At 37.5% G+C, this 144,179-nt stretch overlaps 6 protein-coding genes and 2 pseudogenes across 7 annotated transcripts; 2 read left to right on the forward strand and 6 right to left on the reverse strand.

The window, feature by feature from the left end:
• Positions 1 to 6,482: 6,482 nt before the first annotated feature.
• LOC107790470 (protein SIEVE ELEMENT OCCLUSION B-like) lies at positions 6,483 to 9,443 on the reverse strand. Its single transcript, NM_001325498.1, is given in 7 exon segments — positions 6,483 to 7,100; positions 7,192 to 7,677; positions 7,762 to 7,904; positions 8,109 to 8,221; positions 8,346 to 8,794; positions 8,969 to 9,091; positions 9,216 to 9,443. Coding segments are annotated over 7 exon segments (2,160 nt in total).
• Positions 9,444 to 27,879: 18,436 nt separating this feature from the next.
• Positions 27,880 to 31,781, forward strand: LOC107790471 (protein-L-isoaspartate O-methyltransferase 1). Its single transcript, XM_016612395.2, has 4 exons — positions 27,880 to 28,146; positions 29,171 to 29,441; positions 30,889 to 31,053; positions 31,358 to 31,781. Exons 1-4 carry the CDS (start codon positions 27,895 to 27,897, stop codon positions 31,606 to 31,608), a joined length of 939 nt encoding a protein of 312 aa, XP_016467881.2. The 5' UTR covers positions 27,880 to 27,894; the 3' UTR covers positions 31,609 to 31,781.
• Positions 31,782 to 32,250: 469 nt separating this feature from the next.
• On the reverse strand, positions 32,251 to 36,307 carry LOC107790472 (28 kDa ribonucleoprotein, chloroplastic). Its single transcript, XM_016612396.2, has 4 exons — positions 35,755 to 36,307; positions 35,540 to 35,641; positions 33,422 to 33,703; positions 32,251 to 32,532 (listed from the first exon to the last, which is right to left on the reverse strand). The coding sequence occupies exons 1-4, from the start codon at positions 36,172 to 36,174 to the stop codon at positions 32,467 to 32,469; spliced, it is 870 nt and encodes a 289-aa protein (XP_016467882.1). The 5' UTR covers positions 36,175 to 36,307; the 3' UTR covers positions 32,251 to 32,466.
• A 2,473-nt stretch (positions 36,308 to 38,780) lies between these two features.
• On the reverse strand, positions 38,781 to 52,556 carry LOC107790473 (putative galactinol--sucrose galactosyltransferase 2; annotated as a pseudogene).
• Positions 52,557 to 54,577: 2,021 nt separating this feature from the next.
• LOC107790475 (indole-3-glycerol phosphate synthase, chloroplastic) lies at positions 54,578 to 61,617 on the reverse strand. Its single transcript, XM_075255880.1, has 10 exons — positions 61,257 to 61,617; positions 60,655 to 60,903; positions 60,372 to 60,548; positions 57,317 to 57,391; positions 56,582 to 56,626; positions 56,327 to 56,491; positions 55,843 to 55,921; positions 55,355 to 55,437; positions 55,196 to 55,264; positions 54,578 to 54,949 (listed from the first exon to the last, which is right to left on the reverse strand). Exons 1-10 carry the CDS (start codon positions 61,455 to 61,457, stop codon positions 54,866 to 54,868), a joined length of 1,227 nt encoding a protein of 408 aa, XP_075111981.1. The 5' UTR covers positions 61,458 to 61,617; the 3' UTR covers positions 54,578 to 54,865.
• A 20,633-nt stretch (positions 61,618 to 82,250) lies between these two features.
• Positions 82,251 to 84,163, reverse strand: LOC107790469 (aldehyde oxidase GLOX-like; annotated as a pseudogene).
• Positions 84,164 to 84,532: 369 nt separating this feature from the next.
• On the reverse strand, positions 84,533 to 90,657 carry LOC107790476 (E3 ubiquitin-protein ligase RGLG2-like). 2 transcript variants are annotated; one of them, XM_075255881.1, is made up of 13 exons: positions 90,429 to 90,560; positions 90,102 to 90,165; positions 88,904 to 89,136; positions 87,882 to 87,966; positions 87,635 to 87,775; positions 87,445 to 87,558; positions 87,242 to 87,339; positions 86,019 to 86,098; positions 85,831 to 85,936; positions 85,598 to 85,725; positions 85,251 to 85,431; positions 84,943 to 84,999; positions 84,533 to 84,859 (listed from the first exon to the last, which is right to left on the reverse strand). In XM_075255881.1, exons 3-13 carry the CDS (start codon positions 89,129 to 89,131, stop codon positions 84,779 to 84,781), a joined length of 1,299 nt encoding a protein of 432 aa, XP_075111982.1. In that variant the 5' UTR covers positions 89,132 to 89,136; positions 90,102 to 90,165; positions 90,429 to 90,560; the 3' UTR covers positions 84,533 to 84,778. The 2 variants fall into 2 exon arrangements, with proteins under 2 accessions (XP_075111982.1, XP_016467884.1); XM_016612398.2 differs by lacking the exon at positions 90,102 to 90,165 and having other exon boundaries at positions 90,429 to 90,657.
• A 9,150-nt stretch (positions 90,658 to 99,807) lies between these two features.
• Positions 99,808 to 100,140, forward strand: LOC142182167 (uncharacterized). Its single transcript, XM_075256173.1, has one exon. It carries the CDS (start codon positions 99,808 to 99,810, stop codon positions 100,138 to 100,140), a length of 333 nt encoding a protein of 110 aa, XP_075112274.1.
• The last annotated feature ends 44,039 nt before the right edge of the window (positions 100,141 to 144,179 follow it).

Consider the following 144,179-nt stretch of genomic DNA (forward strand, 5'->3'; position numbering starts at 1 on the left):
ATCTGCATTCAATTCAGGCACCAAACTAAATAAGAGAAGAATCATGTATGACAAAGAAATTATCGAACAAATACTTTAACTTACATCTATAATCATCATTTTCTTATTAAGGAATATAACCTAAGAAAAAGTATAGATAAATATCAATAGAAACATATACATGTACCTTCCAAGCTTTTGAGTCTTAGGAATGGTCGAGTATCTCCATATGTGCACAAGTTACTGAAGCATCAAGGTTAAACAATCTTCTCAAAAATGAATGAAATATTGAAACTTTCACTAAAAGAATGAATATAAGAAGTAATTCTCTTCACAAGTTATTTTAAGCTCACAACTACATGAAAGGAATATATGCATGCATACTTGCTTATCCTAATGATTATACAAATGGCATGGTTCATGCAAGATATTCGTTCTTATTCAAATCTATAAGTCACGGATAATATTAACACCAAACATAATGGTAGTATATTGCATCTAGTCGACTCAAGCAATATGTAGTTGTACATAATAAAAAATGTTACTAAAAATATATCACCTTATAAAGCATCCGAAGGAATTTAAATAGCCTATAGTGATACCAATCACTTAAGCTTCACAATCACATGTAATACTTCCTTCATCATTTGTAGAGTATGTATGAATGTTGAAGCATTTTTAAGCATATTCCTTGACCAACCATTATGCAAATTTCATTTATCCCTTTTTATGACTGGACTCAGAATTCCTGCAAAACAGATTAATTTATTTTTGGTACCCAAATCTTTTTGGGTCCTTCATGGTTAGTAGAATGAATAATTCGAGATGCATGTAACTGTTTTGGTCTCCAAACATATTTTGATCTAACATAACTTTTGGCATAATTACATGCAAATACTTTATGTCCAGAATTGCCACAATAGTGGCATGTAATATGAGGATAAGAGTGTTTACCTGCAGCTGCCTTATTAGTTGACTTGGAGCTTTTCTCAGTCAACTTGTTCAAAGTAGGACATTTACCAGTAGATCCCTTTTCAGTCGACTTATAGCTGTTAAGCCAAGGAGACGACTTTGATCGATCAAAGTAGTGGCTGGGGGATTTGTGCAAGCTGCTTATTTGTTTGCGAAGCTCAAAATTTTCTTCTTGAAGTAAGTTATTCTCCACCAGATATTCTTTAAGCTGAATATCCCACTCATTCTTTTCATTTTTCAACTTGTTATATTCTTCAAGTTGGATCTCCCAATTCTTTTTCTCCTTTCTCAACTTATTATATTCATTTAGAACTTTCTTATAGCCATTGAGAACCAATTCGATATCATCCTGCAATTCATCACATTTATCGCAATACGTAATAGGAGTGGGGCATTCCTTGTTAATTTCTCCCATTTCCATGAAACATTGATTCTCCATTCTTTCGTGATTGTTTTCTTCTTGATATTCGTCCTTGTCGCTCCAAGATTTGTGATTATTTTTCTTAAGATCACAATCCAGAATAGCATTAAAGCACGCCTCGTCGGTTTCTTCTTTTTTCTTGAGACATATGCTTGTCATTTCTTCTTGATCATCCTCGTCGCTCCAAGTTGAGATTCTATGGTTTTTCTTCTTTATGTTGGGACATTTTAATTTCATATGTCCAGGTTTACCACATTTGTAGCAGCATTTGTTCTCTTGTTGTTGAACCTCATTCTTCTGATTCTTTTGATGATTATGGATGGATTGAGATTTTCTATTCTGCTTCTTTCTACTCTTCCCTTTTCTCGTCCTGGGTATCACGGCCAAGTCTTCTCAATCTTCACCATTTTTAGATTCTTCAAGAGTTGACGTGGATTCAATTTCCTTAACTTTGTTGGCGTCCCCATGCATATTTTCCAATCTGTCCCATATATCTTTAGCAGTCTCACAGGTGGATATTCTCTTATATTCTTCTTCACTAAACGCACAATAGAGCACGTTGATTGCTCTAGCATTTGTTTGTATAATATCCAACTGTTCTTTTGTGTAGTCAAATATGGATGCCCTTTTTACAAGATTCTTTCCATCACTGTTGTTCGGAATAAGTCTTGGTCCATTCTGAATAACTAGCCAAGCTCGATAATCTATTGATTGGACATAAGCCTTCATTCTTTCTTTCCAATTGCTATAGTATTGACTATTGAAGTACGGTGGCCTTCTTGTTGAGTATCCCTCTTGAATTACGGTTCCAATAATTTGATGACATTTCATGGATCTTTTCTCACTTGCTGTTAAGCAAAAAAATAAAAATGTGAGACCGGCTCAGATACCAAATTAAAGTACAAGAGGGGGGTGAATTGTAGCCTTTTTAAATTTCTAGTCGACTACTCTTCAGACCTAGTCGACTTAAGCGGAGACAGCCTGCACAGAACGGTTAGTCCTTTCGATTTAAACAAGTGTTAATCACAATAAACAGTAGAGGAACAGAATATAATATAAGAGCGATACAGTAAATGACACCAGGAATTTTAAACTGGTTCGGAACCAATGTTGTATCCTAATCCAGTCCCCTTGGGTTGCAAGAGTGTTGTCTTTTAGAGCTCTTCGTAAATTGAATTGAGTACAGCATTTGTGATTTTCAGCAATCACCACCAACACTGACAGGGTTGGTTTTCTCTCGCTCACCAACAACGACCCTTTGGTTTTCACTCGCTCACCAAAGAAACGAACAATGACACAACCTCTAGGACACACTGCCTTTCCAATATTTTTTTGTCTCTCTTCTCTCTTTTGGGTACACAATAAATCTACTAAAGTGAATTACAATGCTTGTTAAGAGTAGAATAAAGAACTTGTAGTTGGATAGACAATTGTATAGAAGGTTGCGTGTCTTCTTCTTTCCCAGGCTCTTATTTTTATAGTCTTCAATAGCTTCTGACGTTGGGCTTGATTTTGCTGATCCCTTGATTTATTCAATCAGAAGATTTTCTCCTTTGATTGAGTAGATACCAACGTGACTTCCTGATGAAGTGTCTTGCTAATAGACTCAAATATATTTCCAATTTGCTGCTATTCTGGACCCCATGCCTTAAGCTTATTTGATTTCTTTCTTTGTGAAGTAGACAATATTATTGTGTATCCATAAAATGAGATCTTCCCATTTGGAGTGTTGTCAACAAATGCACCAGTATATATTGAATTTTTCTTCCTTGAAAGAGCTTGGTGATTCTCTGCCTTTGATCTTGGAGATATAATTTCTTACTATAATATTGTAGTAAGAATATTCCATACGTAGTAAATCTTGTCCAAAACTTTAGGAAGCATTCTTCCATAATTCTCCAATGTTCCTTTAGTAGGTTTTGAAAAATAATCTCTTTCCATAAAATAGATTATACTATACCCATAATATATTTTCTTTCCATAGAAAATATATTCTTCTCCCATTATATTGAAAATATTCCTTTCTTGATCTTAGAAAATAATATCTTTCCATAATATAAATTGTTCTACGTCCATAATATATTTTCTTTCCATAGAAAATATATTCTTCCTTGGTCTTGTAGTATCTTTTCCTTGTAGTATCTACCTTCCATAAAATAATAGATCTTCTCAATGATTTTAGCAACTTTCCTTTTAAGATGTTGAAAAGCTTTTCATCCATAAGTTCTATTGATTCTTCTTCTAATATTGTAGTAAGCCATTCAATATTTGAAATTTCACTTTCAAATATTATTCCTTCTAAATTAAATCTCTGAAAATAATCTTCCTTGATGAATTCTTCACATGATATTCTCTTTTCCATAGTTGTATCTTTACAAATATTTTCTTTCCTGTACAAGAATATGATTACCACAAGTAAATGTTCTTTGATTAATAGTTATTTTGGTTTGTTATTATCAAAATTAATACGTGAAACCTTGAAGCAAACACGGAGGTCGCTACGTGCGTGATGGCATTTTTGGAGCATCACTTGGCTTGCTCAGTGTTGGAATTGACTTGTTCAAGATAAGTAACTCTTCTAAACTTAGTGCTGAGGATACGAAACCCCAAATTACGTGTTGTGTGATTGGTATTGAGGTGATGCACATTCTAGGTGACGGGCGTATGGGCGTGTACCCTGTGAATTGTGACTCTGTTGTTTCTATGGCACTATATAGTAGCCCTACTTTGTTGATATTTGTGTTTTCACCATGTGATAAAATAACTGAGTTGTCAATCATGTTAGATATCATGTTTAGGCTTCATGTTGATATTGTTAGGACCCATAGTGGTCTTCGCTTGCTGTCATCTCACTGATTTCATTGATATTTCGTACTCAGTCATATTCATGCATTCATATCATATCTCAGTCTCAGTTGTTATTTATCGATACATCATATCATTGTTCTGGGTTAGCTTTCATGACATTGTGAGCCCGTGGGTGAGACTGGAGCGATTGATGACTGAGTGAGGCCGAAAGCCTGATTATAAGTGACAGTTATGGGACCAGGCTGTACGTCGCTGTGGTTATACTGATTTATGATAGCGCTTGGGCTGAAAAAGCCCCTCCGGAGTCTGTACACACCCCAGTGAGCGCGGATGATATTATTGAGGGATGAATTTTTCTGGACATGGATTTGTCCGAAGTACTTGATATTTGGAGATGAATTTCTCCACAGGGTTGGACTGCCCTTTTTCCTTGGTACTGGGTGACTTATAGTCAGCGTTGTATATGTTTTAGGATGGATTTTCCTGGGCCGTATGGGCCATATACAGTACCGAGTGGTTGAGCATGATGAGTGGAAAGTGTGAGACAGTGAGATTGAGTACTTTGAAAGTGTGAGTACATGATTCATCTCTGAGATACATGGCATTGGCATGCATATATGACATACATGCATAGAGACGCATTTTCCTCATTAATGACTTTTTACACACAATGATATATGGTCATAGAGAGGTATCTCACACTTGCTATCTGGAAACAAAATGAAACATCTTATTTATTATGAAAAAGATTTTTAGAAAGATTTACAGTTTTCAAACTATCTCATAGTTTACGACAATGTCGGTAGAGAATTTGAGTTTTCACTGATATTCTGGAAAAGAGGAACTATTTTCGAAAAAACTGTGAAAGAAAGCTGAGCATTTTATTTCTGAGTTACTTCCTTATTTATATGCTCTACGTTGCTATGAATTGTTGTTGGTTATTGGTGTTGGACCCGACCTATGTTCCAGCTCGTCACTACTTTCAACCTAAGGTTAGGTTTGTTACTTATTGAGTACATGGGGTCGGTTGTACTCATACTACACTTCCTCCACGTTGCGTGCAGATTTCGGATGTCGATGTTGACGTGTTCGACGGAAGCTGGATTGGAAGATGTACCTGTGTCCCCGTTGTAGCTGCCTCTTGTTCATGGTAGCCTTAGATTTTAAAACTTTGTTTATGTACTTTTCAAAGAGAAGGTGTATTTAGTTCATATCAGCTTTATAAACTCTATTCTTAGAAGTTCATGATTTGTACTGCTAGTCCTTGAGAAAAATGTATAAGATTTAGATAATTCTCTTGTTTAAACTGTCTTATTGAATATTATTGGAATTGCCAACAGCGCCCCTCGGCAAGCTGCGTCGCGCGCGCAAACCCTGATGCTAAAGTCAAGGTTGCCGCCAACGGACCTGCTTTTACTTTGTAGGAATCTAAGTCCTTTTTGTTATAAATATAGAGTAGCTTTACTTCTTGTATTTCCATTATAGTCTCTAGCTTATTTATGTCAATACCTTGTAACTTTGGTTTATTTTTTTTAAGCATTATTAGGGGGATCAAGTAGTCTAACTTTCAAGCAAGCAAACAATTTTCTGTATTGGTGTCTTTCCCCTTCGACACCATGTTGCCTTTATGTAATAGCTTGCATTAATTCAATCAAACTTTCTTTCATTCTCATTTTCATTTTTGTTCTCTCAATTACTCTTGACATTGATTTTCTCGTACGACAGTCACAGTCTCGTCTAGCGTACGGAAGGGAACCCAGTTGGGAGATAATAACCACACGGACATCAGTTGCTTAGCCTTATGTCGCCCATCCAAAACATCTTAGGAAGGCGCCGCGTAACAAATCACATGATCTCACTTGATGTCAAGAAAAACAACGTAACTTCCCTTGTTCCTGTGCCTCTATATGTATCATTGTTCCATTCTTTACCATCATACTGATAAAGCATTTTAGTTCAATGTGATTATTTATAGAATAGGAGCGGCTATGACTTATGACAACCCCATAACAAGGAAACTCTTCAATGGAAGTTAGAAAAAAAGACCAAAGTAACTAAAAAAGACGTGCCTCAATTTCATTACCTATAAATTATTACACACTCAAATAGTAGTCTAGAGCTGATCAAAGACATCCTTTGAGAGCTAGACAATTACATACAACACATGACTTACATATAGTAAAACAAAAGTGGTACAAAGACCAACTATTATTTTGGACAACAAAGATGAAAATTCCTTAGCATAGAAACTAAGGAACCACATTACTATATAACAAGCAATAGATTGAATAGAGACAACCCCTCAATCAGTGCAGCAACGGTACATGAAAAACCTCTCCATTGGCCTTCCACATTCTGCACACACTATCATTTCTGGAATATCCCCATCAAGTCCGGGTAGAATTAAGCGATTGCAGTGCTGAGGAGTGTGCAATTGCAGAAAATAATCAATAAGTGCGGGCACAAATCCTTTTTCTCTAGCATCTTCCTCCCAAACAGTGTAATCATCTAATGTTTTGGTGATTATCTGACTTTTGGCTCGTGCCATTTCGAACGATCCTCTGCTTATAAGTGCCCAACCTTGATCACTTCCATCAAAACTCAGCATTGTCAACACTTCTTGCATAATTTTATCTTCTTGGATTGTCTTTCCAAGCTGCATTTTAGAATAAAACATGCTCTCTATTCTTGTCCAAAAGTACCAAACTGATGTTAAGTCCATCAAACAATAACTCAGATTTTCTGCTGTTACCATGCTGTTGATTCTTCGAACTCGCTCCTTGTTGTTGCTCTTCCCAACATACATCATTAGTAGATCAATCCCAGCTCTTTGTGCTACACTTTTTGCTGATTTTGTGAAACTACGGATCCATTCTATGTCTTCTCCTCCATATAAACAGATAAACTTCCCACTCGTCATCTGATTGCCACATTATAAAAGCAAGATTTTTATTACCATTAGTACAAGGATGTGAGTATAAAAATAGCAAAGGATTTTGTTGTAAATTTACCCATTCAATTAAATTCTGATCAATGCCATCGACGACTAGCTCAAGACGCCAAGATTCAACGCTCCACAAAGCTTCCTCTTTGGAAATAGTGAAGGGATAGGCCAAATTTCCCCAAATCCAAGCCATGTGAATAGCATTTGGACAGGCCACTTTACCCTGTTGTGGATCCAAGGTTACAAGCATCATTTTCTTAGAGAAATGCCACCTTTCTTTGACAAACTTGACGATTGCTGGCTCTAACAAAGAAGGATGGTGCAATGTGTACCACGGCATAATTGCTTGCAGCTCCTTAAATTTCATTTCCTGCTCTTCATTCCATCCCCTTGATCTATCCACAATTGGAAGCCACACTATTTCGTATTGAAGTTCTGGCCTTGCCCTTGATTCAGTGTATATATGAGACAGTACTAACAGCTCTTCAGGGCTGGCGTCAAGATCTGACAGAAGAAGCAGAACAGTCTTTCTTCTAAGCACCTCAATACTAGCCTGAAGTCAAGGAAAACATAATCTTTAACACAGGAAAAAACATAATCTTTCTTTCAGGTTAAAACAAGTAAAATTTGAACGTACCCTCGTGCGAGTGGTTCCTACTTCAAGTGGGAGTAAATCATCCTTGATATAAATCATTCCCCTGTTTATCTTCATGTTGTCGAATTGAGTTGTCTCAAAGAGGTGCACCAGCATCTGATAGTACTCAACGTGCATCTTCTCCTCTGCATGGAATAGATATAATTAAGCCCTTTAGAAAATTTCAGTTCTAGTATAAATCATGGTTTTGTTACTTTATGATGATTTCTTGACTCCTTGTGAAGGATTTTGAAGTTTCAATTTCGCTAAGATACTTATTTCTTATCTTAATCTGTCACTTCTCTTCCATTTTCTTGTATATTTATGATTCGATGATTAAATATACTCACGAATATGATGATAGCAACGCTCTAATTCAGCTTTGAGGTGATCGCTTATGTTTCTCAGCTTGTGAGTGGAGCTTGACATTTCCCATGTGTCTGATGTAGTAGCTGCTATCATCCTGCATATTCCATTTGTTTGCATGTAATAATGTTACTTCCATTTGAACCAAATTACAAAAAAAAAAAAAAAAAAAAGAAGAAGAAGAAGAAGAAGAAATATTGTCGTTAAACGGAGGGGCTTACTCATAGTTCATTCCAAGAAGGCTAGTAAGTTGAGAGGCACAAGCAACAATACTTTTAATGGTCCAATAAACAGCCGTAGGAATGTGGGAAATAGCAATAGACAGAGGTGGTTGATCTTCAGAGATGTACTGAGAAGGAAGCCTCTTGAATTCAATTATGCGTTTGGTTACTTCCAAAATGGCCTTGATAAGTTCGTTGATGGCATCAAATCGCGACTTGAGGGAAGCATGGTGTTCCATAGTATCTGGTAGCTGTTTCAAGAGAGCCACAGATTTTGCCAAGGGATGAGTAGCAAACATCTGAGCCACCAGCCAGAATTCACCATAGGTAATGGCAAATGCTGCTAAGGATAGCACGAGTTTTGCGTCCCATTGGTAGCCAGAGAGCATAGCTAAAATTGCCATTGTTGTCGAATAAGTATCCCCTCCACCTGAGCACTTGCATGTCAACTGCAATTACATTTTGTAAAGACAAACGTGTTATAGCCATAAAAGAATAATCAAATAAACAGACCAATTCTTATTTTATGGTATCATATATGTCATAGATTCGTGGGGATTACAAAAGGACAGACTAAAAAGAAAAGTGTGTTAGAAAATGGGACACAAGTTATATTAATCAACCTCGCAAGAGACTTTGTGTATGATATAAGCCAATCCTTCGAGTATGCCATCAAAGGCAAGTGATGCCTTTTCTTCTAACTTCAATGCTTCAATGTTGGCTTCATGGTGCTGATCAGTAGTGCCCTGAAAACATATAGCATTGCAAACAAAAGTTAAGAAAACAAAACGCCGTTCTTTTGACAAGAAATGTGTTCAGAAAATTAGATTATATATCATGTAATCAAGCCAAAGAAAAAGTAAATGTTACATGTAGCATGCCATCAATGCGAGCAGGGTAAGCATGTTGAAAAATCTCCTCGACGACATGGAGGATGATTTTAACATCAACTTCGCGACCATCAGGATTGTGAGTATCAAGAATTTTCTTGGACATGGCATGATCATCAGACATTGAGAATACTGGGCGTTCTCGCCTCGCCATTGGCTGCGCAGGCTTACCATGATGAGCAGCTGGCACCAAAGCACGACTTGCCATTTTCTTGGGCTTTTTAATTTGGCCTTTGAAAAAGAAAAGAGTACTGGATTTGGTTTGATGATGTTAACTGAAGCATGCATGCAAGGTATATATAGTGAGGAGAAAGACGGGAATAAATTAAGGGGGAGGGAAAATGTAAATGAATCGAGTACCTTGCTTGTAAAGAGGGTGTAATATGCTAAAGCATTTCCGAATTTGATAAGGTAGTAATTATTACACTACATATGGTGGTCCCTTTGAAATTTTCTTTACAGGGTTAAAGCATATAATACTTTTTGATTTGATTATTACAAGTTGTACAAGTCCTAGATTTTGATGTTAGATTGGAAGGATTGTTCTCTATTGTTGATCTTGAAGTAGAGCTATCACTAACTTTTTTCTTCTAAATGAGAAGTCATTATTTAGGAGTCCCCTTAAAATTGATTTTGGTCTTTAATTAGGCTACTCCTCTATTGCATAATTAGATTACCAACCTGATATTACAGGTTAAAGGCTTGAGGGAAGAGGCAAAGAACATAAATCCTCATTCTACCTGTTTTTTTTCTTCTTCTCAAAAGTCAGTTTGCGGAGTAATTAAGAATTGTACTACCAAAATCGGGCCAATTTTAACCTTTATTAAACTTTTGGTCTAATATTATTGTGTCATTCGAAAAAGTCTTTTTTATATATATATTCTTGACCCCTAATTGAGCTCCAACTGTCTAATATGAGGTAATTTTAAATCGTAGTCAAAAGTTAAATGATCAATTTGAATCTTTTTCTTGAAGAATTTGAGCAAAGGACTACCAATTTCAAACTAAAGCTCCATTAATGCAAGCGCAATACGAGAAAAGTTGCAAAGGGGAAGGGTGTGAATGGACCAAAATTATAATTGAGGATAAAATTGAGCAATTTTTAGTAGTATAGGGACAAATTTGCACATTTTCCCATTTTAGAAAGGAGAAAAAGAAAAGGTCTTCAACGTTTTCGTTTCAAACAGACAAATCATGAATAGTTCTCTGATATAAGTTTATCTTGCCTTATCGTGATGAGGGTAATATCCGAATTTAAGTTATATCAGTTGTTGTATACCGTAAAAATCGGTCTCAAGAATTACTCCCTCTTGTTTATTTTTAATTGTTCACTTTTGACTTTGCGCATCCCTTAAGAAATAATAAATAAAATGCATAATTTAACATGATACTCATATTAATTGATGCATATTTTTAATGGATTTGAGAAAATGATTTGAAATGGGTAATTAATATGGTAGGTATAACAGGAAAAAAGAAATTGTCTTCTTTTGAAATACTAAAAGTGACAAGTAAAAGTGAAAATCTATTTTTAGAATAGTAGACAAGCAAAAGGGAGTGGAGGGACTGAGTGATTTGGGAAGCGATATGTGTCAAGGATGACCAGTTGGCAGTGACTCAACCATGGTAATATCAGATACGAACCTTTGACCGGATAAGAAGCAATTCAAAATATGATCATTATGGAAACGCTACAGAAGACTCCAAGATTTCTCCGGCCTATATTAGCTTTTATTAGACTTTATTACCCTTTAGCATTCTTTATCACCTCTTAATTACCTTTTATTATAGCATTAATGTTGGTAGTTACGAGGGCTATGATTTGTAATCATAGCTCTAGTATAAATAGAGGCCTTCATTCTACTGTAAGGGGAAGATATACTAAAAACAAAAGACTAATATTCTTTCTTTCATTCTTTTAAGCTTTATATAAGTGTGCTCGAATCAATTATGTTATCCCGGTAGGAATATTCTGAAGCTCAGGCTTGTCTCTTCTTTAATTATCCTTATTTTGATCGCTTTCTTCTTCATTACTTTATCTTATCGGATCAATTTAATTCATGTATTTATAAACCATGTTAGAAATTTAACTGTACCGTTTTTTCGGTAAACAGTTACAAAAAGCTTTTAACAATCTTCTTGTTATGTTATAACTCACATTCTTACACGAATAATTTTCTTAGCAATTGGAATTGAAAAAAGAAAAAGAGCGTACTAAAATAATTCCGTTGAAAGAGTGTTTTGATTAATCTAATTTGATTCTCCAAACTCGTGCATCAAAGAAAGCATTTTAGCCTATTATATAAATGACTATTGACTACGTAGAAGATCGGAAGGTGTAGGTGGACCTTCACTCTTTTATGTTACGTCTATTTGTTTGTAGTTTAGAATAGTTTTTTAAGTACGTGCTAGCGGTAGAACTATTGGTCATTGGAGCTTTTTTTACTTTTAGCCCGCGCCAGAAACTATTTACATTCGATAGTCAAAAAAGTATATAAAATTTGTATATAACATACGTAATGTGTATATATACAAAATGTATACAAAAATGTATATTTTTTATTTTGAGAGCAACTATACAATGTCATTTTTCCTCCTAAAAATGCATTTTCGCTTTTACTTATCTATTTTAGAAAATCAAAAGAAAACTAAAATTCTTTTCCTGTTTTACCCTTATTATTAACTACTCATTCCCAAAGTATTTCACAAGACTTTTTAAAATGCTATTATTTTTATGGGTATTATGGTAAAATATGTACTTTAGTTATCATTTTTTAAGGGGCGTATTAAGTCTATTGTGGACAAGTAAAAGTGAACGGATAGAGTACATGGTCAATATAAGGATTTTACACTATCATATCATTTTTACCTGTTTTAGCAGGTAATCTATTTTATTTTCAACATTAAAAAAATCATATTGTAAGAAGGCTTACTTGTAAATATTCTTTGGTTAGACATAATAATGTAATTTTATCTATAACTTGAAAAAAAAAAAAACACTCTTGTTTGTATTGTCCCACACTTACCCCACTTAGTGAGGGGTTCCTAGCTAGACTAGAATTAGTTAGACTACCACTTGTCCCTTTAGGGGACATCCCAATTTTTAAAAAACAACCACTTTGAAACTTTAACTTGTGTCATTACTTTATACTCCTAGCTAGGTCTTATCCAAATTGTAAGTTGTCCACTCCAAGTAACGGATCATAAACTTGGAATATTAAAATATTTGCAATGAGCCTCTTGTGTATAGGTTTTTCTTCTTTTTGTTTCTTCTTTTGTGTTAATAAAGTTAAGTGAAAATTTGGGAACAACGAGCATGTTTCATGTGCTAAGATTGCTTAATTTCCAAGGGGATTTTGGAATACGAGGATTCCTCGATTATTATCTATTTATCTTTAATAAACTTACCTAAAGATAGGAAAGTTTTAAAAAAAAATGGAATACTGTTTTCCAAGATTCTTTTTGTCTATTTTTCTTGAGTCCATTTTCTAAACGTAATTGAAATGTATTCCATTTGAACGAAAGAAAAAAAGTAAATAATTACTCTAAGTGTTTATACCAAAGTCCAAACAAATCAATTTAACCTCAATAAATAAAAATAATAGCAAAAATATCATTTAAAAATTAGTTAAGTGATGAGTGCGTGTACGGTCAGATCTTTCTATACCGCATCTCTGTATAACAACCCGTCACTATAAAATCTATATTTTTCCGAAACCTATTTTTATGTTATGTCATAATGTATGTCCTCTATAACAATAATTTACTATAACAGCCAAAAAATATTAGAACAAACGAGATTGTTATAGAGAGACTTGACTGGATAAGAGATTTTCATTTATTAATTTTCTATAAACAGTAAATTTTAAGATTAGGGGAGTGCCTTAAACTTGGAAGTTTGGACGTAATTAATGTGACGATAGGAAAGAGGATGAAATGGTACGTCATGTTGTATAAAGTAAAAGACCTAGCTATACTAATTTTCTAAATTCTATAGAGAAAGCAATTCAAACTCTCGAGACTCCAAAGTAAGAACAGTGCAAAAAGTCTCAGGGAAGACGCAAAGAGCACAAGTCCTCAGTACATTTGTTTTCCTGCAAAAGTCGGTTTCATGGACTAATATTCACTTTGTCATTAAAAAAAATTTAGAAAAATGTTCAACCATGTTTCCATTCTGAAAACTTAAATTCAATTTTTACCAGTATCTTCCTCTTTTCTAATAATTCTGGGTAGGGGTGTACATAGGTCGGGTTGGTTCGGATTTTACAATTACCAAACCAAACCAATTGTGTCGGGTTACTAAATCTAAAGACCAATAAAGCTCGGGTTTTTCACTCTCGATTTTTCTCGGGTTTTCAGGTTATTCGGATTTTTTCAGGGTTTTTTTCCGGTAAAATCTTCATAGAACAAAATATTGTAAACATCTGTAGATCGAAAAATTTGAAGAAAAATAGCTAGGGTTTAAGAGAAAGTGAGAGAGGAATCGAGAAGCCTCTGTTCATTGTCTTTCAGAAAAATATCCATCGATCTTACATCTGTATGATAAAAGCTATATATATACAAGGGTATAATTGGTAGTCCACTCAACTACTTGGGCCACTACCCAACCAACTTATTAAGAAATCAACAATTGGGCTTAGCCCAGTACAAATAAATACAAAGGTGGTCCAATCCTTCAAGTAATAGCACTATCTCTAATACCCCGTCAAGTTGGAGGGTGTGCACACGCCCAACTTGCCAAGCAAAAAATGATGAGAAGCACCTGTAAGAGACTTAGTGAATACATCAGCTGGCTGGGAAGCAGTATTAATGTGACTCAAAGATATCAAACCATCAGTCAACTTAGTGCGGATGAAATGGCAATCGAGCTCAATGTGTTTGGTGCGCTCGTGGAATACCAGATTCTTAGCAATATGAATCGCAGCCATACTGTCACAAAAAACAGGTATAGGTGCTAAGAGAGGCATACCTAGATCAGAAAACAAACGAGCCAACCAAGACAATTCAGCCACAACGTTGCTTAGGGCCCTGTATTCTGATTCAGCAGAAGAGAGAGACATCACCTGTTGTTTCTTAGACTTCCAGCTTATTAAACTACCTCCAAAAGAAACACAGAAACCAGTAACAGATTTGCGAATCTAAAGGCAGGATGTCCAGTCACTATCACAGTAGCCATGGAGAGAAAGATCAGAAGAATTGTTCAAAAAATACCAACATCGGGAGTACCCTTTAAGTACCTTAAAACATGTAATGCAGCTTCCATATGAGGGACTCGAGGGGTCTTAAGAAATTGACTAAGATGTTGCACAGCAAAACATAAGTCGGGCCTAGTATGAGTGAGAAAATTGAGTTTACCAATTAAGCTTCGATAAGCATCAGGCCTAGGCAAGACATCCCCAGCCTCAGAATGTAACTTGGTGGACAAAGCAAGAGGGCACACAACAGGAGAGACATCTGAGCACTTAAACTCAGTCAATAGATCAGAGATAAATTTTCTTTGGTGTAGAAGAACCCCTGAGGAATGATAAAGCACCTCAATGCCAAGAAAATAGTTAAGGTGGCCCAAATCCTTTATCTTGAATTCAGCATCCAAAAAACTCTTTAAGGCAGTAATTTCAGCTATATCATTGCCAGTGAGGATGATATCACCCACATAGACAGCAATGAAAACAAAGGAAGCATCAGTTCTTTTGAAAAATAATGAATAGTCATTCAAAGAATGAGTGTACCCTCTAGAACAAAGAGACTGAGATAACTTTACATACCATTGCCGATAAGCTTGTTTCAAACCATACAAGGATTTCTTTAATTTGCAAGAAGAAGAAGAAGAAGAAGAAGAAGGAAGAGAAGAACCAACAGAAAGACCCTGTGGCAATCTCAGGTAGACTTCTTCATCTAAGTCCCCATGAAAAAATGCGTTATTCACATCCAATTGAAACAATGACCAATTATGTTTGACAGCAAAAGCAATGAGGCATCTAACAGTACACATCTTTACAACAGGTGAAAATGTTTCAGCAAAATCTACACCCTCTACTTGAGTGTCACCTCTAGCTACTAGCTTTGCTTTATACCTCTCAACAGAACCATCAGCCCTATACTTAATTTTGTAAACCTATTTGCACCCAATTGGCTTCTTACCTGGAGGCAAGTCAACAATGTCCAATGTGTGATTAGCCTCCAAAGCCTCAAACTCTTTTGTCATGGCCTCTTGCCAAGCAGGACTTATAGCAGCTTGATGGTAAGAATGAGGCTCAACTGCAGCTGTTAGTGCAGCAGTAATGATGGTAGTAGAGGAGCATAAAGAGGGAGGAAGGGATACGACATAATCCTGAAGGTGAGAAGGAATATTGTGAGTTCTGGTTGATTTCCTAGGAGCAGTAGGACTGGAAGAAATAGGTGAAGGAGAGGATTGAGCTGGAGATGAATCAGAATGGAGAGAAAAAGAAAAACTGGAAGGAGGAGAAGCAGGAGTGGAAATGGGTAAAGAAGTAGAAATAGGTGAAAAAGGGGTAAAGGAAGGAGGAAGAGAAACATCAACAGCTGAAGGACCAGAAGGGTTGGAAATGATTGTAGATGGAGAAGGAGGTAAAGGAGAAGGTATAGAATAAGGAGAGTCTGAGAGATGAAATGGAAAAACAACTTCATGAAAATGGACATCTCTAGAAATAAGTACAGACTTATTTTGCAAATTGTAAAGCTTATAGCCCTTCTTCCCAAAAGGGTAACCAATGAACACACAAAGGACAGCCCTTGGCTGAAATTTATCCTTTTGACACTTGGGAACTGAAGCATAGCAAAGGCAGCCAAAAGGTTTCAAATGGTTATAGGATGGTACAACATCAAATAAAAGTTCAAAAGGAGTTTTGTTTGATATTGTCACACCTCCTTTTTCCGCCCCAGCGAGGGTACAAGGAGTTTTTTCCAATTAAAGGACAATCGAAACGGGATTTATTTATTTATTTCAGAGTCGCCACTTGGGATATTTAGGGTGTCCCAAGTCACCAATTTTAATCCCGAATCGAGGAAAAGAATGACTCCATATTACAGTCTGCGAACCAGAAATCCGGATAAGGAATTCTGTTAACCCGGGAGAAGGTGTTAGGCATTCCCGAGTTCCGTGGTTCTAGCACGGTCGCTCAACTGTCATATTCGGCTTATTTATCTGATTTTAATACAATTATGAACCGATGTGCCAATTTTAACTTTTTACCACTTTATTATTATTATTTTTTAAAAGAATGTGAACATCGCTTAAAACACGTCTTTGGACTGCGTCACATGAAATGCACCCACAATCCGGAACACATTTTATTTGATGTTTTGGGATTTGGATTTGGGTCGCATGAAATTCACACCCAAGCTTAAGAAAGTAACATTATTAAATACGCGCCTAAAGTGACTAGCGTATCATTTACTTTAGGTAGGGCCGTGAAATTTTACTAAACGGTCCATCCCGAAGTCTAAACAATTTTAAAGCAAATATTTACTGAGGGCCCCACAGTTTTGTATTTTGATTTGGCGAGGCTCATATCATTCTTATTTTTTGAAAAGAATTTGCAACGTCATGGACACACATCTCGAACCACGTCACAATCAATGTACCCGTGATTAGAGACACATTTCGACTCCGTTGAGATTTGGATTTGGGTCACATAAATGTGCACCCGTGTTTAGGAAGGTTAAATTATTAAAGGTGCGCCTAAAGCAACTAGCGTATTGTTATTTTGGGAAGGCCGTAAAATTCGCTAAACGGCATGTCCCGAATTCTAAGTATTTTAATATATACATTTAGAGGGCCCCGCAGCCTATGCATTTTTGTTTGTCGAGGCTCGTCTCATTTTTATTTAAAAGGATAAACCTACAGTGACTACATTTTTTCTATTAAGTTTGTCTCTAAAATAAAAGAAAATCTCTTGATTAATTACATGCTAAAAAATGTAACCTATTAGTTATTAGTTTACGGCTAATGCGAATGGAAAATTGCGATCGAGTTTGTACAAAGAAAAACTGCTTTCATTCTATATTCTGTTATTCAATAATACTAAAACATGAGATTGACACACCATAATATCAAAACAAATTAACTAGTATTTGATTAATTTAAACTAACATTATTGGATGAAGAAGTTATACATATGCAACCCCATTACTCATTAATAAATCGACTACATTTTTATACCAAGAAAGGAAAATTATATTCAAACACAAATCTAAACAGGAGGGATTCAACAGGAACGAAGCCTGATTAATATTTCATTTCGCTTCAAGCCGAGAGTGTACAAATGTGTACCTGGAAATGGCAGTACAAGAAGAAAAGAAGTAGGAGTCAGCAGCAATAATACCACAGCAACAGCAGATTCAGCAACACCGCAAAACCAGTAATGACCAGTAGAATAACCCAGTAACAGATTGAAAACTCAGCAATACCAAAGTGCAATCATAGTCAAAGCAGAAGAGAGACGGATACAAGATGCAGTAGTTTACTGATTTTGAATAACACTCGAGAAAGGCAAACGGAAATTATTCAAGTGAAAGTTCAAATTGCATTTCTCTTTTACTCTCAAAATGTTTCCAGTCTGTCCAGTGTTCAAGTCCTCCTAATAATCTCCCCCCAATCATCATTTTTTTTTTCAAAAAGTGTCAAATGACCCTATATATATAGCAAGACCTTTGTCTTGAATCCCCAACCCGGAATTATTCCCCCAAGAGCATGTTTTGTCCCCACTACTTAATGTTTTCTTTATTTTAAACCTTGTCCCCCATGCCTACATTAAATAAATACATCAACCCCAACCCATTATAATTTGTCCCACATGCCTAACATAAACAAATACAATATTCCCCCACTACATTATGTCTTGTCCCCCATTATGTTAAACAATTATATCAAACATCACCCCCATTATATTTTGTCCCCCATGCTTAACATAAAGAATTACAATAATGTTCAATTACCAAACTACCCCTCCGACCTTATTGCAATTACCATTTTACCCCTGAACGATACTGCAATTTACCAAACTACCCCCATCGGCTCTAAACAATCAATTAATCATAACTTAACCAAAATATAGCCAAGATGACCAATTTCTCAACAATCTTCGAACAACAAATCACATGAACACGATGAACAACAAATTCAAATTAATGGAAATAAATTAACCATATTGGGAACCAATCCTGGTTAACTTAGACCAAAAATGAATGAGCAAAGAGACAACATTACAAACAACAAAATACATGATTCAAACTAAATCAACAAATCAAAAACATGAACTCACATTAAATTACTGGATTAAAAATGAACTTCAAACAACGATGAACATGAACTAAATCTATTTTTAAACAACAAACATGACGGGTTAAATGACTCAAACAACATTAATAATTTCTGGAAAATACATAACACATGAAACAAATTGAAGAAATAATTAATTAAATTTCAATTTGAATCTAACAAACATTAAACTAACAAATTTTACCTAAATAATAAACAAGAATAATAAAACAAACATGAAACAAACTGAAAAATTCACAAAATAATGAACAAAACAAACATTTGCCGATTTTAGATTCGAGAATATCAAAACGGAATACGGACAAAATAAAACTCAAAATCTACTAACCGGATCGAAACGAAATATGTATGGACTGTTTCGACAAACCTCGACCAAAACTCGAACAAACGACGATGAACACGAGCCTAAGAAGCCACTGAAGGGACGATGAAACACATGTGAAGCAGTTCGACGCAGCAGCGGCCATGTTACAGAAGCAGCTGGGGTGCGATTGGTTCGTTTGTACGAAGAAGATGAAAGCAGCCACAGCAGCGTGGCCTGCTTGGTTGATGATGAAGCAGCGGCGACGGGGGGCTTCGAACAACAGAAGGAGCAAGCAGTGGACTGGTCGACGCAGCAAGCAGAAGCAACTGGTCGACGTAGCGAGCAGAAGCAAAAATGTGAGATTTTCGACCTTGGGAGCTCAACAGTGGACTGGGCTTTCATGGTGGAGCTCGACGGAGCAAGCAGCGGTAACACTGCTGGAGTAGTGAAGTAATAGCAGCTCGACGAGGCAGCTGGAATGGAGTAGCAACGACGGGCTGGTCTTTTGGAGTGACGAACTGGACGACGCAAGGCGAAGATGAAGAAAGGAGTCGACTGACTGCCTCATGTCGCCTGAAAAGTGGTCGACGAGGAGGTCGACGGAATGGTTGAACTTGACGTCGACGCAGCGGAGATGAAGAAGAAAAAGCAGCAACGATGGTTAGGTTTCAACTTGTTCCATTGTTGTTTGATTCATGAGGAAGAAGGTTAAGGTTTGTGTTTGGTTTTTATATTGAAGAAAAAGGAAGGTCCGGCGGATATGGGGAGTTGGTCGTCGATGGGGCTGGTGAAGGGCAGCCATGGGAGGCGGGGTTTGGATTTTGGAAGGTTTGGAGCAGATGGAGAGAATGAGAGAGGGGGCGGATGGGTTTCCTTAGGTTTTTAGGGTTTTCCTTTCTTTTTTTTTGTTTTTGTGTTGGAAAAAATGAAAAATGAAGAGGGGTTGGGTATTTGGGTTATGGATTGGGTCGACCCGGTTTGAAATGGACGGGTCATGGGGAAGGTTGGACAATTGTTTGGGCCTGGGGTTGAAATTTGAAGAAGTGGCCCAATCCGATTTTTCTTTGTATTTTTGTTCTCTTTTCTTCTTTTATTTTTCTAAAACTAAATTATAAAAGTACTTAAATTATTATTAAGAACTAAATTAAGTTATAAAAGCGCAAATTAACTCCCAATAATAATTAACGCACAATTAAGTAATAATTAAGCATAAAATTGTATATTTGGACATTAAATGCTAAAAATGCAAAAGATGCCTATTTTTGTAATTTTTATTTTTTGTAAACAAACTTAATTAGTAACAATTATAGCATTAAATCCTACATGCAAAATGCGACATATTTTTATATTTTTTTGTTAATTTAACAAATAAACATGCACAGACAAATACAAATAATTATCCAAAAATATCACAAAATCTCACAAAATTGCACACCAAGGAAAATCATTTGATTTTGAATTTTTTGGGAGTAATTCTCATATAGGGCAAAAATCACGTGCTTACAGATATTACAGTTGAGGGAAATCTATTTATAAGATAAGTGGCAGTTAATACGCAATCTCCCCAGAATTTTGTAGGAAGTTTTGACTAAAATAAAAGAGCCCTTGAAGTTTCTAAAAGATGTTTGTGTTTTCGCTCTACCATACCATTTTGTTGAGGTGTATGGGGGCAACTTGTTTGGTGTAAGATCCCATTATCAGAAAAAAATTGAGACATGAAAAGAGAAGAGCCAAGCTCTAGGGCATTGTCACTTCTAATAGATTTAACATGGAGGTTAAATTGTGTTTGGACCATTGCAATGAAAGCCTTGAGAAGAGGAAAAGCATTACTTTTGGCATGCATTAAATGAGTCCAAGTGGCTCTACTATAATCATCTACAATTGTTAAAAAATATTTTGCACCAGTATATGTTTGCATATGATATGGTCCCCAAATATCAATATGAATTAGTCGAAACAAGGAAGTGGGACTAGAGGTACTATCTGGAAAAGACAATATATATTGTCTAGCCAGAGGACAAATTGGGCAAATGAAGGATTGCTTAGAGGAAATATTAGGAGAAATAGCAGGAATGGCCTTCATTTTAGCAAATGGGATGTGATCCAATCTATGATACCAAAGAATATCAGAAAAGGTTACAGCATTCACAGAATTCATACAAGAAACATCAGACTTTACACAAGAAAAAGTAGAAGTAGTATTGTCACACACAACAGGGACATTATTATTCAAAGATGAATTATTTACAATTGATGTAGTACCATTTAGGAAAAAGGCAGGGGATGAATGCATGGAGAGTACATTAGCAGCTAAATCTGAAATAGAGATACAATTCAGTTTAGGGAGAACAGTAGAAAGACTAGAAGTGGAAGAGCTAGAAGTGGTAAGTGGAAGAAGCTTGTAAAGACCATGGTGCACTTTACCAAGTTTCAGAAGCTTCTTCATGGAAGGGTCATGTATATAACATGAAAAAGATGTGAAAAGGACAAAACTGTGAAACTGTTGAATCAACTTATAAACAGATATGAGGTTATATTGAAATGATGGAATATAGAGCATATGATGCAAAACAAAGGAAGGAGACAAAGTACGTGAACCAGTGCATGTTACTTTCACTTTGTAACCATTTGGCAAGGAAACTAAATAGGGAACAGGAAGTGGTTTAATGTCAAAAAGAAAATCTTTACTAGATGTCATATGATCAGTTGCTCCTGAATCTACTATCCAAACACTCCTAACAGTACTAGACAACATGCAAGCAGTGAAGCTATCACAATCAGGCAAAGGTTGAGTAGAAACATTACCAGCAAAATTTGCAGATCCCATAAGATTTGTCTGAGAATCAGAGTCCAAAGTTAAACTTTGCAGAAAAATCAATAGTTGACTGCACTGTTCTTTTGTTAGTCCAGGTATCATAGATTCTTGACCAACAGATCCAGAAGTAGTAGGAGCAGTAGGAACTCCAGAAGCAGAAGATTCAATGTTGGCAGCAGTTCAATACTTCCTGCCTTTTGTGAATTTAAAGTTATGTGGAAAATCATGCAGCCTGTGACATGTCTCAATGGTATGGTTATTCTTTTTGCAGTACTTGCAGAATAAAGATCCCTTATACTGCCCAAGATTCATCCTTTGATTGGAGTGATCAAAATTAATTCTCTGATTGTATTGTTTGTTAAGACTTAGTTGAGAAGGAGGTTTATTGTTGGCACTTGCGTGGAAAGAAGCCATATCAGAACTAAAATGAGTGGTAGGAATGACTTGTCTTTGTTTTTCATCTTGTAAGAGAATGTTATAAATATTGTGAAGTGAAGGCAGTGGATTCATGAGCAAAATGTTGCTTCTAACATTAACATATGTCTCGCTCAACCCCATTAGAAACTGATGCACCCTATTCTCTTCTTCTTCCTACTCTAGACCAGGCTCAGCAGCACAATTACAACTTTTTGCATGATTGGAAGACATGACTATCAGTTCATCCCAAAGCTTCTTCAACTTGTGAAAATAAGATGCAATATCAAGAGCCCCTTGACATGTAAAAGCCAACTACCTCTTAATTTTGATTTTCTTAGTTCCATTAACTGTTCCATACCTAGTATTTAATTGCCTCCAAATACTCTCAACAGTCTCCGAATATTGAACATTTTCTGCAATTTCAGGGGAGAGTGAGCTTGTCAACCAGGAAATTACCATGTTGTTCACCCTATCCCATTGTTTGCACTCGGGTGAATTAATAGGAGGCCTATGGAGAGTTCCATCGATAAAAGTTATCTTATTTCTAGCTGAAAGAGACACGATAATGCTCCTTTTCCAACCTCCAAATCCAGTACCTGAGAAAAGAACACCAACCAGTGATGTACCAGGGACATCACTAGGATGAAGGAATAGATGACTTGAAGCACGAGGAGTAAATTTAGACTCATTACTAGTAGTATCACCCATTTTTGTGAATTAATACCAATACAATTCAAACAACCAAAATCGATATTGTATAACCCTACGTCAGTTCAATATATGCAATGAAGATGAAGACGAGCAGGAAAGAAAATTGATGTTACCCAAATTCTTCATAGCCAAAAGATACGTCATTTTGATAGAATCCCTAGCTCTGAAGAAGATTAAAGACACGAAAACTCTCGAACCAGTAGATGATGGAAAATCCAAAAAAATAACCGTTCCTTGCTGGAATACTAAGAGGATTAGTGAAAAATCCAAAGAAAATCAAGCTTCACCGGCAAAAAGCTCGGACGTCGGCAATACCGAGAAATCGATGCACATGAAAAACCCCACCAAAACAGCTCGAGGGTAATATCGATCGATAGAGAATGACGAAATTCATCAGGATCGACCGCTCTGATATCATGTAAACATCTGTAGATTGAAAAATTTGAAGAAAACTAGCTAGGGTTTAAGAGAGTGAGAAAGGAATCGAGAAGCCTCTGTTCATTGTCTTTCAGAAAAATATCCATCGTTCTTACAACTGTACGCTAAAAGCTATATATATACAAGGGTATAATTGGTAGTCCACTCAACTACTTGGGCCACTGACCGACCAACTTATTAAGAAATCAAATTGGGCTTAGCCTAGTACAAATAAATACAAAGGTGGCCTAATCCTTCAAGTAATAGCACTATCTCTAATAAACATATAAATTGTGCTCAAAATGTTTCTTTAGTCCTAGTAAGATACAACTATATAAAGTATTTTCCAAGAAAATAATACAAAATATGAGATATGTCATGGCATTATCCTAAAATATTCAACAATAAAGGCACTAAAATTATGTAATATAAATATTGCTAGTTAAAAAGCCATAATAAAAATAAACATAATCTAAAAGTACTAAGTCATGCTAAAATAAGTAGACTAATAAGGGAGTATTAATTACATGACTAAACGCTAAAGAAAAAATAAAAATAGGTTATGCATTTTTATCTAAATTATTGCAAAACAAAAAATAGATATTCAATACATTCTCGTTCGTAGTATTGAATTGAATATCTTTTGTTAGCATTAGTATTGATTTGATTTTGGTTTGGGCTTTTGTTAGCAGTATTTAATGTACTAATATTAATGGCTATAAAACTTATTATTGGAACATTCAAAATTTCTAAGTCCAACCTTGAAATAATACCTCAAAAGATAAAATTACGAAATCTTTTAAGAAATATTTATAAATTACATCACAATAAGTATATTTATATATTAAATATATCTAAGATTTCTATATATGTAATGTCATGTTAGTTTGGTTTCGGTTTGACTTTCTTTAGTTAAAACCAAACCAAACCAATTATGGTCGGATTTTTTTTCCAACACCAAATCATAGTCGGGTTTTTTTTCTCGATTTGACTCGGATTATCAGATTGGTGTGGTTTGTCGGTTTCCTTTGTACACCCCTAATTCAGGGGTCCTCTTCTGTCCAAATAAATTTTAAAAAATTAATAAATTTTCGATCTTAGATTCATCTAAAGTGCAATATCATGAGAGAATTATCCTGCTTAATTTACATCACTTGTAGGAAGTAATTAAGATCCAAGTACAAGTAAACATCTTTATAATAATTTCATTTAATTTGATACTTTTTTCGCTGTTATAGTGAAGTTTTGTTATAAAGAATATACATAAATATATATATTTTATTTATATATTATAATATCACATGAAATATAGTTCCAAGCAAACTTGACTGTTAGAATAAATTATTGTTATAGAGAAGTTTGACTGTAATCCTAATTGTAACTCAATCTAATTGATTCTCTAAAAGCTAGTTGATTAAAGAGAGCATATTGGCCTACTATGATAAGAAGATAAGAAAATGTTGGGAGGATCTTTGATATTTCTGGTATTATTTTTGTGTGTGATGTTTAGATCCAAGTAGTCTTAACTGGATTTAATTAGAATACTGGTGACAACTTTAATTTGGCACTAACTATATAAAAATTGGCATAGCTATATAAGTAAGTTGCTGATTTCCAATAAGGGTTTGGTAGAATGGTACGTATTACTCATCCTTTATCTGAGGTTTCGAGTTCGAATTTTGAATATTAAGTCATTTTTGTTCAAGAGCGTTTTACCCTTTAATGTAGAAGTTTTCGATGCGAATTTAAATTTAGTTTGATCACAATACGAATACCGATGAGAAATCAAAAAGATTGTCTAATTAATCCATCTTGGAATATGAAAAAAATGTGCAATGAGGACTCCTCCCCTTGGGTTAAAAAGTTCGGTAAGAAATATGTACGAATAACATGTTTCGTGTGGTATGTTGGCTTTCTAAAGGGATTTTGAATATGAATCCTCAAATTTAGCTTTAATAAATGTAAAAGAAAAAAAGAAGAAACGAGCTATTATTTTTGTCGCAATCTATATAGGATCTGTATTTTTGGATATGCCTCCAACTTTTGCTGAGAAATGCATGTATATCATTTTTATTGAGTCCTGCAACAAACCACAGTCTAAGCTTCGGCACAAATACGTTTGTTCATTTATTTTCCACTTCAATGACTTAGCAATATTAAAATGAAACGGCCCCAAGTAAAACAAAATATACATTGTCGACCCTATAATTTAGATTTGAGCTGTAGTGTGATTTTTTTTTTTTTTTTTTGGCAACAAGATGTAGTTGATTGATTAAATGATAAGTTACTTCGTTTAAATAATAATAATGTGTTCGTTTAAATCTACATGATTTCTATTGAATGAGAGAGGGGGAGCAATACTAGAGTGAGTTACCAAACTCCAACTACCTTTTCTTCTTCAAGAAGACTTGCTTGGACTAGGTGCGTGCAATAAAAGATGTAAATATGAATTTACCGTAGTTGAATGATAAATTTTATGCAAAAGACACGTGTCATGCATATATACCAATATATATTTTTCCAGGTGGATTTAAGTAATATAAATATACGTATCGCATCATAAGTAGTTTTTTACACGAGTTTTAAACTTTGACATCACAACAATAGGTTATTTATCATTTTTAAGAGAATATCAACTAAAAGATTTACCAATAATTACCCAATAAGTAAGTTAATTGTGTACATAATTTTTTACACTACCGTTTCATAAAACTTAAATAAACTCCTTACATATTATAAGTTTATTGTTTGACGTTATCAATTCCTTCATTTTTGCTTCCCTTACCCTGAGTTCCTTGTCAATAGAAACTTTATGGAATTTTTACCTCCTGTAGCAAAGGTTAACACCTTATTTATTTTAAATAAATATTATTTAAAAAAATTATATTCTATAGATACCTTTTAATGTTTATAGCAAAATATCTAATTTTGGTTACCTTCTAGTCCTAAGCCACTAAATACGCTATTCAGTTACACTATTTTCTTTCTCTCTCTACTTTCATACATGTCATTCTCTCCCCCATTTCCTAAAAACACAACTGAGGACCAAAATCACTCATTGGAATTAAAGTCAGCATAATGAGAAACTCATCTAGCTTGTACATAAGCGTTCAATATATTAAACACAAAAGCCATCATCGCAATACTCACCGAAAAACCACTTGCCGGCGGAGGATTCTTGATTTTCCGGCGAGTAATTCTTGATTTTCCGGCAACGTTAATTGGGTAAATGATGGTGCGATTGATGTAATGAAAAAGGTAAGGAGAAATGAGGACAAAGGATAATGGGTTGTTGTAATTTTGCCTAAAGGGAAAGAGGAGATTTGCTGCAATAGCAGATTCTTTATTTGTGTTGTGAAAAGGATTTGTGCTAACTCTGCTCAAAAGAGAACAAAGGCACTTGACTGAATATAAAGGGTCAGAAGCAACTTGATTTTCTTTTACCAAGGGCCCTTCGTATTTGATCAAATACGAAGGGCACGAAGGGCCTTTTTGGTAAGATTCAGGCTTTTTGCTCGACGGCGGATTTGTCGGAAATTAGGGTTTGTTTTTGAACAAAGACGACGAAATTTGGGGCTGAGCAATTTGATTTTCTGTTAATATATTTTAATGTACTTTCAATGTATCACACTGTATTTTCATGTATTTCAATGTATTCATTGTCTTTTTTTTTTATTGTAATTCAATGTATTTTGCTGTATTCCACGTATTTTATTGTATTCACTATCTTTTTTTTTCATTGTATTTCAATGTATTTCACTGTATTCTATGTATTTCATTGTATTCACTGTCTCGTTATATGCCATGAATGTATTCATATGTTTTTTTCAATTAATACTCCCTCCGTTTCAATTTATGTGAACTCATTTGACTGGGCACGGAGTTTAAGAAAAGAGAGAAGACTTTTGATCTTGTTGTGTAAAATGAGGCACATATATTTTGTGTGGCTATAAATCATTGTGTAAAGGTAAATTGTTTCTAAATAAGGAAAGGGGTCATTCTTTTTGGCACGGACTAAAAAAGAAATAGGTTCACATAAATTGAAACGGATGGAGTATAATTTATGTATTCAGATGTATTATATAATTTATCTGAAGATTGCTATGTTTTGGGGTATTTTTCGGTTGAGAATCTTTTTTATACAAGGAAATACAAAATTTGTGCGTTATAATTGAGTTTGTTGAGTTATATTAGGAGTTTATTATGTTAATTGATTCACTTTCCGTTTAAAAATAGTGTAATCCCCTGTTTCATGCCGTGAATATAGTCAAATACAATAATATGTTCAGTTGTAATCCCACGTTTCACGCTCATGAATACAGTCGAATACACTCGAATACAACAACTGATTAGCTGGACTTCCATGATTCACGCCTGTTTTTGCTATTGTATTCATGAATACAGTAGCTTAAATACATCTAATACATCTTATAACAACAAAAAACATATCTACAATCCATTATATAGCAAATGGTATGTATAGATAGCTAATTACCACTAAAAGATAGTGCTTTATGAAAATTTCTCATGGGGTTTTTATGGGCTTTGGGTCCGCAAAATAGGTCAGACAAAGCCCACCCACACTACAACTTAGCTGAGGCCCATTATAGAGTGAAATTTGAAGGCCCAATTAGAACAAAAAAAAGATGGAGAAGACACGTGGGAAGAGAAGAGTGAGGAAAGAAAAAGGAGAAATGCGTGCTAAATTAAAGGATGGAGAAGTAGCTAGAGTTGAAATAATGCCGTCTTCAATATCCTTGCTGCATTCTGTGTCAGCTATAGCGTATGGTTTCCGCTACCGTGCGCCTTTAAAGCACACTTGTTTATTCTACACTCACCAACTCCATACTCTTCAGCCTCCTAACGTCCCCCTCTTCTCTTCATCCTTTTGCCGTGTTCCTAACCCCAATTTCTTCACGGGGAATTCTCTCTTCTCCCGAATGGAGGTACTAATTCTATCTATGGAAGTATATTTTATATTTCTAATAATTTTGTTTTACTTCAATGGTTAGAAATGATACGTTTTGATTTCGAACAGTAAATAGAAAATATTATTACTAGTAACGGAGAAAGTTTGGTGACTGGACTTGTTTATACAACTGCAATGAAACTCGTTCGGATGATTAGTTTCTCTTTGGTAAAATTCTTTAGAATCTTCTGGAAACTTTTTGAGTGCTATCGAATTTTTTCCTAATTGTTGTGATGTGGAAGTATAATTACCTGGTCTTGGTGTTATTTTGATTAGCTAAGTTTATTAGAGATTATAATCAGCGATACATTGTAAGCCATGCCCTTGTGTTCTAAGTGGTCTTTACGAAGTACATAATGTTAAAGGCTGTCCCCCTCCCCTCCCCAAATCCCCACCCGTCTCAAATTGTTAGTGTCCTAGGTTCAAATAAAGCATCCAATTAGCTAATATTCGGTGCACATTGTTTTTCCTTTTTCCCTTAAAAAAATCTAAATAAAAAAAGGAGTTGTGAGGATAGGATGATTTCTAATTTCGGTAAGCTTGATCATGCGAGGAATATATTTTTTTAATTTATTTTAAAGACGTTACTCAATAATTTGGCAAGCCTTTGTTTCTTTTCTTAGGCTTGTATATTATATTAGGCTGGATCAGTATTCCTAATGGGTGGTACAATCTAAAGGTGTGTTAGAATGCTATGAATTTCTTCTAATTGAGCTTTCTTTTCAAGCTTCAATGTGAAATTCAACAGAAAGAGGAGATTGGTGTGCCTAGATAACTAAGTATATTTTCCATGGAAATTTCTAGGAAGCAAATTTTCCGGATACATTACCTGATCCGCCTTTACGAATAAAATCTTACATCACCTACCATTTTTGTGTTACATAATTCAAATGTTTTAACTCTGCATTTTTTTCTTCTGTTTTCCGGTCAACCTTGAGCAGGTCAACAGACGGGCATATTTGTTATCTCTTACTTCAATCTTGTTTTATGTTTGTCAACAGCATTTTCTGAGTGGAAGTGGCATTAACAGAAACAAGGGAATGATTGAGCAGTTGCAAAGATATGGAGTAATAAAATCAAAGAAAGTAACAGAAATAATGGAAACTGTTGATAGGGGTTTGTTTGTACCTGAGGGTACTCCCGCTTACATTGATAGCCCCATGAGTATAGGTTACAATGCCACTATCTCAGCTCCTCATATGCATGCTATGTGTCTCGAATTATTGGAGGACAGGTTGCAGCCTGGCATGCATGCTCTGGATGTCGGTTCAGGTAATTGTCTAATGAGCTCACTTGTTTCTGCAAATTAATTGGGGGATATCAGTATTTCTTTGAAAACGAGTATATAGGTGTCAAAATGCACGGGTAGAGACAGCAGAAGCCTAAGATATCATTCCTTTTGCGCAAATAATAAGAGGTTCCTTGGTAATAACTCAATCAAAATAGTAGATAGCTGATATTTAATTTTAAATATGAGAACAATTCAAGAGCACATATTTATTAGTTTTAAACATAGAAGACATAATTCCATTGCTCTAATTTGGGACCTTAGGATATATTTTGACTCTATCCGTCAAACATTCAGCTGTCCAAGTTATGATAGAATTGTGCTCTCCCAGGAATAAATGTGATACTTAGAGAACTCCCTAAGGGGGGACGGACATTCTCATAATTTGCGTGGTTTTTATGCACTCAGTGAGAGATTGTTAGCAGCTTGTTGGTTCTCAATATTCTGGACGTGGTTGTTTTTGTTTCCCTAGGTCAATAGCTTGTGACGTATGAGCATGTATCAACACCATCAGTGGATTGAAAATGTGACCAGTTTTTGCTGCGCAACTTTTCTCTCATTAAGTTCCTTGTATTGTGGTTGCTTGTCAAACGGATGCCATCTAGCAGAGCATTACAGTTCGGTGTAGTATCAACTCTACACTTGTGCTATGAGCTCCTTGGATCTTAAAATAAAAAATAACCTCCAATCCAATGGGGGAAATACTAGTTTCAGAAGAATGTTAATCGTTTTGCATGATTGGCCTGTCCAGGTGAACAGTTAATAGCTTGTGTAGATATCTTATGTAGGTATCAAAAATTTATTTTATGTTAGGAAAATCATTGGGTATTTGATGGGTTGGAATTAGACAGAAGTGAAAGAATCAATCTAGGATTGGGTTAGAGGAAGAGGATAATGTTGACTTATAGATTGAAGCAAGATTTTTGGTGTTTCTGTGTTGCTCTGAATGAAGAGTTGGTCTTTCTGTACTTTCTTTTTAATGGATAAGTTCTTCCTGTATTAACTATAAGTGAGTGTTTCATTTACCATGAGCTTTTGAGAAGTCATTTTTACGTAATGACGAGATTTTTCTTCAAGGTAGCTTTTATTTCACTAGTAGAAATGTTTTCTGTAACCATAGCTCTTATTTGGAGTTTTAGAGAGAGAACTGATAAATTAATCAAACGTGTGGTTTGCAAAATTTGGAACTTTCATACTTGCCTTTGTCTCGAAAAAGAAAAAGAAAAAGATTTGGAACTTTCATGCCATTGTTAACAGATATTTATTTTCTCTTATGAAACACATCAGGAGATACTGACAAGCTTTTAGAATCTATTCTTGTTGGGTTGTAAGCAATGAAATCCTATCTATAGGGATTAAAGAATAGTTGATTGATTGAATGAATGAAGGATGACCTTTTCTTGTCAAAGCTAATAGCTTTGTTTCGTGTAGGAACTGGGTATCTCACAGCATGTTTTGCTCTGATGGTTGGACCACAAGGTCGAGCTGTTGGTGTGGAGCATATACCAGAGTTGGTTGCATGGTCGACCAAGAATGTTGAAAGAAGTGCAGCAGCTCCTTTGTTAAAAGAAGGGTCTCTCTCATTGCATGTTGGTGGTATGGTTTTGTACTTTTCATGTAGTTTATTCAGGAACTTATGGATTAGGTCATACAGAGATTCGTGTTTTAAGTAATTTAATTGGATACGTCTCTGTTTGCTGATCACAACCAAATAACTTGCACCAAAGAGAGCATTAGGAGACATTCGAACCAAAGTAGTTTGTGTTCGTAGATGGTTGCTTAATCTTATTTCTTGTTTTGCTGCCTATCATGCCCCTCATTTGGACAAGTTTTATTGGGAGATTTTTTGAGTATGTTGACAAATAAGTGTTTTTTCGTGATGACTTTTGCATCATTGCAGACGGGAGGAAGGGTTGGCCAGAGCATGCACCATATGATGCTATTCACGTTGGAGCAGCTGCAGCTGATGTTCCACAGGATCTCATCGACCAGTTAAAGCCCGGGGGAAGGATGGTGATTCCAGTGGGAACTTTTTTCCAAGATCTCAAGGTTATAGACAAGAATTTGGATGGTTCAATAAGCGTTCGAAGTGAGACTTCCGTCCGTTATGTTCCACTGACTAGTCGGGAAGCACAGTTAAAGGGCACATAACGCCGTCATGTCGGGTGGTGATAGTCTTGGTTACCCATTTATAACTAGCTTCTGTTTCCTTTGCAGTTTCCTTTGCAGTTTCCTTTGATGCTTTGTACAGTTTTCACCTCTTGGCCTGTAAAGAATGAACAATCCAGATGATTTTGTATTTAATCTCCATGCAAATTCTCTCCCGTGGTTCCTCGATGATAACGAAGCTTTCAATGCACTTTCTTGTTTCTGCACCAAAATGTCAATAAGTTATGTTTTGCTACTAGATATTTGAGAAGATAAAAGTTTCATTTCGCTGTGTTTTGCCTGTGTTCAACAACCGTAATGGTATGTCCCAACGAGAATTTATCTATTCTTAATCTTAATCCCAACGTAAGAGATTGGGTATGTTGTATCTCATCTTCTGGAAAAAACAATACTGCAGCCCAGCGATGCCATAATTTTTACCGCCCCTAACCTAGAGAACTTCTAACCCCTTCCACCTATGCGAGTCGGGAGAGCAGATAGCAGCTGCATAATCTAGTACAATCAGCAAAGTTACTTATGCATTTATCATGTTAATAATCGTGAAATCACAAAGATATTTAAGGAAAGCAACCAGTGCACATCTAGGTTAAGGTAACGGCAAATCAGTACACCACAGATAGTTGATAGCAGTCAAAATTTTAATGCATTCAATCCTCCAATTCAGAATTTCCAAAGGGCAAGAGCCAAAAAGAAAGAAGAAGTTCCCATACCTATATATAAGCAATCAAGGAATAAAAACAAAGAAGTAGAGAGCTAAATCGAAGACGTCTAATGAAAATCTAACTACTCATAGCTGGCATGACTGCTATGTCAATCGAACAAATAAATGTATGATCAAATTCAGTATGTGTTGCGCCGAGGTCTTTCTTCAGCAGCATTAACCCTGATAGTCCTCCCATCCAGAGTCTGAAATACACCGAATGAGAAATTTTAGCTCCAAGATCAAAGATTTTGAAAGAAACCATATCTTAAAACAAGAATCCATCAATGAAAGTAACCACCAACCAAGCAACAAACTTTTCAACGTCTGTATTGCCAATAATACACATAGAGGGCATTTAGTCCGTGGACAAATCATCGAGAATCTAAATACTAAGACTATACTAAAGTGAATGATTATCATTGCATATTTGCAAGTCTTATCGAATAAGTTAATCGTATTAAATTTTGAGTACACTAATCCGGTTGTCCTCACTAAGAAGGGATCCACAATTTCTCATCTAAAGAAAATGAATCAGATATATAATATAGCTTTCCATTGGTAAAAGTTCCAGTGCTAAGGTGAATGGTGTGTGTAAGGCAAGCAACTCCTCTTTCCGAAACTTTAACACGTCAAACTTGTCTGATTAATCGTGTACGCCGCCAATTATTTAAATAAGTGGATAAAGACTATATGCAATGACTAACGGATGAATGAGTTAGAAATTTACGAAGTTTAAATTTGGTTTCATGATCAAATGTCCTCATATAGGACTCAAAATATAGGGATGTCAGAGATCAAGATTAATATCTAGTAACTTCGAGATTAATTTATTTTAGTTCAAAATTTAGATTGCAGTCACTTAATTTAAAAGAGAAAACCCCTTAAATTCTAAAGTGAAAAGGTTGATCTATCATAAAAATCTTGAAAAGGAATCAACTTTTTCTTTTTCAGATTAAAAGTTAAAGGTGTCAAAGCACTTAGAATCAAACTCATGGATGGACCACAACCCTTGGAGATGATCAACTACTATCAACTACATGTGTGCATATGTGCGTGCAACAATGAGAGTGTAATAATCTGTGTGCAAATCACCTGTCCGTCAAGGTTGGCGATTGCTTCACTCATTTCAGCTTCACTTGACATCGTCACAAAACCAAAGCCTCGTGACCGTCCAGACTCTCTGTCAAAAACCACCCGAGCACTTACGACTTTACCATGTTCACTGAAGACTTGCTCAAGGCGTGCATCATCAATGTCCCACGGGATGTTGCCAACATAGATTCTGTAAGTAGGCTGAAATGTTCGAGGTGCACGTTCTGGCCGTGATCCTCTTGGAGCAGCTTTGTTGACTGTCAATAGCCTTCCATTGAGATCCTACTCGAATAAAAAAAAAATTAAAAGGAGTTTCTAGAGATAGTCCAGTAATATGTCAAGGTGTCCATGTGTCACACATCATAAGCAAGAAATTACTGAATTGTATGATGGATCTCTTCTCAAGAGACTGTTCAAGGGCATAGCACATGACAAACATCAGATTTTCTATTACTCCAACTCGTCTTGAAGTGACCAGCATATTCAGTCAAAAACTACATGGAGAACTACCATTAAACTTCACATGGTTGTCCAGAGAAGCAACAGGGAGACCTGGATAGTAATGTCTAAGCATAGCTGAAAGATCATTACCATATTAGGCGTGGGACTCACTGTCAAAAAAAAAAAATTTAAAAAAAATAGGCGTGAGACTCTCAGTGCAAAGTTACCAGCATATGACACACAAGCTACTTAAATAGACACTGCCGTACACTAGAGTTGACCAACAGCATATCCAGCACTATAAACATAGTTCCTTTACTTCATACCTGGCAGGCTAGCAATTTTGAAAAGTATCCAAAAGATATACTTATAAGTTATCTAAGATATACAAGTTATCTATCAGAAAGAATTTTTTCACTCTCGGAAATCGTCATAAAATCTTACACTGCCAAATATCAGCAGGTGGATATAAACATCATCCTTTCTTTCGAAGACATCTACTACAACAACAACAACAACGACCCAGTATAATCCCACAAGTGGGGTCTGGGGAGGGTAATATGTACGCAGACCTTACCCCTACCCCGAAGGGTAGAGAGACTGTTTCCAGGAGACCCTCGGCTCAAAAAAACAATAGGAGACGATATATTAGTACCATAAAAAATGCGTAATAAAAATAACAACAATAACAACAACAATATATAAGAGATATGGAATATGAAATACAGGATACAAAATACGAAATACGAAATAGGTGGCTGGTATAAAATAAGAAATTCGAAGACATCTACTATTGCAAATAATTGTTTCGTTAACCTTTGCCCTGGATATTTAAGTTCCACAGAGATTTTATAAACAATTTGATAAAGTAAAAGAGCAATTTCTCACATTGTACATGATATTAGGAAATCTAAACAATTTAGACTTTAGAGGCAAAATGACTCTTGGAGCCTCCATTGAATTTACAAATACAAAATTAACCTACATATTGGGGAGAGGTGATCAGGCAGGACATGGCGCGACTTAGGATTACTGAGGATATGGCCCTTGACAGGGAATTGTGGAGGTCGAGCATTAAGGTTGTAGGTTAGGGGAAAGTTGTGAATATTTCTACAGAACACTAGAGTGAGACTAGCCAGTTAGGAGTTAGTCTGAGGATGCTACTAGTCGTCTACTGATGCAGGGCTTTATCTGCTGGTTATCACTATACCATCCATCTATTTCGTATTTCGTATTTCATATTTCGTATCTCTTATATTGCTGTTATTTTATTATGAGTCTATTGATGGTACTAATATATCGTCTCTTGTTGCTTTCTTGAGCCGAGGGTCTCCTGGAAACAGCTTCTCTGCCGGTAATGTCTGCGTACATATTACCCTCCCCAGACCCCACTTGTGGGATTATACTGGGTCGTTGTTGTTGTAAAATTAACCTATATAGTTTCTCAAAAAGGGTGCGGCGGAGGTTCTTATCAGCATTTTTTAAGCACCAAGAAGAATAAAAATCTTGCAAATATAATAGAAACCATCTTCAAGCCCCACTTAATTGACAAAAAAATCCACATATTCAACAACTTTTCTTTAACATGCTTTCAAGCATTGCATTTGATAGTCAATCAAAGAATAAACTACAATCTCAATTCGCATCAAAGAAAAAAGAACAACCAGTGTAACTCACATATTGACTGTACAATTCCACAGCTTTGTCAGCTTCTTCCACAGTGCTCATCGTCACAAACCCAAATCCACGACTCCGATCAGTCTCCCTATTGTAAATAACCTGCAAAACCAAAATTCAGTTCCATCTGATACGTAAAGCTCAAATCTTTTTTGTATTTTTTAAAAAGGTCAAAACTTGTCAATGAAATTAGCCCCATTGTTAAAGTTAGTTACCTCAGCAATCTCAACAACACCAGCCTGTTGGAAAAGTTGAGCAAGCCCCTCACTATCTATATCATATGGTAAATTCCCAACAAACAATTTAGCATCCTCCGAAGGTTCTTGGTATTCTTCAGTCTCCCCTGCCTCACCAACAAAGCTAGGAAAATCCCCACCTTGTTCTTGGTCATCAAGGACAAGGGTGTTGTCATCTTCAGATAATACAGAAACAAAAGTTGGGAATTGGGTAGTTCTCTTATTAAGGGATAATAAAGTGGGTAAAGAGGAAGAGAGTGAAATTGGTTTTAATTGGGTGGAGAGAAAAGGGTAGGAAGAAATGGATTTGGTGGTGGTGAAGAAAGGAGGGAGGGAGATAAGGCAGCCATTAGTTGCCATGGATAAAGGCTTGGTTAAGGGTTTGATTGCGCAAGACATTGGTGGTAAAGAGGGAGGATGAAGCAAAGGGTTTATGAGGGGGAAAGAGGATAAGGTGGAGTAGAGAGCAGAGGTTTTGTAGCCGGCTGATGGTCCGACTTTTTTTGATGATTTTACTAAGATTTTCCACAGTATGTACGCAGTAGGCCTTTCTTTAAATTTTTATTTTATATTAAATTGTGAAAATAGCACGGACTAGCCAGTTTTCGGACGGATAATTGAAAAATAGTAAAAATAGTCATTATTTTTCTAAAACACAGAAAGTTCCAGCATAATATGCTGGATTATGGAGCTCCTGCGTATAAACTTTGAACATATTATGTTGGAACTCCAGCACACGGAAAGTTCCAGCATAATATGATGGAATATGGAGCTCCTGTGTATAAACTTTCAGTATATTATATTGGAAGTTTTCCGAATTTTAAGGGCGTTTTTGTTCAAATTTTATCTTTACATGAAAGTCGCTAAATTTCAATCACTTTTGAAATTATAACAACAACAACAATAATAATAACATACCCAGCATTTATCCCACACCGTGAGGCCTGGGGAAGGTAGTGTGTACGCAGACCTTACCCCTACTTTGTGAGGATAGAGACACTGTTTTCAATAGACCATCGGCTCAAGATAGTATAAGTACCACATTAATAAAAATATAGGCAAGAAGAGACAATATCAAAAAGTCATATAAAAGCAGAATAAAACAACAAGACAGTAAAGTGATCAGCAATGAAAGAAAACAATGGTTAGTCATAAAAATCTACTACCAACAGAAAATGAGATTGCGTGACAATACTAAAGTTATGAACACTCTACACTACTTCTACTACTCTAATTCTCGACTTCCATACTTTCCTATCAAGAGTTATGTCCTCGGTCAGCTGAAGTTGCGTCATGTCTTGCCTAATCACTTCTCCCCACCTCTTCTTTGGCCTACCTCTACCTCTCCGTAGGCCCTCCAATATCAACCTCTCACGCCTCCTCACCGGGGCGTCTTTGCTCCTCCTCCTCACATGACCAAACCACATAAGTCACGCTTCCCGCATCTTGTCCTCAATAGAGGTCATCCCTACCTTATCGCGAATAACCTCATTTCTGATCTTATCTAACCTGGTGTGCCCGTACATCCATCTCAACATCCTCATCTCTGCTACCTTCACCTTTTGGACATGAGCAATCTTGACTGGCCAACACTCAACTCCATACAACATCGTTGGTCTGACCACCACTTTGTAGAACTTACCCTTAAATTTCGGTGGCACTTTCTTGTCACACAAAACACCGGAAGCGAGTCTCCAATTTTCAATTACCAATGGAAATGAAATGGGTACGCTGGACCCCACTTCATCCGATAAACTTCAGTTTCATTATCGGCGCCAGTTATGATGTCGTCGACGCCTACTCACTTCTAACACTAGCACTACTACTAAATATATCTCAAGCTGAGACTTACAGAGTATATACAGTCATTCTATATATACTTCCTCCGTTTTAATTTAGATGACACAGTTTTACTCGTCATATAATTTAATACTCCATTCATTGCAATTTATGTGAACATGTTTGATTGGGCACAAAAATTAAGAAAAAATGAGATTTTTTGAATTTGTGGTCCTAAACAAGTTAAAAAGGGGCACAGAGTATTTGTATAGTTATAAAAGCTTCTGGTAGAATTGTAAGATTAAGCTAAATTGTTTCTAAATTTAGAAAGGGGTCATTCTTTTTAAAACGGACCAAAAAGGAAATATGTTCACATAAACTGGAACGGAAGGAGTAATAAACGGACCAATTATAAATCTGGCTATTTCCGGTCTTTTCCCTATTAAATTTTACACTCTATACCGTTTAATAACGGGAAAATGACACTGCATAGCTGCTCTCAAAATAATAGCCGAAAAAAAAATATTTTTGTATATATACATTATGTATGTTATATACAAAAATTATATAAATTTTATACACTTTTCGGCTAGTGAATGTAAATAGTTTCTGACGTGGGCTAAAAGTGATAATATCCGTTTAATAACAATATTGTCGTAAGCAATTTGATGGGGTACGGGATTTGTTTATTCAGTTATTAAGTGTTAGTGAGTATCAGCTTCCAAATAATTACATTCAAAAACTACTTTTTAGTTATGAATTATTAATTTGTGAGTTGTAATTTCCTGATTTATTAACTTGTTAGGAACCCATAATGCTGGATTTGTATTTTGCGATTATGAATTATACCTATAAGACTAAAAGTTTTTTATTGATTATCTAAATTTTGGTTGCATCTTAACAAAAAAATTAACAATGTAAAAAGTAGACATTGAAGGGGCGGAGCTAAGTGGGCAGAAGGGGTTGAGCGGAATTGCGCAAGGAGAATCAAGAAAAATGAATCAATAGAGAAAATGGGAAGAGGCTCGCTCTTCTAACTTCTAAAGAGGCAATCATATCTTATTTTTATCCTTTTCCAAGAGAAAGTCAAGGTTCAACTTAATGCAACAGGTTGAATCATTGAACAAAATGATTCAGCATTTGAGCTGCAGCGTTGAAATGTTTTCGAGGGAAACATACAGCATTAAGATCTGTCACAAGGTGAATCAAGAACCTCGAAAAGAACATAGTAAGAAATTGGATTGTATTGACATCGGTGAAACGATTACAAAAGAGCTTATAATAAAATGCTGCTAACATGATCTGCTTACATACAGTCAACTGAATTGGCTAAACTGCAAATAAATAACTAGCTAAACTGGCATAGAAAGTTAGAAACCAAATCCAGTAGCCAATCCATCACAAGGATGAAAATGTGCAGTATTTCTCTTAACATAATAACAAGATCATTTCCAGGACTAAACTAGAGAAGCTGCAGTCAAATCACATTCCCTTTGTCAACCTCCTAAAACTTCTCTCTGCTACTGTGTGGAAAAGCTCTTCAGTTTCTTCACGTACGAGAGGACATTAACTTAGTAGACTAGTTTAATATCTCGCACATGGCAATCCCCCTCGAGGTTTATCACCAATAATCCATTTTCTGCATTGTAAGTGAAATCATTCTCTTTCATGTCCACTTTACATGAACTTGGTTTTGAGCTTGAATATGCTCCAAACTGACCGCATCCTCTTGCTTTCACGTTTATTGAGCGATCTGGAAGATCATCGGAACTGTACATTACATCCTCAATCGCTCCTCCTGAGTTATACATTTCAATCAGACCAATTGGAGCAAATTCAATATTTTCACCCAAGACCTGTTGGTATATAAACATTCAAATATTTCATGTCAGAGCTGCTTTAGAAACAGTGAGCAATAAGAAACAAAAAAAGTGGCTTTATCAATTACCTTGATTGGTGAGATAGTAAATATTTCACATTTTAGAACACCCAACGACACTTCAATTCTTTTTCTGTTTCGTACTTTGCATAGAGATCCTGAAAATCAAAATAGCCTGAGCATTAGCATTTGTGTTTTGCCAAGCAGTTTACACGGCGAATGAGGCACTTACCCGAATTGAACGCATATACTGCACAGTTTTCGCTCCAGTTTTGTCCTGCAATTTCTTCAAAGAATTCAACATCAATAGGGCTAACATGGCCAGTGATTGGGTTTTCTGCTGCTGTTGAGTTAGGTACATTTGGAGCTGCTTCTTTCAGTCGCCAACTTCCAGCTCCTTGGCAGTTGAAAACACCTATTACCCCAGTACGCTTATTCAAAATCCAAATCTTAAGCAGGCTGTTAATTGGTCAAAAAGATTGGTTTTTGTGTTAGATAAGCTTGATCAAGGTTTTGTCTTTGTTTAACTAGATCAATGGATGTAATTAACAATATGAGATTTACCTTTTCCCATCCATGACTGGATCAACAAATAAGCTATCTCGAGTTGGTCGACCAGCATATCTTGCTCTTAAGATGGATCCATCAGGTAAAACTAGTTTCTTGAGTATGTTGAAGTCATGTTTCCCTGGCTTGTCACTGAAATTTAATAGAGTCGATATATCAAAAGTTAAATGAAGTGCATTAGGCCTTTTAATTTTCTTGTCCTCGACATCTTAATGAGAACCATACAAGTGACTTACCTCACATAAACTGCACAACCACCTAATGCTCTTGCTGCACCATGGAACTCAGTAGTGTTGTGATTGCTCTACAACAAGAAAGAGCGAGTATTAGCATTTCAGAGAACTCTACTTCAAATTTTATAAATTCCAGCTGTAGATGACGTAAATGATATTAACACGGGAATTTTTACGTGGAACATGTCCCAGTCTGGCACTAGTATTTCCCCAAGTAGAAGGCTGTTATAAGCCACTGTCGCAACATGTAAGGTCTGGAAAGTTGGCTCATTAGGCATGAAATCTTCTGATGCTCTAGCTGTTGCACTCTTCTTTGAACTGAAAAATACACCAACACATTCAAGACATAATTTGGTGCTGATGAAATTTGAAACTGAGACAGGTCGGGTAGAAGGTAAACCTGTAAATAGAGTCTGAATTATGAGACATGCAACAAATCAGGTTATTGTCTTTGAAGTTCTTCTCAATAGATTCATCAAGAGCTTCATGATACTTCTTGGTCAGTGATACTCGTCAGCCAAATCCAGAACCCAATGTTTCTATCAAGTTTTGGACATCAACCTTGACGCCATCAACTCCACAACTAGCAAGATAACGGTGGAGATCATTATAGAAATCATAGATTTTTTGAGGATCTATTACTCCAACTCCATATTTCTCTAAGCTGTCCAAGGCAATATCTCTAATATTTCCCAAGTTTCCAGGGGATTGAACAGGATATACTATCTTGGGATTGTACTTCTTCAGAGTTTCAGATGTAGGAAGAACTCCTCCCCAGTAACCAGCTAAAGCATGCCACATATAGACGTATCTGCATTAATCAGTAACTTCAAATGTTAGAAATCAGAAGACTAACAAGAACTAAAATTACATTCGCTTCTAAATCTTACTTCAGGCCATATTTCTGTTTGATGGTATCAACGAGCTCTTTGAGATTTGTGCACAAGCCATCTGACTCTAAGCTCTTGAATTTGCTGTTTTCCTTAATATCAGCTAATCTAGTGGCAAACCTGTATTAGTGAAAATTAGACTCGCCATGTGGGTCTATTAAATGGCGAAACGTGTCAGTAAAGTTTGAAAAAAAAAGCGAAGAATGACATGTAAAGATGATACGTGAAACACCCCTGGGACCGAACATACTCATGTCGTGCCTGTTAGCCCCGAAATTGATCATCATGAAATAGCCCAGATCAGGCGCGGGAGAATATCTCATAATTACAAATGAGGAAGGAATAAATTAATCCCGAATTATATGGGATTTACCATCATTACACCATCAGTTACAAATCAATTATTAATAAATGCAATAAATGATTGTAACGGTCAGAACAAGGCAATCAATTACGAGATTGACTCAACAGGCACGAGATTTACTCAACAGGCACGAGATTGACTCAACAGGCACAGGATTGACTCAACAGGCACGCGATTGATTCATTAATTACGGAATTAACTCATCAGTTATGGAACTAACTCATCAGTTATGGAATTAACTCATCAGTTACAGAATTCTAGCATTTACACAGCTGTTACAAGTCTTCCAAAAATAATGGATGGATTGAGTAAATGCTCATAATGGACCCATAATCCAAGGAGACTAGTTACTTAGATTTAGCCCTATAAATAGACATATTTTTACCCCCATCAGGGGAATCTAATTTTCTTCTCTACAATTCTATACATTGTAATTCATAGCATCTTGCTCCCAAGTTAGCCATAGTTCGGCCCTTCAAGCTTTGTTCGGCTCATTATCCTATCAAGGATCATTCAATAAGAATTCTTTCTTCTCTGCTTTTATTTTTATTATATTATCTGTCATTGAATTTATTTCTCACTTCTCTATCACGTTGTATTAACGAAATTTTATATCTTTCGGATTGAATCGGTTGCTTGTGGCCCGTCATATAAAATTATTGCTTTGACCTTGAAAACTATTTTTGGGTTAAACAGTTTGGTTCCGTTGACAGGAACTCAAGCAAATTTGCTATTCATCCAAAGATAGTAACAATTTTTGTTAATATTCGCTTGTTTTCAGTTTAAACCTTCATCATGGCCGAAATTTACCAATCAACATAGTTGAGGACAACCAAGTTGGAGATGGCGTACCATGCAAAATAAAAAGGGAAAAATAGTCATGATAATGATATGCAAGTAACAAGCAGAGAAAAATAGAGAATGTACATCGATATATTGGTACCGCAACTATCTGTACCAGAGCTGATTATAACGGATCTGTACGAAACAGTTCCGGAACAGGAGGTTCAGATATACCAGGTAATTTTAATTTGCAAAATTTAGTTCTAACCTTACATAAACAAATCAAGGAACAGAACGAGCGGATAGAACACCTTCGGGAATTCCTATCTATCCTGCGAGAATGATATGCATAACCGTTGCAGCACCGAAATTTAAACAGAAGAAGACACGGTAAGTCGAATCGACAGTAATAAGTGTCCAAAAACAGGTTCGAAAACCAAACCGAGGTGATTCCGGATATGATTGAAGGAGTCAGAAGAATAATGTCGGACCTTCCCGGAACTGAGGAGTAAAACTTACATTCGATATAATACAAAGCTTCGAATAGAGGAAGACACGTTCATTCAATTGAAAGTCAAAAACAGGTCCGGAGATCAAGTGGATGTGATTCTTGGGTGATTCGAATGTAAATGCAAAAATCTAAAAAACAGGTCCGAGCAAAGAGATACGAGATTTTCTTCACGGGCTGGAAAAGATCCGGCTCTACCTGAACAAGCAAGGAATTACCTTGCTAAATTATAAAATTTCACATGAGAAGAATGGAGATTAGGAAGAACATGGGTAAAACACCCACGAGATTGCTTACAAAGATACCACACCTAACAACTGAAAAAGAAGAGATAGCTGCTGGATGGAATAGACACGAGGAAGGAAGGTTCATTAATAACCTTGGACAATTATACAAATATTTTCGGAAGCAATCATTGAACCTAAGGCATCAGAAGCCACGAGGTCAAATGCTGAAGAACTAGAAATTATCATTGACTTCCCAAATAGGAAGGTTTACGTTGGTCGAGACTCGACACCGAATTTAAAGGTAAGGTGATTAAACTTTTACATGCTAACAAAAATTGCTTTGCTTGCCTCCATGCTAACATAGCAGGTGTACCACCGGAGGAAAAGGTTTATATGCTCAATATTGATGTCACGACCCAAACTGAAGAGCCATGACTAGCACCCGACCACACTTGCCGAGCACCAACGTACATTTCATCTAACCTTCATTATTATCTTTTAAGGCTGACGAGATCAATATAAATGGTAGACCTAGATCATGGACAACCAGCAATAAAATATGACGGCATGAACATACATAGCAGGGGATGACCAGACAATCAAGAAACTACGTATAAGATATGAGCTACCTCGCTACTATGAAAGACTATACAACAAAAACTAGCCGACAAGGCATACCAAACTATACATGAGACGACACCTGTCTATGAGCCTCTAACAGAACATAAGTGTTGCAACATAGCCGGAACAGGGCCCCGACATACCCATAATGTCTATAACAAAAATTGCATACCAAGACCAAGGCAAGTCCGGAGAAGGGATCTCGCCAATCACCGCTGAACTGGACAGTCTACTGTGGTGGGAGAGCTGCACCTGCCTGTCTATCAGGACCTGCAGCACGACATGCAGCGTCCACAAATAAAAGGACGTCAGTACGAATAAAGTACTGAGTATGTAAGGCAAGGAACCATAAATACGATCAGTAATGTAAGCAAGGATAAAGAATATACCACCTGTAACATCTTAGTACCTCTGAGGGCTACTTACATGAAATGCATGATACATATGTATAAATACATAAACCTTTAAAGCATTCGCCTCTGTGGGCATCATCATCATCATATCGTACCCGGCCATAATAGGCTCGGTAGAATCGTACCCGGCCACGTGGAGCTCGGTAAAACCCAACTGATCAGTGGTTGCACAATAGGTGCCGTACCCGGCCAACTATAGCGTGGCTCGGTAGAGTAAAATAGATACATATATATAATGCATGCTCGACTCATGGAATCACATTCTAAACCTTTCGGAGTGACGTAAGGTCGGTATCCTCGGTACGCGTTATTAGGACTAACTCTTCACTATGAACCTTATAAGATTTAGGAAGTACGAACAACATTGATAACATAAGAATAAGAGAAGCAACATTAACATCAATCGTTCCATAAGAGGGAAAACAATGTAAGTACTGCTAGCTTCTAAGAGTAGAGTATCTTGGAAGCTCGTTCATTACATTATGTACAATCGGAGTCGTGCAAAAGAAGGAAAGGGATAGACTCACATACCTTGTATATACTTCCCCAATCTCAAGCTATGCAATTGTCAAAACTCCTTAGTCTACAATAAGAGAAACGATACTATCGTTATCATTTAAGCGTCATAACTATTATGTATCGACCACAACCTATTTTACGATGAAACGGACAGCACCTCCCCTATATATATGACCTCACACTATTCAAAACAGTCACCAAACAGCCCAAACAACATCAATAATAAACATATTGAGCCTCCCAAAATAGTCCACACACAGCCTAATCACTCCATACATACGACGACCACCGTAGTCGTGTCAAACAACATGGAAATGTTACGAATAACTATCAGCCCATAACCCTACATATATATGGTGTTTATCTACACCCTTCCTCCTCCAAAACTCCACAAGATAGTAGTAAAATACGCAGCCCAACAACAACGCAAAACAGTCCACAAAACAATAACACTACTACCAAACCTTTCGATATATATCTCACAAGTTCTAGCTTCAATGGCTTAGCCGCAACTTGGATAATCTTAAATACATATAGAGTAAGAGGTTCCTTACCTTTATACAGAAAGAACAACTCCAATTTGACCTTAAATTTCCATGAAATATCCCTCCAATGCTGCCACAACAACAAAAGAGCGAAACTAGCGATCAATTAGTGTTTTTCGGCACTAGAATCACTTTAGAAGGCTTGAAATCACCTAGGATTGATATTAAGAACATGAGGGAGTATTTACAGAACATAAACCCTTTAAAACAACCTCCCACACGGGCTGGAACGACACAAAAATGAGCAACAACAAGAAGAATAAGAAACTTACTAGCGCCACGGAATTCCCGACACTTGATTTGTGTTGTTTGCCCCTTTTTTGGGTCTTGAATCTTGAGAGAACCTTGAGAGGATGTTCCTAGGGTTCTAAGGTCTGAAAATAGTGAAAAGAAATGATTTAAAACGGGTTGGAGTCATCCTATATAGGTCCAAATATCTTAAACCGACTTAGTGGGCCCCATAGAGAGGTGCTTGGCGCAGTCTCGCGAAAACGCGAATATCTCTCTACTCCGAGATCGTATCGATGAACGGTTTAATGCGTTGGAAACTAGACTCATAGATATTTAATTTTGTGGGTAGATCACCCCGTAATTCCTTGTAAATTATGAGAAAAGATTAGAAACATTTGACCTAATGTTTAAGTAAAATTATGAACCTAAGTTGCGACAACTTTTGTCGACTTTTGTTTCATAACTCGTTTGACTTCAAGACTTATGATACGGATATTATATGATTAAAATACCTTAATAAATGACCTCTTGAGTGTATTAAGCACCGCTAGATTACCTGAAAATACGAGTTACAACATCCTTGATTCGTTTAACTTCTAATACTGGTTAATCACCCTTATACACTCTTGTATCTCTTAAGACCAATAGGATTGACTTCTTATCATCTCAAAGATAATTCCTTCTTGGATTTATGTTAACTAATATATGGCATGAACTAACACATGTGGATATGGGTTGTAACAATTGACCCGCGGTATAATCCGGCCAAGCAAAAGAAGAAACTAGAGTCAAATCATAAAAGATAAAGTTACAAATCTTCGAAAGATCGGTTTAGTCCGAAAAGTCGAATCATTCGAACTTGCTATCTAACAACAACGCATCATTACTTTCAAAATTCCGAGGAGAAAGATGATTGCCGGTACACTAAATTGTCTCGGATGTCTCGGTAAATGCAATTTTAATTCAAGAAGATAAAGGTACACATTCTCCTATCTATTATAAAATGCTCTTAGATACGGAAACTACATATCTACATTTTGATAAGTTGACATTAATTGTAGTTTCCCTAAATCTAAGGCCTTATTTTCAATGTCATTCAATTCCCGTAGTCACTATATTTTCATTATGCAATATTTTGCATAAACATGAACTGCCAGGAAGGCTAGCTAAATGAGTAGTCGAACTAAGTGAATATGATATTGTTTATCAGCCACGTACGACTATAAAATCACAAATTTAGTAGATTTCATGATTAATTTTAGCTTGAACATATTACCCGAACATGTTATTTCTGGGATAATTCTCGGGATCTGGACCTTCTACACAATTAGGTCCACAAGTACTAAACTTCCCGAGTTAGGGGCAATGCTTAATGCCTGTCAGGGAAAGTAGTTAGATAATTCATAAAAGTTATTTTATTACTAACAACAAAGCCGAGTATGAAGCATATGCTACAGGGCTTAAATTAGCTTGGGGACTCAGAGCAAAAATATTGATTTAACGATTGATCAAATCCAAGAAAACTATGCAGCCCAAGAAAATCGAGCCGGATGTGTTAGTCTCAGATCTACTGCTGATATCACTGGCTTAGAAAGCAACTCCGGGCACTTATTGAGAAATATCATTTCCGGATCAAACAGTCTCGGGATCAAGCCATCTCTTATTTAGGCGATTCCTGATCTATCATCAATTAGAATGAAAATGAGGTAAGCCTGACTAATTTAATTTGGAATTGGCATAATAAATTCATTTATTACTTGCAGAATGGGACTTTACCCAAAGATAAGCATGCTCTCGATAACTCTGAGTGCGTCTCATCCCGTACTACCTGCCTTGTTAGAAGAGAATTATATTTGAGAATATTCAAGGCTCCAAAAGCTAAAATGCCACATGGACCAAACAAACAAAATATATGATGCGAGAAATTTATAAAGAAAGCAGTGAAAATTACTCCGGTAATAAGGTTTCAAATAAAAAACGCATCAAAGTCACTATAAATAGCTCAAATCAAGATATGGCATGATCCTCGACAACATTTGGAACCTCCGTAGTTCCCAGCCAGAGTACAAAATATTTGATAAAAAGAGCTTCGGTACCGTCCCTATGTTGGAACTAGACCATTTGAAAGTCCATCAATATCGAAACTAACTAACCTACTGGGGACTATTAGACCGCGAACTGTCAAATTATGATTCCAATGTTTGAGTTCTCATATCTCAAAACTCAAAACTAGGGAAATTACTCATACTTGAAGATTAGTCAATTTGACCTGACATTATTTACCAGCTCAACTCAGTTAGTTGTATTACTCATATCAAGCATAAACACTTCAAACAGTGTTGAATGAGTTCTTCAAAAATACATATACTACACGTACACAAAAAGGATCAAGAACTCCATGTCAGAGTCAAGAATCCCACGATAAAAAACGAGAGTGTTACATCTAAGTCAAGATAAATGTATGCAAATAAGCCACCAGAATAAAGTTCACTTTGAACAAACACGCGATTTATATTCGGTCCAACAACGACCATTCAAGCTAAATATCTAAGCCTTTCTTAATGGCTAATTGTATTATGACTCGGATCGATTATCCCGTAAATCTCAAATATTATTTCGGACATGTGTCCCTCTCTACTTGGAAGTATGTTCATATACTCCAATTTAGATTCAAAATCCAATCAGATTAAATGTCTCTTCAGGACAAATCTACTAAGATATATATTTATTTGGGATCAATACTCCCTCAAACTCAATGTCTTACCGGGGTCAATACTCCCATAAATTTTAATAGGGTCAATACTCTTGTAAATCCTACCGGGATTAATATTCCCTCAGACTAAAAGTCTACTCGGATCAATCGATCCTATTTTACGCCTGAATAAAAAGGAGACGTCCTCTTCATAGCGTTTAAAGTATATAAAAGAGCCATCTTTCATATAAAAGTTAGACACCCAAAGGTGCAACATTAAGACATCGCACATGTAACGATGCATACAAATATATATTTTAAGTCCAAAAGACTAAGTATGAGCACTCAAATAATTTTTAAAGTGCCAAGAAAAATTAGTACTCGGATAAATTCTCTAAAATACCAAATGATGATATTAGTCCCGAAAGACACGAGGAACACTGTATTAATCCCGGTCTAGGTTACAACCCTTTTGGTAAAAAAATAGGGGGTTAAGCAGTCATCATCTAAATATATACCTCTGAGTCCCGTATGTTTTTCCTTTTCAGGAAATGGACCACGTGGAAGGAATAATCAAATGCTCGAGATTTCATACTTCAAAGCTCTAACACTTGGGGACTATATATATGGAAGGCAAAGAAGACTAGAAAAATCAAAATTCAAGTCAAGCCTAAGGTCTACCCAATAAATCGAAAGTTAAGAGCAAAATCACGAGCCAAAAACACAAGCATGACTCGAAAACCTTTGAAAACATATTCGTAAATATAAACGAATGTTTCAAAAAAGGTTAAAGGCAGAATATTAGTTACGGGTAAAAATGCACATCTTTGTACTTACTCAAAAACTGTTGTAACTGAAAACAATTACGGATGAAAAAGCATTACCCTTGTATTCATTTGAAAACTGTTATCAATAAAAATATTTATGGGTAAAAATTCATACCCTTATATTTAAAACTGTTGTAAACAAAAATAGTTATCTTCTTGTACTAATTCAAAAAAAACTATTGCAAAAGAAAAACAGTTACGAGTGCAAGCTTATATCGAATCTGTTAAAAGAAAAAACAGTTGCAAAATGAGTTATAGACGATACACAAACACATGTGAAATGTTATGAAAGTTAAATGTAAAAACTTTCTTCAAAACATTGTTAAAGAAAAACATGTGAAAATTCCTATCTCTCTTTTGTATATTTACACCATTATGAAGTTGAGACGTCTTCTTCATTAAGTGTCGTTCATAAAAGGGCCCTCTTTTATAATTCGTGCTTATTCAAAAAAGTCACGGAGCATTGAAGCATTTTTAATGCAAAGTTAAAGGGTAAAACAAAAACCCAAACATTAAAATAGGCAAAAAATAAAGCCGAAATATATATATCAAACTTTGCAAACATAAGGCAAAGATTTGTCTTCAAACCCCGAAACAAGACAGGGGTAAACCAACCGATTATTGACGAAAAGAACATAAGCGACGGAGTTATCATCTGAATATCTAAGTTCTACACTCTTTTTTCCTTCGTCCGGTTTTTGTCCCTATTGGGTTTTTCTGGCAAGGTTTTAATGAGGCAGAGGCAAGGATGAAAAGGATAAAATCTCACTTCCCGGTCACATCATAGTGAGTAACCGGAAATTGGGGGGACTATCTGTATTAGTGAAAATTAGACTTGACATGTGGGTCTATTAAATGGCGACACGTGTCAGTAAAGTTTGAAGAAAAGTGAAGAATGACATGTAAAGATGATATGTGAAACACCCCTGGGACCGAACATACTCATACCGTGCCTGTTAGCCCCGAAACTGATCATCATGAAATAGCCCAGATCAGGTGCGGGAGAATATCTCATAATTACAAATGAGAAAGGAATAAATTAATTCCAGATTATATGGGATTTACCATCATTACACCATCAGTTACAAATCAATTATTAATAAATGCAATAAATGATTGTAACGGTCAGAACAAGGCAATCAATTACGAGATTGACTCAACAGGCACGAGATTGACTCAACAGGCACGAGATTGACTCAACAGGCACGGGATTGACTCAACAGGCACGAGATTGACTCATTAATTATGGAATTAACTCATCAGTTATGGAATTAACTCATCAGTTACGGAATTCCAGCATTTACACAGCTGTTACAAGTCTTCCAAAAGTAATGGATGGATTGAGTAAATGCTCATAATGGACCCATAATTCAAGGAGACTAGTTACTTAGATTTAGCCCTATAAATAGACATACTTTTACCACCATCAGGGGAATCTAATTTTCTTCTCTACAATTCTATACATTGTAATTTATAGCATATTGCTCTCAAGTTAGCCATAATTCGGCCCTTCAAGCTCTGTTCGGCTCATTATCCTATCAAGGATCATTCAATAAGAATTCTTTCTTCTCTACTTTATTTTTATTATATTATATGTCATTGAATTTATTTCTCACTTCTCTATCACGTTGTATTAACGAAATTTTATATCTTTCGAATTGAATCGGTTGCTTGTGGCCCGTCATATAAAATTATTGCTTTGACCTTAAAAACTATTTTTTGGGTTAAACAAAACCTATAACCAAAGAAATAGGCATTGAGTACTTTTTGCGTATTCAAGAAGCTTGAAGGTTTTTCAAGAACAAGAATAGAAAAGAACATACTGTGTTTCTTCAATAAGTGGTTCGCCTTCTTTTTGAAATTCATTGACTGCATCTTGCCATCCATCATCTATGATCAGGAATTTTGGTGAACATCCTCCTTCTAAGAAACTTCAAAAAACAGAAATCAAAATTCTATTATTGAGAGAGGAAATTTGCAGCATATTCCATTTGAAGAGCGAGATAATTCATAAGCGCAGTGAATAATCAAACCTTTGAAGACCTGCTTTGATACCAGCTGGATTAACTTCTTTATAGAAAGCATCCCACGTGCACCATCCGAACCAATCTAAGTGGGCCGGGATCTGAATTTAGAACAGAAGACAAGTTCAGTTGAAAGCCATTTAACTAAATTAACAAAGCTTACATACTAATTATCCTTCCAATTCATGTTACCTTTTTGTTCTCGATGTGACTGAATGTACCCTTGTGCTTTTCCAGAATCCTGAGACAACAGAATTTAAGCGTCTACTAACAGAATAAGAAGAACTTCTCCAATTATAAGTGGATAGATAACTCACTTGATGGAATCTTTCATAAGTTCATATGGATTGTCTCCTGAATTAACAAAAACTGCTTCATATGATAGTGAAGTTTGGACATCCGGATCACCTTAAATCAGCAGATTCTGGAACGAGTTACTATAATTGCAATGCAAGAAACTGAGGAGCAATAATTTCAGCATATTATGATGTTTAAAGAAGCTAAACTTACCACTTTCAACACAGAACTGGAGCTCATTCGATGAAGTTCCTTGCAAACTTGATCGAAATGGCCCTTCCAGAACAGGTAATAACAGAATATAAAATTTATTTTCAGCAGCAGGATCTGCAGAAGGTTCCTCATCCAAAACAGCAGATTCTTCTCCGGCTTCTAGGAGAAGCATCTGAGTTTCCATTGGAACTTCACTTCCTGATTTTCCTACACGGGGAATCATCCACCAAATCTTCACAATAAAGAGGCATAAGAATTTGTAATCCCTGCAAAAGTTATTCCTCAAGAGTTGAAACTCTTAATGCTGCTGGAAAATAAAATAACAATGGCAGATCAAATCCCTAATTCTATTATAAATATTTCCAAATTTCCAGATACTTACTCAAGAACACCAAGGTTAAAGACGTGATGAGAACCACTTGTCGTTGATTTAGCTCCCAGAAATGCAGAACCAGAGCTTGCTGATGTAATAACAACATTTTCCGGCATCCTAGTTAAGACAACCTTGCCACGAACCATGAGACATCCATCTTTAATTATTGGATCACCTGTTATTGTCATGCTTGCTAATTGTTGCTCTACTAGAAAAGCTGCAGAACTTTTGTATATACTGAAGCTTTACTAATAAGATACACAAATCCAAGTAGCAAAAGTTGAAGAATATGTATATTCAAAAGGCCTAGTTTAATGCTATCGAAAATGACAATGCCAAAATTCTAAGCAGCCCCTCTAGATGTAAAGTGGATGGTTGTAGCTGATAATTCAAGAAACTGAAACTATCGAGATAAAGATATTAACTGGGAGCTCTACTGATTTATAAGGGTGATTCAGGAGAAAAATATCAAAGCCAAGGGAAGCAAGGAAAGGACAAAAACATGCCATTGGACAATTTTGTGAAAGCGATTGATGTTGGAAGAAACAGCAGATTTTTTTATTTTTTTTTAGATAATGATTTGGGACCAACCCAAGTGGGATTGACATGGGTATGAGTCATCATCGAAGGTTATTTCCCCTATAATTACCAACCATTCGATAAAATCAAGCAATCCATGAGTTTAGCAGCCAAGAGAATTGAAACTAGGTTGTCCAATCCCATCACCAAATGCAATATTTTAGGTTCTTTTTACAGAGGGTTACAAATTACAATTAGCTTCATCTTTTGGACTCACTATGGTCAAACGTCACTGAAATATTATTTTTATGCGAGAAATTATTTTATTTTCCTTATGAAACATTACATGTACATGTGACTCTAAAATCTAAGCAGTTCAAACTATTCTCCACCATAAGCGCTGAAACTGAAGTTAATCATTATTATCATCTGCTGACCTTGATGGATAGATTCTTGATAGATCCTTACAAGAATTATCACTAAATAATTAATCACATGTCTCATGTTACCCTAAAATCAAAACAGAAAAAAGAAAGAACAAAAAAAAGAAGAGACGTTGGACTTTCAATTGTCTATTGCCATAGTATGCAGGAGATATGCCAAATGAAATTAGTGAGGTGGACGTTCCAAAAGTATAATATTTATATTTGCTACCTTCTTATCATTAATTTTTTGGAGATTCAACAGAAGAATAAATTCAATGTCTATTTTACCCATTTACTGTCACAGCGTGAAGAACTTTGCATCTCGCTTGAAAAAGGAATTTATATTTGCTACCATCTTATCATTATACTAGTTTCTGGACACGTGCCTTGCACGTGTATCCCATGCTAATTGGTACAAATATTTCAAGATGGTATATATTTTGTGATGATTCTTTTTTTTTTTTACAAGAAGTATAGAAAGCTGGAGAAGAACACTCTTATATCAATAAAGTATAACAAATATTGGTAAACCATAATGTATATATTGGCATAAATAATAACTTTAAATTTCTTCCAAAATGCATCTACAAGAAACATTATCAAACAATAACATTACGGTTTCATTTCTTCCCGCAAGGCCAGATATACCTAGAAGTAAATTACATTGAAAAAAAAAATAACTTTTCCCCTAATTTTTGTATCAAGAAAAAATGAGGGAATATCTTTGTAGAATTCCTTCAAGAATAAATAATGATAAATAGAAAGAAGCAGTAAATAACTGTTAAAAAAAGAAGAAGAAATATACCGTTACTTACCAAAATAAAAAAGAGAAATATGATTTTAGTAATGGTCATGATCCCGTGCAAAAGAAATTGTCAAAAGGACAACTCAAGATGCATTTTGAACCTATAATTTATACCTCATCCCTTGCACTCAAGGGACAAAATTGCTGCAGATGAAGTGACTGCAAGAGGAAACATTTTTACTAAATAACAAAAGCAAGAAATACAGTAATAACAATAGCAAAAACCAAAAACAAAATTGTCAGTGGGAAGGAAGAAAAAAGAAAACTAAAATAAAAGGCTGATATGAAATGCCCTAAAAAATTAAATGAAAATAAAAGTAAAGTATAAAACAGATATTAAACGCTCCATAAAATTGACCATCTGGTGATAGCCTCATGCTTCACGCCCCATGATTTTTTAGCAATATCATGGGTCCAACTAACAACGAGCATGCTTGATCATAGTCATTTGACTGTCCTTCATACCAACACACAGAACTAGTGGCTCTCTCATAAAAAATTAATCAACAATAATAAGAATACATATATAATGTAATTTAAAATCCAAATGATAAGGCATGTTACCATTCAGTTATTTTGCTGTGATGAGGATTTGGTTTAGCAAAAGGCTTCATGGTACATAGTGTGGAGCAGCGAAGGTGAAGAAAAGGAAATAGATTTAGAGTAGTGGAACAGACTTTACAATATTTAATTATGAGTAGTAAACTGATGGTTTTAGTAGTGGAAGTTAGAAGGGCAAAAATTAACACTCAATAAATAGTAGAAGATGTAAAAATTCTTAATTACCTTGTATTCTTAATTGTATTTATTCATTTAATAGAATTTTTTTTTTGAAGAAGGCCAAAATAGTCAATTAAAATTTTATGGGTATTTTCGTAAATCAACTTCACACTAAGGGGCTTCCCACTAATAATATAATATATGATGATGTTGGAGCAGCGAATATAAGACGAAGTAGCACTATGATGCAAAACTAATTGCAGGCCTAAGAATAAAGATTTTGGATGACACGCTTGATCACAATGCCTATCATTAAACTTACAAATAAAACATAAATCTTACAACCTGTTCAAACTCTGAATTCTAAATGTAATAATATCAAATAATCAAATAGAAAGATAAATGTGTGGAAATAGGAATCCTGAAACATGAGCATTTCCATTCAGACTGCTATCTATATGTTACATCTTCAAAAAAGCAAGTAGGAAATGGTGAGAGATACCTATATGTTACATCTTACAGAGGTGCCACCAGGTGACGAACAATACAAAATAGTGAGAGATTACAAAATTGAGGTGAAGAATCTCAACAAGATTAACTCCGGAAATAACAGTAACCAAGTCAACTGGCTGGATCTTAGCAGGAGATGTCTTTACCAAAAAGTTCACTTATTCCTTTAGTAGGATCTGGCTGTTTTACAAGTGACTCTCCAACTAGAACCTACAGAGATGCGAAAAAAACGCTATCATCATATATGATTGACAAAGACAAAGGATATAAATCAAAATATTGTATTGATCAAAATGAATGTATCATGCTAGATGGTGATAAACATAATTTTCAAATGAAGACAGAAGGATCTAGGCAAAATCATATTCGGGGAAATAGCACTACTATCCTCTATCCGTTTTAATATAGTTATATACAGCCGTTATTATGAATATCAAAATTATTATGGCAGCTTACCGCTTTGACACCGGCTTCTTGTACATAAGCAATATCAGCTGGAGTAAATAGTCCAGACTCCCCAACCACCTGAAGAATTAAAATAGAAATTAACATCACAACTTATAGAGAGAGAAAATACTAAAATAACAGCTTAACATGATGTATTGAAGATCATACAATTATGCCCTTCTCACGGATCCTTTCTCCACGCTCTCCTTCAAGAAGCTTTTTTGTATTGCTAATGTCCACCTTGAAAGTTCCTGGTAACAGAAGAAGTTTATTTAGTTGGCAAGTTGTAGACAATTGAAGAGTACAATGATCAAACATGTTGCTTATAACTTTATTTATTATGTTTGTACATTTTTCCCTAGCATATGTAGCCAGAAAGCATGACTTTCTATGGAAGTGAACAGGGATTTAGAATCTCTTACTTAATGTAGGAACCTTGATCTTTTTATCCAGAGTTCATTTTGTTTAATTTCCTTATAGAGCTAGTTCACCCCCACACCCCCCTCCTCCCCCCCCCCCCACACACAAAGACAACCCAAACCCAAGAGGGTCATGTTAGCCTTTGGTGTTAAATTTGTCTCCTTATAGTAGTTGACAGCATGTATTGCATTGAGAAACGAGTAGATTGGTGGTGTAGAATTAATTATGCAATTTACCAAGGTCTCTATTATTGATGCCAATAAGCTCAACCCCGTCAATTCCGAGGACACGATCCATTTCCCTCTCATCATGCACCTAGAAGAAGGACAAGAAGTTGAAATGGTTATTATAAGGAAAAGAAATAAAACAGAGATACAGAAAGGAAGCTTGTTTCTCTTGGAAAAGTGAGAATCCTTGCAATGACAGAAAGATATCAGCATCAATAAAGGATTGTAGTTTATAATAAGAATAAATAGAAATCCAAAAACCAATATATGCAGATTGAAAACACTCTTTCATGAAGAAAATAACTTATACCAAATATCTTTCATATCCATGAAACATAATAACTGCCTCGAACAAATGGAAGCTGACATTTCCTTTTCGTCAATGAAAGATAAAGACAAATTTTTGTAAAAATACCGATGCATAGATTTTGAATTATTTGCCTTTCAGTTCGTGGAATGGTCAAAAGTAGGAGTGGATATAGTAACAATTTACCTCAACTAGTGCTGTCAATCCAAGTAATTTGCAGATCTTAATCATATATTTGATGTCAAGATCTGGTAGAACAGCAGCAATTAACAGAACTGCATCGGCACCTTTAACCCGAGCATAGTAGAGTTGCCAAGCTTCTATAACGAATTCTTTACACAACAAAGGGCACTGCAAAGTTGGAGTTCAATGAAAAACTGTTAATGACTCAATTATGAAATATTATAGGTTGTACAAAAAACTATGAGGGAACCTGCATACCTCTACTCCAGCATTTCTTATGGCCTCTAGATTTTCCAATTGTTGATTAATTCACAAAAAGAAAGAGAATCATAATCAACAATTGGAAAATCATTTGACAATCTGCATCTAAGCACTTCCATAATATACCAAGACTTAGTATAGTATATAGGCTAATTCTCACAGTTGATGCAACTTCCTAAACAACTCCATTATACATCCCAATTCTTGGGTGACTAATAAGAAAGTACCTACCTCCATAACTGCTAATCAGGTGTTTAGTCATTCACTTAAATGGGATGGTTGGTTTATCCTTTTTTATCAGAACAGAAATCTGTAACATAAACATATCATATTCACAAGTTTTTTCAAACACTTCAATTCCAATTTAAGGCCCTATTAGGAAAAGGATACAAATATTTTTTTTCAATTGGTGAAAAAGGATACAAATCTTTCAACATTCCTGATTAGATTCCCTTTGCATCAGAAGTAACAAAATGCTTGCAACTTTGCCAAATACTTCAACTACAATTTAAGATTCCTACCAGAAAATCATAGGAAGAAACTAATCTCAACATTGTTATCTTAAGAGTGATCATGCCTTCACCTTATTTTGGCCATTGCATTTACATTATGAAATTTAGTTACTGATAGTAACTGACTCTGATAGTGGTTACTAGATAGTAATTTTGCTATCCCCAAAAGCCATTAAGTACTAGAAAGAACATTATCCGTATTGGCAATTTGAACCTTTACCTGAAAATATTTCTGATCTGTTAAAACACTAAGGCAAGCTGCTCCACCTCTTTCATAAGCTTTGGCGATCTCAACCTGTAATGCAAAAACATTGAAAGGTTAATCCTCAATTTCAAACATTTTAACAAGGGTAAGTTACAACAAGAGTTCAAACGTTTCAGTTGCAATTTTTTCCTACTCAAAAAGTTACAACTGAAATATTTGAACTCGCTTTAATGGGTTTGATTCAATGGATGGGTTTCTTTGTCTATGGATTGAGCTAGGTGTGAGTCCATGAATAAAATGCAATTTCATAGTTGAACAAAGGCCTGCAGAGATTTTTATTAATTAAGATCTTTATAGATTATTGTCTAAAGGAGAGCCAATCTGAAACCCTATATATGGTGGAAGAAGAAAATAATCTCATGTACAGAGAACTGCATTTTACTAAATTTTTAATAACCGGAAATCTGTTGTTTTATAGTGGACCCGCTCCTCTACCCTTCTCCACTTAAATACGAGGTTTGGTTCATAGTAAGACTCAAACTCGTGATGAGCGCTTACCACACATCCGTGTAAAACTTTGCCACTGAACCAATGCCCTGGGGCTGCATTGAACAAAATTAGCCCCCTCTTTTCTCCGAGCTAACTGTTCTAATCTTGAAGACACATAGTCCCAGATGAAGACCAAATCTCTAAACGAAGAACGATTCACTTTGGTCAATATAATTATACTGCAACTTTTCACAACTTAGAGGAACAAGCAAGAGCATATTTGCATAATGCTGAAATGGAAATTGATTATGTATGCATCTCACTTTTTTCTCGATAATTTGTTGTAGGGCGCTTAAGCTTTGTAATTTTTATACAAATGGGAAATTATTTTTAAAAAAGGTAGCCCACATGATGTATTAATTTGATAAATGATGCTGTCACATCCTTTTCAACTTTTACAGTGCTGACCAAGAAAGAAGGGATACGATGTTCGATTTCTTCGGAGTAAAGAAGTAGAAACATAAAACAAGTGAAGACAGTTTTGATTGGACACTCAGTAATAGTAGTGTCTTTTCCTTCAGATGTAAATGCACGGAGATCTTTATAGATTATTGTCTAAAGGAGAGCCAATCTGAAACCCTATATATGGTGGAAGAAGAAAATAATCTCATGTACAGAGAACTGCATTTTACTAAATTTTTAATAACCGGAAATCTGTTGTTTTATAGTGGACCCGCTCCTCTACCCTTCTCCACTTAAATATGAGGTTTGGTTCATGGTAAGACTCAAACTCGTGATTAGCGCTTACCGCACATCCGTGTAAAACTTTGCTACTGAACCAATGCCCTGGGGCTGCATCGAACAAAATTAGCCCCCTCTTTTCTCCGAGCTAACTGTTCTAATCTTGAAGACACATAGTCCCAGATGAAGACCAAATCTCTAAACGAAGAACGATTCACTTTGGTCAATATAATTATACTGCAACTTTTCACAACTTAGAGGAACAAGCAAGAGCATATTTGCATAATGCTGAAATGGAAATTAATTATGTATGCATCCCACTTTTTTCTCGATAATTTGTTGTAGGGCGCTTAAGTTTTGTAATTTTTATACAAATGGGAAATTATTTTTAAAAAAGGTAGCCCACATGATGTATTAATTTGATAAATGATGCTGTCACATCCTTTTCAACTTTTACAGTGCTGACCAAGAAAGAAGGGATACGATGTTCGATTTCTTCAGAGTAAAGAAGTAGAAACATAAAACAAGTGCAGATAGTTTTGATTGGACACTCAGCATTAGTAGTGTTTTTTCCTTTAGATGTAAATGCACGGAGATGTATAATCAGTTTCCTTTGTTCTGCCCCACCCCCTACCCCAACCCCCCTAAATTTACACAGAAGAAAAAAAAACTACCGTCACCCCCACTAAAATGACACAGAAGAACCTAGCTGACTGAGAGTTAAACTTGCTAGTTGCCACTATAAAGATTTAGGAATCTGTTAGATCATTGAAGTGCTAAGAGCTTGAAATAAAGGAATCAGCAAGCATATTATGCAGAAGTTACACTATCACACAACTAGAGATGATCTTGAACTAAGCCAGTCAACTAAGGGAAAGACAACCGGTACAGTTATTAAAGTACAGATGTTTGTGGTTTTTGGCTTTCTGGTGCAACATTCAAGATGTAAATGATGAAGACAGCTTGTTTGAGTTCATTAGCTCATTACAGGAAAAGAGCTTCTTTTTGTAATCAGATAGGATCCCTTCATCTTTTTTGTATAGCGGGACCTCAACTCTTGTAATTCACAAGCACTGTCTTAGTGCCTAGTTGTTTGTTATTTATAAATACACTACAAAACCAATCCAGTCAACGATGAAAAGGCTTATTTATCCGTCACCATACAGTTGCATATCACTTAGAAGTGGTAGGTCAGTATGCAAACTACCTTCATTTCAGCTGTTTTAAAAGTACATGATAAACTCTAATGATAAATATTGTGGTAGTAAACAACCCATTGCATAAAGCAAGCAGCATAATTATATCAAAATGGTAGATAATTTGATATTAACTTCTTCATCTTTCATTTCTTTTTCCAGATTTTCATCCATTGAAAGAAATACCAATTTAAATGAAACCTTTCAATTAAATGTAGCTCTAGAATACATGTCTTACAATGTCATCTTCTTCTCATTTGCTTGGCTGCTGGTAGACAGCCAAGAAAGATCAGAAATTGCCCTAAATATGACTATCACTTTTATTTGAGAAGAATATTGGAAGTTTGCTTTTCCTGTTGATCTAATTGATAACTTTATATCACTTAAAGTCCCTTTAAAATCTTTGAACATATTTCCTAGAAACTGCATATAGTTCTGTTGAATCCAATTGTAAACATTAAGACTCATTGTATAACTCAATGGAAGTGAAACCAATATAAGAACTGCTTCTAAGGAAGAGAAGAAAAGATAACCTATCTATCCAAACACGTTTTAACATAGTTTAAATAAAATAGTCCATTACCCTTTTTCGAAACAGATAATTCTTAGCTTAATTTAATGTAGAGAGGAAATGACGCACATACTGGATTAAAATCTTCACGAAGAACACCTCTACTTGGAGAAGCCTTCTTCACTTCAGCAATAAGACCAGGCAATCCAGTTCTTGAATATGATTCTTTCAGAGCTCCTAGAAAATCTCTGGTAGGCGGAGCACTGCTAAGCAGTTTTTTCAATACAATAAGAGGTTTCTTCTCTTTCATCTGGCCAAAAAAAATTGCCTTTTAGTTCATAGAATATAAAATGAAACAGGAACATGATATCATATATACCCTCAGGCGGAATTTGAGACTCTATTCGAAGAGATACCTGTGTGACTTCCTTGTCCTTGTTCCAGACAATTTCTTCAAGTATGTTACGTGGAGTATTGCCTTCATTCTGCAGCCGAAATTCAAAAGGGCCAACGTAGTGCAAAGGAGGTCCTGATGGCGGCCTCCTTCTAATTCTTATACCCTCACTTGTAGCAATTTCATCTTTGAATCTTTCTGCTTCCCACTCCTTGATTTTAAGAGCATCTCCTTCAGGAATGGTGGGTTCTGAAACCGCTGATGATCCGTCCTTCAAGTCAAATCAATTAAACCTTATCTTAGTAGAATGATCTTTACAAGAAAGGCTTGTCTCATATATCCTTGTAATGCTACCAAAAATTGCAAATAAAAATTGACCAATGGAAGTCTTATAAAAGGTTAACTCTCTATCAGAATGAAATTTTGATATTCCAAACTTTTAAGTAAATAAAAAGAGGCATGTGCGAACACATTAATTTGAGGTAAACTCTATGTAGACATCATTCTATAATGATAAAAGGACATCTTATTTTTACAAATTTTAGCAAGCCCAAACTTCAATACGCAATTTGCAAAATTAAAACAGAATATATATAGCAAAATTAAATCAATGACTGAGGCTACCTGTTGAGCTCGAACGGGTGAACATTGGGGCAGATTGCGAGCTCGGTGGGACATGGAAATAGATGTCGGAACTGACAAGGAGAATGCGGGTTTGTTGGGTCTGGGATTGGCAAGGGGTTGAATCGAGAACCGGGGTCTTACCGTCGCCGCTACAGTTGCCGCCGTTGCCGTAGTGGTTCTCAATGGCATTACAGAATCCATTATTTAAAATTAGTTGATTTCAGGCGAACTGTTCAATGGGTTTATTAAGGGGCAATTTATGTTAAAACCAAACAATACCGGATATGGAATTAGATTTTTAGATCTTTTGGGATTTTAGCCTCAGCTGCCACCCCCAACCCCCTCCTAATAACGTCCAACTGTCTCAAGCTTTTTTATTTGAGATATTTACCTCATACCACAGGATATTATTATTATTTTTAGCTTCCGTTTTATTTTCTTCTTTATTTCTTTTTATCTTCTTTTTAGTAATATTTCCTCTAAAGCATGTCAATTGAAGAATATTACATATATTGCAAGTTTGCAACTTCTTATTTTTTTTGTTTCCTACCCGATTTCCAGTACGCGCATTAGAGTCCGACTATATTTGGATTCGCATTGCGTAGGGCCCCACTCGGGAGTAAGCGCTCCCTACCAAGAATTTTTCATATTCAAAGTTCGAACTCGAGACCTCTGATTAAGGGAAGAGTAGTCTCATCCACTTCACTGCACCACATCCTCAGTGGTTGCAACTTCTTATCTTGAGTCAATGCATTCTCACATTCTTTATCTTCCTTTTTGTTTTATTCCATCTTGGTTGGGCTATAGTAGCGGAATCATGAATTTTTATCCTTTTCATCTTCTTCGTTTGGGCTAAGTAGTTGAATCATAATTCAGACACGATCGTCTATTAAAAAAAATTGGTATACATACTAACATTCCCCCGGAGAGATTGGTGGAGCAGTATAGGGAAAGGAAGAAGAACTTACATATGATATTCATAGAGCTGGAGAAAGCTTATGATAAAGTCTCGAGAGAGGTCCTATAGAGATGTATGGAGGCTAGCGGTGTCCCAGTGGCGTATATTAGGGTGATTAAGGACATGTACGATGGAGCGAAGACTCGGGCGAGGACTGCGAGATGAGACTCGGATCATTTTCTAGTGGAGATGGGGTTGCATCAGGGATCGACTCTTAGCCCATTTTTGTTTGCCTTAGCGTTAGAGGTGCTGGCGCGACACATACAAGGGGAGGTGCCATGGTGTATGCTATTCGCCGACAACATAGTCCTGATTGATAAGACGCGTGATGGAGTTAAGCTAGGTTGGAAGTTTGGAGAGAGACGCTGGAGTCTAAGGGTTTTAAGTTGAGTAGGCCGAAAACTGAGTACTTGGAGTGCAAGTTCAGTGATGGGATGCACGAAGAAAGAGTAGAAGTGAAAAATGGTACTCAAGTCGTCCCTAAAAGAGATAGTTTCAAGTATCTTGGGTCGATTATTCAAGGCAACAGAGAGATTGACGAGGATGTTACCCATCGTATTGAAGCGGGGTGGATGAGGTGGAGGCTCGCCTCAAGGGTTTTGTATGATAAGAGTGTGCCACCTAAACTTAAGGGCAAGTTCTACAGAGTGGTGGTTAGATCGCCTATATTGTGTGGGGTTGAGTGTTGGCCCGTCAAGAAGTCTCATGTCCAGAAAATGATAGTAGCTGAGATGAGGATGCTGAGATGGATGTGTGGTCATACCAGGAAGGACAGGATCAGGAATGAAGTTATTAGGAACAAGGTAGGAGTGGCATCTGTGGAGGACAAATTGTGGGAGTCGAGGCTAAGATGGTTGGGTCATGTGAAGAGGAGACATAGACACTCCGGTCAGGAGGTGTGAGAGGTGTAAGCATGTGATTTTTGCCCTATGAAAGAATTACTCCCAAAAAATTCAAAATAAAACGATTTTTCCTTGGTGTGCAATTTTTGAATTTTTGTGGTATTTTTGTATAATTATTTGTATTTTTGTCTGTGCATGTTTATTTGTTTAAATTAATAAAAATATAAAATATGTCGCATTTTCGTTTAGTATTTATTTAAGTTTGTTTTGCAAAAATGAGAAAATCATAAAAAAAATAATGTACATTGCTTTTTAGCATTTAACGTCTAAATTGTGCGATTTTATCGTTAATTGCTATTTAAATATGCGATAATAGTTATTTGGAATTAATTAGTATTTTTTTGATAAGTTAATTTAGTTTATAACTTAATTTAGAATTTTAGTTTTATTAATTAGAAAGTAGAAGAAAATAGAGCAAAAAATATAAAGAAAATCGGAATTGGGCTCTTCTTCAAATTCAAGCCACAGGCCCAAAAAATACCCAACCTTCCCTACGACCCGGTTCATTTCAAACCGGGTCAACCCAGTCCATAACCCCAAAGACCCACCCCCATCTTCCCATTTTTCATTTTCCACTCCAAAAAACCCTAACACCTAAAACTACCCGCCCCCTCCCTCTTCTTCTTCTCCAAAATCCCAAACACCCCAAGCAACCATGGCTCCCAAACACCCCAGGAAACCATGGCTGCTGCCCTACCCCCTCATCCCCACGACCACCCCCCTCACATACACACACATCAACACATACACTCTCACACACACACAACAAAACACTCACACACATAGTGTACGCAGCAGTCGTTCATGGCTGCTGCTTCTTCTTCGCCTTCGTCCCAAACGACCTTGCCAGTTGTTTCTTCCTCTTCGTTTCAGCTGCGTCGATCTCGAGCTCAAGCTTCCATGGTTGTCCCCTCGCTACTGCGTCTTCTTCCTCACCTTCACGTCCTTCGCTGCTGCTCCGTCGTGCTGTTGCGTTGCTGCGTCTCCTGCTACGTCCAAACACACCCTGATGTTGCCTGCCTCGTCGTCTTTGTTGCTGCCTCCAGCTGCCTCGACTGTTTCTGTTTTACCTCACGTAAACCAGTCCGGCAACTCTCCCCCCCATTAAATCCGGCGACCTTCACTTTGTCTCGAAACAGCCTGCCTCGTCGACCTCCTCTAAACCAAGCTGCTTCTGCTGCTCCTACTGCATCCAGCCTCCTCGAGAAGCTGGTTCTAAACCAAACCCCATCATTTCTGCTGTATTGTTGCTTCGTCAAGCATTTGATTCGAAACAAACCCGGTTCCTGCTCGCCAAGATATTTGCCGGGCAGATTCGAGTTATGTTGGTTTCAAGGTTTTTGGGCAGATTTGTTTTCATCCAAGTTCTTCGTAGTTTCGATCCGGTTAGTGGTTTCGAGTTTCACTTTTGTCTGTATTTTGTTTTGATATTCTCGAATCTAAAATCGATAAATGTTTGATTCTTGTTTTGTTCGTATTTGTCGTTTTGTTAATTTTTCGGTTTGTTCATGTGAAATTGTTAGTTTAAATGTCGTTAGATTCAAATTGAAATTTAATTAATTATTTCTTCAGTTTGTTTGATGTGTTGTTATGTATTTTTTCAGAAATTGTTAATGTTGTTGGATTCAAGTTGAAATTCACAATTGTTTCTTCTTGCGGTTTGTTGTCATTCATTTAAAAGAAATATGTTGGTTTAATCGCTTGAATCCGTTATTTGTTGTTTAATATAGATTTAATTCGTGTTCATTTTGTTTGAAGTTCGCTTTTAATTCAGTGATTTAATGTGAAGTTATGTTTTGGTTTTTAGTTTTTTGATTCAATGTATCTTTGTTATAATTTTGTTGGATTTAATTTAAAAAGATCAATTGATTATTTGAAGTTTAGTGATTTGAATATGTTTATTTGTTTTGTTTAAGCTTAATTCGAATTTAATTCGAATTTGAATAAAACTTGCTTGTTATTGTTGTTAAATCTTTTCATTTATGTCCATACTTTGTTTGATTGTTCTTGAATCTGAAATTAGTATAAGTTTGATCTTCTTGTTTGTTGATTATAATTTTTGATTATTTCTTCAGTTTGTTTCATGATCTTGTTTAGTTTTAATATAGAAATTGTTGGTTGTAATGTTGTTAGATTTAATTTTAAGTTCAAATGATTATTGAATTTAGAAATCTGAATATACTTGTTTGTTGTTGTTGTTGTTGAATCTGAAAGTAGGTTTGTTTGTTGTTAAAAAATATTGTTCAATCAAAATAATTTTAGTTGTTTCTTTGTTGTTCATCATTTAGTTTGAATTTGTTGTTGAAAATTGTTTAGAAATCGGTCATATTTGCTGTATTTTGGTTGAAATTAATTAGGTGAATTGGTTATAGCTGATGGGGGTAGTTTGGTAATTTGCAGTACGTTCAGGGGTAAAATGGTAATTTCAGTAAGGTTAGAGGGGTATTTTTGGAATTAAAATTCTGAACAATTATTTATTTTGAGTGCTCTGTCAATTAGGATTAAAATAATATTAAAATAATCAATAATGGGGGGACTAGATATAATGGTGGGGAATAATGTATTTGTTTAATGTAAGCATGGGGAACAAGACATAGTGGGATTGTGGGGCTCAAGAAAAGTTGTTTAAATAAATAATAATTGTATTTTTTAACTAGTAGTGGGTTTGGTAGGAGAAAGTGGTTGTTTTATTAATTGATTAAAGGGTTTGGGATGGGAAATAAGTAAAAGAGAGACAGAAAAAAAGACAGAAAGAAGAGGAAGATAGGGAGAGAGAAAAAAAAGGAGCTGAATTTTAAGAGAGAGAAAAATTCCGAAAATACTAAGACTCCAAAAATAAAAATAAAAACATTCTGGAAATCAAAAGAGAGAGTAGCATACACCCGATATACAATTTAAATATTCTGATATACGGATTCAGAAATTAAGGATTGAACATTAATTAGTCTTTCAAATCTGAAAAGATTCCTTTGGCTTCTGTCCGTTGATTGTTGTCGGTGTTTTTTGGATTTTCATCTTGATTTTAAAATCTGTCACTGGTTTCTCGTTGCTGGTTGTTAATGGTTGTTGGGGTTGCTGTTATTGTATGCTACTGAATTTCTGCTGATCTTCCTTTTCTTTTGCTTCCAATATCAGGTACACCACTGTAATACTAGCTATTGCAAACTAATAATGTGGAAGCATGAATACATATGAAGAATTGAATTTTGAAGTTTTAATGTCGCTTTTCTTTGTTCCTTTTATTTGATTGTATTTAGGCTATTTCATGTATTACTGAATAATAATTGAAATAAGAGAAAATAACATAAGTTAGTCTGTAATGAATCAGTTTGGCAAAACGGGTTAATTCACTAGTTATGAAGGTTTTAAGATTATCAACAGTAGGTTAATCGTGAACAAGTAGCTAAATTTAGCTAAGGTATGAATTTAAACTGAATTTCGTGAATTAGGCATTAATGCACGATTTGAGTTCAAACAAGATGAGAAGAACGTTTAAGTTTAATAAACTTTCTAATAAGCATTAGTAATTATGGTTAAATATAGATTCAAATGGTTATGAATAATTAATCTCAATAGTTTTTTTTATAACAATGCGAGTTTTAATCTAGCTATATTTGATTCTTTTGAATATTAGTTGTCGAATTTTTATTTTATTTATAATTTCGAATTTTTGAGTAAAATTCCTTTTCATCAATATTTGTATTAATCTAGCAATTAGTATGTCATGCTTTCTTATTTAAATAAATAAATAAAAAAGCTCGTAATTAATTAGGATTTTCTTTCTTTATTTTACAGACTAATTTTAATAGAAAAAATGTAGTCGCTTTAAGATTTGTCCATTTAAAATAAATGAGACGAGCCCCTCCTAGTAAAATATGCAGATTGTGGGGCCCTCACAAATGTATGCATTAATTATTTAGAACATCGAAGTTGGCCGTCTAGTAAAATTTTACGGCCTTTCCCAAAACAACAATACGCTAGTCGCTCTAGGCGCGTCTTTAACAAATTATTTTCTTAAATATGGGTGTACATTTATGTAACCCAAATCCAAATCTCAACGGAGTCGAAATGTGTCGATAACCACGGGTGCATTGATTGCGACGAGGTTTGAAATACGTTTTCACAATGTTGCAATTCTCCGTAAAATAATAACAATAAATAAAAATAATAAAAGCGGCTAAAGGATAAAATTTGCACATAAGTTTATAATATGTATTATATCAGATAATCAAGCCGAATATAACAGTTGAGCGACCGTGCTAGAACCACGGAACTCGGGAATGCCTAACACCTTCTCCCGGGTTAATAGAATTCCTTATCCGGATTTCTGATTCGCGGACTGTAATACTGAGTCATTCTTTTCCTCGATTCGGGATTAAAATTGGTGACTTGGGACACCCTAAATCTCCCAAGTGGCGACTCTGAAATAAATAAATAAATCCCGTTTCGATTGTCCTTTAATTGGAAAAAAACTCCCTTCCGCGCCCTTTTGAGGCGGCGCGGGCGAAAAAGGAGGTGTGACAGCTCTGGCGACTCTGCTGGGGATTTGACCCAGAACCACTGGTTCAGGGTTAGAAATTCGAGCTTATATAAATTGTTATATTTGGTTTTATCTGATTTTGTTACATGTTTGGGCTCAATGTGCTAATTGGTTGCCTTTTACCGCTTTGATATTATGTGAACTGTATATAAACTGTGCCGAAACTCATCTCCTCTCTAAGTCTTCTGAATTATGAAGAAGGGTGTACTTCGTACGACTTCTTTTCTGTATAGTGTCAAATCCCAATTTAGAACGAGGTTCGGACAAGTTGCTAAGCCGGTGAAGCTTCTGTATTCCCGGTACGCTGCCCCCCCTCGGCTCGAGCTGTCCGCTCGGGTAAGCTAGGTCTAGAACAAACACCCAGGTTCTGAACCTAGAATAACTCAACTTCATGTCGGATCCCTAGTAGGAACGCTTATCTGCATCATGTGCATTTTTGACTTAGGGGACTCAACACAGGGGTTGGGTCCGTCTAGGAATAGCAACCTGAAACAGAAAAGACCATCCTGATGCATCCTACTCACTGCTTGTGCATTTATTTGCTTTGGACTTGCATGATGACCGGTTTTGAATATTGGGAAAAATTAAAAAAAAAAAGAGAAAGAAAGGAAAATAGTAGTGTATCGGGTTACTCTTCTGTTTTGAAAAAATAACAATGTCCAAATATTGGCGAAATTCTACCGAAATTTTGGGAAAAATGAAAAGAAAAGAAAAATATTTTTTATATATAGTTTGTTTCGCTCAAAAAGCAAAAGAAAAAAAATTAGAAAAGAGTCTCTTATTTTTAGGTTGAAGAATAGGTAGAAGAAAAAGAAAAATAGTTTGTCTTGCCATGAAAAATGAAAATGAAAAAAGAGTTGTTTTTAAAATAGTTTATTTATTTATTTATTTGTTTATAAAAATGCCAAAAATGAAAATGAAAAGAGTCTTGCGTTGAACGTGGTTTTATTATTTGTTGCAATATATATATATAAATCCAAAAAGTATTTTTCTTTATTTCCCTTCTAAAAAAGTTTTTTAGACCCCCAATTTTCAAGAAAAAAATCCAAAAATATTTTCCATTATTGATATCTTTAGAAAGTCTTTTTAATTGTATTTTTAAAAAAAATAAAAATATTTTCTTTTAATTTCTTCCAAAAAAATCCAAAAATATTTTCATTCTTCTTTCAAAATTGAAAAGAAAAGTCAAAATTCAAAAATATTTTTTAGAAGCATTTCTTTCATCGAAAGTAAAATTCCAAAAATATTTTCTTTCTTCTTTAGAAGTTTCTCTTTTAAAATTCAAAAAAAAATTTCCTTTAGAAATCCTTCTTTGAAAAAATGCTCCATTTCTTCTTTATAAGTCTTTCCTTCAAAAAATAAATAATAATATTAAAAAAAATAAAAAAAGTTTATTTACTTTATTCGTGATGTCCCGAACTACGCGGGTTTGATTCTCACCGGATGTGAGATACGTAGGCAACCCTCATCGGGTCCAACCTCCCATTTTGCTAAAATAGCCAAAAACAAATAATAAATAATAATAAAAAAACATGTCAAAATTTTAATTTTGTCATAAATAAGTCAAGTGATGTTGTTTTGTCAAAAATAGCCGAATGTTCCCGAAAGGGACGCAGGAAGGCTAACCTTGCATAAACAGCCACTTTTTGGGTCATGTTTAAGATTTGGTCCAGTTGACCCCCACAGCCTTAAAATCTTCGTCCCCGAGGCGTTAAAAGGGTCGTGTTTGCAAACCAGGTTTTATTGTAATTTGAAAAAAAAACAAAGGGTCAGCGATCAGGTGAATACCGTTTGGGCTTTTGGTCACAATAAGTCGAGCCAACTTTGGCAGTGTCTTAAATCGTTCTTGCCGAAATAGCCTTAGAGTATCTTTCAGTTGTCGAAAAGCTATTTTCGTAAAAGAACAGACAAGTTTGTAAAGTGTCATAAAATAATCCTCCCCGGCCTCAAAATTCATGTGAAATTTGAAAGGGGTCACATTTACAAAAAATAACCGTTTGGTTGCATTTGTCAAACGGAGAAAGGGAGCTGGCCTTTTGTTTTGAGGTTGTAAATCTTTTGACTAGAATATGTGGGTTGTTTGATTTTTGAGTTTGTTGGTCATCTTTCAATCTTTGAAACCCAGTTTGTTTTATTATGAAAATTGAAAAAGAAAAAAAAATGTCTCATTGTTGTTACCTTTCATTTTGTCCGAACTATGCAAGGTCTGATTCATGCGGGGTCATGATACGTAGGCAATCTCCATAAGATTCGACCACCATTGAAAAATAAATAAATAAATAAATAAAGGAAAGTGTGGGAGATTTTCAAAGGGGCACAATTACAAGAAGCCGGAACGACGCACTTAACTGAAGTGAAGGCATGATAGAACGTTTTAACTGCTTAGGTGCACTGTATCTCTGATATATGATTATCTGTCAAATGCCCTAACACTAATGTGATGGCTTCACTTTGCTGTGTTCATATCAAAAAGTGGTTGGTTGTGGTAACTCCTCCCTACAAAGCAAAGTCAAAAGACAATGACTCAGAACCTCAGAACCAAGTGGGTCGGTACTGATGACCGACAACAACTGGTCGAACGGAACAACGGGTTGGTAGAAGAAGTGAAAATGCTGAGACAGCATGTGGAAGACATGTATCAGGCATGGATGACTGGGAAAGCACCACCCCCTCCACCGCCAAGCTTCTTGAACTCTGTCATTACCCAAGCGCCCAATACCATAACGGAAGATCCCCCATACTCTCCCTCCCAACCCGCTTATGGCAGCTTTCCCAGCTACCCGAGTAGCTCCATCACTCGTCAACGCTACTCCCCTCCTCGACACTACTTCTCTCCATGAGACTCCCAAAGACATGCTTCACTTTCCAAATACCCAGCTTTACAGAAGGACTATCCACCCTCACAAGCCTACCGGAAGCCCCCTGGATCAGGTTTCTGGCCCAATCAAGCATTTAAGAACAAGAGGTTGCTGAAACGAGGAAAGGCTCTCACCCCTATCGGAGTATCTTATGCAAGTCTGTTTGAAAGGCTAAGGCATGCTGGCTTGATTGAGCCGCTCCCCGCATATACTCCAGATCCACGTGCAAGAAACTTTGATCCGGCAACACGATGCGCATACCACTCCAATATCAGAGGGCACAACATTGAGAGCTGTCATAATCTGAAAAGGGAAGTAGAAAAAATGATCCAAAAAGGGCGGATTGTGATCAATAACAGTGACATGGAGCACTCGAACCCTATCGAGAACTTGTTGACGGAGATTGATGATATTAAAGTTGGCAATGGTCTGGGCAATACTGATGCGAAGCTCAGTGGCTAAGATGCCAGTTTTGATAAAGTGGGAGGACGCTCCGTTCCTTGGTTAGCAAGATAGAAGCTTTTGGTGGCTTATTTTGTTGTCATTTCTGTTGTCCGGATTGTTAGGGTTGTAATTCGGATGTTGTCTTGTGTCAAACTTTCTTATCTTTCCATTTTGTCATAGCGGTTTGTTTAAGTTTTGTCCAGGTTGTTTTAGGATTTTGTTCTGGTTTGTTTTTACCATTTCACCGGTATTCTAATGCAAAATCCGGTCTTTTATTATTTCCAATCATCTTTTTGTTTTATCCTTTTATCATTTTTGTTTAGTGCCGATTATCGTGACATGACATGCGCACACAGTTTGGGCCTAATCTTAAAAGTTAATCATAAAACCCCGGAAAGGTGATCAGAACGTTTAAAGGAAATAAGAACGGTTTGAGATTATGTGAAACCCGAGCCATCTGAAACTGGGGCAAATAAAACATAAAGAAAAACCATAAAATCAAGTGAGAGTATTGCCCAATGGTGCTTTAAAAATGACAAAAGAAAAAGGCAAATGTATGCATATGGTTATCAAGTCCGGCACAATCAGAAGATGTGGTGAATATTTAATGGTGTTGTTTGTGCTTGGCGTGTTTTGAAGATTGGAATGACGAAGGCATTTTATTCTGCTATCTAAACACTTTCTCCTTCGTTAACCCTTTGAACCTTATTTGTTTTCTTTCATACCCCTCTTTCGGAATCAGTAGCAAAGAGTAGAAACACAAACATAAAAAAAGATAAGAAAAGAAAAAGAAAAAAAAACACAAAAAGAAAAAGAAAAAAAAGAATCAACAAAACGACAAAAGAAAAATGAAAAAAAAAGAAAAGAAAAATGATAACAAAAAAAACAAAAGAAAGTCAGAAGAAAACAGAGGAATTGGGAACTACGTTCGACCTAATTCCTCAAAGAGGATACGTAGGCGCCTCACGGCTCGGTCATGGTGTAATAAAAATTTAAAAAAATAAAAAAATAATCCCCAAGCAAGAAATTGGGGCAAGGGTTGCGCTTGTTGTAAACAAATATGGTTCCAAAGGTTGTAATATTGAACCTCAAATTGATTTGTTTTTGAGCCTTTAATACCCTTTCTTTCTAGCCTATCCAAAAACCCACATTACGGTCCAAAGAAAGACCTTCTGATCTGTCTGCAAAAGACGCCAAGTCAGACAAATGAGAGTCTTACCGGTGAACATAACACTCTGTTCCACAGCAGAAGGGACTCTAATCCCCAGCAGAGAGAATCATACCGGCAACACTCCAAATCCCTAACTGGAAAGTGATACAAATGAGAGAGTCTTATCGGTGAAAATCTTCACGGACACCATAAGGAGATGAAAGCTGAGAAAAAAAAAATGAGAGAGGTTTGATAGTGAAAACCCTTCGGGCACTACAAGTCGAATAAGATTGAGAATCAGATGGGGAATCGCCAAATGAAGATCTTGAAAGATGATTGACGGTAGAGGATAGGCCACATGCGCATGTCATGACCATTAGAGTCGGTATCTGCATTTGGTAGGTTTTTATTTATAGTTTCTCTTGTTAAAGAGTCATCTTTTTCCTTTGTCTTTTATTCGGTTCCCTTTTTGTTTATCTTTCTCCTTTCATAGAAAAATTCCCCAGTAGAGTCTGTTTGGTCAGAACAAGTGAGAAATGACTTCAAAATCTGCCATCAGCTTTCCAATTAGGCAAGACCAGATCTGATTAGAAGATCCAAATGGTCTAAGTCAGGAAGGAACAAGCGCGAGGCCAGTGTCAAGAAAGATATCCCCAGCAAAAGGAGATTGACAAAAGGATTGACGAGTGTCAAGAGGGATATCCTTGCCAAAATCAAAGGTTATTAAACCTCAAGTCCAAGGCCCGTGGACAAATCAAGAAGAGCAATGAGCATGATTTGGGAAATTCATGCGAGACTAAAAGGTCGGGAAAATGACAGTTTCCGAACTATGCCACAAAAGAAGAGGGATATCCCCAGCAGAAAGGGATCATTCCCAGCAAATAATATCGTTCCCAACAAATTTTTGGAACGCAGAGCAGGGAAGGAGAAAGGGAAAAGCCATCCCCAGTAGGAGTATCACAACCAACCACCACAGTCGAATCTTAAAAGGAAATGGGATTGATGGCGGAAAGGCATACCGTAAGGAAGATTATCAAACTGGGGCAGAAAATTTTCCTTTCATTTAGAAAATTTTCTGGAAGTCAGATACCCATTCGGGGAAGAATAAAGATAGAACCAGTCTCAAGGGAAGTGGTCTTTGAACCAGTTTTACCCCCAGCATAACAAGTTTTAATAAAGGAAGTTGTTCCCCAGCGGACAAAACAAAAGGATGAAACTTGTGCTCAGAAAAAGCAAAAGGCCAGTATCATTCACAGCAGCCTTCAGAAGAGTAAAGCACTAGTTTTGAAGGAATCAAAATCCCCCAGCAGTGTTATCTTCAACAGCGTTATCCCCGGCTGATAACATTTTATCCCCAGCAATGTTGAGAGAGAAAAGTTTTGAAGGAAGTAGCTTTGGAGAAAAGGGGAAGAAAGGAGACTCCCCAATAATATTATTCCCCAACAGGTAAGTAAATAATTCCCCAACAGTGTTATCTCCAACAGTCTCGGGGAAAGACAACACGAGCTTTTAAAAGAGATAACCATCCCCCAGCAAGGCCACAAATCGGCCACCATAAAAAAAACTGATAAAATTTTCTTTGCTTGAGAGTTGAAACAGGAACAAAGCAGCGCAAGGGAAAAAGAAAAGAAAAGAAGGAATTACAAAGGTAAGTTTCTTAAACCTTTGATCTTTACATTTTCCTCCTAGGATAAAAGTCCTAGTCTGATGAAATTTTCTCCTGAGATATCAAATCTTAGTCCGATGAATCTTTCTCCAAAGCTCGAAAGGAGCTTGATTTATTTTTAAAGTATTAGAGTTGAAGTCAGGAGCCCGCCTGGAGAATGGAGGTGCTAAAATTTTAAGAAGTTGTTGAAGTCAGGAGCCCGCCTGGAGAATGGAGGTGTTAAAATTTTAAGAAGTTGTTGAAGTCAGGAGCCCGCGTGGAGAATGGAGGCGTTAAAATTTTAAGAAGTTGTTGAAGTCAGGAGCCCGCCTGGAGAATGGAGGCGTTAAAATTTTAAGTTGAAGAAGTCAGGAGCCCGCCTGGAGAATAGAGGTGCTAAAATTTTAAGTTGAAGAAGTTAGGTGCCCGCCTGAAGAAAGGAAAGGCGTTTTATTTTTAAAAGTTATTGAAATCTCGTCAGCCTAAAGAAAGGAATGGCATTTTGTTTTCAAAGTTGTTGTTGAAGTCAGGAGCCCGCCTGAAGAAAGGAAAGACGTTTTATATTTAAAAGTTTTTGAAATCTCGTCAGCCTAAAGAAAGGAATGGCATTTTATTTTCAAAGTTGTTGTTGAAGTCAGGAGCCCGCCTGAAGAAAGGAAAGACGTTTTATATTTAAAAGTTTTTGAAATCTCGCCAGCCTAAAGAAAGGAATGACATTTTATTTTCAAAGTTGTTGTTGAAGTCAGGAGCCCGCCTGAAGAGAAGAATGACATTTTAATTTCAAAGTTGTTGTTGAGGTCAGGTGCCCGCCTGAAGAAAGGAAAGGCGTTTTATTTTTAAAAGTTGTTGAAATCTCGCCAGCCTAAAGAAAGGAATGACATTTTATTTTCAAAGTTGTTGTTGAAGTCAGGAGCCCACCTGAAGAAAGGAAAGGCGTTTTATTTTTAAAAGTTATTGAAATCTCGCCAGCCTAAAGAAAGGAATGGCATTTTATTTTCAAAGTTGTTGTTGAGGTCAGGAGCCCGCCTGAAGAGAGGAATGACATTTTATTTTCAAAGTTGTTGTTGAAGTCAGGAGCCCGCCTGAAGAAAGGAAAGACGTTTTATTTTTAAAAGTTGTTGAAATCTCGCCAGCCTAAAGAAAGGAATGGCATTTTATTTTCAAAGTTGTTGTTGAGGTCAGGAGTCCGCCTGAAGAAAGGAAAGACGTTTTATATTTAAAAGTTTTTGAAATCTCGTCAGCCTAAAGAAAGGAATGACATTTTATTTTCAAAGTTGTTATTGAAGTCAGGAGCCCGCCTGAAGAGAGGAAAGGCGTTTTATTTTTGAAATCTCGCCAGCCTAAAGAAAGGAATGACATTTTATTTTTAAAGTTGTTGTTGAGGTCAGGAGCCCGCCTGAAGAAAGGAAAGACGTTTTATTTTTCAAAGTTGTTGATGAAGTCAGGAGCCCGCCTGAAGAGAGGAATGGCGAATTTATTTTCAAAGTTGTTGATGAAGTCAGGAGCCCGCCTGAAGAGAGGAATGGCGAATTTATTTTCAAAGTTGTTGGTTGAAGTTAGGAGCCCACCCATATAATAGAGGAATACATTGGAAGTTAGTAAAGCAGAAGAATCCAACAGGAATCCCCAGCGGGAAATAATAAAAATCCCCAGCACCGGAAAGCGGAAAGTTGCAACAAGAGATCCCAGCGTAAAATCAAGCGCATGAGTCAAAAGGGAGAAAAGACGCATCTTGAAAGAAGCGGCCTATGAACATTGTATGCCCAGCATAACAAAGCTTAATGAAGAAAGTCATATCTCCAGCGGACCGAACCAGACAGTGAGAATTGGTATTCAGAGTAGCAAAAGGTCGGTGTCACCCCCGTCAGTTCTCGGAAGAAAGAAGCACCGGAATCGACGCGAGCCGACAAGAAAGCAAGGCATCAAGAACAAATGGAAGATAGATGGGATCTTGTAATCCGTAGTCTAGCCTAACTTCTTGATTTTTCTTTTAAGCATGGTATAATAAGGAGGTCAACAAACAGTAAAAGTAGCATGCAACAGCAGCAACATTGCAGTCCCACGGTAGTCCCAGCTACCAAAACTTCCCGAACTACATTGACCTGATTCTTGTTTAGCCCAGGATATGTAGGAAACCTCTGAAGCAAAGGTTCGATCAAAGCTTTCAAAAAAAAATGCTTCACACGGAGTACTCGGATGGACAAAAATCGCTCACTTTATCTTTGCACGAAAACCCTTCGTGTCTTCGGGCAAAGAGGGGGGCAGCTGTAAGCACGTGATTTTTGCCCTATGAAAGAATTACTCCCAAAAAAATCAAAATAAAACGATTTTTCCTTGGTGTGCAATTTTTGAATTTTTGTGGTATTTTTGTATAATTATTTGTATTTTTTTCTGTGCATGTTTATTTGTTTAAATTAATAAAAATATAAAATATGTCGCATTTTCGTTTAGTATTTATTTAATTTTGTTTTGCAAAAATGAGAAAATCATTAAAAAAAATAATGTACGTTGCATTTTAGCATTTAACGTCTAAATTGTGCGATTTTATCGTTAATTGCTATTTAAATATGCGATAATAGTTATTTGGAATTAATTAGTATTTTTTTGATAAGTTAATTTAGTTTATAACTTAATTTAGAATTTTAGTTTTATTAATTAGAAAGTAGAAGAAAATAGAGCAAAAAATATAAAGAAAATCGGAATTGGGCTCTTCTTCAAATTCAAGCCACATGCCCAAAAAATACCCAACCTTCCCTATGACCCGGTCCATTTCAAACCGGGTCAACCCAGTCCGTAACCCCAAAGACCCACCCCCATCTTCCCATTTTTCATTTTCCACTCCAAAAAACCCTAACACCTAAAACTACCTGCCCCCTCCCTCTTCTTCTTCTCCAAAATCCCAAACACCCCAAGCAACCATGGCTCCCAAACACCCCAAGCAACCATGGTTGCTGCCCTACCCCCTCATCCCCACGACCCCCCCACATACACACACATCAACACATACACTCTCACACACACAACAAAACACTCACACACACAGTGCACGCATCAGCCGTTCCTGGCTGCTGCTTCTTCTTCGCCTTCGTCCCAAACGACCTTGCCAGCTGTTTCTTCCTCTTCGTTTCAGCTGCGTCGAGCTCGAGCTCAAGCTGCCATGGCTGTCCCCTCGCTACTGCGTCTTCTTCCTCACCTTCACGTCCTTCACTGCTGCTCCGTCGTGCTGTTGCGTTGTTGCGTCTCCTGCTACGTCCAAACACACCCTGATGCTGCCTGCCTCGTCGTCTTTGTTGCTGCCTCCAACTGCCTCGACTGTTTCTGCTTTACCTCACGTAAACCAGTCCGGCAACCCCCCCCATTAAATCCGGCGACCTTCACTTTGTCTCGAAACAGCCTGCCTCGTCGACCTCCTCCAAACCAAGCTGCTTCTGCTGCTCCTACTGCATCCATCCTCCTCGAGCAGCTGGTTCTAAACCAAACCCCATCGTTTCTGTTGTATTGCTGCTTCGTCAAGCATTTGATTCGAAACAAACCCCGTTCCTGCTCGCCAAGATATTTGCCGTGCAGATTCGAGTTATGTTGGTTTCAAGGTTTTTGGGCAGATTTGTTTTCATCTAAGTTCTTCGTAGTTTCGATCCGGTTAGTGGTTTCGAGTTTCACTTTTGTCCGTATTTTGTTTTGATATTCTCGAATCTAAAATCGGTAAATGTTTGATTCTTGTTTTGTTCGTATTTGTCGTTTTGTTAATTTTTCGGTTTGTTCATGTGAAATTGTTAGTTTAAATGTCGTTAGATTCAAATTGAAATTTAATTAATTATTTCTTCAGTTTGTTTGATGTGTTGTTATGTATTTTTTCAGAAATTGTTAATGTTGTTGGATTCAAGTTGAAATTCACAATTGTTTCTTCTTGCGGTTTGTTGTCATTCATTTAAAAGAATTTAGTTGTAATATAGAAATATGTTGGTTTAATCGCTTGAATCCGTTATTTGTTGTTTAATATAGATTTAATTCGTGTTCATTTTGTTTGAAGTTCGTTTTTAATTCAGTGATTTAATGTGAAGTTATGTTTTGGTTTTTAGTTTTTTGATTCAATGTATCTTTGTTATAATTTTGTTGGATTTAATTTAAAAAGATCAATTGATTATTTGAAGTTTAGTGATTTGAATATGTTTATTTGTTTTGTTTAAGCTTAATTCGAGTTTAATTCAAATTTGAATAAAACTTGCTGGTTATTGTTGTTAAATCTTTTCATTTATGTCCATACTTTGTTTGATTGTTCTTGAATCCGAAATTAATATAAGTTTGATCTTCTTGTTTGTTGATTATCATTTTTGATTATTTCTTCAGGTTGTTTCATGATCTTGTTTAGTTTTAATATAGAAATTGTTGGTTGTAATGTTGTTAGATTTAATTTTAAGTTCAAATGATTATTGAATTTAGAAATCTGAATATACTTGTTTGTTGTTGTTGTTGTTGAATCTGAAAGTAGGTTTGTTTGTTGTTAAAAAATATTGTTCAATCAAAATAATTTTAGTTGTTTCTTTGTTGTTCATCATTTAGTTTGAATTTGTTGTTGAAAATTGTTTAGAAATTGGTCGTATTTGCTGTATTTTGGTTGAAATTAATTAGGTGAATTGGTTATAGCTGATGGGGGTAGTTTGGTAATTTGCAGTACGTTCAGGGGTAAAATGGTAATTTCAGTAAGGTTAGAGGGGTATTTTTGGAATTAAAATTCTGAACAATTATTTATTTTGAGTGCTTTGTCAATTAGGATTAAAATAATATTAAAATAATCAATAATGGGGGGACAAGATATAATGGTGGGGAATAATGTATTTATTTAATGTAAGCATGGGGAACAAGACATAGTGGGATTGTGAGCCTCAAAAAAAGTTGTTTAAATAAATAATAATTGTATTTTTTAACTAATAGTGGGTTTGGTAGGAGAAAGTGGTTGTTTTATTAATTGATTAAAGGGTTTGGGATGAGAAATAAATAAGAGAGAGACAAAAAAAAAGACAGAAAGAAGAGGAAGATAGGGAGAGAGAAAAAAAGGGAGCTGAATTTTAAGAGAGAGAAAAATTCCGAAAATACTAAGACTCCAAAAATAAAAAGAAAAACATTCTGGAAATCAAAAGAGAGAGTAATATACACCCGATATACAATTTAAATATTTTGATATACGGATTTAGAAATTAAGGGTTGAACATTAATTAATCTTTCAAATCTGAAAAAATTCCTTTGGCTTCTGTCCGTTGATTGTTGTCGGTGTTTTTTGGATTTTCATCTTGATTTTAAAATCTGTCACTGGTTTCTCGTTGTTGGTTGTTACTGGTTGCTGGGGTTGCTGTTGTTGTATGCTACTTTATTTCTGCTGATCTTCCTTTTCTTTTGCTTCCAATATCAGGTACACGACTGTAATACTAGCTATTGCAAGCTAATAATGTGGAAGCATGAATACATATGAAGAATTGAATTTTGAAGTTTTAATGTCGCTTTTCTTTGTTCCTTTTATTGATTGTATTTAGGCTATTTCATGTATTACTGAGTAATAATTGGAATAAGAGAAAATAACATAAGTTAGTCTGTAATGAATCAGTTTGGCAAAATGGGTTAATTCACTAGTTATGAAGGTTTTAAGATTATCAACAATAGGTTAATCGTGAACAAGTAGCTAAATTTAGCTAAGGTATGAATTTAAACTGAATTTCATGAATTAGGCATTAAGGCACGATTTGAGTTCAAAGAAGATTAGAAGAACGTTTAAGTTTAATAAACTTTCTAATAAGCATTAGTAATTATAGTTAAATATAGTTTCAAATGGTTGTGAATAATTAATCTCAATAGTTTTTTTTTATAACAATGCGAGTTTTAATCTAGCTATATTTGATTCTTTTGAATATTAGTTGTCGAATTTTTATTTTATTTATAATTTCGAATTTTTGAGTAAAATTCCTTTTCATCAATATTTGTATTAATCTAGCAATTAGTATGTCATGCTTTCTTAAATAAATAAATAAATAAAAAAGCTCGTAATTAATTAGGATTTTCTTTCTTTATTTTAGAGACTAATTTTAATAGAAAAATGTAGTCGCTTTAAGATTTGTCCATTTAAAATAAATGAGACGAGCCTCGCCTAGTAAAATATGTAGATTGCGGGGCCCTCACAAATGTATGCATTAATTATTTAGAACATCGGAGTTGGCCGTCTAGTAAAATTTTACGGCCTTTCCCAAAACAACAATACGCTAGTCGCTCTAGGCGCGTCTTTAACAAATTATTTTCTTAAATATGGGTGTACATTTATGTAACCCAAATTCAAATCTCAACGGAGTCGAAATGTGTCGATAACCACGGGTGCATTGATTGCGACGTGGTTTGAAATACGTTTTCACATTGTTGCAATTCTCCGTAAAATAATAACAATAAATAAAAATAATAAAAGCGGCTAAAGGATAAAATTTGCACATAAGTTTATAATATGTATTATATCAGATAATCAAACCGAATATAACAGTTGAGAGACCGTGCTAGAACCACGGAACTCGGGAATGCCTAACACCTTCTCCCGGGTTAACAGAATTCCTTATCCGGATTTCTGGTTCGCGGACTGTAATACAGAGTCATTCTTTTCCTCGATTAGGGATTAAAATTGGTGACTTGGGACACCCTAAATCTCCCAAGTGGCGACTCTGAAATAAATAAATAAATCCCGTTTCGATTGTCCTTTAATTGGAAAAACCTCCCTTCCGCGCCCTTTTGAGGCGGCGCGGGCGAAAAAGGAGGTGTGACAAGAGGTTATCCATTACAAGTAAAAGGTGGGGGCAAGCCTAAGAAGTATTGGGGAGAGGTAGTTTGGCAGGGCATGCCATTGCTCTAGCTTACCGAGGATATGACCCAAGATAGAAAGACGTGGAGGTCGAGGATTGAGGTTGTAGGTTGACAATTAGTAGTGTGTTCCTCCTAGGCTTACCAGTAGTACTGGGATTATTTTTGTGTTATCTTATTCATGATTCTTTACTATTACATACTGTGTCACTCATGCCCGTCACCTTAATGTATTGTTGGTATTATTTTTTGCTACTTGTTGTCGTATCTCCATTATTCCTTGAGCCGAGGGTCTATTGGAAACAATCTCTCTATCTTTATAAGGTAATGGTAAGGTCTGTATACACACTACCCTCCCTAGAATCCATTTATGAAAATACACTAGGTTCATTGTTGTTGTTGTTATGCTGACATTCCCTGGACCCGTGTATAGCGAAAACTTAGTGCACCGAGCTGCCCTGATGCTGACATTACTATATTTGTTTTGAATATAGCAAGTGTAAGATTAAAAACTCAGATATTTAAGTTAGACCTTATTGTTTTATTATGTATTAGAAAATATTTTCAAAAATAGAAACAATGTATAATCAGAAATGCAGAAGATAGAATTAATTTGAGCCCACTGAATTCACAATGTTTCCTTAAGGAACTTAACCCCCTCCTAATAACCGAGGTTTAGGATTATTTCCTCACAGAATAGAACGGATAAACTCACTGGTGTAGCGGTACTTCAAACCCCAGTGACAACGAACGCAAAGAGAAGTGGTAAATCACACTTACTGTTTTCTTTTATGCTAAAACAATGTAGAAAGAAGAAGGAGAAATCAGAATTTTCGTAAGAAAAATCTGAGGGAGAGTTCATGTATTTATAGTCAAAAACGCTGGTAATAGTGAAGAGTTACAACTCTTCACGTAAAGTTGCAACTCAAAATGGTTGTTTTATAAAACGGTCATTTATGCAAACCGCCAAATTCAAATTATAGCGGAAACGATCTAATTTGAATTAATTAATATTGCGTTAATATTAACAAATCAATTTGGTCCCAAACAATTAATCAATCTAATCCAAAGCCGAGCAACGACGACGCGAGGTTTACCTTCTTCTCAACTCTTTAAGAGCTAGAAGAAAAGCAATTGTATATATACCCATCAAAAATCTTTTCCTCCTCCAATATGGGACAATGTCCCTCTGTCAATTTTCCTCCATTTCCCATTAACCCTCTTTTAAGCTCTAAGAAGCTTAAACCCAACACTTATTACTATAATTCTCAAATTTGATCGAAACTAGAAGTTGGCAACTAGATATATAACTGTCAAGGTCGATGTTTCTGTTTCAAAAATCTCACAATTAAGCTTACTCATTGATTGATATTATTTCAAATCTTTCCTTCTCAAACTAGTGTCAACTGTCGACCTTAAAAGTTAAAACCCACTTTAAATATTTCTGAAATAATATTTTTTTTGAAAGTAAATAAATATTTCTAAAAAAATTGTGGTTGGAGCCATTGGAGATTTCAAGTTCAAGAATAGTACTTGCAAAGAAGAGTAATATATTCCATTGATGAGTCATAAAACTAGTAATGACTAATGAGAAGGTAATATGATCAATTAGCATGAACTGGCATAAATAAATCATTCCTAACCAAAACAAAAACTAATTTCTGCATGGTGGATCAGCATTAGAAACCTTAGTTTATTTTTTTTCTGTTTTCTTTGGTTTCTTTTATATATCACCTTCCAACTGTAGAGGAAAACCGGATGATTAATTCAAGTTGAAGCAATCTGCATAAACTTAACCCACTCAGAAATGCTAGGAAGCAAATAAAATCCAGAGGGTGCAACATTAGCAGAGGGAGGAGCTTCCACAGTAGCATTCCACCAGCCATTCTCATCCCTTACCATATGTTTGCACCTTAGTCTCAACAGCCTTTGATTCATCGATAGTGAATGAGTTGTAAACGGCGGCGCATATGCACTAAAAGCTAAATATTTACTAGGCTTGCTCCCTAGCGAAAAACGAACCACAAATTCGTCACCATAGACAATTCCTTCCTTCCCATTGCTGTCAATGGACATATTATGAGGCCTTTGATGAGTATATTTCCAGCCCATATAAGCCGGGACGAATGCCTGTAACCGGAGATCAGTAGGGTGACTTACATTTTCGTAAGTGTATTGATTATTTGGATTGCTTCCAGCAACTAGTACACTTCCATTCTGCTGATCAACGATACATTCTCGCGATTCTAGTGGATTTCAGAACAGAAAACCTTCTCCCAAGAGTTTTCTTTGGGTTATATAGGTAAGGTTCAAGAGATGGGGTGGCTGCATTTTGCCATCCAGCACAACCCTTCTTCGCGCCATCTATGATTAGAACTTGTCCTGTTGGAAGAAGCACCATATCGTGCATTAGGCGTGGCCCTGGCATGTTTTCCATCTTCCACCGATGCTTATGTTCAGTGATCACCATTCTTCCGCAACTGCAGTAGACCTGTCAAGAATCTGCCTTGTCGAGCAGCTGCATTCACTCCTGAAGCTGCCCCTCCGCATATCATTACCTCCACTTTGCGGAGCCCATCTTTGTGATCCAGTAAGAATTACTGATGATCCTGTGCTTGGATAACTCCTTCACCCCAATCCGTGAATCCTTGGGAATTTTTTTACAACATTGTTTCGCTTGTAGTTGAAAAGAATGGAATCCCTGTTGGCAAAAAATGAACAAATTGCCATCAGAGGAAAGGTGAACAATAGGATAAAGATTGTTTCCACCTTCATTTCCATCATAAGTTTGATGCAAGAAAGGAAGATCAAAAGCCTTTTCATTTGTTGACATTTTTGGTACAAACTCATATGTAAAGGACCCTCTCCCTCCAACAACAATGATCCTGTCATCGGTAGGGAGGATTTGGCTGGAAGCAAACCAACGGTTATCAGACAAGTGTTTCTTCCCCACCCTTCAATCACAAGTATCTTTCACAAGGCACAAAGTAGTGAATCCTTCGCGAAGCATCTCCAAAACCACCTGACTGACCGATCCTTCCATCGTTCAAGATGGAGCCAGAAGAGGAAAAGTATCAGACATGATATTCAAATGCCTAACATTGTTGTTGGAAATGCTGTACTCAACAGAATGAGCATAGCAATTTGACTCTGACAAGTCATCACGAGTACCCTTGCATCTTGTTCCATTGAACCGATGACGTAGCTGCAATCCTGATTGGCCCGACACACTCCGATCAAATAGTATCACAGTGTTCCAATGAGTTAAAACCATATGTCCACCGACAACTCCCGTGTTGTTCAGCAACAGCTTCCGTGTCCCTTTTCCAGCAGAGAGGGGCAGCACATCTTTTGCTCTGCATGAAATAAGAGAGTGCAGTAAAAGAGCTGCAGTGGCGCAGCAGTTGAGTAGAATCTGCCAGTGCTTCTCCATGAGAGAAAAACTCTTTGTGTTGAATGCATTACTATGGTTTTAAAGGAAGTGTTTATATAGGGACTTCCGCATGAACTCACGCAAATGAGCAATCAAATACTAATATTTAACTAATCGTGGTCAAATATTCAACTAATCGTGGTCTATCAAAATGGTTAGGTAGTTCTTGCCACATGAACCTTTTGTGTGACAATGATTCATCCACTAAGAGAGGGAGCACCAAACATTCGTTTACACACTCAAGACTCATCCATTCTGCCAGAAAGTTTAAACCTCAATTTAAAATTGTGACTTCTAAGATGACTTATATAGGAAAATATACAGGAAAAAAGTGGCTCGGAAACTTGATAACCGTCGAATCTCACATAAGAAATGATGGATATAATGACGCACAGAGAAGAGATAACTTCCATATATCCCTTTTCTACTCAATCTAGAAGCAATTCGTCTAAATTTTTGTGAAACTATTCCTCAAGCAATGCAGCCGATAAGTCATTGAGTTTGTCATTGAACACAGGTGAAAGCAGAAATTATCTTTGCACATTGAGCACCAGTTTCAATGAACAATGAGTAACCTTGAATAGAAAGTAGAAAATCTATGTACAGGGCAAAATACTGAAATGTAACATCTCTAAAATCAAAAAGACATTTATACTGCTGACAAACTGAGATCCATCAGCAAGAATATAATTTAATAAACTGCTCAGTAACATAAGAATCAGACTTTCTTAGCAGCAAATTATTCTTCAGCCACAAGAAGTGACTCAGTAAAGTCTTATCCTAGTCTGAATGCTGTCCCGACAGATGGGGCACAACTGAAGATCTTGCCCACATTCACAACATGTCTGCAAACAAATGAGTTCATGTCAATATATGTAGTTTTACTACTGCTACCTGAGACAGAAATTGAGAATCTGTACGACCATACCTGGTGTCCACAACCAAATGCCATGTCCTTTGGATTGGTTATGCAGATGGGACAGAGCTGTCAAACAATAAGAGGTGAAACAAATTGTTATAATAAGGATTCTGAAATTACTTCAAACTATGGAATCAAACATAAAAAATAAAAAATAAAAAAGAAAAGGGCGATGAATAAATAAGAATATATTCCAAATCAATTTGAAAGGTCAACAATGTAACCTGATATTTGACAAAATTGGTTCAGAATGAGCCTTCATGTTTAAGTGGTTATCAAGAGTAGAAGATAAAATAAACAGAAAAATTGCTGCTTACATGATTATCTGCAGAACTTGCAGGATGACTTGATCCAACAGCCGAATTGTGTCTGCTAGTGCTAGAAGGCGCACTTGGACGGTAACTATTGCTTTGTGAAGGTTTTGATGTGCCAAAAGAAGCTGCACCATAGCGAGGAGGGGGGAGAGGAATCCTGTCAATTTCATTCCCTCTACGAGCACTGCTCAAAAAAGCAAACCAAATAAGAAAACAAAATGAACACTGAAGAGTGAAGTAGAAAATTAACTGAAAATAAATTCCACTATCAACTTTTCAGAAGGAATTTGAGTACTATTAAATTTCAGTGTCCACTAGTAGCAAATTAACAATGAGCATTCAATTTGTACCCCAGAATGTTCAGCTCCAGAGTTGCTTTGTACTGAGAAGGTATTTCCATCAATGCTGCTAAGGCAAACTCAGCTTCTTTCCGAGACCGGTCCACAGTTTTTGACATGATATCTGTGAAATTAACAAACTGAAAAGAACAAAAAGTTGATGAGGAAACCAGAAACTTAAGGCAATTAGGGAAAACAAATCAATACCATCAAGGACAGGAAAAAAAGCAGCAGCAATTACTTGCCTGGAAATTGTCAAAGGCTCGAGCAGGGATATTGTCATCAAATTCCCTCATCATGTCCCATGGCCCATCTCCAACCCCAACTAAAATAATAGACAAGGGATATTCACTGCAAATAAACATTAAAATAATTTCAAGAATGATCTGGAAATAGCATTATCAAAGAATTTTAACTACAGTGAAAAAGTTACCTTGCTTTCACAATTGCTTCAACTGTTCTCTTCTCTTGAGGGCTTAATTGACCACGCACAGTATCTACACTTCTTGTAACCTGTAATTAGTCTCATTTCAATTTAGATAAGCTGTTGATAAACCATTTTGGCTGGAACTAGTTAAATGCTACATTCACATGTAAAGCGGATTGTTCCTGTCAGATGTGTTGCTTAAAATTATGCATACTGACTACTGACAGATTCATTTTTTATTTCCAACAGCGTTAATGCCTTCAGTCTCATGATAGGTCAAATTATCGGCAAAACAAAGATAAAGTTCTTCCACCAAAATTCTATGGGAAGTCACTCAAAGCTTTATGGATTGTTTCTCCTCTTTCATGTATCTCTACATAGGACTGCGCTAGCTGAAATATTGACAGTGTATGTCACTACCAATCTCTCTTCTACTCCTCTAAATCTGAAACAATTAGATTCACACCCATACAAATGGAGAAGGCACAAAAGCTCACGCATCTCAAAGTAAACCACTGTCTTAAATTCTTTCAAGAACCATGATATGCTCCTTTAAAGGCGGATATTTGGCATAAAAACTTGGGACTTCCATTTTCCAGATCTCTAAAATATGTGAGAATTAAAAGGGTGCAATTGGAAGAGAATCTGAACACCATTTTGAAAGCTGGACATTTTACTGCGTGATGGTCCTAAAGATTACCACAACCACCAAATAGCTTTACTGTTATTTAAACTTTCATTTAGGTCGTGGAATTATCTACTTCGGTTTGGCATAGCCTCCAACCCAATCCATTGCTTGGGAGGTGATAAGCACAATGTTAAAGGTGGATACCTTTGATAACTACTTCAGGCTCTGCTTATCCTTTGAACAGTCAATCACTGGTTGCGCATACCACTCAGGCACTCACAATGCGCATGCGGGCACACATACACACACACATTCTTTTCTGGTACAAATCTGAAGACTTCTTTTTAACTAAAGTACTCCACTGTTACGCACATTCGTTTATGATTATCCAAGATCAAATTTTAAACCATTTTCAAAATCGCATTCATCTGTTTTCTTTGTAGAATGCAACTACCCGTCAACTGATTTGTAAACGAATAGACTGCACAAGCATGAAATATTCATATAAGTAGTATTAAAGCACTAGAAACTAGAAAATACACAAAATGAATCGGCTGATAAATATTCCATATTTTGTGTTATAGCGAGACAGCATATCTACCTGTCCATCCGCTATTATCAATAAAACGTGGTACTGGCCGCCACTCTGCTCAACAATAGTGATTGCCATTTCAATAATAGGAGCAAATGATGTTGGTCCTGTAAAGATGAAAGTGTCACGAAGCAGAAGAAGAAATGCAGAAGTATACCCACTGCAGGCAATCAGAAAAAAAGCAAATACAAAAAAGAAGACTCAAGCTACACCTGCAAGCCGTAATTGAGGAACCAACTCTCTATATCTACTCAGTACTTCCTCGAATCCATTACAATATTTGTCATCCGGATAGAAAGCAAAGACTTCTTGGTCATGTGTTGAGGCTGCCAATGACACAATCATATAAGACCTCTGTGATTTAAAAAGGTCCAATTAGAAATTAGGTGTTTAGGGAAGTACCATCTCCAAATCCAAAACAAGGAATCAGGTTGTCCTCATCAAATTTTGATAATGTTCTTCCAATGATGGATATTGCTTGTTCATATGGATTTTGCTGATCACCAATGTGATGCAAACTTTTCCGGTGGAATGACCTTGCACCTAGTTCAGGAGCAGATTAGATGGACAGTGTTGTAAGTCAAATATAAGTATTCTCATTTTAAAAAAAAGTCAAACATAAGTATCCTATCACAGTTTGAAGCATTACCAGTCCACTCATTGCTCTTGGTAAAATCGATGCCAACAATTAAGTTCGAAGACTCTAGCCCAGCACGTGCAAGGGCATCAGTAACCTAGAAAAGAAAGTCAGTCAAGCAATATAAATAACCAGATAAAAAACCTATCTCATAAGTTCTATTAAGATGAAAAAGTAAATAGGTTCCATAAATAAGAAATTTCAAACTTCCTGACTCAAAACATTCAACATGACACAACTAGAAGATTTGGTCCAAAAGAGTCGTGGAAAAACCGCATCAGCTATAATTCTCGATTATAGTGAAAAGTTAATTTCATGCTCACTTGCCAATAAACTTAAATGTGGCACCATATCAAGAGTTTGATTGACAAATTATTCAACAACCAATTTATTTAGGATAAAGTGCATTAGCAGCCTATAGTTGACAAACAATAATTGGCATGTTCAATAAGATAACTTTTTTGGTGCAAAAACATATATATGTGCAAAGTTAGATAACAAGTTGCTTCACCAAAGATAAAAGTAGGATACAGGAAGACATTTATGACTCTTTTTCCAAGAAGGGAGCAGAATAACTATGAGGGTTGAACGTATTGACATAGAAAATAACTCGAATCAACTAGTTAGATCAGAAAATGGTATCCAGCACAACCAAAGCTTGTATTGACTTATCTTTTACATATGCACATTGTAATCTTACAAAGCAGCTGCGAACAGAATTTAGATGGGAGTGGCAGAAAAACATACAGGTATACTATTGCATGCTACCGCATATTTCAGCATGAATTAACATAAAACTGATGCCATATTCAAAGTTCATTACTGCATTTGTAACTTCCACAGATGACAGCATAAATATCTTGATGCGGAACGTGATGAACAAATGCTCACTTTCAGCATGACCAGAAGCATTATGGACTATTGTTAACAAATAAAACAGGTTGAGGAGATTATGGTCGATATTCCAAAGCATCATAAACTTGCTGAAGTATTATCCTTCTACTCATTTATAAATTGAAAGTGTTTCACTTTACCTGCTCTAAGCTGTGGTAGTCATCATCTATCTTTGAATATTTCCTCTCAAGCCTTTTCCTTGACTCAGGAGGTGGACCACCATATGTTTGACAAGGAGGTGGCGGGGGATAATTGTAGCTTGGTTGAGTATATGGTGACTGTGGATAGCCTTGATAACCTGAATATGAACTGGACCCAAATGATGCATATCGACCAGTTGTTGATCTCTTTGAACTCTTGCCACCCATGAGATCTATAGACCAAATCAATTCGTTTAACAACGAACTTTAACACATTTATTGGCAACAAGATATTAAAAATGAAAGGTGACCAAACTTAAAGGCTAAGACATACAGTTAGACCAAACACACTCCTAACAAGTTGCATTTCACATAAACCATGAAAAAAGTTTGATGATATTGGTAAAATTTTACCCAACAGTAGTAGGTTGAAAAGAACACCAAAGGTTTATATAGGTTCAACCTGGTAACCACTACTAAAATGGTCAACAGAAGAATGTGCTGAAGTTTGCAAGTGAAGAAGCAGGAGGATTAATAGCTGAAATTAATCATAAGGGAGCAAAGGATGATATTGGGATTAAAGCAACACTAGACTGTTGTAAACATCAAAGCTCTTCGGGGCCAAGCCTGTGTGACTCATTATTGTGTGATTGCATCAATATATGTTTCTAGTTCTGCCAAGCCAGGATGTTCACCAACCAATCATTAAGATCAACCAAGAAAAGCTAATATTTGAGTAACTATCACAGGACCAGTCATGTATGAATATAAGTTCAATAAAACTTATATCCCTCAAAAGTTGATCACTAAAGTTCGTTTTGACATCAGGTTTCTTTTATTGAATCATAAATTACCTTATTTGGGCAGTCAAAACTAGAACAATGAAATGTGGGTAAATTCTACCAAATTTCTTTGTATATTACCCATCCTACAAACCCCTTCCGAACCCTCTACCCGTCAAAAGAAAAACAATTGAAGGGAAAATAGAAAACCCCAAGAAAATCTGTTAAAGCGGCAAAAGGGAAGGGAAAACTTCTCTCTATCCCCGCTTCTGACTGGTTAATTGCAGGTTATAAGATGAAACAAAGTTGAAGAATGTAATAAGATAGTACTAAATAATATTGCCAAATTATAAAATATAAATCCAAGATTATCAAAATTAAGCCAAGAAACACTTGAATTTCAAGCAACAACGTGCCTGTAGTTTGTAATATCTGTGAAAGACTTCAATTTGAGTCCAATCTTTACTCAACACCTTTTTGCTAACATTCAGGAAGTCAAAAAAAAAAAACATAGTGAACAATCAGAACAACTATAAAAACCCAACAATAGACTGGTTTGAAACATATTCAGCGCATATACTCCCAACCCATAATTATAGAACCAATTAAGATTATCAATGTATATAAAAACGGAAAGACTCAAATCATATTAACAACAAAAGGGTCGTCATCGTCCCAAATTTAACACGAAATCAACGCAAACAAAAAAAAAAGAAAAAAAGAATTAAGATAGTATGTGGAACCTGTTCAAGTGCCGCTAAGCTTTTGGTGCATTACTTGAGATTCCAGAGTCTGTGTGCTGGATTCCGGGTAGAAGAAGCGGGACAGAAAAGGTAGGTTGGACAATGAAGAAGCTTTTGCTTGTTTAAGCTTTTAGGAGTAGTGGACCAACGCCTTGTTTTTCTTTTTGTTTTGTTTCGTAGCGCACGTCTCTCGTTTACTTGTACACAGGTTGTTTCTATGAAGTTTCTCTACTTACCTATACTGTTTCTATCTTAAATTGGATAACTCCGAATTCCAACAGACCGGTTGGATTTGGTCTTTTTATACCTCGTTTATACTGTATCCAAGTCCTACTCAAATTATTATTAGAAGAAATAGAAAGTCCTATCCAATTTTGGTACTATTTTTACTTTTTTCTCAATATTGTTAGAGGAATGACAATCAACTAGGACAACTATTTATTCTGCAATTAAAAAAATATTTCTTTATATATGGAGTTAGGATTCCACTATACTTTTCTATTAAAGGAAGTTAGGATTTGAGCTTATGAATTTTGGATTTTAGAAAAGGCACTTTATTTGGTTTTGAATAAATTATGTATAATATCAAGTGGACTTTTTAACACAAATATAAAGCTTAGGTTAAAACTAGTGAATTCTATCAAATCGTAAGTAATTCTTTTGTGGATTCAATATTTAAAATTCTTCGCATATTATTATATTTTTAAAATTACGGGCTCATACATATAAATTCACGCATTGTACAAAAAATATTGAATTCAGATGAATCCGATACTAAAAAATTATATACGCCTTTGCTTGAAGTTAGGCATAAATACTTGGTGCATTCAGTAAATCTTGAATGGTTAGAATTAAATTATGTAATTTAGTGTAAATATCAATGTGAGGTCAAATACTTTTTTTTCTATCTGCAAAAACTCTCCACCTTGCTCTTAAGGTGAGTCGAACTCACAACCTCTTGGTTGGTAATGGAGGATGCCCACCACTAGTGATTGATAGGGTAAGGGTAAGTTTTATTTGTTTTCTTGTTCTCAAATATTTTACCATAATTCAGAACACCAGTGCTTGATAGATAGCTCGAATAATTAATATTGGCAATGCACATACGTTTTCTCCTTTTATGAATGTATACTCGTATGGTGTATTTTTGGTTCACATTAGAAAACATAATCACAACTTAAATATTTGGCGCTACTAAAACAACATTTGGTTCTACATACAAAATTCTGTATCACTAAGTCAATGTCCTGTTACTATTTTTTTTTCTCACGTAAATATTATTGTACGTACATAGCTTATTTGAAATTTAATATTATATATGTAATGTAATTTGGAATAAAAGTAAAAGTATCGCAAACACTTAAATAAAAGTATTTAAAAAACATAAAAAGTTGTTTTAATTAATAATTACTGAATAAAAGTCTCCAATTTACTTTGGACAAATTATTGATTTATTTCCGAGAAGTTACAGTCCTACTAGGCTAGGCTACTACAAGTGGGAACAGGATATCTCCGAATTCTACCAGATCTGCTGATTTGGTCTATCTATTTCCGTATTTTCCATAATAATTAAAGCGACAAATTGAATGATAATCAAAATTTTAGTGCATACATACATACAAGGAAAATCTCCAAATATTATAGTACATGACAATGACTTTAAACTTATTGTATAAGGAGTTGAATTCTGTTTCAATACCCAAAGACTCCAACTCATGATTCGGAAAGAACACAGCAGGATACTAGATTTGAGGAGTCATTTTCATTTTGGATTTTTTTTTTTTTGAGTTGGCAATTTATCTGAGTATAAATCAAACCTTTAACATGTCAATTTCTTGAATTTAGTCAAATCTTACTTTTCAGATCAAATAATTGAACCATATCAGAATATGCACTTGTCACCTTTAAATTCACTTTGCTTCACTGCTTGTAAAACAATATTATTATTATTATTATTATTATTATTATTATTATTATTATTATTATTATTACTATTATTATTACTATTATTATTATTATTATAGAGTTGACAGCCTGGATGATCAGACATCAAAGTCTTTTTTTTTTTTAAATTTTTGGTCTTTCAAAATTCGATTTACTTTACCTAGTTAACTTCAATGGTAACATATTCAAACTTTTTAGATGTAATATAGGAATATGAAAAACTTTTTGGATGTAATACACTCTTAATACTTAAATTACCTTGAATAGTATAATTCAACTTATAAGTACTATACCTTCTAATTTTTTAAAATACTAAATTAGTCATTTGTTTATTATTTTCTAAAACTAAACTTGCCACGTCATTAAATTTTTATCGAAAAGTATAAATATTGCAAAGATGACCATTGAAGTTAACTAAATAAAGTAAAACAACTTTTGAAAGATAAATAAAAGATACTCCTAGATGACTTTGATAGCCAATTTACCACAAGTTGAGTGACCACTAGGCTATCAATTTTGTTATTTTATGTCCAAAATACAACAGTTTTCAAATGTTCTTAATTTTGATAAACCTTTTATTTTTGATTCGTCTGAGATGTTTTTTTTTCCTGAGAAGATGACAAATTATTGGTGCATTCTGATTGATATGCGAATGAACTATTTGTAAAAAGTATTCCAGTTAGTGTCAACTTTGTTAGAAAGCAAAAAAGCCTAGGGAATCTAGCCTGCAAAATAACGTTTCGTGACCCGTTCAATTGTTGAATTATATAATGTTGTATTCTGGCCCGGGCCTTATTGGGCCTAACGGGCCGGGCTTCGTGGGTCTGGGCTCTGGCGGTCCCGGTCTTCGTGGGCTTAATGGGTGGAATCGGCCCGTGACGGGCCTAAGCCCACATGGTCCTGTGTTTAACGGGTCGGGCTCGTGGGTTTCGCGGGCCTAGCGAATTTTTTTTTTAAGGCAATTTCTTGCAGTATCATGGCTATATTAAAAATTCACTATGTAGTATATATGTATATCTAATTATTAAAGTGCTTGACGAAAAAGAAAATAACAAAACAATAGTAAAACACTAAATTGTCATGCATAATATATTGTCTTGTAGTCTATATATTGTATCTTATGTATATATATTCTCTTATATATTTTCTTGTAGTATATATATTGTATCTTATGTATATATATTCGCATAATATATTTTCTTGTAGTATATATATTGTATTTTATGTATATATATTCGCATAATATATTTTCTTGTAGTATATATATTGTATCTTATGTATATATATTCGCATAATATATTGTCTTGTAGTATATATATTGTATCTTATGTATATATATTCGCATAATATATTGTCTTGTAGTATATATATTGTATCTTATGTATATATATTCTCTTATATATTTTCTTGTAGTATATATATTGTATCTTATGTATATATATTCTCTTATATATTTTCTTGTAGTATATATATTGTATCTTATGTATATATTGTAGCTTATAAATAATTCTAAGCATAGACAAAGAAATATTGCGAAAAGATATTCATGGGTAGAAGCAATAAATTTTATTACCAAAAATAGCATATCTTTCTTAGTCATCCTTCCCCCAATGGAATGAGCACAACAAGGTACTAATACCACCATTAGAAGGAAAAAAAACTAAGGAAGATGTGCCAAAATACAAGTTACATATTAGTCTATGTATTATCTCTAAAGCAAAAATATCTACAAATATCTGCAACAGTGTTAGCTATAAACTTACCTGTGTGACGCGAATTAATTATTCTATATGCAATTATGCATTTTTGCATTATCCATTCCTCATCTATCCAATGACTTGTAACAGTTAGATAATCACAATCATTACCACTTCTACCAATATCAGTAGTAATAGAAATCCGATTAGGTATATGAGTAAATAAATACCGCAAATATTGTTCATATTCATGTTTGAATTTATAAATATCACTCTTAACTGTTGCGCGAGGCCAACCTTTATAAGTAGGATTAAAAACTCTTCTAATATAATGAACCCAATTAGGATTAGATGCAAAAGTATAAGGTAAGCACATAACAGTAATCATCTTTGCTAATTCTTCACGATCTCTATTTGGATCGTAATATAAAATACCTCCGGTAACAGTGTTAATTCCTGGTTGAACAAGATTTGAACCTGTACTAGGGTTAACCGCAGAATCTACATTTGTCCCCTCTAGTTGCGCTTTCATTTGAAAAAATCTAGCCTTATCTCTAGGGTGTGTTTTTATGTGCCTAGTCAAACTACCCGTGCCGCTACGGTCTCCAGTATATTTATGCACCATTAATTTCCCACAAGTTTTACACTTAGCCTTATTTTGTTCTCTTACTTGAGTAAAATAATTCCAAACTAATGATGTTTCTAGGCGTTTAGCAGGTTCTCTATTAAAAGTAGGAGTTTCTACAGGTGGGTCGATCGGTGCATCAGTTGGGTTATTAAGAGGACTAGTAGGTGTATCATCTAAATCCGGTGCTTGGGTTTCATCATCATCCTCATTTTCCTCATTATTTTCTAAGATGGTTTCATTAGGATAAAGAGCATTCATAATTTCATCATCTAATCTTTCACCTGGTGCAACATTATGGTAAAATTCACTATCGGTAAATTGAAAACAAGGGTGATCACTATCAAGAATTATGGAAGGAGGAGGACGTCTAGGTTGGCGACTACTTTCAACTTGCTTATCTTTTCTAGGTCGGGGAGCCGGGGGAAGGATAGTTGGTTGGCCACTACTTTCACCGGTTTTATCTTTTCCTTTACCAAACATTTTTTTCAAAGTAAATGCCATATTAATTATAATTATGCAAACTAAACCACACAAAAATATATTCTTAAAACGTAAAAGTTGAAACGAGTTTACCGGATTGCCGAACAACTTCTTGAAAATTGAAAATCGTTGAACACTTGAAAACTTCAATTCAACAACTTCACAATTTTTCACGAAATTTCAACAATAAATTAAGTAATTGTAGTAGAGAGATTGAGAGATATTGAGAGATATTGATGAATTGGTGAATAAAAATGAAAGAATGAGGGGGTATTTATAGTTGAGAAATGGGGAAAAGTGTAATTATATAAAGTTTGGGGGCCAACTGGCCATTTTTTAAATTTAAAAACGGTCATATTTTCAGCCCAAACGGCTAGATTTTAAATATGGCCGTTGGAGATTTTTTTTTTTTAAATAAAAATAAAAAATAGCCGTTGGGCCCGCCAGGCCCGCCAGGACCGGCCCAGGCCCAGCTGACGGTCCCGGGCTAAACGGTCCCGGGCTCGTGGGCTCATACTAGAAGACCGGCCCGTCACGGGCTTCTGAGGACCACCAGGACCGGCCCCACCAGGCCCGACCCACCAGGCCCGTTAGGACCGCGGGCCCGGTCCGGTCCGGTTCAGGCCCGGCCCACCGAGCAGCCTTAGTTGAATATTTGAAGTGCTAATTATTGAGTACATTTTAAAATTTGTGCCCTTTTTAACAGTGGACACCTTTATCTCTTCTCTGCCAGTGATTGGTCAGCTTAGTCCGCTCAACTACTATTGGTACTACTACTATCTTTTTCTTACGGTACTCCAAAGTCATTAACCTTCCCTAAATACAAATTACGGAAAAGGGTTCAAAATATCCCTAAACTATTAGAAAAGGTCTAAAAATATCAGGGGTGTGCATTCGATTTATCGATTCAATTTTGATCCTTATCGATAATTACTTATCGATTTTTACATATGTTTATCGTTATCGTTTCAATAAGGTTTCAATTTTTTCGATTTTGATTTATCGATTTTTGGGGCTTATCGATTACACCAATAAGAAAATTTGCGGGATTCCACGAAAAGTATATCGTTATAAACACGCGCTAAAATAAGACGAACACCGTTTATGGCATAAAAATTATGTCAACAAGCACATGCAACGAAACTAAAGTAAGGGATCAAATGTATGTCATCAACACTCCAACGGTATAAAAAAAAAATACATCATCACGGCTAATTCTGTTTTCCATTAATTTGAATTTCATTCCCTTGAGCTTTAAATATGATCATTCCTTAAATGTGGTAGGGAAAATAATAGGGTTAGGGACTTAGGGTAAATGAAAGGGTATTATAGAATAAGGGTAAAAAAAATTCTTTTTAATATCTTATCAATTTATCGATAAACCGATAACTGAAAAGGACAAAATTGAAATCAAAATCAAAATCGATAACTCGATAAGGAAAATTTTGAAATCAAAATCGATAAATCGATAAACCGATAACAAATAATCGATTCGATTTATCGATAAACGGATTCGAATGCACACTCCTAAAAAATACCCTACATCCACCTATTGGGCTAAAAATATCATTCCATCCACTTTTTTGATTCACTTATGCCCTTTGACCGTTAGGTTAATGCTAAATTAAAAATAATAATTATTCTTATTGTAAAACTTAAAAAAAAATATTTTGTAAAATATTTTCGTTTTTTAAACTAATGCACCAATAGTCCGCTAATTTAGTAAAATTTTCATAAATTTTTTTCCCAGTTTTTATAAAAAAATATTTTTTAAAAGATTTTTTTTGTAAAAACAGAAAAAAAAGTTTGTAATAAAATATTTTCGTTTTTTAAAAACTGAAAAAAATATTTTCAATTAAATATTTTCGTTTTTGAAAAATATTTTATTTTCATTATTTTCAGTTTTTTTAAAGCGTTTCGTTTTATTTTTATTTTTCAGTTTTTTTCAGAAAAAAAATCGTTTTTGTAAAAAAACTGAAAATAAATAAATAAAATTGTGCAGTTTTTAAAAAACGAAAATAGTTTATTAAAACATTTTTTTTTCTGTTTTTACAACTTTTATTTTCAGTTTTTACAAGAAAATGCTTTAAAAAAACTGAAAAAAATGATAAAAAAAATATTTTTTTGTAAAAACTGAATTGTTTTTTGTAAAAACTTGAATAAAAGAATAAGAAATAGACTTTATTAAATTAGTGGACTACTGGTGCATTAGTTTAAGAAAACGAAATATTTGTAATTTTTTTTTAAGTTTTACAAAAAGAATAATAATTATTTTTAATTGTACCTTGATCTAACGGTCAAAGGGCATAAGTAAACAAAAAAATGGATGGAAGGGCATTTTAAGCCCCATAGGTAGATGAAGGGTATTTTAAATCCTTTTTCAATAGTTTAGGGGCATTTTGAATCATTTTCCGTACAAATTCAAGAAGTTTTTGTCCCTGATATTGTTAATTTTCTTTTCTTTTCTTGAAATTTCTCAATTAGTATTATTCCGGATTCCTCTTTTTTGCTTCTTGACTGGTTTTAGAAGATCAAATACTTTAAGAGAAGGAGAGAGTTGGGGTTTCTCTTAAATTGAAGCAAGATATTAGAATTTTAAGGCACGCAGGCAGAAGTTTGAAGTATGCCGTCAGAATTCAAAGCATGCTGCCATAATTTCTTCAAACTTCTGGTGCGAGACTATTTTTTTTAAAGGGGTTTTTTCATTTCTATATGGGCCGGGCCGGGCTAGCCTAGCCCAACCCACATGGGCTTTAGCAATTGACGGGCTGGGCTGGGCTGGGCTAGTGCACCATTTTGATGGGCCTTACCCATTCCAGCCATATGTGGGCCGCGGACCCCTACGGGCCGACCATCATTTTTAAAAATATAATTTTATATTTTTTCTTTAAGTTCTGACCTAAAAAAAGATAATTATTTAAAAGTTAAAAAATATCTTACTGGAAAAAATTCGCAAAACTTAATAACTTTTTATATTGTCTCAATATGTCACAATAAATACTAAAAAAAGTAAAAGACAGGACTATATTTAATTCACTAAAAGTCAAAACTTAAAACAAATTATTCAAGAGAACATTCATGATGCTTATGAGATATCTAACACATCATCTTCATCAAATACATTTGAATCCGCTTATGACAAGGTTGTCTTAAAATCTTCACTTTCATCTACAATTCATATGCAATATTAATTAGTTAAATATTAAAAATAATTAAATTTTAAAAATTGATAATATTTAAATTCACATAAAAAAATATTACCAGTTTGAATTCGGGAAAACCTGTGCAGCCAATTTCAAGTAGTAACAAGTGTTTGGACATTTTCATAATAAATGCAACTTCTGTACTTTGTAAGAACACGCCACTAATGCTAAATGTTGATTCCGATGGTACAATGGTAATACAAATGTTAATTACAACACGTACCATCATTGAAAGATCAAGATATTTTCTAGAATGGTCCTTCCAATACATGACAACATCATCTCTTGAAACTTCTCAAGATCAAGTTTTGGTTCCTCTTAGTAAAGATCCAATTCTGACTTTCCATCTCTAAAGGCAGTATACTTTTTATTTTTTATATATTTTAAATAAATATTTTATTAGGCCCACGGGCCGGGCCGACCCAGCCTCAGTCAAGCTTCACGGGCCACGGGCTTACTCGGGCCAGGGCTTAAAAGCCTCGTTTTTAAATGGGCTCCAAAAATTCTAGCCCAGCCCTGCTAAATCACGGGCTGGGCTGGGCTGGCCCAACGGGCCAAGCGCATATTGACGGCTCTACCTATACACTATTGGAAGCTTTATTACCCTAAATATTCATGTTGCAATATGATAATTCAAGCTCTCTTCTCGTTTTCTCTCAGCGTACGATAAGCGTGATTGCTAACGTACGATGTTCATCAAAGGGGAGGGGCAGACCTAAGAAAATTTCAGTTGTGATTCAGAGGACGGATCTAGTAGGAACAAGCAGTAACACTCAGAGTAATGAAAGGAAAACTCAGAATTCATAAATTGAAGATGAAAATTCAATGGAACAGCAGCCATCGCTAACAGCCATGAAGGAAGGTATGAAAACTCCTCCTACTATGAACATTAATCCGATAATGTTGAGTGATAAGAAATCCGATGAAGGTAGATTAATCGAGGTGACTATAAAGCCAAAGCAAATCGACATGCATGTGAGTAATTCAGGTGCAATTGCTGGGAAATCTGGGAAAATTAAGGACAAGGAGAGCACGGATAAGAGACAAAATGCAATAATTAATGAGAAGATGGAACCAGAGCAAAAGAAGTGGACATATCTGTTTGTAGAGAACAGAATGGCGCTGAAGGGGATGAATCTGAGTTTCATTGCTCCAACTATTAAAAATGGTGAGGTAATAGTTGAATTGAGTAAGGAAGAAGTAGAAGAGGAAACACAGAAGTGAAAACAAGCTTTGATTCTATATGTAGTTGGAAGTACCCCAACTATAGGTGCTACAGAGAGATTTATTGCGTTTGAATGGAATTTTGCAACAAAGCCAAAAGTTTACTTCCATAATGATGGATACTTTATTGTAAGATTCAATTGCATGAATGATAGAGATGAAATTTTATATTCTGGACCTCACATGTTAACAAGCCAATTATAATGAAAGTATGGACTGCTGATTTTGACTTTAATAAGGAAGTGTTACAGATTATTCCTATTTGGGTAAGGCTCCCCAACCTTCCTCTTAACTGTTGGGGAGCAAAGTCACTAAGCAGAATCAATAGTATCTTAGGAGTTCCACTATATGCAGATGCATTTACAACTCAACTAGATCGAATTTCCTATGCTAGAGTCTTAATTGAAGTAGATGTTACTAAAGAACTTCCTAAAGTAATGAAGGTAACATATCCTAATGGAAGAGTGTTTGTGCAAGAGATGACCTATGACTGGGTTCCTGTAGTCTGTACTACTTGTATGCAAGTGGGACATTAATGTAATGCAAGATAGCAAAAAATCACTAAGGACAATACAAGGAAGAAGAAGTAGAAATAAGAGTGGCAGCCGAAGGTGATTCAAAATGAAAAAGGAAATCAGCAGAAGGTAGAGACAAACAAAGACAAGGAAATAGCTGGTTACAATGAGACACAAGGAAACAATGCAAAACAAAGAACAGGAACATGCATGGAAGAAAGTTACTGGGAAATCAGTAGCTAAAAGCAGGGAGAAGCCCGAGAATGGAATTATCAGCATGATAAATGGTTTCAATGTTCTGGCAGAGACTGGTTTGCAGCTAGCATACAACAGAGCAATAGATGAAGGCACAATCAAGCATATGGGCAATGAAGAAGTAGGAGCAAGGGATCAAAACCTATTCATCCTAGTATGATTCTTGCTACATGGAACATAAAGGGATTGAACAAGGTCCCTAGACAAAAAGATGTCAAGATGTTTATTAAAAGTAATAGAATAAGTATAATTGCAATACTAGAGCACAAAATAAAGAAACAGAATAATACAAAAGTAATAAGGAGAATCACTCCAGGCTGGAAATAGTTAGCCAACTGTGAGTATAGTGATAGAGGAAGAATTTGGGTACTATGGGATTCTAATGAAGTGGAATGTAGAGAGCTGAGGAAATCTGACCAATACATTCATACTGAAGTTCACCTAAAAGGTATGAATCTTAGATTTACTTTTACTACAGTGTATGGATTACATAAATTGAAGATAGAAGAAGGCTTTGGGATGAATTGAATGGGTGGAGCAATATACAACAAGGACCATGGTTGATAATGAGGGACTATAATACAATTAGAGGACAAGAGGATAGACCAGTTGGCAAATCTGTACAAGAGGCTGAAGTCAGGGATCTCAATGACTTTATGGAGCAAAATGGCCTAACAGAAATTAGAACTGTTGGAAGGAGATTCACATGGACCAATGGACATACTTATAGCATAATAGATAAAGCTATAGTAAATGTTGTATGGATGCTATAAATGCCACAACTAAAAGTAAGAGTAATGGATCCAAGATGTTCAGACCACTCTCCTTTGAGTATCAAGTTTGAAGATAATCAAGAAAGGGAATCAAGGCCTTTCAAGTTTCTTAACCATTTAGCCGAACATAAGGAATTTCTTGCAAGAGTAAAGGAAGCATAGCAAAAGGGAAATGGGGAAAACAAAATGAAGGATGTATGGTGCAAGTTAAAGAGGGTGAAATAAGCAATGAAAGGAACTTAATAAAGCGGAATATAATGAAGTGGATAAGAAGATAAACAAATGCAGACAGCAACTTGCAGAACTGCAGGAGCAAATGAGGCACCCTGGGCAGAAGGAGGATGTGATTATGGTAGAAAAAGATATGAAGGCTCAACTAGAGAAATGGCTAGGGGTATAAGAAAGCATTATGAAACAGAAATCCAAAGTGAATTGGCTGAAATTAGGGGATGGTAACACAACTTATTTTCATGCAAGTATGAAGAATAGATGCTGCCAGAATAAAATAAAGAGCCTAACAAAGGCTAATGGAGATGTAGTACAATCCAAATAAGAGATTGAAGAGGAAGTACTTGGGTTTTATAAATAACTACTGGGATCATCAGATGGAACTGTGCCAGCTATAAATCCAATAGTGATGAGAGATAGAGCCCTGGTGAACAGACAATAGTAACTTCAATTGGTGAAAGATGTATCTAAAGAGGAAGTATATGATGCATTACTGGGAATTAGAGACAACAAAGCACCTGGATGCGATGGGTTCAATGCTTTAACTATAAGAAGGCTTGGCCTATGATTGGTAAGGAAGTGACAGAGGCAGTAATGGATTTCTTCACAAACTCTGAGCTCTATCAACCTATTAACTGTACAACAGTGACTCTTGTACCAAAGGTGAAGGATCCTACTAGTATTACTGAGTACAAACCAATATCATGTTGTACTATACTATATAAAATAATCTCAAAGGTGATCACAAACAGACTACATGGGATAATGAATGATATAGTAGATAGAAACTGGTCTGCCTTTGTGCCAGGGAGGCTGATAAATGATAATATCATACTCAGTCATGAATTAGTCAAAGGGTATGGCAGGAAGGGTGTGTCACCAAGATGCATGATGAAGATTGATATGAAGAAGGCTTATGACTTTATTGACTGGGATTATATGGAACAAGTTCTGGAAAATTTACAGATGCCTGGGAGATTTGTCAACTGGATCATGAAGTGTGTGAGAAGTGTATCTTATTCTATCATTATCAATGGGCAGTATACACTACCATTTCATGCAAGGAAGGGACTGAGGCAGAGAGACCCATTGTCTCCATATCTATTTGTATTGGTTATGGAGTACTTGACAAGAACACTTAAGACATTGAAGATGAATCCAAATTTCAATTACCATCCTAAGTGTGCTAAGATGAACATAATACAACTCAGTTTTGCGGATGATCTGCTGCTTTTCTGCAGAGGTGACACTATATATGTACAACAACTCTATCAATGCTTTCAAGAATTCTCTAAAACTTCTGGCCTAGTTGCAAACACTAGCACGAGCTCAGTCTTCTTTGGTGGAGTTAGTAAGGATATAGAACAGGAGATCTTATAGATCCTAGGCTTTTGTAAATGTCACGATCCAAAATCCACTAAGGATCGTGATGGCGCTGGACACCGCTGTCAGGCAAGCCAACCAAAATACTTAATTAAATTCTCATTTAAAATATTTCGAAATCACTTCTTTTATACGCTTAAACAGTACTTCGCAAATTCCTCTAAATAAATAATGAAACATTTAACAACTTTTAAAAAATTCTGAATAAACCCATAGACATCCCAAAACCCGGTGTCACAAGTGCATGAGCAATTTCTAAGAAATAATGTAATACAACAACCGTCCGGAATACAATATTGGACAGAAAATAAATATAGTAATCTGAAAGAGACTTGCTGGCTGCGGGTCGTCTCGGAAATGCAGCTCACCTAAGTCTCCGTATCAACCATGCTGCTACGCTCACTAGGCCACTAAAGATGCATGTGCCTGTGCAACAAAAATGCACAGAAGTGTAGTATGAGTATGAAAACAACGTGTACCCAATGAGTATCCCGTCTAATCTCGAAGAAGTAGAGATGAGAGGTCAACTTCGACACTTACTAGAGGTCCAATAATGATATATTATTAATGCAAATAATCATGGATTTATTAAGAATGACAGTAATTTCAAATAAGTCACGAACAAGTAAAAATTCCTTTTTATATTAAAGGTCTCCGGATTCATAATCCATTAGTTTTCAATTATCTCAAGTTGGGGAGAGCAAATATCAATATCAAAAATCTCAAGGCAAGCAATACAAACATGCGCAAATCATGCCGAGGTTCGTACGTCCCGATCCAATAATATTTAAACTCTGCACTGCCGAGGGTCGAACAACACGAATCATATATGCATCTATTACCCCACTCGTGAATCATACATGCAACACGGTCATATAAATAAATACCACAATTAGTCAATCAAGAATTCATCAAGGAACAATTATCCAAGGATAAACCAATTCTCCTTTAACAATTCAAGAAAATGAAGTTTAATCTTTTTAGAAATTTATATACTAATTCGATGTAATTTAAGCAATTCAAACTGTCAATAATATTATAAATATTCCAAGTATAGCATGCTTTTGGGTCCTAGACTACCCAGACAATAACATAATAGCAGCTACGCACAGACTTTGTCACCTCGTGCGCACGTAGCCCCCACAAATAGGAGCACATAACTAATTACCTCACTTATGAGGACAATTCCCTCTTACAAGGTTAGAAAGGAGACTCACCTAGCTTCGAAGATCCATAACCGGCATTCCACGCCCTTCCGAAGACTTGAATCGATGCTAAATGCTCCAAAACTAGCCAATAATTATGAAAATCCATTAATATACCTCAATTACTCATTACAATTCAATTTATAATAATTCCTAACCCCGATCGAGAAGTTGACAAAAACTCCCCCAGGCCAACGTGCCCGGATTTCGAATTTTTTTGAAGATGAGGTTTACACATGAACTCACGAACTCAAATATATGATTTTCTCTTAATTCCATACCCAAAATCATGGTCAAATTTAAAGTTAAACAATGCACATAGGTTTAAAAGTGTTTTAAAATCAGTAAATAGGCCAAACATAACAGTTGAGCGACCGTGCTAGAACCACAGAATCCGGGAATGCCTAACACCTTCTCCCGGGTTAACAGAATTCCTTACTCGGATTTCTGTGTTCGTGGACTGTAAAACAGAGTCAAACTTTCCTCAATTCAGGATTTGAACCGGTGACTTAGGACACCATAAAATTATCCCAAGTGGCGACTCTGAGTTTTAAATAAAATAATCCCGTTTTAATTGTCACTTAAATTGGAAAAAACTCCCTTATACCCTTCTCGAGGGGTATGTAAAAAGGAGGTGTGATTTTTGAACCTCCCCAAGATTTTTCATATTTTAGCACGTAAATATTCAATTTAGGCATAGTATAGTTATTTCAACTCATTTTTACTCTTTCACTTTATTTTATTACAAGAAAACAAAAATTACAAAAAAAAAATAGGTTCATTAATGTATTGTAGTCATTTTAAATCTTGAAAAAATAACAAAAATAGTTTTGTTTTAACGGCCAGTTTTATTTTAATAATTATTTTTACTTAAATAGAGCTAATTAATATTTTTGACAATACTTTAATTAAGCTAATTTTAAACATAACTAGTCATAAAGGCCCAAGTTTCTAGCCCATTCCTTAAGCTCAATATCCAATACCCATCAAGCTAATCCTAGGGACCCTTCTAGACTCTTCTTTGGAACAAAAAATAAATAAAAAAACCCTAAGGACTTAACACAAAAAATCCAGGGACTAATTGGCAAAATATACAAAAATGCACATTTAGACCTAGACCTATATAATAGGGGTAAGCCTAATCTGCTAAGAGACAGACGAAATTACACACAAAAATGAACGCCTATACACTCTGCAAAAGAGGAGATCCGCTATTTTCCACACAGAGGACACCTATTGGACAATCTTCCACCCTTCCATTTCTGCCGACAGTGTTGAGCTCAAAGAACGGCAAAGGAAAAATGACCCCACTCAATTCCAAACTTCAGCTCGTCACTTTTCCTCTAAGCAACCTAATTAGCTTAAATATTCATTCTTCACTTAAATATTCACTTTTCTCATACATCTGTCCAACTCCTAGGTCCTCTCTACAAAAGATATTCAAGAATTGATAAAGAGAGAATGGAATGTGCCACCGATTATTGACTTCCTCGCCACATGGTTGGTTCTTGTATTTTGATGGCTCAAGAACTTGAAACGTTTTGGAAGTTTTGGTTTGTTGATGTATCTGTTCGAATTGTTCATCGGAGTTAACTGAAATTCTTTTCTGCTAAGTCGTATTGGAGCTAAGGTGTTGAAGTCATTTGAGTTCGTCTTCGAGGTTTCCGGTCAAGAGGCCCGTTACCGTGGTCATGTTGGTTTTGCCTTTAAGGCCTGTAAAATTCGAGTATTGAGGTCCGTTTCTTACTTTTAATCTCAAATTTTGTTGGTTCCTGTGATAAATAAAATTTTAGCCTTTAGCTTCTATCATGTTTTTCTTGGATAAATTGTGAATAAATCTGATAAGTATGATAATCCTCAGAAGGATCAAAAGGAAGTTGGTAGACTTCCTCTCTGCCACCCATATCATTAATAAACAAATTCGTCTGCAGTTTCCCTTCTGTCCCTAAATTCGAAGTCGATTTCGTCGTGATTTCCTTGAAATTGATTTTCTGAAATTAGCTGCAATATATATAAATAAATAAAAAGCATCCAATTTTTAGTTAAGGATTATATTCATTAATTCATAAAAAGTAATTGTTAATGTGTACATAAGAGAAAAGAATTACATAAAACCTTGTGATAAGTCCATAGGTCTTTTGTCTGATATTTTCGTCCCCATTGTAACAATCCACATTCATATTGTAATGATATTTATTTGTGACTTTTTTTGATTAGTGATATACACAAGAGCTGGATTCGTGTTTCATTTTGGTAATTTGATTCTATCTTTGTGCTAAGTAATTCATTGATAAGATTGGTTTTAAGTTTGAGAATTGATCTGTTATTTTGTATTTAATTAGGGTTTCAGACTTTCATAATTTAAATTGTTGATAACTCACAAATTTAGCAAGGAATAACTCACAAATCGCTAGTGTGCTTTAGGCGCACTATTTCAAAAATTATCGTCCTAAACTCGGGTGTGCATTTCATGTGACCCAAATCTAAATCTTAACAACGTTAAATAAAATATGTCTCTGACTGCGGGTGCATTTCATGTGGCGTGGTCCAAGGACGTATTTTAGATGACGTTAAAATCTTCATTAAAATAATGAAAAACGGTTTAAAGTTAAATAATTCACATAGGTTTAAAAGTGTTTTAAAATCAGTAAATAGGCCAAATATAACAGTTGAGCGATCGTGCTAGAACCACGAAATCCGGGAATGCCTAACACCTTCTCCCGGGTTAACAGAATTCCTTACCTAGATTTCTGTGTTCGTGAACTGTAAAACAGAGTCAAACTTTCCTCGATTCGAGATTTGAACCGGTGACTTGAGACACCATAAAATTATCCCAAGTGGCGACTCTGAGTTTTAAATAAAATAATCCCATTTCGATTGTCACTTAAATTGGAAAAAACTCTCTTATACCCTTCTCGGGGAGTAGGTAAAAAGGAGGTGTGACAACTCTGGCGACTTTGCTGGGGATCGAACCCAAAATCTCTGGTTCAGGGTTCAGAATTCGAGCTTAGAAGAATTGTTATATTTGGCTTTATTTATTATCTGGTCTTATTCACATGTTTGGGCCTAATGTGCTAAATGCCGCTTTTACCGCTTTGATATTCTGTGAACTGTATATAAATTGCTACGAAACCCTTCTTCTCTCTGAGTCTTCTAAATCATTTGGGGAGTGTGCATTTCGTGTGACTTCTCTTCTGTCTAGAGTCTTATCCAATTTTAGAACGAGGTTCGAACAAGTTGCAAAGCCGGTGAAGCTTCTGTATTCCCGGTACGCTGCCCCCCTCGGCTCGAGCTGTCTGCTCGGGAAAGCCAGGTCTAGAACAATAAACCCAGGTTTTCAAACCTAGTATAACATAGCCTCATGCCGGATCCCTAGTAGGAACGCTTGTTTGCATCATGTGCATTTTGACTTTGGGGACTCAACACAGGGGTTGGGTCCGTCTAGGACAGGTGTACCCAAAATTATAGACCATCTTGATACATCCTATGTGCTACATGTTGCATTTCTTCGAGGGTAAAAGGGTCATTTGGCGGACTAATGGTAGTTGAGGGGAAATGAAAAAAAAAAAAGAAAAAAAAAGAAAAAAAAGAGAGGGTGAAGTGTGAAGAGAGTGGGACCCAATTATGTTTTCTGTCACATTTTTTGTTAAGGAAAAAGAGCTTGAAAATTCAAAAAAAGATTTTACACTCTTTCATAATTTTCCGAAAATCAGGAAATCAAAAAAAAATCCAAAAAGAGTTTACATGTTCCATCATTTTTCAAAAAAAAAAGATAAACAAAATATTTTTTTTAAATTAGTGTTTTTTTACATGTTCCATCATTTTTCAATATTTTTTTCAAATTAGGATTCGGTCTTCCTAGTAAATCTTAGGTCCTTGGCTTTGCGGGGTCTTAGCCAAATTTTACACTTCTAGCCACCTTTTGGCCAAATAAGCCATTTTGCAAATAACCTCAATCATGTCTTGCATGTGTCTAGTAGGGAATGTTATTATCTCACATAGTGTTGGTTTAAGTTTTCTCATAAAGGTGTGGATCTACATACCGGAGTTTGAGCATAACGGATACCCCAGGATCACTGCATTCAGGAGCTGCTCGAGGAGCCATTTTATGTTTTTGAGTCAATTGTTCATGTTTTACTTTCTAGTCCTGTATAGTAGCATCCAGTCTTTTAGGTGATGTTAGAGTTTGTAATAGTCTAGTTAAGTTTATCAAGTCTTTTGTTATTGTATTTCTTATTTTGTATTTGGAAATGTGTTATAAGTCAAAAATAAAAAAAACAAAAAAAAAAGAAGAAATTTTGCGTTTTTATATTTTCGTTATAAGTTTTCTTGTAGTACCTCTTTAAAAGTTTTCTTTAAGATATTAATTCCAAAAATCCAAAAAGATTTTCTTTTGAGGTTATTCTTTGGGAAATTAATGAAAAATGAATGAAAAAAATTCTTTTTATTTTACAAGAACTTTAGGACATTGTACATAGAAGAAATAACATACCTTATCTTCTGTTTATCTTTTAAAATTTCTCCTTTTAGGTAATTAAAAAATTGAAATCCAAAAATAGTTTTTTTTTTGTTTATCTTTTTCATTTCTCATTTTGAAATATTTCTTTAAGGATACCAAATGAAAATTCGAAATATTTTTCTTTGGTTTATTGTTTAGATTTCCTTCCTAAAAAAATGAATCAAAAATATTTTCTCTCGTAGGGTTTTTTCTTTAATAATTTCCCATAGAGTGTTTGTTTCAAAAAGAAGAAAAAAAAAGAACAAAAATATTTGCTCGTTAAGCTTGAGTTTAGAATAAGTTATAGGTCATTGAGTTTAGAAAATTAAAAAAAAAGGGGTTTTGCTTCTTTTATTTCTCTTTTCTCATCAGAGTAGTCATTAAGGTAAAAAAAAAGAAAAGAAAAAAAGAGAGCGTTGGTTTGTTTACTTTATTCCCGATTTTCCAGAACTACGCAAAGATCTGATTCATGCGGGGTCATGATACGTATGCAACTTACATAGGGTTCGATCGAATCATTTTTTTAAAAGAAAAAGAGAAATAAAAGGAGAAGAAAAAAAAAGATGGTGAAATTATGGAACATGAGAAATGAGAGGAAAGAAAAGAGTGATAATTAGAAAAAAAGAGGAAGGAAAATGAGCAAACCAAGAAGTGCTAAAAAAGAAAGAAAAGGGAAGATTGAAATGAACAAAATCGGGATGATGCCAAGTGACCTTGTGACCCTTGAAGTCATTCTAGAACTGTTAATTGTTGCTAGATACATTACACGCAATGTGATATTTTTAGTTGTTAAATGTCCTAATGCTAACAGGATGACCCCATTTTTGTTCCTTTTGTGATCATCATTGAGCAGAAGGGTGGTTGGTTTGTGGTTTTTAAGTAACTCATCCATACAACACAAGGTCAAAGAGCAAGGTAGCCATGGCTAGCAAAGACTTGGACACAGGGGTTGTTGATCCGTTTAAGGGAATTGTTGAATCAGAATCTGAGTTGAAAGAAGAGGTCTTAAGATTGAAAAGACAGATGGCCGAAATATACCAAGCTTGGATTAGTGGGCGTCCTCCACTATCGGTCCTCGATGCCAAACACTATGCTCTAGAACCAATTTTCAAGGTCTCAGGTCCATACTCTCAGACTCCTCATTTTGAGCCTCCCGGTGAGACTACAAAGCTTGCTAAGACAGTGGAGCAAGATGAGATATCCAGAAAGCTGAAAGGGTTTAAGATGCCAAAGTTTAATTTGTATGATGGGCATGGAGATCCAGTAGCCCACCTGAGGGGTTATTGTAGTGAAATGAGAAATGTTGGCGGGAAAGATGAGCTGCTGATGACGTATTTCAGTGAGAGCCTGACTGGGGCAGCTTTGGAATGACATACTCGTCAAGATGTCGGTAAGTGGCATACATGGGATGGCATGACTCAAGATTTTGTGCGACACTTTTAGAACAATATAGACAATGTCCCAGACCGCTCCTCCCTATCGCAGATGGAAAAGAAACCCAAGGAAAGTTTTAGGGAATTCTGGTTCAGATGGAACAAACAAGTTGCTCAGGACAGTCCTCACGTTGATAGAAAAGATGCTGCTGAGCCCTATCAATGATAAGATCCAGTGGGCATTCCTGCTAGACGCATTCAGCCTCAATACCAACCCAATGAATATCCCTGAACTCCAAATAATCCACCCTAGTGTTATCCTCCGAATAATGTCCGCCATCTGTCCAACCAATGGGTCACTCCAAAAGGCAAGCACGAGCACCGCATAATCCCCACCAGCCTCCAGAAAATTTCCAAGTACCCTATAACCCACATTCAAGCCAGGGGTGTAGAAGGGAACAAAGGCTGAAATATAATTTTACACCAATAGGAGGGTCCTATGCAAGTTTGTTTGAGAGATTAAAGCATTACGACATGATTGCACCTATTTCTCTAAATTATATAGACCCACGTGCGAGAAGTTTTGACCCTGCTAAAAAGTGTGAATACTATTCCAATGCCAAGGGGTACAATATTGAAGATTGTCGTGCTTTGAAAAGGGAAATAGAAATAATGATTCAAGAAGGAATAATTGTGGTCTAAGGCAGTAATACCCCAAGTGTCACACGTAATCCTCTACAAGTACATGACAACGCATAGATTGTTGGTGTAAGCACGTGATTTTTGCTTCACGGACAATCACTCCAAAAGAAAAAGTGACAAATGACCTCGCTGTACAAATCTTCGATTTTACATAACATGTGTTGTTGGTCATTTGTGGTTCTGTCCATGTTCTTTTTTTTAGTATTTAATATTATCGAACAAAATACAAAATATGTGTGTCGTGGTAATTAAACCACAATTCGATCATTAAAAGAAAATTCACAAAAAATATGTATGCATCTTTTATTCTAGGTTGTAATTTAACCATTTAAAGTTTGTTTTATGTGTGTGAATAATTGTGTTAAGTATTGATTAATGGGTATTTCAAATTCATTTTAGTTTAGTTGTATTTTAAAATTAGAAAACAAAATAAAAGAGTGCAAATTATTTAAGAAATCGGGTTGGGCCTATTTATTTCAAAATTTTGAGGCCTAGAAGCAGCCCAAGTCAGCCAGCCCAAGACCCGTCCTCAGGCCACCAAAAACGACGTAGTTCAACCCCTAAACCACGTCGTTTCAAGGACGACTTATCTCAGCCATTCCAACCAATCCAATCCAACGGCCCAGGATCCCTTTCAGTAATCCGTTTCCAAATGCGACCCAGTAGCCAATTCGGACCGACCCCCAACCAAGGCCAAACGGTGTCGTTCCGTATTAAGTGAAAAATCCTGGCCATCAAACTCGATTCATCCAACGGCCAGGATCTAATTGCCCGTTACATAGATAAGCCTAACCCTCTACCCAGCCCCCTATATGAATACCCCCCTTCCATCGTCCCCAAACACGAACCCAGATCTCCTATTAGGAACCCTAGCCGCCTCATTTCCCCTCACCACTAATCCCGGCGGCATGGACGCCGGTGACCACCCCCTTAACACCCCTGATGCACCTCAACCCCCTGAATCCAAATCCATCAACAGCTTGGCTCGAATCCTCCTCCACCTTCTCGAATCTTCATTGGAAGATTCGAGACAAAACTCGATCTACACCGATCTACCCCAGATTCACACTAGATACTCCCCTAACATCTCTCGTGACCAAACCATGCTTGGTTTGGTCTGAATCCACCCACAAATCCCAAAAAACCAAATCTGGAAAAGTCAAATCCTAGAACATAAAGATTTCGTGGGGTCTGTTTGAATTTTAGACAAGTTTGTAGTCTAGTAAACCCTAATCGAAGTGCTCTTGGTCGAGAACACCTCGGTTAGGATTTGTTCGACTTTAAACGAACAAATCAAGCCCGGGCCTGGGTTCAGCTATGTTTAAAGTTTTCCAGGTTTGTTCATTTGTCTCTTTTATCGTCCATTTTGTTATTCGGATTAATTTGTTAGCATGTTTAGTTGTTTGTCTAGTCCTGGGATTTCTGTTAGCAGTTTGTCTCCCCATCTATACAAGACCTTTTGTTTAGTTTATTCTGTTATGTTAAGTTCATATGGTAGTGTGTTTATTTCAATTCAGTTGGTATTCGTCAAACCAATAATGTCCATCTGTTTTCCTGTATCGTTGCAAATTGCCAAGAGAGTTGTTACACTTTGTTTTGTGTTGTTTTGTTGGGTTGATTGCTTGTAATGTATCATGATTAATATAGTCGAGTCGATGTATGTCGTCAATTAGTTTCAGCCATTAAATGGTAACAATTTGATTCATGCTGTTTGTTTCTGCTGTGATCGTATTTGAATTCCATTAGGAACTGAAGTGTGTTGCCTAGTGATTTTGTTCAATTTGAATCAAAAAACATTTAGGGGTAAGTTATAATGGCAGTTCAGACTTTGGTCTTAAATGGATGGCATGTTTACTTGGTTCAGATTTTGGGCAGCATGTGCTTGGTCAGCTGATTAAGGAATTTAAATAATTGGACAGCATGTGCTGTCAGATTATATTCCTGCTACCCATGCTTTACTAAATGAATAAGAGATTAGGCCACTTTAACAACCAAATAGAAAGGAGCTGTCAGGGAATCTCGTGGGAGTTTTTGTTTAGTTTAAATAGCTGAGTGGGAAAAATAGCAGGGAGGGGGGAATTCTGAGTTGTCAAACAGACTGTAAAGTGCTGAGTTTAGGCGATAAAAGAGGCAGACCTTCCATTAGAAGGGGAGAGGATTTTTGAGCCTGGAGAGAAGGTTTTCTTAAAAAGCTAAAAGAAAGAAACAAAAAGAAATCTCAGAACATTGTAACAAAGACTGTCTGAAAACAGCATAAGAATTTAAGCTGGCCAAGCTGTCTTGGCCAATGGTTGTTGGTTATTTGCCGAACTGTGTATGATTGTTAAACTGTTGGTGCTGTTACATTCAATATTCTGGGCTTCCTGCTGTTGTTTTTCTACTCTGTTTCTAGGATTTGACTGTTTGATGCTCGATCATCTGTGGGCTGCATTGTTGTTGCTGTGTTGTGGCTAAGTTGTTGTTGCTGTTAGTTGCCTGCTGCTGATACTCTTTCTCTTCCTCTTCTTATTGTCCTAATATCCAGGTACACATTCTAAATTCACTGATGTAATGATTGTAAGCACGTGATTTTTGCTTTACGAACAATCGCTCCAAAAGAAAATAAAAATAGTGACAAATGATTTCGCTGTACAATTGTTCGAGTTTTTCGTGACATGTGTTGTTAGTCATTTGTGGATCTGTCCATTTTGCATTTAATCATTAACAAACAAAATACAAAATATGCATGTCAGGGTGATTAAACCATAATTCGGTCAGTAAAAGAAAATTCAAAAAATATATGTGCATCATTCGTTCTAGGCTTTTAGTTAACTTACCGAAATATTTTTTGTGATAATTGTGTTAAAATGTTGCATTGTTGTTGGTTTTAATTTCATTATTTTATTGTTTGTTATTTCATTTTTTGTTTTAAAAGAAAAAATAAAATAGAAAACAAAAAGAGGGATTGAAAAACGGGTTAGGCCGAGGAAATAAAACAAAAAAAATGGGCCCAAACCAGCACAAGTCCGGTCCAGACCAGGCCTGCCCAGGCACCTCCTGAAACGACGTCGTTTCAGGGACGGTTAATCTGGGCCGTTCATTTCCATTGATCCGATGGCCCTTATTAGCCCTCATGACCCGACCCATTCCCGTTTTTGACCGACCCCTTGATTAGCCAAACGGCACCGTATGGTCTAGCCTCCCCAATCCTGGCCATCAATTTTAATCAATCCAACGGCCAGGATTGAATCAGCCTCCCCGTATATAAGCCTCCTATCACACCCCACGCCCCCTATTCTAACCCCCCCCACTCATCGTCTTCATCCAAACACTGAAGCCCCCCCAAACCCTAGCAGTCGCCCTAGCTTCCCTTTCACCAGAACCCGGCGGCATGGACGCCGGTGGCCACCTCCTGAACACCCTAGGACCACCTCACTGTCCTGAACACAAATCCACTAACCACGAGCCTCGAATCACTTCCGTTCGTCTCGAATCTTCATTTGAAGATTTGAGTCAAACCCGGATCTATGCCAAACCATCCCATCTTCATACCAAACACTCCCCTGACCTTCCTCGTGACCAAACCAAGCTTGGTTTGGTCCGAATCTACCCACAACTCCTAAAAATCCAGATCTGGAAATCCAGAACTTGAAACACATGCACCTGGGGAACCCGACCAGTTTTGACATGGGTTTGAGGTCTAATAGACCTTAATCAAGGTGTTCTCATGTGAGAACACCCTGATTAAAGTTTGTTCGGCCTCAAAAATTCGAAGTTGAATCAGATTTGGGTCTGTTTGATTTAAACATTTTGGTAAGTTTTCCTTTCTTTTGTTTTATTTCTAAATAAGTTGTCAGCATATCTCTTTGTGTTTGGTTGTTATTTTGTTATTTTTTTTGGATTTCTTTCATCTCTGTAAAGACCTTTTATTTGGTCAATTGTTTTCTGTGTATGATTTGAATGTATTCTGTGATGAACATGTTCGATTAGATTAGTCGTCAAATGAGTAAACTTATATAGGTTCCCAGTAATTGAACACAAAATTGTCTGATGCCCTTTAGGTCCCTGAACATATTGTTTATGTGAGCGACTGATTATTACCTGCTATAATTAGTATAGTCGACTCGATAAATGTCGTTGATTAGTTTCTATAACTAATGAATCAAACGAGCTAATAATGTCGCATGACTAATTGATACTTTGCCACTGATTGAAGGCCCCAGCATTGTTTGAAATAGTTTGTTTGCATTGAAAAATGACTGAAAGGTTCAGTCTAGGCAGTCCTGAATTTGAACTTTCATCAGTTCAAAAATGCCCTGATGCTGCAAAGGGTCAAGACAGTGATAACCAGGGTTTAACAGGGGTAGTCTGGGGTTTGCAAAGAACAAAAATGATTAGTTTAAATGAGCTGACAAGTAGGGTACTAATTTGGGATTAAATTAATGCCAATGGGGAACAAGACATAAGAGTATGGGACTTAAATTGAATAAAAAATGATGCCCATAACTCCTGATTAAACAAAACCAGGCGTGGGAATAAAGGGGGCTGACACCAAAAGATGCTTAGGCATGGGCTTTAAAGAGTATGGGCAGACTGCAAGTTGCAGCAAAAAGGCAGCTTAACTGCACTGGTTTTTGGCTTATAAATAAGCCATTTGAGAACTTAAACAGGGCTGGACTTTTAGTCTTCAGAAAAAGAGAAAACAAAAGGCTGGAAAATTTTTAGTCTGAGGAGAGGTCTTGTGAGTTTAAAGAAAAAGACTGAAAACATAAGTTAATTTCCAGTAAACACTGTAACCAAACACTGTCTGAAAAGTTGTATAAGAGTTCATATTGGTCAAGCTGTCTCGGCCAAGTTCTGTGGTTTGCATTGACTGAGCTGCTTGTGATTGTTGAACTGTTGGTGTTGCTGCATTGAATACTCTGGTATTGCTATTGTTTCATCACTCTTTCCTGGGATTGCTCATTTGGTGCTCGACTATTTGCTGGTTTTCTTTGTTCTGGGAAATATTGCTGGTTGTTTGTGGGCTGTGGAAAACATTTGTGGTTGTTGGATTGTTGCTGTGTTATTGCTGTTTATCTGCTGTTGTTGTATTTGCCGCATACCCCTCAGCTGACAATTCTCCTTCTTCTTCTGCTTTGCTATACCAGGTACGCGATTAACAGTGCCAATGTAACTTGAGAGTTTAAGCATGAATATAAAAGAGAAGAGCTGAAGTTGTTTATTTCGTACATAGACTGTTATATTGAACCTCATTTAATGTATAATAGTTTACATTCTTGTTTAGATACTGAAGGTAGCCTGTGTGCCCAGTAGATATCAATATATGGTGATTGAATGTTAGTTTGTATATGTAGGCTGATAGATAAAAGGGTCCAATGCAGTAGGTTGTATCTTAGGTTTTATAAGGTTAGCATGTCTTTAAATACATAGAACTATCCATGTTAGTTAATTTTGTGTCCTTTTGATAAATTGTCCTCCTATAATTGGCAAACCATTGCCTTAAAATAAACGGTGCAAGCCTGCACTTCTCAACCTCACGAAGGTCGATCCCGGATCAAACGAACCCAGCAGGCTTTCATCAGAAAGGCATCGGCCCAGGTCCAGCCGATACTGTGTGGGTTGGGTTTGGGCCCACAATGCTCGATTAGCTGCCCATGTGCATGGCCATGTTTTCTTACTCTGCAAAGGTACTCGGAATTCCGTTATAATAACCTGCAAGCATGTAATTGAGTAGGGTCATTTTTTTATTCTCAACTAATGGAGACAAATGCGACAAGAAACGTAGTTGCTATAGGATATCCTTTTAAAATAAAAACGAGATGAGCCTCGACAAATAAAAACGCACAAGCTACGGGGCCCTCGCTAAATGTATATTATCGAAGCATTCAGTTTTCCAGGATGGGTCGTTTAGCAAACCTCACGGCCCTCCCAGAATAATAACGCGATAGCCTCTTTAAGCGCGTATTTAATAATTTTACCTTCTTAAAATCGGGTGCGCATTTATGTGACCCAAATCCAAATCTCGACGGATTCGAAATGTATTTCTAATCACGGGTACATTGATTGTGACGTGGTTCGAGATGCATGTCCATGACGTCACAAATTCCTTTTAAAAGTAGAATGAGACGAGCCTCGTCAAACAAAAATGTACACAGCTGCGGGGCCCTCTAACTGTATATATATATTAAAATTCGGGACAGGCCGTTTAGCGAATTTTTCGGCCTTCCCCAAAACAACAATACGCTAGTTGCTTTAGGCGCGTCTTAATAATTTATTCTCCTTAATTCGGGTGCACATTTATGTGACCCAAATCCAAATCTCAACCGAGTCGAGATATGTCAACAACCACGGGTGCATTGATGTAACATGGTTCGAGATATGTTTTCACGACGTTGCAAGTCTTATAAAATAACAGTAAATGATAAAAGCGGTTAAAAGTTAAATTTTGCACATAAGTTCACACTTGTATAAAATCAGATAATCAAGCCGAATGTAACAGTTGAGCGACCGTGCTAGAACCACGGAACTCGGGAATGCCTAACACCTTCTCCCGGGTTAACAGAATTCCTTATCCGGATTTCTGGTACGCGGACTGTAATATAGAGTCACTGTTTTCCTCGATTCGGGATTAAAATTGGTGACTTGGGACACCCTAAATCTCCCAAGTGGCGACTCTGAAATAAACAAATAAATCCCCTTTCGATTGTCCTTTAATTGGAAAAAAACTCCTTGTACCCTCTCGGGTGCGGAAAAAGGAGGTGTGACAGCTCTGGCGACTCTGCTGGGGATTATAACCCAGAACCACTGGTTCAGGGTTAAGAATTCGAGCTTAGAATAATTGTTATTATTTGGCTTTATTTATTATCTGATTATTACATGTCCTGAGCCTAATGTGCTAAATGCTGCTTTTACTGCTTTGATATTATTTGAACTGTATATAAACTGTGCCGAAACCTTTCTCTTCTTACCTCCGGGGATGTGCTCACTGGTTGAGACTCCCTATTCTGTTAGTGTCATACCCTAAATAAAAGAGGCTCGGAAAGTTTCTAAGCCGGCTGGCCTTTTGGTTCCCGGAAAGGAGCTCCTTCCTCAACTCGAGTTGTCCGCTCGGGTACACTGTCTAGAACACCGACCCAGGTTTTGAACATAGAATAACGTGACTTCATGCCGGATCCCTAGTAGGAACGCTTATTTGCATCATGTTGCATATGACTTAGGGGACTCAACACAGGGGTTGGGTCCGTCTAGGACTAGCAACCTGATGTGAAAAGGCCATTCTGACGCATCCTATTGTTTTTCGTGCATTTATTTGTCTCATGCCCGCATGCTGACCGGTGTTTGAATATTTGGAATATTGTGAAAAAAAGGGGGAAATAACGGTTAGGAATTGATTGTTTATTGTCAAAACTCTGCCAAAATTTTGAAAAAAGAAGTCGTTGTTCGGTTTTTCAAAAAAAAAAAAAATATCAATAGAAATATAGAGTTTGTCTTGTCATAAAAATCAAAAAAAAAAAAAAGATCTTATTTTTAAAATGGTTTTTTTTATGAAAATAATAATAAAAAAGAGTCTTGTGTTGTCTTTACTTTTATTATTTGTTGCAAATATATGTATATATATATATATGAAAAATTCAAAAGTTTTGCTTTACTTCAAATGTATATATATCTTTAGTTGTGGCAAAAGTATTTATCTTGCTAAAGGTCTAGAAAAGTCCTTTCAGGCTCCCAGTTTTCGAAACAAAAATCCAAAATATTTTTCGTTATTGACTTCTTTAGAAAGTTTTTATATATATATACGAAAATTCGAAAATTCAAAATTCACAAAAAAATCGCATATATTTTTGTTTTTATCAGGATAAGTGTCGTTTGTTAAAATCTTATTAATAAATGTGCAGAATGAGCACGATTCCGAATGAACCCTTTTCAATCATGAATAAAATTCCCCTCCAATTGCGGCTCTGGTGGAATGATTTGGGCAAAGAGGGGCGTGACGAAATCAAGAAGTATCTGAAAGGCCTCACGAGTTTGTTGGATATCAGGCCACGAGGAGATATCATAAGGGCACTAGTCCCCCATTGGGATCCTGCGCACAATGTCTTCCGTTTCTCAGATTTTGAACTCACCCCAACTTTAGAAGAAATAGCAGGGTATATCGGCAGCACTGAGACTCCTTTGAGGCACAAATATCTGATTGCTCCAAGAGCTGTAGCAATACACCGGTTCCTGGACTCCTTAAAGATAGTCAGAACAATTCATAACCCTGACTTAGCAAAAGGTTTTTGCAGCATGAGTTTCATATATCAAAGATATGGTCACATAGGAGGATTCGACAAGCCAGAAAACCAGTTGTGCAGCAAAGGTAATCGCCAAAAGTGGGAAGAACATAGACGAATTGCTTTCATGATAACTTTCTTAGGACTACTAGTATTCCCAAGAAAAGATGGGAATATTGACATAAAGATAGCAGGGGTCGTCAGTACGTTGCTCACACAGAGTGATAGTACGTTGGCGCCCATGATAGTATCTGATATATTCCGGGCACTCACTTCTTGCAAAGCCGGAGGAAGCTTTTTCGAGGGTTGCAATTTGTTGTTGCAAATGTGGATGATCGAACACCTATGTCACCGAGCCCAGTTTCTGAGCCATGGATCCGCTGGAAAGACCTGCATAGAGGAGTTCTATACCAGAGTTGATGAAACCTACCTACCAGAAGGAGTTATAGCATGGACCTCATATTTCCATACCCTCAACGCCAGTCAAATACAGTGGGCGCTAGGGTGGCTACCGATCGACGAAGTCATATACATGCCAGCAGCCAGGCCCCATTTTCTCTTAATGGGACTTAAAAGTATTCAACCATACGCGCCGCATCGGGTTTTAAGGCAACTTGGGAGGTATCAGATAGTGCCGAAAGACGAGGATCTGAGCATCCAGGTAATCGAGATCAGTCCCGACGGCCAGTTTCCTGAAGCAAGGGTTCGTCAAATTTGGAGCCAATGTCAATACTTAGAAGCAAATACTTGTGTAATGAATCGGGCAAAAGGGGAAGTTTCGCCCGGGTATCAGGCCTGGTACAAAGGGGAGACATCATCTGGAAGACCGACCAAAAGACCTCACCTGCAAGAATTTGCCAAATCTTCACAAGAACAGTGGGGCTGGTTGGCCAAAGAGCAGGAATATCTTGTCAAAGCAGGCAAACTGAAGCAACAAGTTCAGGATATGAAGTTTGAGTGCCAATTACAGTCTGCTGCCCACAAGGGAGAAAATAACAAGTTAATCAGAGAAGGCGAGATCCTCAAAGCTCAGATCCGGAGAATGAAAAAAGAGGCTAATAGCCAGCTAGGAAGCTGGGCAGATAAAAGATTGATAGCAGGGTTAAAAGATCAGGTTGCGGAATGCCAGGAAGATTTGGAAAAAGCCAGGGCCAGCACAGCAAAATTGCAAACCAAGTGGGCAAAGGGTGCGATGGCTCGGAGGCAGCGCCTGCAACAAGTCATAAGGGAGTATGAACTGAGCATCGGGACATTAAGGGAAACGAATGCCTCTCTTCGAGAAAGGATCCTCAAGCAAACACGAAATGCCCAAGCCGACAGAAGGCAATATTACAATGCAATGACCAGAATGGAAAGGCAAATGGAGATGTTCCAGGATCAGCTTGCCAACAATGCGCAAACACTGGGATTGAAGAACCAACAGATAAGGCATTTGTTCACAGAAAGGGACAACATCCGGGGAAGGATTGATGAAATAGGGCATTACATCTACATGAAATGCTTGGCATATGAGCGAACACCTCAGAAGACCCTCCTTGTTTCCATCATGGGCTGCGTCCGCCGGATTATGAACGAGTTGAAGAGCTTGCAAAGAGACCTTACACCTAGAGCCGCGGAAAGGCCGGATGATGCCTCGCGGCCCCTTAAATTGGAGAATTAGTTTTGGTCAAGTCCTGTTTATTTGGCTTTGGTTGTTTTTCCATATGTTGTTTTCTTTTTCGTTAAACCGAGTTTAAAACCGTGGAGTCTGTACTATTGCTATTCCTTGCTTGATGTAATTTGTAATAGCAAAATTTTGAGAATGAATTCAATGATTTCACAAGAATTGTGTGTTTCTTTACTTTAAGGCAGAACTACGCCTGGTCTGATTCACGCGGGGACGTGATACGTAGGCAATCCCCATAAGATTCGACCGCTTTTAATAAATAAAAATAAAAATACAAAATAAAACACAGGGTTTCCCAAAGTACTTTAAAAAGGGATGAATGAGCAAACCGGGATGACGTATGTTGTTTGAGGCAAAGCATGTAGAAACGATTAACTGCCTAGGTGCATTGCATCCTCTATGTGTTATGATCAAATCTGTTAAGCTCTAACACTAACAAAGTTTGTTGTTGTCTGATACCAGACAGTTAGTTGTTAAAGAATTCTGGCAACACATTCATACCAAACCAGATCCAAAGGACCGGTAGCAACAAGCATGACTACTTCAGAGAATAGTAATGAGGAAGAAAGGCCGATGAGCCAGTTGCTAAAAGAGGCAATGGAAAAGATTGAAAGGATGGGACTAGAGATGCATGCAATGCAGCTAGCCCTGGCCAAAACGCAAAAGAGCCCTGAGACAGTGGGACACGTGCCGGAGTACCCTCACTCTGGCCCTTCCACAAGCCGCCCAAATCCCCTCTATCATCAAGAAAGAAGCCCTCATGACTCCCAAGCTCCACCACCCCATCAACCTCTCCCAACACCCAATATTCCCATTTTTGTGGGACCTGCATCAGCCCCTTTGCAGCGAACGACCAGTGAGCCATTGTTTCAGGCTCACGACACCCAATACTATCCCCCTGAGCCTACATTCCATGCACCCGAACCACAGGCTTACAATCCACAGTTGGAAGTACCGGCAGAGGTTGAGAAGCTGGTTAAGGCCCCCGAACAGGATGAAGTGTTAAGAAAGTTCAAAAGCCTGGAGCAATCCTTCAGGAACTTGCACGGGCTGGGCAATCAAGTCAGCGTGGCATACAAAGATCTGTGCCCTTTCCCAGATGTCCAACTCCCGGCTGGGTTCAAGATGCCCAAGTTTGATTTATATGAAGGGCACGGTGATCCCATGGCACATTTGCGGGGATTCTGTAGCAAAATGAGAGGGGAAGGAGGCAAGGATGAGCTTTTGATAGCTTATTTCGGCCAAAGTCTGAGCGGATCTGCACTGGAATGGTATACCAGGCAGGATTTCAGCAGGTGGTACACGTGGGATGACCTGGCGCAGGCTTTTGCAGGTCATTTCCAGTACAATCTGGAGATAGTTCCTGACCGTCTCACGTTACTGAGAACTGGGAAGAAACCCGGGGAAAGTTTTCGCGAGTTCGGGTTCCGCTGGAGAGAACAAGCAGCTAGGGTCGATCCTCCCATGAGAGAGGGAGAGATGGTAGACTACTTTTTGCAGACATTGGATCCAACCTACTTTGGTCACTTGGTGACAACGGTTGGAAAATCTTTCAACGAGGTGGTCAAAATAGGGGTCATGATAGAAGAAGGTTTGAGGTCGGACAAGATCTTAAACTATTCGGCACTTAAGGCCACAACCCAGGCTATTCAAAGCGGCACGGGAGGTGCGTTAAGAAGAAAGAAAGAAGAGGTTGCCACGATCGAGGCAGGCAGTTGGTCCAGGGCTGGCAGGCCACACTACAACCAACCCAGGCCTCACAGGTCAAACTACCCATACAACCCACCACAAAATTTCTATCCACCTCGAGAACCACATTGTTCCGTACACCAAGCCCAGGTATACACTCAGCCTCCGGTTCGCCCACAATGGCGCGCACCGGCTCCCCAGAACATATGTGCACCACCACAAAACACTTACCCTCCACCAAGGGCATATAGAAATCCTTCAGGGGCAGGTTTCCGGGGAAATCCAGATGCTAGGAATGACAGGTTGCGGAAGCAAAGAACCTTCACCGAATTGGGAGAAACCTACACCGCTGTGTTCCACAAGCTGCGACAATTGGGTTTGGTTAGTCCTGTCCATACTCGGGAACCAAATCCCCCGCCTCAGAATTTGGATCGTTCAATCAGTTGTGAATACTGTTCAGGGATGCTCGGGCACGATACCGAGAAGTGCTGGAAGTTAAGGCATGCCATACAGGATCTTATTGACACCAATAAGATCGAGGTCCAGACACCAGAGGCTCCTAACATCAACCAAAACCCACTGCCAGCGCACCACGAAACTCACATGATTGAGTTGGTGTGTGAGGGAGGAGAATTAAGAAAACCCTCACAAACAGTGATGATGATCCAAGCTGCCCCAAAAGAAGTCGTAACCAGTGGAGAAACAAATGTACAGTCGCAGGGAGAAGGCGTCAAGCCGGTAGTAATATGGGGGAAGAGCCCGTCCGTCATAGCAAGCAAACCCGAGCCAAGCAAGTTGGTAATACCAGGGATCCTGCCCACACCGGCAGTCATGTTGAAAGGGGTATGTAGAGAACGGGTGACCATAAAGCCGGTGGTCCAACTGCCAATGCTTGACAGCAGGGCTGTGCCCTGGAAATATGAAAAAGCAGTGGTGACATACCAAGGAAAACAGGTGGAAGAAGTCAGTTGTGAAGCGCAAGGGCTGACTCGATCAGGTCGATGCTTTGCTCCGGTGGAGTTAAGAAAAACCAACCCAGTGGCAACCAAGAAGCCAGTGTCAGAAGAAGAGGCTGAAGACTTCCTGAGGAAGATGAAAGTACAAGACTATTCTGTGGTTGAGCAGCTGAGAAAAACACCTGCCCAGATCTCACTATTGTCATTACTCCTCCATTCCGAGGAACATCGTCGGGCCCTGTTAAAGATATTGAACGAGGCCCATGTACCCAGTGAGATTTCTGTAAACCACCTGGAAACCATTGCTAGCAAGATTTTCGAGGTGAACAGAGTGACATTCTCAGATGATGACCTGCCGGTGGAAGGTACGGAGCATAACAAAGCTCTATACCTAGCTGTCAAATGTGAAGACTCGGTGGTAACCTGAGTATTGGTGGATAACGGCTCAAGCGCCAATATTTGTCCATTAGCCACCCTGGACCAGTTAAAGATTGACCGTGGAAGAATCCGGGAGAATAGCATCTGTGTCCGGGGGTTTGACGGAAACGGAACAGCCACTGTGGGGGATGTTGTACTTGAACTGACCATTGGCCCGGTCCTGTTTACCATGGAATTCCAGGTATTGGACGCCACGGTATCTTACAACTTGCTGTTAGGACGACCTTGGATTCATGCAGCTAAAGCGGTGCCTTCCACCCTACATCAGACAGTGAAGTTCGAGTGGGAAAGACAAGAGGTCGTGTTGCACGGCGAGGATACAACATGCACCATGGGCGGAACCATTGTGCCTTTCATAGAGACCACTGATGACAAGGGTCCCTGGGTCTACCAGATTCTCGATACAGGGTCGGCCAACAAAATTTCTGAAGGAGAAATCATCCCGCACCCTAGGGTGACTGCCGCAACAGTCATGATGGTATCAGAAATGCTGGGTAATGGGTTTGTGCCGGGAAAAGGCCTGGGAGTTGAACTTCAAGGGATAGTCCAACCTGTCTCCCTTCCTAAGAATCTGGAAACTTTCGGGTTGGGGTTCAAACCAACCGCAGCAGACAGGAAGCAAGCGCGAAAAATGAAGAAGAGAGTCTGGTCTCTGCCTAAACCAGTACCACGCCTCTCAAGGTCTTTTGTTAAAGCTAGTGCCAAGGGGTCAGCGATCCCAAAGATTCGAGGACCTTTGATCGGCATAAGTGAAGACCTGAATCAGAGTCGTGAGAGGCTATTTGCGGATGTCAGTATGGTGGAAGCTGGAGAAGGTTCCAGCAGAGCAGAGATACAATTTGTGGGGCCTGAGGCCAAGACCAACAATTGGACGGTTACTCCTCTTCCTGTCCGAGGGGAGTCTTGGTAGTAGGCTTTGATTAATGTTTTGTTTGTTTGTTTGTTTGATCGGATTATTCAAGGGTGTAATCCCAATTTTACTTTCGTTTTGTAAAAGTGTGAACCCCTTTTATCCTGCAAATTTAATAAAGTTCTTTTCTTTTGTCCCGTTTTGATTTCTTGTTTTGTTCTTTTTCTTTCTGAACAGTTCTCTTTTTACTGGTCCTAATGACATGGCATGCACAGCGGATCTTCGACCTAGTCTAATAAATCAATCTGAAACCGACTCAATGATGCAAAAGGTCGTTTGTGACGATGAATCTGAATGTGACGAAGGGGAAGCCTTCGAAGAAATAAATCGAGAACTGTGCCAATTTGAAGAGAAACCCAAGCCTAACCTAAATGACACTGAGGCCGTGAACCTAGGAGACGCTGATAACATCCAAGAGACCAAAATTAGCATCCACATTGAGCCGAATGTCAAAGCAGAATTGATCGAAACTCTCAGGGAATTCAAAGATGTTTTTGCATGGTCCTATGATGATATGCCTGGATTGAGCACCAATTTAGTGGTTCACAAACTACCCACTGACCCGGCATACCCTCCGGTCAAGCAAAAACTAAGGAAATTTAAAACAGAAATGAGTGTAAAAATCAAAGAAGAAGTGATCAAACAGTTGCAATCGAAGGTCATTCGGGTCACTCGATATCCCGAGTGGTTGGCCAATGTGGTACCAGTCCCAAAGAAGGATGGAAAAATCAGGGTGTGCGTCGACTACCGCAACCTCAACAAAGCAAGTCCCAAGGACAATTTCCCGTTACCCAACATTCATATCCTGATCGATAATTGCGCTGGGCGCGAGATCGGATCCTTTGTGGATTGCTATGCGGGTTATCATCAGATCCTAATGGACGAAGAGGATGCTGAGAAGACAGCGTTTATTACGCCATGGGGAACCTACTGCTATCGGGTAATTCCATTCGGGTTAAAGAACGCCGGGGCAACGTACATGCGAGCAATGACTGCGGTGTTTCATGACATGATACACAAGGAAATTGAGGTGTACGTCGATGATGTGATCATCAAATCTTGGCGTCAGGAGGACCATGTAGCAGACCTAAGGAGATTTTTCCAAAGACTCCGGAGGTATGATATCAAGCTTAACCCGGCCAAATGCGCATTCGGGGTTCCATCAGGAAAGTTGCTAGGCTTCATCGTCAGTCGACGGGGGATTGAGTTAGACCCATCCAAAATTGAATCCATCCGAGACTTGCCACCGCCAAGGAACAAAACAGAGGTAATGAGTTTGCTGGGTAGACTCAATTACATCAGCAGGTTCATCGCTCAACTCACAGCAACTTGTGAGCCCATATTTCGGCTACTGAGAAAGGATGCTGCAGTAGGTTGGACGACAGAGTGTCAGGAGGCTTTCGACCAAATCAAAGGGTATCTATCTAATCCACCCGTATTGGTCCCGCCTAAGCCCGGGAAACCTCTAATCCTTTACCTGACGGTTTTAGAAAATTCATTTGGTTGTGTACTGGGGCAACATGATGACACAGGAAGGAAGGAGCAGGCCATCTACTATCTTAGCAAGAAATTCACAGTGCATGAGGTCAAGTACACTCAACTCGAGAAAACGTGTTGCGCCCTAACTTGGGTAGCTCAGAAATTGAAGCACTACCTGTCTTCGTATACTACTTATCTCATATCCCGTTTGGACCCGTTGAAGTATATCTTTCAGAAACCTATGCCCACGGGAAGGTTGGCAAAATGGCAAATTCTGCTCACAGAATTTGATATCATCTACGTAACGAGGATGACCATGAAAGCCCAGGCACTGGCAGACCATTTGGCAGAGAATCCCGTTGATGAAAAATACGAGCCCTTAAGAACGTATTTTCCTGACGAAGAGGTGATGCATACGAATGAGTTGGAATTACCTGAGGAACCGGGTTGGAAGCTTTTCTTCGATGGAGCTGCGAACGCAAAAGGGGTTGGAATAGGAGCAATACTCATTTCTGAAACAGGACGACATTATCCTGTTACGGCTCAACTGCGCTTCTATTGCACTAACAATATGGCCGAATATGAGGCTTGCATTCTGGGTCTGCGCCTGGCTGCCGACATGGATGTCCAAGACGTCTTGGTCTTGGGAGACTCGGACCTCTTGGTACATCAAATTCAGGGTGAATGGGAAACACGAGATCTAAAGCTCATACCATACCGACAATGCTTGCATGATCTGAGCAAGCAATTTCGATCGGTGAAGTTCAAACACATCCCGAGAGTTCACAATGAGGTTGCGGATGCCTTGGCCACCTTGGCATCAATGCTGCACCACCCTGACAAAATGTATGTTGATCCTCTACACATCCAGGTCCGTGATCAGCACGCCTACTGCAACGCCATAGAAGAAGAAGCAGATGGCGAACCCTGGTTTCATGATATCAAGGAATACCTCAGGATGGGGATATATCCAGAACATACCTCTGGAGACCAAAAAGAGCCCTCCGGCGTTTGTCGAATGGTTTCTTCCTCAGTGGGGGAATATTGTACAAAAGAACCCCGGATCTGGGATTGTTCAGATGCATAGACGCCAGGCAGGCAACAACGGTTATGGCAGAAGTACATGCTGGAGTTTGTGGGCCACACATGAGTGGATATGTATTGGCAAGGAAAATCCTTCGAACAGGGTGTTATTGGCTCACCATGGAACACGACTGTATCACTTTCGTGAGGAAATGCCATCAGTGCCAGATACATGGAGACTTGATTCACTCTCCGCCAACAGAGTTACATACGATGTCAGCACCCTGGCCGTTTGTAGCATGGGGCATGGATGTCATTGGGCCCATTGAGCCAGCAGCGTCCAACGGTCATAGGTTCATTCTAGTGACCATTGATTACTTCACCAAATGGGTTGAGGCTAAAACCTTCAAATCAGTAACTAAGAAGGCAGTGGTGGACTTTGTTCACTCCCATATCATCTGTAGATTTGGGATCCCAAAAGTGATCATCACGGATAACGGTGCGAATCTTAATAGCAGCTTGATGAGAGAGGTATGCCAACAATTTAAGATTACACACCGCAATTCCACCCCATATCGTCCCAAGGCGAATGGAGCGGTCGAAGCAGCCAATAAGAATATCAAGAAGATACTGCGAAAAATGGCGGAAGGGTCCAGACAATGGCACGAGAAATTACCCTTTGCTTTGTTGGGTTACCGCACTACCATCCGGACTTCCATAGGCACAACTCCTTATTTGTTGGTGTATGGAACTGAGGCCGTGATACCAGCGGAGGTCGAAATTCCGTCCCTCCGAATTGTCGCTGAAGCCGGAATTGATGATGATGAATGGATCAAAGCTCGCTTGGAACAGTTGAGCCTGATAGATGAGAAAAGATTGGCAGCAGTGTGCCATGGTCAGCTGTACCAGAAGAGAATGGCAAGAGCGTATAATAAAAAGGTGCGCCCCAGGAAGTTTGAAGTAGGGAAGCAGGTATTAAAGAAGATCCTCCCACATCAGGTCGAGGCAAAAGGCAAATTCGCCCCAAATTGGCAAGGGCCTTATATCGTGACCAGAATATTGTCCAACGGTGCTTTGTGTTTGACAGATGTCGAAGGTAGATGTGTCGACATGGCTATCAATTCAGATGCAGTCAAGAGATATTATGCGTAATTTCTTTAAGTATGGCAATTATTCGGTTTGTTTGTTTGTATTTGGCATTTATTGGATAATGAGATGACGGAGGCAATTCTTTCTTCTACCCAAACACTGTTTAACCCTTGCTTCCCCCTTTGAGCCTTAAGCAAATTCTTTCAATACCCCTCTTTTGGAATCACTAATGGGAAAGATACGAAAAAAAGAAAAAAAAGAAGAAAAAGAAAAGAAAAGAAAAGAAAAAGACATGAAAAAAGGAAAAGAAAATGAAAAGAAAGAAAAGAAAAATCAAGAAATACAAAACCGTGGGAACTACGTTTGACCTGATTCCTCAAAGAGGATACGTAGGCGCCTCACGGCTCGGTCATAGTATGCATCATAGTGAATATAGGATGCATAATGTACATAGTGTGCGTAAAGCGTGCGTAACGCACATAGCGCAACATAAGTATAAAAAATAAATTCCCCAAGCAAGAAACCTGGGGCAGAAATTATGTTTTAAAATTCCAACAAAGGTTTGATTCCAAAAGTTGTAGCACATCACCCATCAAATTATTTTCATTTTTTCATAGCCTTTCTTTAACTCCACACCAGAACCAACATTCAACGTCCAAAAGACCTCCCGATCAATGTTCAAAATATGTCGAGTCAGGTAAATAAGACCGAGAATATTACACCAATCCCCAGCAAAGAAGAGGATCGTAAGACTGGGAATGAATTGATAGCTAAAGGAGTCTCCAGAAGAGAGGGTCGTATCTACAACGCCCCGATTCCTCGAAAGAAATAAAATGAGAGAGTCTCATCGGTGAAAACCTTCGCAGGCACCGAGAGGCGATGTAAGATGAGGGATATGAAATGAGAGAGTCTTATTGGTGAAAACCCTCACAGGCACCATAAGGCGCCGGGAGATGAGAGAAAAGAGAGAGTCTCATCAGTGAAAACCCCTCGAAGGGCACTATGAGGCGACGAGACAGATCAGCAAAACTACCACATTCGCAATAGGATGAACATCCATTTATCATCCCCAGCAAGTCAGACCATCGGGCAAATCGATTGATACAAATAGACTGGGTCGGGAATCTATGGTGCACGTCGTGATCACGGGGACCAGTTGTGTCCTCCAGATAAGTTCTTTTGATTGTCTCCTCCCACAAAATATTGGTTCAGAAAGATTTTCTCTTTTCCATATCTTTATTTCTTTTCCTAAAATGTGTCTTTAAAGGATTTGTCAAAGCTTACTACCAGAAACCGAAGGGGAATTCATCCAATGCAGGATAATACAAACAGTCTTAAAGGCCGGCCCCAGGCAATGCAGGGATTGTGCTCGGAAATGTTGGAAGAAGTAAGCTCCAAAAGGGAGTGGTTTCGGGAGTTAGAAGCAGACTCCCACATCATGTGTTTTAAAAGAAAGCAGAAAAGGGGATAAATTGAAAACCAATCCCCAGCAGGCTAGAGACCCCCAACAGGCAACTTTGCCCGCCAACCAATTATGGGGACAAAGAGCAAGAAAAGGGGGAGAGAGAAAAATTGCTCGCCAGAAAGGCACCCTCTACCACCACGATTAAAACTGATTAGATCCTTTTGTCTGCTGCAGGAAAACAAAGGATTGATGATGGCAGCAAGATGCACCGCCATGGAAGTCACCAAAAACCGGGGCAGAAAATTTTCTGCCGATTGTCGAAAATTTTCTCGGAAGAACGGGGAAACAATTTCAATACATTTAAGTTCTAGGTCGCCCACCAGTATAATGCGGGAATACATTTAAGTTCTAGGTCGCCCACCAGTATAATGCGGGAATACTTTTAAGTTCTAGGTCGCCCACCAGTATAATGCGGGAATACATTTAAGTTCTAGGTCGCCCACCAGTATAATGCGGGAATACTTTTAAGTTCTAGGTCGCCCACCAGTATAATGCGGGAATATTTTTAAGTTCTAGGTCGCCCACCAGTATAATGCGGGAATACTTTTAAGTTCTAGGTCGCCCACCAGTATAATGCGGGAATACTTTTAAGTTCTAGGTCGCCCACCAGTATAATGCGGGAATACTTTTAAGTTCTAGGTCGCCCACCAGTATAATGCGGGAATACATTTAAGTTCTAGGTCGCCCACCAGTATAATGCGGGAATACATTTAAGTTCTAGGTCGCCCACCAGTATAATGCGGGAATACTTTTAAGTTCTAGGTCGCCCACCAGTATAATGCAGGAATACTTTTAAGTTCTAGGTCGCCCACCAGTATAATGCGGGAATACTTTTAAGTTCTAGGTCGCCCACCAGTATAATGCGGGAATACTTTTAAGTTCTAGGTCGCCCACCAGTATAATGCGGGAATACATTTAAGTTCTAGGTCGCCCACCAGTATAATGCGGGAATACTTTTAAGTTCTAGGTCGCCCACCAGTATAATGCGGGAATACTTTTAAGTTCTAGGTCGCCCACCAGTATAATGCGGGAATACATTTAAGTTCTAGGTCGCCCACCAGTATAATGCGGGAATACTTTTAAGTTCTAGGTCGCCCACCAGTATAATGCGGGAATACTTTTAAGTTCTAGGTCGCCCACCAGTATAATGCGGGAATACTTTTAAGTTCTAGGTCGCCCACCAGTATAATGCGGGAATACATTTAAGTTCTAGGTCGCCCACCAGTATAATGCGGGAATACATTTAAGTTCTAGGTCGCCCACCAGTATAATGCGGGAATACATTTTAAGTTCTAGGTCGCCCACCAGTATAATGCGGGAATACATTTTAAGTTCTAGGTCGCCCACCAGTATAATGCGGGAATACATTTAAGTTCTAGGTCGCCCACCAGTATAATGCGGGAATACATTTAAGTTCTAGGTCGCCCACCAGTATAATGTGGGAATACTTTTAGCTCTAGAGTTTGGAATCAGTAGCCCCACCTGAAGACGGAAGGTTACAACAAAGATCCCCAAGCAGGAAACCATAAAATCCCCAGCACCAAGAAGCAGACAACTGCAGAGGCAAGCGCGCAATTCAAAAGGAAAAAGGAACGCATCTCAAAAGAAGCAGTTTGGGAGCGTTGTAGCATGCCCAGTATGACGATGCTGATGAAGAAACATACCACTGAAGAAACCATTGGAAAATTTAAAGAAGAAAGTCGTGTCCCCAGCGGATCAAGCAAAGTGATGAAACTGGCATTCAAACGTCAGCAAAGGACCAGCATCATCTCCCAAAGTCACAAGATAAAGGCATCGGAGGAAAGTGGTAGCCGACAAGAAAGCAAGGCAACAAGAACAAGTTGAAGATGGATGAGATTCAGGATCCTCAGTTTAGCTTAGCTTCTTGTTTTCCTTTGAGCAATGTAATAGGGAGATCGGTTGAGCAGTAGCATCCTACATCAGCATACAACAGCGCACAACAACAACAACAAGCACTACAGTCACACGGTAGTCCCAGCTACCAAATTTCCCGAACTACATTGACCTGATTCCTGTTTTCAGCCCAGGATATGTAGGAACCCTCTGAAGCAAAGGTTCGGTCAAATCTTTTTCAAAAATGCTTCACACGGAGTATTCGGACGGGCAAAAATTGCTCGCTTATCTTTGCGCGAAAACCCTTCGTGTCTTCGTGCAAAGAGGGGCAGCTGTAAGCACGTGATTTTTGCTTTACGAACAATCGCTCCAAAAGAAAATAAAAATAGTGACAAATGATTTCGCTGTACAATTGTTCGAGTTTTTCGTGACATGTGTTGTTAGTCATTTGTGGATCTGTCCATTTTGCATTTAATCATTAACAAACAAAATACAAAATATGCATGTCAGGGTGACTAAACCATAATTCGGTCAGTAAAAGAAAATTCAAAAAATATATGTGCATCATTCGTTCTAGGCTTTTAGTTAACTTACCGAAATATTTTTTGTGATAATTGTGTTAAAATGTTGCATTGTTGTTGGTTTTAATTTCATTATTTTATTGTTTGTTATTTCATTTTTTGTTTTAAAAGAAAAAATAAAATAGAAAACAAAAAGAGGGATTGAAAAACGGGTTAGGCCCAGGAAATAAAACAAAAAAAATGGGCCCAAACCAGCACAAGTCCGGTCCAGACCAGGCCTGCCCAGGCACCTCCTGAAACGACGTCGTTTCAGGGACGGTTAATCTGGGCCGTTCATTTCCATTGATCCGATGGCCCTTATTAGCCCTCATGACCCGACCCATTCCCGTTTTTGACCGACCCCTTGATTAGCCAAACGGCACCGTATGGTCTAGCCTCCCCAATCCTGGCCATCAATTTTAATCAATCCAACGGCCAGGATTGAATCAGCCTCCCCGTATATAAGCCTCCTATCACACCCCACGCCCCCTATTCTAACCCCCCCACTCATCGTCTTCATCCAAACACTGAAGCCCCCCCAAACCCTAGCAGCCGCCCTAGCTTCCCTTTCACCAGAACCCGGCGGCATGGACGCCGGTGGCCACCTCCTGAACACCCTAGGACCACCTCACTATCCTGAACACAAATCCACTAACCACGAGCCTCGAATCACTTCCGTTCGTCTCGAATCTTCATTTGAAGATTTGAGTCGAACCCGGATCTATGCCAAACCATCCCATCTTCATACCAAACACTCCCCTGACCTTCCTCGTGACCAAACCAAGCTTGGTTTGGTTCGAATCTACCCACAACTCCTAAAAATCCAGATCTGGAAATCCAGAACTTGAAACACATGCACCTGGGGAACCCGGCCAGTTTTGACATGGGTTTGAGGTCTAATAGACCTTAATCAAGGTGTTCTCATGTGAGAACACCCTGATTAAAGTTTGTTCGGCCTCAAAAATTCGAAGTTGAATCAGATTTGGGTCTGTTTGATTTAAACATTTTGGTAAGTTTTCCTTTCTTTTGTTTTATTTCTAAATAAGTTGTCAGCATATCTCTTTGTGTTTGGTTGTTATTTTGTTATTTTTTTTGGATTTCTTTCATCTCTGTAAAGACCTTTTATTTGGTCAATTGTTTTCTGTGTATGATTTGAATGTATTCTGTGATGAACATGTTCGATTAGATTAGTCGTCAAATGAGTAAACTTATATAGGTTCCCAGTAATTGAACACAAAATTGTCTGATGCCCTTTAGGTCCCTGAACATATTGTTTATGTGAGCGACTGATTATTACCTGCTATAATTAGTATAGTCGACTCGATAAATGTCGTTGATTAGTTTCTATAACTAATGAATCAAACGAGCTAATAATGTCGCATGACTAATTGATACTTTGCCACTGATTGAAGGCCCCAGCATTGTTTGAAATAGTTTGTTTGCATTGAAAAATGACTGAAAGGTTCAGTCTAGGCAGTCCTGAATTTGAACTTTCATCAGTTCAAAAATGCCCTGATGCTGCAAAGGGTCAAGACAGTGATAACCAGGGTTTAACAGGGGTAGTCTGGGGTTTGCAAAGAACAAAAATGATTAGTTTAAATGAGCTGACAAGTAGGGTACTAATTTGGGATTAAATTAATGCCAATGGGGAACAAGACATAAGAGTATGGGACTTAAATTGAATAAAAAATGATGCCCATAACTCCTGATTAAACAAAACCAGGCGTGGGAATAAAGGGGGCTGACACCAAAAGATGCTTAGGCATGGGCTTTAAAGAGTATGGGCAGGCTGCAAGTTGCAGCAAAAAAGGCAGCTTAACTGCACTGGTTTTTGGCTTATAAATAAGCCATTTGAGAACTTAAACAGGGCTGGACTTTTAGTCTTCAGAAAAAGAGAAAACAAAAGGCTGGAAAATTTTTAGTCTGAGGAGAGGTCTTGTGAGTTTAAAGAAAAAGACTGAAAACATAAGTTAATTTCCAGTAAACACTGTAACCAAACACTGTCTGAAAAGTTGTATAAGAGTTCATATTGGTCAAGCTGTCTCGGCCAAGTTCTGTGGTTTGCATTGACTGAGCTGCTTGTGATTGTTGAACTGTTGGTGTTGCTGCATTGAATACTCTGGTATTGCTGTTGTTTCATCACTCTTTCCTGGGATTGCTCATTTGGTGCTCGACTATTTGCTGGTTTTCTTTGTTCTGGGAAATATTGCTGGTTGTTTGTGGGCTGTGGAAAACATTTGTGGTTGTTGGATTGTTGCTGTGTTATTGCTGTTTATCTGCTGTTGTTGTATTTGCTTCATACCCCTCAGCTGACAATTCTCCTTCTTCTTCTGCTTTGCTATACCAGGTACGCGATTAACAGTGCCAATGTAACTTGAGAGTTTAAGCATGAATATAAAAGAGAAGAGCTGAAGTTGTTTATTTCGTACATAGACTGTTATATTGAACCTCATTTAATGTATAATAGTTTACATTCTTGTTTAGATACTGAAGGTAGCCTGTGTGCCCAGTAGATATCAATATATGGTGATTGAATGTTAGTTTGTATATGTAGGCTGATAGATAAAAGGGTCCCCAATGCAGTAGGTTGTATCTTAGGTTTTATAAGGTTAGCATGTCTTTAAATACATAGAACTATCCATGTTAGTTAATTTTGTGTCCTTTTGATAAATTGTCCTCCTATAATTGGCAAACCATTGCCTTAAAATAAACGGTGCAAGCCTGCACTTCTCAACCTCACGAAGGTCGATCCCGGATCAAACGAACCCAGCAGGCTTTCATCAGAAAGGCATCGGCCCAGGTCCAGCCGATACTGTGTGGGCTGGGTTTGGGCCCACAATGCTCGATTAGCTGCCCATGTGCATGGCCATGTTTTCTTACTCTGCAAAGGTACTCGGAATTCCGTTATAATAACCTGCAAGCATGTAATTGAGTAGGGTCATTTTTTTATTCTCAACTAATGGAGACAAATGCGACAAGAAACGTAGTTGCTATAGGATATCCTTTTAAAATAAAAACGAGATGAGCCTCGACAAATAAAAACGCACAAGCTACGGGGCCCTCGCTAAATGTATATTATCGAAGCATTCAGTTTTCCAGGATGGGTCGTTTAGCAAACCTCACGGCCCTCCCAGAATAATAACGCGATAGCCTCTTTAAGCGCGTATTTAATAATTTTACCTTCTTAAAATCGGGTGCGCATTTATGTGACCCAAATCCAAATCTCGACGGATTCGAAATGTATTTCTAATCACGGGTACATTGATTGTGACGTGGTTCGAGATGCATGTCCATGACGTCGCAAATTCCTTTTAAAAGTAGAATGAGACGAGCCTCGTCAAACAAAAATGTACACAGCTGCGGGGCCCTCTAACTGTATATATATATTAAAATTCGGGACAGGCCGTTTAGCGAATTTTTCGGCCTTCCCCAAAACAACAATACGCTAGTTGCTTTAGGCGCGTCTTAATAATTTATTCTCCTTAATTCGGGTGCACATTTATGTGACCCAAATCCAAATCTCAACCGAGTCGAGATATGTTAACAACCACGGGTGCATTGATATAACATGGTTCGAGATATGTTTTCACGACGTTGCAAGTCTTATAAAATAACAGTAAATGATAAAAGCGGTTAAAAGTTAAATTTTGCACATAAGTTCACACTTGTATAAAATCAGATAATCAAGCCGAATGTAACAGTTGAGCGACCGTGCTAGAACCACGGAACTCGGGAATGCCTAACACCTTCTCCCGGGTTAACAGAATTCCTTATCCGGATTTCTGGTACGCGGACTGTAATATAGAGTCACTGTTTTCCTCGATTCGGGATTAAAATTGGTGACTTGGGACACCCTAAATCTCCCAAGTGGCGACTCTGAAATAAACAAATAAATCCCCTTTCGATTGTCCTTTAATTGGAAAAAAACTCCTTGTACCCTCTCGGGTGCGGAAAAAGGAGGTGTGACAGCTCTGGCGACTCTGCTGGGGATTATAACCCAGAACCACTGGCCCAGTATAATCCCACAAGTGGGGTCTGGGGAGGGTAATATGTACGCAGACCTTACCCCTACCCCGAAGGGTAGAGAGGCTGTTTCCAGGAGACCCTCGGAAACAATTACCTTTATTCTGCTGCTGGTAGTTTAGAATATTTGTGTGTTCAACATGTAGAGACTGGCTTTTAAACTATGTAATAAAACAATATTCATTTCATAAGGAATTTAGTCTGGTAATCTATGGTTGTATATAAATCAGGAAGAAGCTAGTTGGATAGTAACGATTATCGGCCAACAGTGGTTTCACATAGGGTCTGTTGAATTGAAAATGCATTTAAGCACATTAGCTGCACCTTAACTCATCAGTTGGTAATGCACAATTCGAATGCACTAGGCAATTTGGGTTAAAGCAAAAAGGAAAAATCGTGTAGTCAAACATGTAGTAATATCACATTAAGTTAGATATGTTCGTTTCAAATGCCTTGTTTTTCAAGTATCAAACATGTAAGGAGTAATTAACTGAACCTCGTCCGTATGATGAACAAGACCGAATATGTCTAATCTCTTCACATAAAATAATCTGCCTCGATATCATTGTACGCTAATCTCGTGTTTCAATTCTTCCTTGAATAATAGAATATAGAACAAAAGCAACATTTCTTTGCACAAACTCCGTTGCGATTCTCCATTTGTATCAACCGTAAACTAATAATTAATAAGCTACGTTTTTTTTAGCATGTAAATAATTAAGAAAGTTTTTTTATTTTTTAGAGACAAACCCAATAGAAGAAATGTAGTCACTGTAGGTTTATCCTTTTAAATAAAATGAGACGAGCCTCGCCAAATAAAATGCACAGATTGCGGGGCCCTCACAAAAAAAATGTATGCTTTAATTACTTAGAACTCGGGATCGGCCGTTTAGCAAAGTTCCACGGCCTTACCCAGAAATAATAATACGCTAATCGCTTTAGGCGCGTATTTTAATAATCTTACCTTCTTAAACTCGGGTGTGCATTTCATGCGACGCAAATCCAAATCCTAAAACATTGAATAAAAATGTGTTCCGGATCGCGGGTGCATTTCATGTGACGCAATCCAAAGACATGTTTTAAACAATGTTCACATTACTTTAAAAAATATAATAAAAGCGGTAAAAGTTAAAATTTGCACATAAGTTCATATTTGTATAAAATTAGATAATCAAGCCGAATATAACAGTTGAGCGACCGTGCTAGAACCACGGAACTCGGGAATGCCTAACACCTTCTCCCGAGTTAACAGAATTCCTTATCCGGATTTCTGGTACGCAGACTGTAATATGGAGTCATTCTTTTCCTCGATTCGGGATTAAAATTGGTGACTTGGGACACTCTAAATCTCCCAAGTGGCGACTCTGAAATAAATAAACCAATCCCGTCTCGATTGTCCTTTAATTGGAAAAACTCCCACGCACCCTCGCGGGGGCGGAAAAAGGAGGTGCGACAGGTCCAATTGCTCATAGCGACTCTGCTGGGGAACAATGACCCAGAACCACTGGTTCAGGGTTAGAAATTCGAGCTTAAATAAATTGTTATATTCAGCTTTATCTGATTTTATTACATGATCTGTGCTCAATGTGCTAACTAACTGCTTCTACCGCTTTGATATTTTTGTGAACTGTATATAAATTGTGCCGTAACCCATATCCTCACTGAGTCTTCTAAATAATGAAGAAGGGTGTACTTCGTACGACTTCTTTTCTGTATAGTGTCAAATCCCAATTTAGAACGAGGTTCGGACAAGTTGCTAAGCCGGTGAAGCTTCTGTATTCCCGGTACGCTGCCCCCCCTCGGCTCGAGCTGTCCGCTCGGGTAAGCCAGGTCTACAACAAACACCCAGGTTCTGAACTTAGAATAACTCAACTTCATGCCGGATCCCTCGTAGGAAACGCTTATCTGCATCATGTGCATTTTTGACTTAGGGGACTCAACACAGGGGTTGGGTCCGTCTAGGAATAGCAACCTGAAACAGAAAAGGCCATCCTGATGCATCCTGCTCACTGCTTGTGCATTTATTCGCTTCGAACATGCATGATGACCGGTTATGAATGTTGGGAAATTTTTACAAAAAAAAATATATAAAAAAATGACAAAGTTCAAATAGAAGAGAAAATGGGTATATTTTATTTTAGCAGTTTGTTTTACTAAAAAACAAAAGAAAAAGAGAAAAGAGAAAAATAGCAAGCTGGGAATGAGGAATGAGTTTTTCTTTTAATTTGCTTTATTTTCAAAAAAAAAGAGAGAAAAATATATATATGTATAAACTAAATAGTTTATTTACCCGAACTACATCGGTTTGATTCTCACCGGATGTAGGATACGTAGGCAACCCTCATCGGGTCCAACTCCCTTTTTCATTTTACCAATAATGATATACCATAAAGTTTATATGTATATATATATACACATGTATATAAATACATATATTGTTTTTTCAAAGATATTTTGTTTGGAGTCAAAATAAAGGTTTTGTTTTCGCCTAAAAAATCACCTTAATAAATGTGCAGGATGAGCACAGAGCAAAATGAACCATTCTCGGCCCTCAGCGAGGTCCCTCTACAACTCCACATGTGGTGGAATGACTTGGAAGCCGATAGCAAAGGGATAGTGGGAAGAGTATTGGGAGGTTTTGTCAATTTGTTGAGTGTTAGGCCGAGGACAGATATTCTGGAAGCTCTAATACCATTTTGGGACCCAACCCGCAATGTATTCCGCTTTGTTGACTTTGAACTTTCACCAACACTTGAGGAAGTCGCCGGATATGCAGGATTGAATGAGAGGTTAAGAGGGCAATATTTACTTTCGCCGAGGCCAGTATCTCCGCATGCGTTTCTGGATCTGCTAAGCATCAGTCGGAAGATACAACATGATGATTTATCGAGAGGATGTTGTGATCTCCATTTCTTGTATCAGCGGTACGGAGCTCCGCAAGGTTTCGAGGAACCAAACCTTGGACTAACTTATGGCGGGAACAGAAACAAATGGTAAGCAAGACGTACTTTGGCTTTCATCACAGCGTTCTTGGGAGTCATGGTCTGTCCTAGGAAGGATAAAAAGATAGAGACAGGCCTTGTAGGGATGGCCGACGTTGCAATCAAAAGAGCCGACAGTACTGTGGTTCCTTTGATTTTGTCCGAAATCTACCGAGCTTTGACTATATGCCGAGAAGGGGCAAGTTCTTCCAGGGTTGCAATCTGTTACTTCAGTTATGGATGCAAGAACACCTCCATCACCGAGTAGGATACATGAACCACGGGTTGATCGATAGGAATTGTATCAGCGGTTTCGAGAAGCGCATGACAGGCGCCAGATTTCCTGAAGGTGTCGAAGCATGGTTTACACGGTTAAGGTCAACAACAGCTGACCAAATTGAATGGGCATTCGGTTGGTTGATTGATACTGAGGTGATCTACATGTCGGCTGAAGAATGTCATGTTCTCTTAATAGGACTTCGCAACATCCAGCCATATGCCCCTCATCGGGTATTACGACAGCTGGGCAGGTTTCAAGTAATCCCTATTGATGAAGATTTGAGAAAGCATGCCTTGGAGCTGAGCCCGGGAGTCATATTTCCCGAGGGGAAGATTAGAAAGCTGTGGCACGAATGTAGATTCTTGGAACCCAAGACCATGGTGCGAGAACTAGCTAAAGGTGAGGTAGACCCAAAGTACGATGCTTGGTTCGAAAGAAGGTTTCAGATTCGGCGAAGACCTGCTAAAAGAGCCCACGTCCAACAATTCACAGATGATTCACAGGAGCAATGGGGATGGTTAAAAAGGGAGGAAGGTTACCGGATTGAAATCAGGAAGCTAAAGCAACAAGTTGAAAGGCTTGTATTTGAGAACAACGTGCAAGTCGCCTCGGAGCAGGCTGAAAGAAACAAGCTAGCCCAAGAGAACCAAACCCTGAAGGCCCGCCTTCGCCAAGCCAGTAAGAGTAACGTTGACCGACAGAAGCGTCGCTCCGACGAAAGATTGATAGCAAGTTTGAGAAATCAGGTCGGCCAAAGCCAAGAAGAATTAGAACAATCAGAAGCTTGCATAGCAAGGATGAAAGTCAGATGGGCAAAATACACAATGGCTCGGAAGCAGCTTCTGCAACAGGTCATAAGGGATTATGAAATGAGCATCGGGATATTAAGGGAAACGAACTCCACTCTATATGATCAGATCGTCAAACAAGCACGAGATGCTCAGACCGACAGGAGACATTGTTACGATGCAATGGCCTTCATGGAAAGGCAAATGGAGCTGTTCCAGGATCAACTTGCCAACAATGCTCAAGCACTGGGATTAAAGAACCGGCAAATAGAGCAATTATTCGCTGAAAGGGACAACATTCGAGGAAGGATCGACGAGATTGGGCACTAAATCTACATGAGATGCCTAGCATACGAGCAAATGCCTCGGAAAACCCTCCTTGATTCCATCATGGGCTGCGTCCACCGGATCATGAATGAATTGAAAGGCTTGCAGAGAGACCTCACACCTAGAGCCGCGAAAAGGCCGAATGATGCCTCGCGGGCCCTTAAGTTGGAAAATTAATCCTTGCTCAAGTCCTGTTTATTTGGATTTGTTTTCCCATATGTTGTTTTCTTTTCTTTTAGTCAAATCAAGTTAAAAACTGTGGGGTCTGTACTATTGCTACTTTTGTTTGAAGTAATGTGTAATAGCAAATTTTGATAATGAAATGAAGTGACTCCAGAAGAATTTTTTTGTGTCTTTACTTTGTGGCAGAACTACGCCTGGTCTGATTCGCGCGGGGACGTGATACGTAGGCAATCCCCATAAGATTCGACCGCTTTTAATAAAGAAAGAAAAGAAAATACAAAAATAAAATAACAGAAAAAGGGGACAAATGAGCAAACCGGGATGACGCATGTTGTTTGAAGCGAAGCATGTAGAAACGGTTAACTGCCTAGGAGCATTGCATCATCTATGTGTTGAGATCAAATCTGTTAAACTCTAACGCTAACAAAGTTTGTTGTTGTCTGATCTAGACAGTTAGTTGTTAAAGAATTCTGGCAACACACCCTTACCAAACCAGATCCAAAGGACCGGTAGCAATAAGCATGACTACTTCAGAGAATAGTAACGAGGAAGAAAGGCCGATGAGCCAGTTGTTAAAAGAAGTGATGGAAAAGATTGAAAGGATGGGACTAGAGATGAATGCAATGCAGCTAGCTTTAGCCAAAGCACAAAAGAGCCCTGAGCCACTGGGGCGCATGCCGGAATACCCTCATTCCAGCCCTTCCACAAGCCTCCCAAATCCCCGTTATCATCAAGAAAGAAGCCCTCATAATTCCCAAGCTCCACCACCCCATCAACCTCTCCCAACACCAAATATTCCCACCTTTGTAGGACCCACATCAGCCACCTTGCAAAGAACGACCAGTGAGCCATTGTTTCAGGCTCACGATACGCAATACTATCCCCCTGAGCCCACGTTCCATGCCCCCGAACCACAGGCCTACAATCCGCACTTGGAAGTACCGGCAGAGATTGAAAAGCCGGTTAAAGCCCCTGAACAGGATGAGGTATTGAGAAAGTTCAAAAGCCTGGAGCAGTCCTTCAGGAACCTGCACGGATTGGGCAACCAAGTCAGCGTAGCTTACAAAGATCTATGCCCTTTCCCAGACGTCTAACTCCCGGCTGGGTTCAAAATGCCCAAGTTTGATTTGTACGAAGGGCACGGTGATCCCATGACACATTTGCGGGGATTCTGTAGCAAAATGAGAGGGGCAAGCGGCAAAGATGAGCTGCTGATAGCTTATTTCGGCCAAAGTCTGAGCGGACCTGCACTAGAATGGTATACCAGGCAGGATTCCAGTAGATGGTACACTTGGGATGATCTGGCGCAGGCTTTCGCGGGTCATTTCCAATATAATCTCGAGATAGTCCCTGACCGTCTCACATTATTGAGAACTGGGAAGAAACCTGGGGAAAGCTTTCACGAGTTCGGGTTCCGCTGGAGAAAGCAAGCGGCTAGAGTTGATCCTCCCATGAGAGAGGGAGAGATGGTGGATTATTTCTTACAAACATTGGATCCAACCTACTTTGGTCACTTGGTGACAACAGTTGGAAAATCCTTCAACGAGGTGGTCAAGATAGGGGTCATGATAGAAGAAGGTCTGAGGTCTGACAAAATCTTGAATTATTCGGCACTCAAGTCCACGACCCAAGCTATTCAGAGCGGCACCGGAGGTGCGTTGGGAAGAAGAAAGAAAGAAGAAATTGCCACAATCGAGGCAGGCAGTTGGTCCAGGGCTAGCAAGCCACACTACAATCAACCCAGACCTCACAGGCCAAACTACCTATACAACCCACCACAACATTGCTATCCACCTCGAGAACCACATTGTTCCGTACACCAGGCCCAGACATACACTCAGCCTCCGGTTCGCCCGCAATGGCGTGCGCCGGTTCCCCAGAACACATATGCACCCCCACAAAACACCTATCCTCCACCAGGAGCATATAGAAACCCTCTAGGGGCAGGCTTTCGGGGAAATCCAGCTGCTAGGAATGACAGGCTACGGAAACAGAGAACTTTCACTGAGTTGGGAGAAACCTACACCGCTTTGTTCCACAAATTGAGGCAGTTGGGTTTGGTTAGTCCGGTCGAGACTCGAGGACCAAATCCCCCGCCCCAAAACTTGGACCAATCAATAAGCTGTGAATACTGCTTAGGGATGTTGGGGCATGATACCGAAAAGTGTTGGAAATTGAGGCATGCTATACAGGATCTTATTGACACCAATAAGATCGAGGTCCAGAAACCGGAGGCTCCTAACATCAACCAGAACCCATTGCCAGCGCACCATGAGGCTCACATGATCGAGTTGGTGTATAAGGGAGGAGAATTAAGAAAACCTTCACAGACAGTTATGATGATCCAGGCCGCTCCAAAAGAAGGATCGACCAGTGGAGGAACCGGGGTAAAGTCACAGAAAGAAGGCTTCAAGCCAGTGGTGATATTGGGAAAGATCCCGTCCGCCATAACAAGCAAACCCGAGCCAAACAAGTTGGTAATATCAGGGACTCCACCCACGCCTGCAGTTGTGTTGAAAGGGGTGTACAGGGAACTGGTCACTATAAAGCCTGTAGTCCAGCTACCGATGATTGATAGCAAGGCTGTGCCTTGGAAATACGAGAAGGCAGTGGTGATGTACAAAGGAAAACAGGTGGAGGAAGTTAGTTGCGAAGCGCAAGGGCTGACTCGATCAGGTCGGTGTTTTGCTCCGGTGGAGTTAAGAAGAACCAACCCAACTGTAACCAAGAAACCTGTATTCGAAGAAGAGGCTGAGGAGTTCCTGAGAAAGATGAAGGTACATGACTACTCCGTGGTCGAACAGCTGAGGAAAACACCGGCCCAGATCTCGCTGCTGTCATTACTGATCCATTTTGAGGAGCATCGTCGGGCCCTGATGAAGAATTGAACAAAGCTCATGTGCCCAACGAGATTTCTGTAAACCACTTGGAAACCATTGCCAACAAGATTTTTGAGGTGAACAGGGTAACATTCTCAGATGATGACCTGCCGATGGAAGGTACAGAGCATAATAAAGCTCTCTACCTAACTGTCAAATGTGAAAACTTGGTAGTTACCGGGTAGTGGTGGATAACGGTTCAAGTGCTAATATCTGTCCGTTATCCACTCTGAACCAGTCAAAGATCGACCACGGAAGGATCCGCAAGAATAGCATCTGCGTCCGAGGATTTGACGGAAATGGAACAGCCACTGTAGGGGATGTTGTACTTGAATTGACCATCGGTCCAGTCCTGTTCACCATGGAGTTCTAGGTGTTAGATGCCACAGTATCTTATAACCTTCTGTTAGGACGACCATGGATTCATGCAGCCAAAGCAGTGCCCTCCACCCTACATCAGATGGTGAAGCTAGAGTGAGAAAGACAAGAGGTCGTGCTACACGGCGAGGACACGGCATGCACCATGGGTGGCGCCATTGTACCTTTCATAGAGACCGCTGATGACAAAGGTCCTTGGGTCTACCAGATTTTCGATACAGTGTCGGCAAACAAAATTGCTGAGGGAGAAAGCATCCCGCACCCTAGGGTAGCTGCTGCGACAGTCATGATGGTTTCGGAAATGCTGGGTAATGGATTTGTGCCGGGAAAGGGCCTGGGAGTCGAGCTTCAGGGGATTGTCCAACCTGTTTCCCTGCCTAAAAATCTGGAAACTTTCGGATTGGGGTTCAAACCAACTGC

Source organism: Nicotiana tabacum, chromosome 6 (assembly GCF_000715075.1).
Source record: "Nicotiana tabacum cultivar K326 chromosome 6, ASM71507v2, whole genome shotgun sequence".
In the NCBI taxonomy this organism is placed as follows: Eukaryota; Viridiplantae; Streptophyta; class Magnoliopsida; order Solanales; family Solanaceae; genus Nicotiana; species Nicotiana tabacum.

Excerpts from the sequence above, each read along its gene's own strand:
- LOC107790471 (XM_016612395.2), top strand. The coding sequence starts at position 27,895 with ATGCGTGCTAAATTAAAGGATGGAGAAGTAGCTAGAGTTGAAATAATG. Across the intron at positions 29,442-30,888 it reads TGCTCTGGATGTCGGTTCAG|GAACTGGGTATCTCACAGCA; the intron begins GTAATTGTCTAA and ends TGTTTCGTGTAG. Across the intron at positions 31,054-31,357 it reads TCTCTCATTGCATGTTGGTG|ACGGGAGGAAGGGTTGGCCA; the intron begins GTATGGTTTTGT and ends GCATCATTGCAG.
- LOC107790472 (XM_016612396.2), bottom strand. The coding sequence starts at position 36,174 with ATGTCTTGCGCAATCAAACCCTTAACCAAGCCTTTATCCATGGCAACT. Across the intron at positions 33,704-35,539 it reads TGGAATTGTACAGTCAATAT|GATCTCAATGGAAGGCTATT; the intron begins GTGAGTTACACT and ends TTATTCGAGTAG. Across the intron at positions 32,533-33,421 it reads TCGCCAACCTTGACGGACAG|ACTCTGGATGGGAGGACTAT; the intron begins GTGATTTGCACA and ends GGTGTATTTCAG.
- LOC107790475 (XM_075255880.1), bottom strand. The coding sequence starts at position 61,457 with ATGGATTCTGTAATGCCATTGAGAACCACTACGGCAACGGCGGCAACT. Across the intron at positions 57,392-60,371 it reads TTCGTGAAGATTTTAATCCA|GTTGAGATCGCCAAAGCTTA; the intron begins GTATGTGCGTCA and ends TTTGCATTACAG. Across the intron at positions 55,922-56,326 it reads GATTGACAGCACTAGTTGAG|GTGCATGATGAGAGGGAAAT; the intron begins GTAAATTGTTAC and ends TCCTTCTTCTAG.
- LOC107790476 (XM_016612398.2), bottom strand. The coding sequence starts at position 89,131 with ATGGGTGGCAAGAGTTCAAAGAGATCAACAACTGGTCGATATGCATCA. Across the intron at positions 86,099-87,241 it reads TGATAATAGCGGATGGACAG|GTTACAAGAAGTGTAGATAC; the intron begins GTAGATATGCTG and ends GACTAATTACAG. Across the intron at positions 85,000-85,250 it reads CAAGTTCTGCAGATAATCAT|CTCTGTCCCATCTGCATAAC; the intron begins GTAAGCAGCAAT and ends ATTGTTTGACAG.
- LOC142182167 (XM_075256173.1), top strand. The coding sequence starts at position 99,808 with ATGAAAGTATGGACTGCTGATTTTGACTTTAATAAGGAAGTGTTACAG.